General features: G+C 51.6%; 4 protein-coding genes and 1 long non-coding RNA gene across 6 annotated transcripts in view; 2 read left to right on the top strand and 3 right to left on the bottom strand.

Annotated features, from left to right (window-relative positions):
- Nucleotides 1-8,664, bottom strand: part of TOP2A (DNA topoisomerase II alpha) — a 25,338-nt gene extending 16,674 nt beyond the window's left edge. Inside the window, exons 1-15 of the mRNA XM_081108866.1 lie at nt 8,556-8,664; nt 8,291-8,388; nt 7,971-8,183; nt 7,651-7,824; nt 7,367-7,468; nt 7,122-7,259; nt 5,275-5,413; nt 3,563-3,720; nt 2,816-2,941; nt 2,143-2,253; nt 1,893-1,998; nt 1,695-1,804; nt 1,377-1,469; nt 681-795; nt 456-577 (exon numbers count right to left, since the gene is read on the bottom strand). Coding sequence (XP_080964992.1) covers nt 456-577; nt 681-795; nt 1,377-1,469; nt 1,695-1,804; nt 1,893-1,998; nt 2,143-2,253; nt 2,816-2,941; nt 3,563-3,720; nt 5,275-5,413; nt 7,122-7,259; nt 7,367-7,468; nt 7,651-7,824; nt 7,971-8,183; nt 8,291-8,388; nt 8,556-8,631 — 1,881 coding nt within the window. The 5' untranslated portion in view covers nt 8,632-8,664. The remainder of the gene's footprint in view (nt 1-455; nt 578-680; nt 796-1,376; nt 1,470-1,694; nt 1,805-1,892; nt 1,999-2,142; nt 2,254-2,815; nt 2,942-3,562; nt 3,721-5,274; nt 5,414-7,121; nt 7,260-7,366; nt 7,469-7,650; nt 7,825-7,970; nt 8,184-8,290; nt 8,389-8,555) is intronic.
- Nucleotides 8,665-23,012: 14,348 nt separating this feature from the next.
- Nucleotides 23,013-34,330, top strand: IGFBP4 (insulin like growth factor binding protein 4). Its single transcript, XM_081110075.1, has 4 exons — nt 23,013-23,805; nt 29,877-30,034; nt 30,795-30,929; nt 33,127-34,330. Exons 1-4 carry the CDS (start codon nt 23,457-23,459, stop codon nt 33,259-33,261), a joined length of 777 nt encoding a protein of 258 aa, XP_080966201.1. The 5' UTR covers nt 23,013-23,456; the 3' UTR covers nt 33,262-34,330.
- A 2,433-nt stretch (nt 34,331-36,763) lies between these two features.
- Nucleotides 36,764-90,058, top strand: LOC308532528. Its single transcript, XR_013996987.1, has 5 exons — nt 36,764-36,806; nt 70,592-70,674; nt 77,394-77,469; nt 77,989-78,048; nt 89,309-90,058. It is a non-coding gene; the product is annotated as an uncharacterized lncRNA (long non-coding RNA).
- On the bottom strand, nt 47,467-65,857 carry TNS4 (tensin 4; the record flags this gene model as incomplete). The annotated part of the gene is made up of 12 exons (XM_081110054.1): nt 47,467-49,069; nt 49,581-49,607; nt 49,867-49,935; nt 50,445-50,613; nt 51,455-51,535; nt 52,825-52,902; nt 52,994-53,086; nt 54,264-54,389; nt 54,664-54,750; nt 57,592-58,016; nt 59,200-59,623; nt 65,425-65,857. 12 exons carry the CDS (start codon nt 65,855-65,857, stop codon nt 48,928-48,930), a joined length of 2,154 nt encoding a protein of 717 aa, XP_080966180.1. The 3' UTR covers nt 47,467-48,927.
- Nucleotides 90,059-112,356: 22,298 nt separating the features above from the next.
- Nucleotides 112,357-123,464, bottom strand: CCR7 (C-C motif chemokine receptor 7). Of its 2 annotated transcripts, none has more exons than XM_081109764.1 (3): nt 123,392-123,464; nt 117,045-117,094; nt 112,357-114,951 (listed from the first exon to the last, which is right to left on the bottom strand). In XM_081109764.1, the coding sequence occupies exon 3, from the start codon at nt 114,255-114,257 to the stop codon at nt 113,313-113,315; it is 945 nt and encodes a 314-aa protein (XP_080965890.1). In that variant the 5' UTR covers nt 114,258-114,951; nt 117,045-117,094; nt 123,392-123,464; the 3' UTR covers nt 112,357-113,312. The 2 variants fall into 2 exon arrangements, with proteins under 2 accessions (XP_080965890.1, XP_080965889.1); XM_081109763.1 differs by having other exon boundaries at nt 112,357-114,386; nt 123,392-123,458.
- Between the last annotated feature and the right edge of the window lie 16,907 nt (nt 123,465-140,371).

Below are 140,371 nucleotides of genomic sequence, written 5' to 3' on the forward strand. Positions count from 1 at the left end.
AATAAAAGTCAATAATTTGGAACATATTGTTCTTACGTTTTGCTTTAAGTATTGTTCTGCCTCTTTTTTCCCCAGCTGACAACAGGATACGGACATTCTTCAATGTTAGTATAGACAGGTTTACTTCAGTTATATCAATGATTCTATGCATAGATGTGTCACAATTTATAACAATTTCCCAGTCATTGGACACTTTTGATGTCTAAATTTAACATCAAAGTTATAATAAACATCTTTGAACACAGATCCTTGCAGATTTATGATATCCTTATAGGAATATTTTCAGAAATAGATTTGTTAGGCCAAAGTGTAAGCACATATCTAGTCTGGCAGATTTCACCAAATTGTTCTCTACTACAAATGTACCAGGCTTATATTTTCACTAAGTGTTCGGAGAATAATTTTGCAGGTATTTCCACTATAATGCTTTCCGGAAACATAGATCATGTGTTTACCTCACCATGATGATAAGAAGACATCTCAGCCACTGACCCAGCTAATTGAGCAACCTTCACCTCTCGCTTGTCATTCCGTTTGAAACACGTAAACAAAACCTTTCTCTGACCTGGTTTCAAACCTTCAAAATGAAAGAAGTGCAAATATTAGTATCCTCAATTTAACCATTTCTGGGCATTGATTTCTATGTTATGACAAAAACAGACTAAAAAATTGGAACTCACCATCCACCATAGATGGGATAGATCTCTCGTTATCAGAATTTGAGAATAGGATAAGTTCCTTGTTTATGAAGTCGTTGTACGTCAGATATGTGGTAGTTTGCCCATACAAGTAATCCTGAGGGACCAAAGAGAGTATTACATGATCTAGTTTAAAATAATAAAACAAAGAAACCTCTCAGTATTTTTAGAATAGTTATTAAGCCCCTTAAAAATTCAGAAGTATTTAAAAATATTTTTCAGAAGTATTTTGTTTTTTAAATAGATTTTTATTGATTTTTGGGAGAGAGGAAGAGGGAGAAACATTGATTGGTCGCCTCCCATACGCACCCTGACAGGAGAGTGAACCCACAACCTGAGTATGTGCCCTGACTGGGCATAGAAACGGCGACCTTTTGGCACACAGGATGACACTCAACCAACTGAGCCATACCAGGCAGGGCAGAAGTAATTTTGTTTTAAAGATAAAGCAAATTTAACTGCTGCACAATTAGAAAAAAAGTGCACTGTCTTTGTAATTTCTTTTATGCCCAATACATTTATGCAGCATTCTAAATAAGAATACTTATATAACTATCGATTACTACACTTGTTACTGAAATAGCTACTCAGTAACTTAAATTTGTTATATCAATCCTAAAAGTTCAGTAAATAGTACATTTTGTGTACTATTTATTTAAATATATTTAAAATTTTTACCTCAGGAAGGCCAAGTAACTTCCGTTGTCTTCTGTCCTCCATGAAATGAGTTAACCATTCCTTTCGATCATCTGTCTGTTTTTTGCTAAAGGCCTATAAATTAGGAGATGAAAAAGATGTCATTGGACTACTAGGTTCCAAAATATCTCTTGTATAAAAACGAAAACAACAAAAACTCAGTTTTTAAAAAATATCTGGTTCCTTTCTCTGGGATATGCTTTCTGAAAACATGCTATTATACAAAAATGTTTCAATTGACTAGCTAAAGCAGTGATTTATAAAACTAGAATGTATGTATGAAATACAATTCAAACTCACCAGGCTGATCGCAGCATCATCTTCAGGACCAGAATATTTGAATTGGATACGGTGTCTTTTCATATCTGCAAAGTATTCTTTAGCTTCTTTTGATGTGCTGGTGCCCAAACCTACATAACCAAGAATACCAAGTCACCCCCATAATCTTTTACAGAATGGTATATTACAAATGAGAGTTCTATGAGTTTCATTACAAACCTTTGTAATACTTGACTTTCCATTTTTTATGATTTGGTGTAGAATTCTTCCATTCTTCAAATTCAGGAAGACTATAGAAAGACATTTCTTGCTTGTTTTTAGACACCTGTGGGAAAGTACACATTGCTGTGGCTTTGCACAGTGCTGGTACTCCTACATACCACCACACTTCATTGGGGTTATGTGTGTATATAGGTTTCAGAAGTAGGGCCTTAAAATATCCTTTATGGTATTTTAGAAGTTAATATACCTTTACAATGGGAGTGATAAATTCCTCCAGAAAACGATGTCGCAGAAGAGAGGGCCAGTTGTGATGGATAAAATTAATCAGCAAACCTTTGATATGGGAACCATCTTGGTCCTAGAAATATTTGGAAGGCCAAACATAGAACTGTTTAGGAACTCAAAAAATTATGATTGACATATTGGGTAATTCCTCAAATTTTTTCTTCTATGGCAGCGGTTCTCAACCTGTGGGTCACGACCCCTTTGGGGGTCGAACGACCCTTTCACAGGGGTCGCCTAAGACCATTGGAAAACATATATAATTACATATTGTTTTTGTGATTAACCACTATGCTTTAATTATGTTCAGTCTGTAACAATGAAATTGGGAGTCACCACAACATGAGGAACTGTATTAAAGGGTTGCAGCATTAGGAAGGTTGAGAACCACTGTTCTATGTGGATTAATAAAAAAAGGCTATTAAAATATTCAAAGACTATTCAAATCCAGACTATTAACCTGTATATGTAGTGTACATATGATATAAACATAATACTATATCTGCTTAGATACTGATTAGAGATAATTACCAGAGCTCCAAGTTAAGTGATTTCCTTTCATTGCAGGAAAGCAATGCAACAATAAGGTATGTTTAATTTACTATAACAATCTAAAGTATCTGAAAAGCAAATCTGACCTGATCTGTCATAATCATTATCTTCCCATAACGAAGAGTCTTCAGTGAATCTTCATCTTCATAGTTTTTCTTGTACTGAAGACCCACAATCTTTATGATATTGTTAATTTCGGCATTTTCCATTATCTGAAATGGACATATATTGCTTATAAATGTGAAAAGAACAAAGAAATACAACAGTGTATGTTGCCTGGATTTTCTTGAGCTCTGGTATTTTAAGTTATTATTAGCCTATACTTTAGTAATCAGAAAGATCTGTTAAGACGTGATATAGCCCTAACCGGTTTGGCTCAGTGGATATAGCGTCGGCCTGCAGATTGAAAGGTCCCAGGTTCAATTCCGACCAAGGGCATGTACCTTGGTTGCGGGCACATCTCCAGTAGAGGGTGTGCAGGAGGCAGCTGATCAATGTTTCTCTCTCATCGATGTTTCCAACTCTCTATCCCTCTCCCTTCCTCTCTGTGAAAAATCAATAAAATATATTAAAAAAAAAAAAAAAAAAGACGTGATATAGCCCTGCCCAGGTGGCTCAGTTGGTTGGAGCATTGTCCACACACCAAAAGGTTATGGGTTCAATTCCCAGTCAGAGAACACACATAGGTTGTAGGTTCTATGTATCTGATTTCTTAAAATAACAAAAACTATCTAAAATACATTTTAAAATGCCCAATGAGGGAATGAAACACAAGCACCAAGTCCTGCATTATAAAACTAGACAGCGATTCTAAAGATAGTTTTATATCCTACCTGTTTATGAGAAGCTTCTCGAACATTGAGTATTTTTCCTCTAAGGGGGAAAACCCCGTACTTGTCTCTCCCAACCACACCTAGGCCTGAAACAGCCAAGGTTTTAGCTGAGTCTCCCTCAGTCAGAATAAGTGTGCAGTCAGTAGAATTTCGGCTCCCTAAAATAAAAATACACAAATTATTGGCACATTTAGTTCAACCTCAAATATTAATTCAGACATGCTATTAATAACTTTGTGATAAAACTCTAGTAATTTATAGTTTATAACAAGTGGCTTAGGAGTAAAATGGAGGTAATGATCTATAATAAGCCGAACTGGTTTGGCTCAGTGGATGGAGCATCGGCCTGTGGACTGAAGGGTCCCGGGTTCGATTCTGGTCGGGGGCATGTGCCTTGGTTGCGGGAATGTCCCCACTGGGGGGCGTGCAGGAGGCAGCTGATTGATCTCTCTCGTTGATGTTTCAAATTCTCTATCCCTCTCCCTTCTTCTCTGTAGAAAATCAATAAAGTGTATTAAAAAAAAATCTATAATAAAAGCATAATATGACAATTAGACCAGATGTCATTCCAGAGGAAGCCGGGGCTGCGAAGGGAAGGCCTACTCTTGTACAAATTTCGTGTATTGGGCCTCTAGTTAGATATATATTTTAGCTAAAGTTCATAGTAAATAAAAGTCTTAGTTTCTTAGGCTAATTTTTCATTTTATGCTACTGTTGAACATTCATTTGATCATATTATATGAAAAATATTTGTTAACTATGGTGTTTATTACATGCTACTCCAAAGTATGGTATCTTGGCATATATTTTAAGCTGAAGGAATTTTAGAAAATGGTAGAAGTAGGAAGATTTCTCTGACTTCATCCCTCTTGAAGCAGGTCATAAGACTCTCATTGTGAGAAGGGCCCTCCATATACCCAGAGGAAAGGCGCATTCTTTTTTTTTTTTTTTAATATATTTTATTGATTTTTTACAGAGAGGAAGGGAGAGAGATAGAGAGTCAGAAACATCGATGAGAGAGAAACATCAATCAGCTGCCTCCTGCACATCTCCCACTGGGGATATGCCCGCAACCCAGGTACATGCCCTTGACCGGAATCGAACCTGGGACCTCTCAGTCCGCAGGCCGACGCTCTATCCACTGAGCCAAACCGGTTTCCGCGAAAGGAGCATTCTTAACTTCAGGACTGAGGGACACTGGGAAGAATCTGAATAAACAGGCCTCATTGAGCTTCCCCAAGTTTACTGCACTCAGCTCATACTTTTTACTTATCATATCTTTCCATGACTTTCCACTCTTCATCAAACCTGGCATAAAAATACCTAGGTTTAATTATTTCGTTGGGGCTTCATTTCCTGCTGTGTCATGTAAAGTTTACATTAAATTAATCTGTATGCTTTCCTCCTGGTAATCTATCTTTGTTAGTTTAATTTTCAGACCAAGCCAGGGACTTAAGAGAGTCGAAGTAAACTTTTCCCTTTCCTATAGATCAATATGGAACTTTCTTGTTCTATATCCCAAAACAATCATCTCAACATTATTTTAATTGGAAATGACCTAAATGTTTAATAAAAGGGAATCCATTGATTTTTAAGAGTAAAAATATTCTCTTGATATTAACTGCCAAGGAAAAAATACTCATGGTATGCTGTTAATAAATAAAACAAATAACAACTATAAGATTTAAAATTTGGAAACATTAAATGTGTACCTGCATCATTGGCATCATCAAGTTTGGGAATTCCCTTGATTCTGTTATGTTTTACAGCTGAACACTTCTTGTTTAACTGGACTTGAGCCTTAAACTTCACCCAGTTTAGTATGCTTTCTACAATACCACAGCCAATTGCCTGAAAACAAGAAGATTCATGTTAAGGAAGAAGATTTCAGTCATAAATGTAGAATATAAATGAGCTCCCCCTAAAAATAATTTAAAGATTGAAAAGAGCCCTTGCTGGTTTTGCTCAGTGGATAGAGCGTCAGCCTGTGAACTGAAGGGTCCTGGGTTTGATTCCCATCAAGGGCACATGCCCCTGTTGTGGGCTTCATCCCCAGTAGGGGGCATGCAGGAGGCAGCCTATTGATGATTCTCTTTCATCAATGATGTTTCTATCTCTCTCGCTTCTTCTCTGAAATCAATAAAAACAGTATATTTAAAAATATATATATTGAAAAGAGATAGAAATACGATTTCTGGATAGAGGGTGGCAGGTCTTCCTGTCTCAGTTTATCACTACTGAAGAAGCTGGTTCCACTGGGTTCATTTATTCAATAAATACTTATTGACTACACACTTATATTGTGCCAGACACTGAGCTACATATTGAAAATCTAGCAGTTAAAAAAATTAGAACTGGTCCCTGTCTTCATGGAGTTTAATATACAACAAAGACAAGAGACAAATAAAATGAGAAATCACAAGTGTAATGAAAGTTATGGATAAATGAAAAAATGTGCTACATATAATAGTGTATGTCAGTGTTATACTGGACAAACTTAGTAGGGGAGAAGTGTAGGAAGTAAAGGCTTTCCTGAGGAAATGACATTGAAGACCTAAAGTAGTTAACTAGATTTAAAGCATTCCAAGGAGAGAGATAAGCATGTGAAAAGGTTATAAGGAGGAGAAGAGTATTATGTTTTTCAGTAATTTAAAGCCATAGGAAAAAGTGCCCTGAGATGAGGCTGGAGATGGCAGGGTCTTGTAGACCAAATTAAGCAATTTGGACTTTTTCTAAGAGTGAAAATCACTCAAAGACTTCCAAAAGAGAGTGAAGACAAAACGTGTGCTTTAACATAAAAAGACTACTCAAAAGCTTTACAAAGAAATGACTAAAATTGTATGAATGTTAAGAACCTACTAAGAAAAGAAATGATAATAGAAGGCTATTGAGATATCTAAGAAATGATCCTCACTTGAGGATATTTTTCCACTGTTTTTTCAGAGAGAGAAGGGAAGGGTGTGTGTGTGTGTGTGTGTGTGGGAGAGAGAGAGAGAGAGAGAGAGAGAGAGAGAGAGAAAGAAACATCGACTGGTTGCCCTGCACACAAGCCCCGACCGGGGATGGAGGAGTAAACCCGTGAGGTACGTGCCCTTGACTGGGAATCGAACCCACAATCCTTCACTGCACAGGCCAATGCTCCAACCACTGAACAACACTGGCCAGGGCCAAGAGATAATTCTTATGAATGAGAGAGGGGGGATAAAGAGAAGGCTCCCAGCTTTCTTGTTTATGCAACCTAGTGGTTGGTTGGGGCCTTTTTATTAAGATAGGAAATAGTTTTGGTTTTTTGGGGTGGGGGATTTCCTTATATGAGATAAACTGAATATGGTGAGAAGGAATTAAGCTTTGAATGTGTGATTGAGAGCAACTTTAGGCATTCAATGTTTGGAAAGCAGATGGGCTGAATTCAGGAGTGATCTAAACTGGATGGTGATATGAAATGCTATCTCTCTCTCTCTCTCTCTCTCGCTCTCTATCAATCATCTGCAGAGCTGAAAAGGGTAATGGAAAATAAAGCAAGGTATTTCTATTATTTTATTTCCCTCTATGTACTCACAGCTTTGATGAATTTTTCACTTAATTGGCATGTTGATCCAAAACTCTTGGCTTGTAAAGTCATGTTTTCTTTTGTCTGAGAGTCAAAGGTTGGGTTTTCAATTAAGGCATTCACAAAAATCCACATGTGATTTTTCACCTGCAGTAAAAGTTGACATTAAATCACTAAAAACATACTCATATTTAATTTATAGCCTGTCTTTTCTTCCTTGCATTTGGAAAAAGAAAACCACTAAAATACAATACCTGATGTGCTTTTACTGCAACACCGCCCTTGTTCTTCTTCTTCACAACATCAACAAGTTTAGTCACAATCTGATCAGTTACATAATCAACATGTCTGCCACCCTAATGAGGAAAAATTATAGACTGTAAAGCTCAGTATCCTCAAAATTATAATAAACATAAAAGTCTAATTTAGCTTACTTTATACCAAGGTAGCTAAATATCCAAGTTCATTTTATATATATTACAAATAAGAACATGTATGAAAATATAAATCATAATTAATAATTCAAGAATAAAATTACCTTGGAAGTAGCAATGCTGTTGACAAAGCTAATCTGTTGAAAGCCTTTTTCACTCATTGTTAAACATACTTCCCACCTGTGGTTTACTTGTTCATGGATAACTTTCAATGGATTACCAGTTTCATCTACCTTATCCTTCAAATACATATCCACATAGCTACGGAATCCTTTCACCTGTATAGTAATTAAAATGGTACCAAAAAAATTAGACTTAAAAATAGACTAAGATTTTTTCAAAACGAATGAAATGGTTATTGAATGAAAACCAATTTTGCCTTTGACAATGATCACACATTACCTCGTGACCAGAAAACACTTACTGGCAGCTTATTTCCATTGAGAAAGACTTTGACATCTTTAGTGGATCCAGCAATATCATATGCTCTTCTAACCATTAGTGCAACAATGTCTTTGTCTAGGCTTTGCATTTTAAATTTAGACAAATCGGGCTGGAAGGTAATACATGTATAATCTTCTCCATTAAAGGGCTTGAGTTCCATCTCACCGGCTCTCCCCATGTTATCCATCCATGTCTATAGAAGTAAAAAATAGAAAAGATGAAAAATTCGAGTCACCTTACAAATAAACTAGAACTAAATAACACAAATTGCTATAGTACAATATACAACTATTTACTTGCCTGTTTGAACATTTTCTTGTATTCTCTACTGGCTGTTTCCACAGTAAATTTGGTACTGAATATGTTACACAATTTGGCTCCATAGCCATTTCGACCACCTGGGCAAATAAATAAATACTATTTGTTATCTCATGAACAGCTTCATTTCTTAATCACTGGTAAAGTGATGCAATTATAAAGATTTTAAAACTTTATGCCACAGATAGTCATTTAAGATATTTTATTTTGTTTTGCTTTTTAGCAACAGTGTTTATTTTTTCCCTACCTGTTACTTTCTTTTCATCATCATCATAGTTACTAGAAGTTAAGAGCTGTCCAAAGATGAGAGCTGGGACATACATCTTCTCTACTTTGTGTTCAACAACAGGAATACCTTTTCCATTATTCCATATACTAATTAAATTGTTTTCCCTAAGAAAAGAAGATTGGAATTTGGTTGTTAAGCTAGTGCTTAAATATGTTTTATATTTAAATACCTTTATTTCTAAAATTCAGTCTTAATTTCTTTATGGCTCTTGTACATATATTTCTTCTGAAATGTAGCATGAACTCTCTTTCTCACTGTGCTTAATTCCTGATACTCCTGAAATAGGAGCCAAGAGGAAAATAAAAATTTAAACCTGTTCCAACACCTGGGCTGACACTGATAATGTTGAAAAAATATGAAATTTTAAAATGTTAGGATAGACAAAGGGAAATGACTTATGCTCAATGGAAAGATAAGAACAAAATTTGGAAACTATTACTATATTGCCTTTTTCTTTTTAAAAAAAATTAAATTTACTGGGTGACATTGATTAATATGATCATACAAGTTTCAGGTGTGGGTTTCTGTTACAAGATCTGTCTATTGCACTGTGTGCCCACCACCCAAAGTCAAATCTTTGTGTTTTTGTTTTGTTTTTTCATACTGCTTTTAAGAGGATCCTCTATACTATCCTAGCTCTCTTAGCTTTCCCACCCAACAAATCTCATTGTAAAACAAATATGAAAGGGAAAAACTTCAATTGTAAATTTCCCTGCTTGCCAATAAAATGCTAAGAATTTATTTGGACTTTGAATAGGCTAATAAAAAGGTGAAGCCCTGGCCAATGAGGCTCAATTGGTTGGAGCATTATCCCATACAGCAAAAGATCGAACGTTCGATTCCTGGTCAGGGCATATACCCAGGTTGCACTTCAATCCCGGGTGGAGGCAACCAATCGATTCACTCTAACATCCATGTTTCTCTCTCTCCCCCTGCCTTCCTCTCTCTCTAAAATCAATAAAAACGTGTCCTTGGGTGAGGATAAAAATAAATAAGTGAAACAAGCATTCTGACCACCCACAAACGGACACCCAACATTTAAATCAGAAATGTTAGATCTCTACCACCACCTGCTGGTTTATTATTCGAATAGCATTATGTGGAGGAAAAAATTCAAAAGCTCTAGACTCCAGAATACTTCAGGCAATTATTGGAGATGTTATGGAAGTATTTAGGGATGAAGCATCATAGTGTTTGTAATTGATATTTAAATTTGGAAAAAATATAGATGAAGCAAATATGGCACAGTGTTGATAACTGTTGGATCTAGATAGTAGGTATTAGAGGTTGTTCATTTTAGCATTCTGTCCTATTTTTTTTTTTATTTTCTTCAAACTTTTATTTTAAAAATTCAACTTTATGCCCCAACTGGGTGGCTCAGTTGGTTGGGTATCATCCTGTACATCAAAAAGGTTGCAGAACACAGGCTCCCAGCCTGCCGTGGCGGGACCTCCTGTTCAGGGCATATGCCCTGGTTGCAGGTTCGATCCCGGTCAGGGCATGTGCGGGAGGCAGTGGATCCATCCATCTCTCTCCCCCCTCCCTCTCTAAAATCAGTAAAAACATATTCTCAGGTGAGGATTAATAAATAATAAGTCAACTTTACTAAATTCCAAGAAAATCCAACTAACAGTAACAATGAACTGTAAGAAACAAAAGACTAATAACAAGAGACTTACGGGTCAATTGTGACTCTAATACAAGACATTTTTGGGTCCCTTTGTTTGTTGTCTGCAGCATTGACTAAAATAAAATAAAATACACACTTGTAAAAAATTAAAGTATTTTAAAAAATTCCTTAACTATAAGATATAGAAAGAGAAATCTCAAGCAAAGAGTAGCATCAACAAGGTGTTAATTCAGCAATTTTTACTCATAGTACTGTTTCTAGGAAAGAATTCAACATCACTGCATCACTTCTCCCAACAACTGAAATGACAGCTCTGGCTACAGAGGGTTTGCTAGGAATGAAACTTCTTATAAAGGATTTGATCAGCAGATCTTTACATACATGAATTTACTCACCTAGAATCTCATCAAAGATCTTGTACAAACCAGGAACAAAAGTGACTTCCCTATAGTTAATGCCAATATCTTCATCGTAAACCCACATTTGCTAGAAATAAGGCAAAGGGATATAGTTATTTTTACCCTATATTTATTCTGTCTCATCATCATGATTACTATAAGGTCTTCTGGATTAAAAAGTATATACACACATACACACATATATAATACTTTAGGTTGATTCCAGTGGACACTCAAAGCACACGAAAGTATAGAAAATTAACCAGGAAAAGCACACATTTTAACTACGTAGTCACTGCGTTTAAGGGGCTTGGCTGTACCTGGGTCACTAATTCCACGGAGCCAATGTAGGTGTCTGGACGGAGCAAAATATGTTCCAGTTGCGTTTTCTTTTGATAGATTCTTTCAATAGACAGTCTTTTTTTAGCATCCTCATTTTTCTTTTTGTTGATTTGCATATTCTCATTTACAGGCTAGCAATTTAAAAAAATGGTGAAGTTTAATTATAGGTTTATCAGAAACTATAAACAAAACACGTCTACCGTCATATGCCTAAGCACACTGTAACAAATCGCAATCTTCCGGTGGGCCTGGGTGGAGTTTACATCTCTTTGCACAGACATGGCGATTTAAGGTCACTGAGGCCGGGTTCCTAGGTGTCTGTCCGTTTTCACGGATGTATTACCTCATCCCTAGGTGTCCGTCCGTTTTCATGGATGGATTACCTCATCCCTCGGTGTCCGTCGGTTTTCATGGATGTATTACCTCATCGCTAGGTGTCCGTCCGTTTTCATGGATGTATTACCTCATCGCTAGGTGTCCGTCGGTTTTCATGGATGTATTACCTCATCGCTAGGTGTCCGTCGGTTTTCATGGATGTATTACCTCATCGCTAGGTGTCCGTCGGTTTTCATGGATGTATTACCTCATCCCTAGGTGTCCGTCGGTTTTCATGGATGTATTACCTCATCGCTAGGTGTCCGTCCGTTTTCATGGATGTATTACCTCATCGCTAGGTGTCCGTCGGTTTTCATGGATGTATTACCTCATCCCTAGGTGTCCGTCCGTTTTCACGGATGTATTACCTCATCGCTAGGTGTCTATCCGTTTTCACGGATGTATTACCTCATCCCTAGGTGTCCGTCCGTTTTCATGGATGTATTACCTCATCGCTAGGTGTCTATCCGTTTTCACGGATGTATTACCTCATCCCTAGGTGTCCGTCCGTTTTCATGGATGGATTACCTCACTATGTGTATCTGACACGGAACTATGTCCCATGTTTTAAATGTCATCAATGAAATACACCCACTTCTTGCATCGACTCCGCAAATAGTAACTGAGCGCCTACTAGGTCCCAGGCGCACAATCGATGCCGGCTCGGCAGCATCCGTGTGGGAGGCCATCGGCTGGCCGCGTTAACGTCGTGAGCACAGGAAGGGCACATTTTGAACAACCGGGGCCTGCCGGCTCCCCAGGGGGGCCACCGTGCCCTGCTCTGCACCTTTCAAGGTCAGGGCCATTCAATCCCATTTTCAACGGGAGGGTAGGAGAGAACACCACTAGTTCTGTGGAAAGTCGCAAGCGGGCCATTATAACACGGAGCGACTATGGGGCCCATTGCATCCTGTGCCTAGAAACCGTAACCACACAAAACACAACACCCTAGAAGCCAGTTCGGCCGGTAACACTTCAGTATCGGCACCACAAAGGGTCTCCCCCTTTCCACGATCACACGCAGCCACGAGACTGGGCTCCACACAGAATACAGGCTCCCAGCCCGTCGGGGCGGGAGGGACCCCAGCCCGAGAGCCTCACCCCTGACCGGCAGCCAGGGAGATAGCGGGCCGCGCTCAGACTCCACAACCCGTCTCCTCCGCGAGCTGTACCTGCAATGGTGACACCTCCATGGTGACGGTCGTGAAAGGGCTCGAGAACCCTGCAAGCGACTGAACCGGCGGGACCCACGAGACAACCGCGGAGCTAGCGGCTTCTCCACAGACGCTCGTCCGTTAGGAGAGCAGCGCCGCTTCGATTTGAACTCTCCTCTAGCCCGCCCAGACCAGATGAACCAATCCCGACTCGTTCTCACAGGTTTCGTCTGAGAAACCAATCGTAGCTGGTCTTTTTATATCTACCAATGAAAGGCGGCGTTGGTCGGGGGTCAGTTTGAATGCACCAATTAGGTAAGGGATCCGGGACTAGGGGATTGTCCAAAGGCGGCACTTGTTGAGGCGTAAAGGAGAGACAGACAGGGTATCTGGCCAATGAGGAGGGCTCATCTGTCCTCTCCGTGCGTATCCTCTGAGGAGTCGCGCGGTGGAAGCGTGAAGGGATTTTCTGAGGGGCTGACTGGGGTGGGAAGAGAGGAGTATATTCATCCCCTAGGAGCGGCTCATTTCTTTCAGGGCCCGAAAACCTAGAATCCGCCCTCTGTCCGAAGTTTTGTTTTTTTTTTAGCGAAAGGGGAGGTATCCGAGCTCCATTTTCCTGAGGAAACTTTCCTCATTTTCTTGAGGGGGACCGAATGCCGGCTTGGTGGACAGGCAGCCTGGCGATTTCATTAAGCAACGCAGGTTCTGGCGTCTGCCTCAGCGCTCCCTACAAGAATTTATTTTTAAAGAAACAAAAGTGCCTCAGTCGTGGTTCTTGGTTTTCATGTAATGAAAGGGTGTAGCGAGGCCACGCGAAAGAGAGAGCAGCATTGGGCTGCAACTGAGCAATTGAATAATTTATAGTTACCACCGCAGGAGCTGAGGATGGTTTAGGGGTCATTCTAGGGCTGATTTAAATATATATACTTTTATTGAATTCAGAGGAAGGGAGAGAAAAACATAAATAATGAGAGAGAATCACTGATTGACTGCCTCCTGCACGCCCCACACTGGGGTTCAAGCCAGCGACCCTCCTGGGAATCGAACCGTGACCTCCTGAGTCATAGGTCTACGCTCAACCACTGAGCCACGCGGACCTGCTGATTTTTTATTTATTTTAATTTTTTGCTCTGCCTGCCAGTAGGAGGCTCCCTTCTGTGTCAAGTTCCCTGGAGTGTGCAGTGGAAATGTCAAAGACCAGAGATTTTTATTACTCTGATATAAAAGTATTTGAGTGAATTTCTTTTTTCCTGTCAATCCACAATGTGAAAAGGATGAAAAACAAGTTGTCTGACTACTAATTCCACCTGAGCCACCACCTCCTTCCAATCAGCATTCCCTGAGTTTCAGTCTGAGCAGGGTAACGGGCCATGATGTGGTCTTGATGGAGGTGGCTTCATGATGCTTTTGTTTCCTCTGCAAAAAAGGGGGAATAAAATAATAGTATTTCCTCAAAGTTGTATGAGGATTACCTGAAGTAAATGTAAGGCATTTAGAATAGTAGGCTAACAGTATCAGTCAGGAAGCAGGCATTTTCCTCAGGCTGGCCTGACAATTGGGATTTAGTGCTTTTTTTTCTTCTTCTAAAAGAGATAGATTTTCAGTATATGGGGGGAGCCTGCAGTGCTTGAGTATAGATATAGAAGTTGCCTCAGGAGGAATCTGGGTTCTTAGTTTGAGACTCCCATTGCCACCTTTACCCCAGACCCCTGGCCCAGAGGACCCTCAGCCACCCTTCTACCCAAAGAATGCTGTCCTTTTTTTTTTTTTTTTTTTTTTAAATATATTTTATTGATTTTTCACAGAGAGGAAGGAAGAGAGATAGAAAGTTAGAAACATCGATGAGAGAGAAACATCGATCAGCCGCCTCCCGCACATCTCCCACTGGGGATGTGCCCGCAACCCAGGTACATGCCCCTGACCGGAATCGAACCCGGGACCCTTCAGTCCGCAGGCCGACGCTCTATCCACTGAGCCAAACCGGTTTCGGCAAAGAATGCTGTCCTTATGTCATCCACCCATCATTCACCTATTCATCCAGCCAACATTTAAATAGTTTTAAAAATATATTTTTATTGATTTCAGAGAGGAAGGGAGAGGGAGAGAGAAATATCAATGATGAGAGAGAATCATTGATCCATCCCTCCTGTACGCCCCCTATTGGGGATCGAGCCCACAACCCGGCATGTGCCTTTGACCAGAATCAAACCTAAGACCCTTCAGTCCGCAGGCCTTAGCTTTATCCACTGAGCCAAACCGGCTAGGGCCACCCAACATTTACTTACCATCAACCTCCCATCAACAACACGCTATCCACCCCTCACCTCTGGTCTGACTGCTCCTTCCAAAGGTGAGGCTGGTGGGCTGAGAGGCCAGGGATCCCTGGGGCTCCTGGGATTCCCCACAAGTCCCTTCTCTCCAGGAAAGCCAGGGGCTCAGTCCTGGGGTCCTCCCCTTCCCTGTTCTCCCTGTTGGAGCCGACAAAGTATGCGGTAGACATACAAACCAGGACGGAAGGGCTTTCTGTCTCACTCCAACTCTTCAGTCTTCCTTCTGTTCCCCACCCCACTTCCACTGCCACCCCAGAGGGTCCCAAAGTCCCTGAAATTTCTCACCCAGAATGGTACTTAGGTGACATTCAGGAGGCTCAGCAGGGCAGGCAGACCCAGAAGGTGGGTGAAGAGCAGGGTTGGATTGCCATGGAAGAGAGAGATTAGAACTAGTTCCAGAGAGAGAGGTGTAACTGCAGGTGACTGCAATGGGGTATCAAACGAGAGAGAGAGAAAAGCCAGCAATGTCCCCTAATGTGGTGTGAGGAATGGGGTTACCAGGACCTGTCACTTTCTCCCCAGCTCTCAAGGGGGAAGAAATCCCAGATAAGCTCCTTGGGCGTTGTGATGTTGGGATTTATAATAAGAAACATATTTGGTATTCTTCCACATTCCTGGCACAGGGGGCTCCTAAAACCCTTGGAATTTCCTAAGTGGTGAATGCAATGAAGGTTCTTTTGTTATGTTAATGGTGATTTTGGAAAGCCCTTCTTAGGTAATTAAGGATGGGGGCTGGTTGCCAAGGGAACCCATCAAGAGATTAGTCAGCTGGAATTTTGGCCTTACCCATCGATTTCCGATCTCCAGGAAGGGAGAGGGTCTGGAGATTGAGTTCGATCACCAATAGCTAATGATTTAATCAATCATGCCTCTATGTACTGAAGCCCCATAAAACTGCAAAAGGACAGGTTCGGAGAGTTGCTGGGTTGGAGGTGCAGGGAGAGTGGCTCACTGGGAGAGGGCAGGGAAGTTCTGTGCCCTTCCCCCACACCTTGTCCTATGGCGCTCTTCCACCTGGCTGTTCCTGAGTTATATCCTTTTATAATAAACCAATAATCTAGTAAATAAAATGTTTCTCTGAGCCACTGTAGCAAATTAATAGAACCCAAGGAAGGGGTCATTGGAACCTCCCAATGGTAGCAGGTCAGTCAGAAGCCCGGGTGACAACCTGGACTTTCCACTGGCATCTGAAGGGTGGGGGGCAGTCTTGTAGGACTAAACCTGGAGCCATAAACCTGTGGAATCTGATGGCAACTCCAGGGTGTTAGTGTCAGAACTGAGTTAAATTGTAGGACACCAGCTGGTGTTGGAGAAATACATGATAGTGTTGGGAAACCCACACATCAGAATTGGGGTCAGAATTGAAGGAAGCTTTAGGGTGGGCCCCAGAAAGAAAGGAATTGGCTGGAGTGGGATGCTGTGTGCCTACCTGCATCCGTGTCCCTGGTGATGTCATCTCTGGGCTCTAGCCCCTCCCCTTCCTCACTCTACGTTTGCTTGCTTTTATGCTGGTGGAGAGAACCTGAGTAGAGGCTCAGGTGTCTGTGTGATCTGCCAGAGCCTGGGGGAGAGCTCCCATTTCTTAATGATAGTCCTGGTGGGAGTAGGGGAGGGGACTGAGTTCCTGGTAGCTAGCTGCTTCCCCAGCTCTGACCTTGGCCTGTGAGCCCAGGGGTCTGATTGGGGAAGAGGATATCTGGAGCTGCAGAGACCCATCCTCCAGTCCATTGCCTTCAGAGGGCCTTGGATGCTGCTGGGAGCAGGCCTGGTGGGTAGATGCAGGCTCCGAGACCTGGTCCAGCGTGGCAGTTACTGCCTCATTTCTTCCTCTAAAGAATGAATACTGCCGAAACTGGTTTGGCTCAGTGGATAGAGCATCAGCCTGCGGACTGAAGGGTCCCGGGTTCGATTCCGGTCAGGGGCATGTACCTGGGTTGTGGGCACATCCCTAGTGGGAGATGTGCAGGAGGTGGCTGATTGATGTTTCTCTCTCATCGATGTTTCTGGCTCTCTATCTCTCTCCCTTCCTCTCTGTAAAAAATCAATAAAATATATTAAAAAAAAAAAAAAAAAGAATGAGTACTTAGGGGGAGACTGGATGGGAGCTTTGGTTTCATGTTCCATCTGTAAATCTCTCCTATCTTCCCAAGTTCTGTATTTCATATCTATCCATCTTCTCCTCCTTTCCATTTCTCTGCGTGTTCCATGTTTCGTCTCTTCCTCTCATGACCACTTTGCTAGTACCCTCCTCTTCTCTCTTTCCTTCCACCTCAAATTATTTGTAGAATTTTAGAGTCAAAAAAGGTTACAATTTGTAACCGGCTTTTTGGGATGTATGTTCTTTCACTTATATGGCTCATTTGATCCTCCTTAACAGGGTGAAGCAGATACTGGCTCCCCATTTTACAGATGAAGAAACTGAGGCCCATCATGGTGAATATACAAGCCCACAGTGCACGATTAATCAGGGCAGAGCTTGGATTTGAATCCTTGGCTCTGACTGTAAGAGCCCTCTGCCCCACAGCCTGTGTACCCCAACCTGAGGGCAAAGCTCTTCCCAACTGTGGCTGCAGGCTTGGGGCCAGCCTCTGCTGCTCTTTAGATTATCATGCCTGGGTCGGGGTGAGGAACAGACTGCACACAGATCTTGAGCATTACTGGCTCCAAGCATCCAGCCTCTGGAAACCAAAAGGGCTGAGGGGTTGAGGATGGGAAGAATCCAGGCTTCAGGAGAGAAGAGGATGGGGGCTATGTGGATTAGGGGCTCCCGGTATGGGCCTTGTTCCTGGGCCTACTCAGCCCTGTCTCTTTGCCCTCAAATTCGCCCAGCCCTCACCAGCTGTCTTTAGGACTGCCCCTACTCCTTTAGGACAGCAATACAAGAGGTCCCTGGCATGGAAAGCTGGGGGCACTGTGGCTTCTCTCTTTGACCTTCTCTTCCCACAACTAGAGCTGGGCAGGCAGGGAGGGTACAATAGCTTCTTGGTGCACAGAATCCTGACAAGGGCAGCCTGGCCGGAGGAAGAGGCACTGTCTGCGTTTGGGCAAACCTCCCAGGATGAGACACTTCTGGGTTCGTAGGTGTGCCAGTGGGGGCCCGGGCACAGGCTCTGTGTCTTCCCACAAATGGGTTTAAATCCCAGTTGCTTGTGACCTGAAGCCAGTCTTTTTACTACCTGGAGTCCCATCTAAAAGTGGATTTGTAGAGTTACCATGGTGATCAGTACTCATAATGACCAATGGGTATTGAGCCTTACTCTGTGCCAGGCACTGTGCTGAGTGCCTTACACACACTGTCTCTGTAGTTTCTCAAACAGCCCTATCAGACTGAGCTGGCATTATCCCTCTTTTATTATTTATATATTTTAAATCCTCACCAGAGGATATTTTTTTCCATTGATTTTTTTTTTCTCCTATTTTAGAGAGAGTGGAGAGGAGAGAGGGGGAGAGACACACATTTATGTGAGAGAGACACATCAATTAGTTGCCTCCTGCACATACCCCAACAGGGCCAGGGATCAAGCCTGCAACTGAGGTAGATGCCCTTGACTGGGAATTGAACCCAAGACCCTTGGGTCTGCGGGCCGACACTCTAACCACGGAGTAAACTGGCCAGGGCAGCATTATCCCTCTTTTACAACCGAGGGCATGTAAGGACAAGAGGGAGGATGTCACTTGGCTAAAGTCACAGAGCTAGTAAATGGCAAATCCAGAATTCAGTACAGGCGTTTTGACTCCAGGCTCTTAATCTCACTTTTCTGATTATGGCTAATAACTAACACTTATTGGGCACTTAATATGTAGTAAGGATCATCGTAAGCCTTTTATACAGATTCATTCATTTAATCATTACAGGCATCCTATATAATAGTCACTTAAATGAAAGATGAGGATACTCAGGCACAGGGAGTGTGCTAACCTGTCCTAAATCTACGGCCAGGAGTCTAGTCCAGGCAGGCTGACTTGAGAGCAAACATGAGAGCCAGCACTCGTTAAAAAAATAAACCAAAAAGTTTTTTCTTTAAAAAATTAAAGTATAACATATAGAAAAGTACAGAAATAAGTAATATTTCACTTAATGAATGTTCACTTATGTGAATATGCCATGTAACTAAATGTAAACATTACCTGTATCCCATAAGACCCCTTTCAGTAACGCCTCCCACCCTTTTCCTTAAGAGTAACCATTATACTGATTTCTAAAATCATAAATTAGTTTTGCCTGTTTTTAAACACACACACACACACACACACTTCTATTGGGTGTATACCTGGGGGTGGAATGGTTGGTTGTTTCCAAGTAGTTATACAAATTTGTTTTCTGTATGACAGCCTCCTTACTCCACATCTTGGTTTGGGGCCTAGGACCATGCAAAAGGACTCCAGAAGACCTAGATTCCTCAATTGCCCGAGCTGGAAGGATCTTCACAATTCAGTGAGTTCCCTTCCCCTAGTTTACAGATGGTAAGACGGAAGCTCAGGCAGGGGAAGTGGCCACAAAGCTGGCAAGGAGCAGAGCTGGCGGGACTGGAGATATGAAACTGGATCCTGGCCAACCCAACTGCAGATGGACTCTCCTCTCCCCACCCTTCCCCTGCCTGGGTGTCCACTTCTTGAGCTGAACGTCCTAAGGGAAGGACTCAGGCCCTGTCCTCTGAACCAGAATTCCTCTATGGGTCTCTGTGGAGATCCTCACTCTCCTGATATGGTCTCTCCAAGAGTGGGGCCCTGCTGACCAAGGAGGCAGCCGTACTAATATGTCACTGTCCAGCCCACACACCTGGGCTGACTGTGGAGGATGCCATACCTGGGGCCTACATATCAGCTGACATGGAGGGAAGCCGAGGTCCCTACTTCAGTGTGGGCACAGGCGGCAGTCGAGGGAAGCCAGGGAGGGGCTGGGAAGCCAAAGTTATGGGGAGGCCTGGGACCCAGTCCTTCACGCTAATGCTACCTCTGCTCTGACCCCCTACAGCCAGCTTGCTTCTGTACCATAGTCTTTCATCCTGGGCATTTGTTTGGAATGCTTATGACAGCTATTTTGGAAGGCAGTAAAACATAGAGGCTAATCATACAGACTCTGCCTGGGTTCCCATCCCTGCTCTTCCACTTACTTGCTGTGTGACCTTGAGTTAACTTACATACCTCTCTGTGTCTCCATTTCTCCATCTTAAAAAGCACTTACTCCACGAGGTTGTTGTGACGTGCATATGAGTGAAGCACTCAGAACCATGTCCAGCACATGCACCTTGAACCTAGGTCCTGTGACTCCAAATCCCATGGCCCTTGTATACAACATCTCCCAGACACCAGCAGGCCTGGGTGGGGGGAAGGCACGAAACCAGTCCTCCAGGAGCTTTCAGTCCAGTGGGGGAGACACAAGTCCTGCTACCAAGGGATCTCCAGCCATGTGGAGAAGTTAGAGTTTCCAGAAGAGAGGGGTAGGAGGGAACAAACGCTCAGTGCCTACTGTGTGCTGGGTAACTTGCCCAGGCCACTATTTCTCTCCCCTCTCCATCCTTCTTTCTCTCTTATTGCAAAGTCCCATCTTCCAGGTTAGGACTGTGATGCTCAGAGAGCATAAGTAACTTGTTTTAGGTTCCCCAGTGAGTCCAGTGGCAAAGCTGGGATTAGAATCCAGGTCACCTTATGCTAACATGGAAGACCATGTCACCTTGGCTCAAGTTCACCTCCTCCATGAAGTCTCTCCATGTCCTGGATGTGGAACTAACCTCTTGTGCCTCTGGGTCCCCATCGTGCCCCACAGAAATGCCCCCAGGGCACCTGCACACTTCTTAGACTTATTTATGTACCTGTCTCCCTTCACTAGGCACTGAGCTCCTTGAGAGCAAGGAGTGATCGCGACCATCTCTGAGTCCCCTGTACATCCTGAATAGAGCACAAAGTCCGTGCACAATGGCTGTTTCATAAATATGTGTTGCATGAATGATGGGAGGTGATCGGAAAGTCTCATGGCCATTTTCCTGCCTCCTTGGAATTATCCCAGTGATAGGGGGGCATCAGAGGATGGATTGAGGGATGGTGCTGGGCTAGAGGTGTGAACATCTGTCTCACCTGAAACCTTTCCAGTTCCCCACACTCATCTACACTCATGCTTCATCCCCAGGCATTTCTCTGGGCTCACTTCAGTCTCTCCTGCATGCCTTCCTCATGTTCGGCAGCGCCATCTTTCCCAGCACCTTTGCTGTCTAGAGGACAAGTCCGGCATTGCGATCAGAACCATCCCTTCTGGTCCCATTTTATTCTCATAAGAGCTTAAGAGGTAGAGTAAGTGGAAGTGGCCTGTCTTCATTTTACAGGACTTTCAAGCTCCAGGAGGCTGGTGTCCAAGTTCATACAATAAGTTGATGGCAGAACTGGGCCCAGTATGATGTAGGAGGGGAACAGGGCTGAGGGCAGTTTTCTGAATCAGGGACAGGCTGGGCTTCCCCCCAGGACTTGAGGGACCTGGCTCTGGGACACAAGAGACCCCAGCTGGTCTGTGAAATGGCATGGAGAGAATCTTAGAACCTTTTTGTAAAAAATAGATTTTTATTGATTTCAGAGAGGAAGGGAGAGGGAGGGAGAGATAGAAGCATCAATGATGGGAGAGAATCATTGATCGGCTGCCTCCTGCACACCCCAACCGGGGGTTCAGCCTGCAACCCAGGCATGTGCCCTTGGCCGGAATCAAACCTGGGACCCTTCAGTTCATAGACAACGCTCTACCCACTGAGCCAAACCAGCTAGGGCTTTTTTTTTTTTTAAATTTTTATTTTTCAATTACAATGGAGACTCCTAGACTCTTGCCCCTGGCCAGAACTCACCAGGCCTTCTGCAGTCTTGATGGTTGCCAGTAGGTGCCGACAGTTTGCAACTTTTGGTTCTGTCCTACAGTTCCAGCTTCCAGTCGCTCTCTCCCTCCTATCGCCTGGACAGTCTGCACTTGCACCAAGTAGGAGAGGGTGCAATCCCCGTGAGAAAGACCCCCGTTCTGGGAGAGGAAGCAGGAAGAGGGTCTCTGATTTGCATTTCAGCTTGGCTGCCCCTGCAGCTTTCTAGGCAAAAGAATAATACAGTGGGGCCTTGACTTATGAGTGTCCCGACTAACGAGTTTTTTGAGATACCAGCTGTCTTTACTACGATTTTTTGCATTGAGTTGATAGAGTAATTTGAGTTAACGAGCTCCTTAACGAGCTCGGTCTTGGAAGGAATTGAACTCGTAAGTCAAGGCCCCACTGTTATAATAATAATAATTAAAAGAAAATCCACAGTGGGTCACTGATTATGCCTGGGCAGGAGCCTTATCCTGAAGCCAGCTCCAGGAGAGCAGAATCGTTTGGGGGGCTGGGTGGGGGGAAGTACCAGGGGACCTGAGAGAGAACCTAGGAGATGGGTCCCTGCTCCAAATGTTACCCTGGTGGACCTCCCAATCAGGAGGATTGAGGCTAGGGTGAGGGACACAGGCACCAATAGGATCACACACAGGGCCTAGCCAACCCCAAATAGCAACACTGGATGAATGAGAAAAAGGCGCCCCTTCCTCAAAACCCTATACAAATCTACAAAGACTGCAAGAGAAATGGTGCCCTCTGGGGTTGTGCATTGCACAACTTGTATGCACACAGAGTGGCAATCTCCCAAGCCACTCCTCCCCGCCTCCCCCCCAGGAGTGGGTCTGGGCAGTAAAAGCAAATATCCGGGAGGGAGGAAGAGGCTGGCACCTCCCTCCCCAGTTCAGTGATTCCACTGGGGAAGGCAGAGGGGACCAGGACCCACCCACATGAACCTTGGGAGACTGGCAGAGGGAGGGGGTTGGAAGGGGCAAGTGTGAAGAGAGTCTGCTAACGTCTTAGGGCCACGAGGCCCTTCTAGGCCCCTCGTTGTGTGCCTGTACTCTCCCCCCACCTCACCCGACTGGTCGAGACTGGAAGCACTGGGGTAGGGTGGGAAGGACTGGCCAGGGAGACGGAATCCGCGGGGCCCACCCGGAGTCGGAGACCAAGGGTGTGCTCTCAGTGGGGGGCCTGGGGCCACCTCTGTGGGTCGGGATGAATCCTCCAAGGTTGGGGGAGGGGGCCTCTTCGCTTCTCCGTCTCCCTCCTCTCCCCTCCCGGGCTCTGGTTCGGCGGCGCTCTCGGCGGCGCCTATCAGGGCTTCCCAACTGCGCCGCTTCCTTCCTGGGCAGAAAAGGACTTCCAGCTGCAGCCGAGGCGGCGGCGGGGACTCAGGAGAGCGCCCCCTCCCCCTAACGGCCGCCTCTCCCGCTCCCCCTCGCCCTCCCTCCCTCGCCCGACCCCCCACCTCTGGGAAGGCGCTGGGGGTGTGGCCAGAGGCTGCTATAAAGTCCGGGGTAGCCGTCCCGGGCCGCCGCTCTGTCCCTTACCCCCCGCCTTCTGGACCCGGCCGAGGATGCGGCGCAGCGCCTCGGTGGCCAGGATCGCTCCTCTCCAGCCCGCTTGCTAACTTCCCCGGCTCCTTCTCTGTCCGCCCGCGGGGCCGCCCCGTCTCCCCACGCTCTCCCGGTCCGGCCCTTCAGGCGCTGCTTCCGTGTGCCCCCCGCTGCCCGCCCGCGCGCCCGCGCTCTCTGCTCGCACCTGGCGCCCGCGCCCCGTCCTCGCCCGATCATGCTGCCCCTTTGCCTCGTGGCCGCGCTGCTGCTGGCCGCCTGGCCCGGGCCGAGCCTGGGAGACGAAGCCATCCACTGCCCAACCTGCTCCGAGGAGAAGCTGGCTCGCTGCCGCCCCCCCGTGGGCTGCGAGGAGCTGGTGCGTGAGCCCGGCTGCGGCTGTTGTGCCACTTGCGCCCTGGGCAAGGGGATGCCCTGCGGGGTGTACACCCCCCGCTGCGGCTCGGGCCTGCGCTGCTACCCGCCCCGGGGCGTGGAGAAGCCCCTGCACACCCTGATGCACGGGCAAGGCGTGTGCATGGAACAGGCGGAGATCGAGGCCATCCAGGAAAGCCTGCAGCCCACTGGTAAGGTGCCTCGGCCCTTGCACGTCCTCCCCGGTGTGCGGCCCTCCCAGAAGCCCCTTTCCCAATAGGGCTGGCCCGGGAGGTCCTTGAAAATCCCCCGTGAGTTGAGGAGAAGGCAGGTACGTGGCAGGGCCCTCCTGGCATGGGACAGGCTCAGCCAAGCCAACTGCTATCCAGTCTCTAGCAGCCTGTTGCCACTGTCAAGGAGGACTCTGTCCCATCCCTCCATCTCAAACCTCCCAAGGATGCCTACTTGGGAAGAGTAGTCTTGGCTGCTGGTGCAAGAGTGGAAAATTAAGTGACCTGGGCCAGCCCACAGCCTGCAAGTGAGCCAGATAACTGGAGGATGGGGGTGGAGGTGGGTGGGGGGGCGGGGATGGGGGTGGGGGGGCGGGGAATTTCCTGCTGCTGATCCCCTCACCACAGGTGAAAACCCCAGGGGTCTGAAAAGCCAGAGCTTGGACTTTTGACATTGAGGTGGGAGGACTGGGACATGCATTCGAGAGGGACTTTGGTGGTGAGGGGCAGCGGAGTTGCCCTTCCCCAAAGCCCCGGGCCAGCTCACCTAGCCGTTTGGGGGAGACAGGGGTCTCTCTGCCGGGCCTCGGCACCTCCTCTTGCCCTGGTCCACAGGCATCCCTCTTTTTTCTCTTGGCAGGTGCCATCTGAGGTGGCAGAAAGAAGCAAGTCTGGGCTCCCAGCCCAGAGCTGCAGAAACCTAACGGGTGTGGGCTAGAGGGTAAAGAGAGAGAGGGAGACAGACTTAGAGGCCCTTTGCCTTAAACTTTTTCCTATCCTTTTTCTTTTCCATTTCTCAGTGAGCCTCTCGGTTGCTCCTTCTAATCTTTCTCAGTCTCTTTCCCTTCTTTCTCTTTGTTCTTTCCTGCTGTGTCTTTCAGCTCTAGTTTCACAGGCAACCTTCTGGAGTTCTCCTTCCCCCACTATCTTCTGCCCACCATCAGCTTCTTTCTCATTCTCTGTCTTCTTACCCTTTTCTGTTTCCGTTGCCCTGCTTCTCTCACTCTCATCTCAGCCTCTTTCTGTGTCCCTGTCTCTCTTTCTTTGTTCCCGTCTTTCTGTTACTTTTGGAATCTCTCTCTCGGCCTGCCTTTCCGTAGGTCTGCTTTTGTATCTTGTTCCCTCTCTGACTCTGTTTTGCTCTCCCTGTGCCGCTCTGTCCGTCTGTCTGTCTCTTTTCCTGGTGTTTGAAGCTCCCATTGTTGCAGTCCGGATGCTGGGACTCTGGCCCCAAACTTCCTGCCCTGGGTCCCAGGCCGCTCCACTTCCTCAATCCTCTGCAGCTTGTTAGCTGGAGGAGAGCAGGATGCAGGGAAAACAGGAAGGAGGTGGACCCCAGGGGTCTGGGCTTCAGGCCTCGCTGCCCTTCCTGCCCCTGGGCAACAAGAGATGGGTCAGCAGAAAACATTCTAGGAGAAATGCCAGCCTGGCACCCAGCACATCTGGGAAGGGGGGCAGTCCTTGGGGGAATATGTCGCTGATCATGGGGGCAGAGATGCCAGTGCCAGTGGGAGAGAAGGGGTGCTGGTACCAGACCAGAGTGGGAGTGAGGGCTGAGCCCTTGGGCTCCCTGAGTCTAACAGGACCACATTCTCTTTGTGTCTCCCTCCTCCACCAGCCAGCGGCTATCTGGCAACTGATGAGGATGGGTGGTAGCCTCCTCCTCTCTCACCAACTTGAACAGGGGGCAGAAGAACCCTCAGAGGGTCTTGGGCACCCATTTTCCTTGGCTGGGAAGGAACACCCCATCCTGTAGTGGAGAAAAACCCATGTCCCTGGGAGCTTTGGAGAGGCATGAGCAGTGTAATTGTCCTGTGGCTATTATGCAAACCCGCCTTCCAGGGATTTAGGTCCCTTTTGGATTACAGGGCCCGGGTCTCTAACACCCCCACCCCTCCTTCCTTGCCTGTCCTCCACCCGTGCAGTGCATGCACGATCCGGAGAGGGACAGGCTAAGTCTGGGGGACCCTGGGGAAACTAGGCACCTTCTTGGCAAGCTGTGTCCCTGCCCTCTTACCTCCCAGTCATCACAAAAGTACCCTCTGCCACAGCCTGGGCCGCACAGAACCACGGGAAAGGCGCCCCCTAGAGTTGTGCAGCAGCCCTGCAAGGTCTCTGGTGAGACAATGTGTTCAGGGCTTGGCCCCTGTCTCTACTATTCTCTTTAGCTTCCCACTGGCAATAGGCCACTGTCCCTCCTAGGTCCCAAGGCTTGGGGACCTAAGCCTCTTCTCTCTGCCTTTTCCTCTTGGGGCTGAGCTTCAGCAAGTGACTGAGGGAGGGCAGTCACTATGGCCCAGTTGCTTACTATTTGCCCCGGGGCAGGCCCCCCTCCACCTCCAGGCTCCCCCACCTTCCTGTCCTAGCTTTTTGAGCCAGAACAGGTTGTGGGTTAAATCCACTCAGGCTACCAGAAGTGCGGATGGGGTGGACAGGTGTGTCAGAAATCCACAATTCTGCATAAGTGCGCTGACCCTGGATTCATGGAATCGGGGGGAGTGGACAGTGGCATCGGCGTTTGGACTGGGGAGTTCCTCTGGGACAGGGTTAGGGAACATGCAGGCCAGGTTAATTTTTAGTCAACACAGCAAACACTGTCCCCCCTACTGCAGTACTGGGAATCCAGTGGTGTCATGGGAACAGGGCCTTCCCAGAAATTCTGTGCCTTTGTGGGAGGGAGGGAGGAGGAGCGTAGCTGCTAAATATGATTACTTTTTTTTAGTATTGGGAAAGCGAGAATTATTGGTGCCTTGGGTACCAGGAGTCTTTCTGTTTAAAGACATAGGAGCAGTAGAGATAAACCCCTCCTCCTTCCCTTCCACCCAGTCTACAATAGGACCTGCCTCACAGGGTGGGATGTCTGGCGTGGAGTAAGAGCTTAGTAAAGTGGAGCAGTGATGAAGATGGTGATCAAGAGGACGCTGAATGGATTTAACCTGAAGCTTAAATCTTCCTCTGATGTTGGGATTTTGAGGGACAGTAGGCAACGGAATAAAGCTGGGGGACATGCAGAGGAGTTGAGAGGTAGGGCAGATTTTGATGCCTTTTCCTGCTGTAAACACGGGAGGAACAGGCCAGCTGTCCTTGTCTCTGACTCTTGAGGCCAGCCGTGTGTCACAACAGTGAGGGAGACACCCCTTGAGCCAGAACTCAAAGAAAGGGTCTGGTACCCAACATGGCGGTCTTGACGTCTCCAGCCAGAGTCCAGGGGAAGAAGGAAAAGGCCTTCCAGGGCAGGTGGGGGACCTTCCAGGTCATGCCTGGAGCCCACCCACCTCACAGTCTCACTCTGGGTGTCTTGGTGGGGCAGGGGCTGGAGTTGAAGAGGAATCATGGGGATGAAATCAGGCAGCAAGAAAGAGGAAATCCTCTAGCTTTGACCATGAACTTTGCAGCCAGTAGTGCCAAAGCTGTGAAGCCTCTTCTTCAGAGGAAGGGTGCTTTCCCTTCCTCTGTTGCTGGAGCAAAAACCAAGGTTTCCCCTGTGGCTGCGTGTCATTGGCCTCGCTCCAACAGGAGCTGGAGGACATGACCTAGTCTACCTTGGAAACCCCATCTCCCAAGCAAGCCTTCAGGAATTCAGGAGGTCAGATCTTTCAGGGGGCTAGGTCTGACTCCAGCCCCTGCTCAGAGGGGAGCCCACCAGGACTGGGGTTTTCCAGATGGCACCACCTGGGTGAGCAGCACCAGGTGGCCAGTTTTGGAGGTTCGACGGTTCACGTTTTTTCAGAGACTCAACGCCATGACACTCACCCTCCCAAGCCAGGTGCCTTGGGGTGGGCCCTGGGGTGGGTACTTGGTGTGATGGGCAAGGAAAAGTTACAGATGAAATGAAAAGTCAACAAGCTAGGGTATAGCCAGTGTGCCCTGCCCTAGGCCTGTGTCTGTCCAGGCTGGGTCAGAGTGCCTGAGTGCATGTAGGTGCGCACGCTTGGACGAGTGTGTGTCTAGACACGTGATTGTTTGTATATGTTTGTAATTCTTGAGTTCCGGCCTCTCTGTGTCTGAGTGGGCAGATAGGGACATAGTCCAGGTACCTATGTCCCCATGAAGGACACTAAGGAGCTACTCTCCCCTGTCTTGGTGTGTTCTTCTCTAAGCTTACACACAAGCTAGGCACACGTGTGCTGGGTGGTGGGGAAACAAAAAATGGGGAGACCAGAAATGCTGCCAGCCCATCTTCCCCAGGTAACCTCTATGTGACATGGGGCCCTCCCAACACAAGAACATAAGCCATGCTTCTAGGCTCCACGCAGCCCCAGCTTTCAGTGAGTGGACCCAGTTGTCCTTAATGATACCGCTCAAGTAAAGGTATACACATTTCCAAATATCCACTAATAATCCTCAAGCATTGGTCATTGGTGGACTTCAACTCACAGAATTTCAGCATTGGAAAGGCTGGTTGCAGGTGAACTTCTACTCCAGATGTCTCTAGATTCTTGAGGCCTCAACCACTCGGACGCTCCACACCTTAGGGCCGTGGGGCTCTCTACCTCCTGAGACAGCCCCATTCGTAGAAAACTCTTCCTTGCCCCCTTGAACCTAAGAACATTCTGCCCATTTACCAAGCGGAATAAGTATCCCTGCAAAGACAATAAAACCCTTCCAGGTTGGAAGGGCACTCGATTTGGTGTTACAAACGAGTCCCCTCTGGACTGCCCTTCTTGGGATGTTAAGAATGCTGGAGGATGGGGTATATCTCTCTGCTCTATTTATTTCTTCCCTCCGATTCCTCTTTCTAAGCCAGCCCTCTACTCGTGACAGAGCCTTCTTTCCATCCTTGGTGACTCAATTTTATAAATAGCTGTTGGTGTGGGATCTTGACAAAGACTTTCTGAGGGTCTCGATTCTTCCTTGCTTGGTTTTCCTTTATCTGCATGTCTCTCCCCACACTCCCAGGACTAGGAGAATAAAAAGAGAGCTGGCCTTCCCCTTCTACCCCCGACTCACTCTGGCCAGGCAGAAAAATACCATTTGACCCAGAGGCAGCTCTGGGACCACTGCCATACTTGGAGGAACCTGCTAACTCCTCAGGAAAAAAAAAAAAGAAATCCTGACACAAACCAGATGTAACCGTCTGTCTGGTCACCAACATCTGGAATGCTGGCACGGGCTTTGCACTCAGGCCAGCCAAGAGTTGCCAAGCCGAGCATTTCGGAGGAGGCTCTGATCTGTAACCCCTTTCTCCAGCTCAGCCCTGTTGTCTGGATTTGGCTGCCTGGAGGGAGAAGCAGCAGTTGCAATTGGGTTTTTCTTGAATTCAGATAGAGTCTTCATGAGACCCCAGGGAGGGGTGCAGGCCCAGCTTTTCCACCCCCATCTCCAGATCCCCAGTGCCCTGACTGGGCAACAGACATGGCCTTTGGATGGGGTCTGAAGTCTAAGGGTAGGGGATTGAAGGGATGGGGAAGGTATTCTCTTGGTCCTAGGGCCACACAGAGCATTACACAAGTGTACACACACTTGCACACGCAGGCATACACACCCACTCTCACTTTTCTCCTGTCCAGCCAATGGGGAGAGCTTGTTGGGTTGGATTTCTCATCACTCATGGAAACTTTGATTCTGGCCATTTGGAAGAGGGTCAGCAGGGCTGACAGCCCTCGGGATCCTGTGGCTGGCTCAGCCAGACGCTGAAAAGAGCAGGAAAGGAGACAGGAAGAGAGAGCAGATGGAGAGGGGGGTGGTAGGAGGAGGAGCTGACTAGAAGGAGAAAAGATCTGGTGGGGGGGCCCCCCTGCCTGCCTCAGACCTCCCAGCAGAGCCCAGGGGATCCTCTTGTCTGGGCAGCTGCAGCTGGTGACTCATCGGAGCGCCGGACTGGGTGGGGTGAGGGGCAAGTCAAGGATTTCAAGAAGAATAGTGTCCTGAGGAGTTCCAGGGGAGTGGGGAGGAGAGGGGAGTGCTGTTTTGACTTTTTCCTGCTCCTAGACCCCCACGCTTCCCGTGTCAGGCTGGAGAACCCTCAAGAAGCAGAAAGGTGGGAGGCTGGGTTGGTGTGCTGCTCGGTCTTTTCCCAATGCTGACCTCTCCCCATCTTGGCCTGATTGCAGACAAGGATGAGGGTGACCACCCCAACAACAGCTTCAGCCCCTGCAGCGCGCATGACCGCAAGTGCCTGCAGAAGCACTTCGCCAAAATTCGAGACCGCAACACCAATGGGGGCAAGATGAAGGTCATCGGGGCTCCCCGGGAGGAAGCCCGGCCTATGGTGAGGACCTCTGACCTCAAATGCCCATGTTCACAGACACACATCACCACCACCACCACCACCACCACATCTTGGCCTATGTTTATCCAGTAAACATTCTTTGGATGCCTGCGGGGTAGAGTATACATTGTCAGGATCCAGAGGGTCCTCATTCCTTTCCTTAAAATTCCATTCCTGCTCGGTAGTTCTCTATATTGGTACAGCTGAAGTGGTTTTTAAATACTGAAATACTTCTGTCCTGGTTGGTAACTCATGGTTGCCCCAAGCTTCCTGATATTTCTTGGCCCTTCTCTGGGATTCCCCACCCGAGACCTTCTCAATCTCTAAAGGGTTAATGCTGGCCAGAGCAGGGGGCCTTGGGACCCTGTTCTGGAGTCTGGCAAATGTCCTGTCTGACGGATGGTTCTGATGGCTCCGTTCCTGGATCTTACAAGTTGTTGATTACATGATTTCATTCATCCCTCCTGCTTAGACATCACCCCCTTCCAGGCCTCCTCCATAGGTTTCTACAGCTCCTTCCCCGCGGGGTTCCTTCACTTCACACCTCTCCTTTGTAGAAGCTCTTTGGCCCAAGATTCTGTCTTCAATGTCCCTCTTCTCTTCCCACCAATGTCTCCAGAACCCAAGCCATGCCCTTCACCTCCCTGGCCCTGACCCTGACCTCCTTTCAAGGCCTTCAGTCCTGAGATGACCCCCATTCCTGGTTCTCCTGCCTCTCTTCTCTTCTGCTGAGCAGTTTCATCCTCTCTCTCTCCTCCAGCCCCAGGGCGCCTGCCAGAGTGAGCTGCACCGGGCCCTGGAGCGGCTGGCCGCCTCCCAGAGCCGCACCCACGAGGACCTCTACATCATCCCCATCCCCAACTGCGACCGCAACGGCAACTTCCACCCCAAGCAGGTGGGTCACCATCTCTCTCCTGCTGGGCCCTGGCCTCAGCTCCAGGGGCATTAGACAGGGTCATGCATGATAAATGTCTCAGGAAGGGGAGGGTCCCCAAACCCTAGGATCCTCCCCAAACCTTCCCCCCAGCTTTAGGACCTCAGCTCATTTGCCCACATCACTCATTTTGGGATGAGGAGGCTGAGGCCCAAAGTCACAGAACAAGTTAATGGCAGACTAACTATCCTGCTTCCCCATCCAGGACTATTTTCACCTCTTGATTCACAATCTGAGATGTTCACCTGGTGTTCCTGCCAACCTCTGCCTCCCATCACTTTCTCACTCGCCCTACTCCCTTCCTATGAGTAGTTCTCCTTCATCCTCGAATGTCTGTCTCCCCTGGAAATGGAGGGACTAAGTCATGAGGGGTTAGGAAAAGAGTAAACAGCCTGACCCTTACCCAAGTTGAGTAGCCAAACCATTTGGGGTACCGCCAGGATGGAGATGATGCCAGATCTGACAGCTGGAGTTAGGGGCTTCAGGTGGAAGCATAGGAAGGAGGTAGGCAGAAGAGAAGACATGAATGTAGAAACCTCTGTGCCACTCATACTCTTGGAACATGGGTTCCTCTGACAAGCCACCAGGAAGCTGGGATGTTCAAGAAGGCTGGCCTGCTCCAGCCCCATCTCTGGCCTGTCAGAGTTGGGCCCACATGGAAGGGTGGCATATCTTGGCAGAGCACTGGGGTGCCTCGTGTTGGGTGTTCCCTGGGGAGCCCTGGCCTGGATCTCCTTCTCCAGCCCCTTGTGGGCATAGACACACACATCCTCACACTTCACACTCTATGACAAATCCTCAAAGCTTGCTGCCATGCAGCCAGCAGAGGCCTCGCTAGGAGAAGAGAGGCTGCCCCTGAGTCTGCACATCCCAGGATGGCCTGAGGATGTTATGAGTGGTGTGCCGTGAGTTGGGAATCAATGAGGCCCCCCCTTAAACCAATGCCAAACCTATCTCCAATCTTTTTCCCCAACACCAATGTTTTTTGGTCCCAATTTTTAAGATCTTTTTTTCCCTAACTAAAAAAGCTGTCATAAACTCTGTTAGAGAAGTTTTAGGTTTACAGAAAATTGAGCAGGAAGTGCAGAGTTCTCATCTACTCCCCCACACCCAGCTTCCCCTATTACTCTCTTGCATGGTACATTTGTTATAATTGAGGAACTAATACTGATACATTATTAGTAACTAATCCATAGTTTACATTAGGTTTCATTCTTTGTGTCGACAGTTCTATGGGTTTTCTTCCCCTAATTATTTTTCCTACTGAAAGTTCTGACCCTTGACCCTTGATCCCCAGACTAAATCTGACCCTTGAGACGACCTTCACTTCAACTTTAATCCCAACTCTTAAATACACCTTTGCCCCCTGCCTTCCCTATCAAACCCCCCACCCCCGCTTCCTGTTCTAATCCTGACCCAAACTTGAGCCCAACTGCTTTAGTTGTTCTAACTTTGACCTCTCTCTTTATCCCAACTCTATTTCTGACCTGGGCTCTGAGACTCACCCAACTCAAGTTTTAGTTCTAATTCCCAATTCAACTGCAATTCATATCCTAATGCTACCTTAACTTCAACTTGGATCCCGCTATTACCCATAATCCTACTCTTTTTAAAAAATACATATTTTTATTGATTTCAGAAAGGAAGGAGAGGAGAGAGAGAAACATCAATGATGAGAGAGAATCATTGATTGGCTGCCTTCCGCACGCCCCCACCAGGGATGGTGCCCGCAACCTGGGCATGTGCCCTGACCAAGAATCGAACCCCATGAACTCCGGGTTCATAGGTTGATGCTCAACCACTGATCCACACCAGCCGGGCTTTAATCCCATTCTTAAAAGTCCCAACCTAATGGGAACACACTCAAAACATCTCCAACCTGTACCTTAGTCTTTCAAATCCAGCTTCACCTATAAATCCTATGGGTCAAGTCTCCCCGCTGGAAAGGCCATAGAACTTCCTCAGGGCCCTGCCTTTGAAAACTCTCTGGACCTTTCCTTCTTGGCCAAGTTATCTCTCTACTCCAGCGAGCTCAGAAGATTTGTGCTCATGAGAGAGTGTCTGGCCTCAGGGGTCATCTTGGAGCAATTATCTGATTTGGGGACCAGGCTGGGATTGGGGCCCAGCTGACTGACCTCTCATGCCCTTGTCTTGACAGTGCCACCCGGCCCTGGATGGGCAGCGTGGCAAGTGCTGGTGTGTGGACCGGAAGACAGGAGTGAAGCTTCCGGGGGGCCTGGAGCCGAAGGAGGAGCTGGACTGCCACCAGTTGGCTGACAGCTTCCACGAGTGAGCCCTACCAGCAGGCAGGGGGCTCCCTGCCCCCTGCTCCCCCTTCCCCTGGAGGCTGCAGAGCTGACCTGGAGCCTGGACCTGAGTCCTGGCTCTGTCTCTGGCCCAGAAGTTTTCCTCAGCATGTGTGTGGTGTGTGTGTGTTGATGAGCATGGATGTACCCGTGGGGTGAGCCGGAGCCTAGGGGTGTCCTCTTTGGGCTTAGATAGCCCAAGAGGTCAGAGTGGCAATGGGGAGCCCTGGTGTGTTTCCAAATTGACCCTGGATTCATTCATTCTTTTATTCATTCAGCCATCTAAACACATTTACTGGCTACATATTACATGCCAGCTCTAGTTCTCAGCCCGGGGTGGGGGCACCCTTATTCTGACTTCCTCTGATTTGGACATTGGGCCCACATCCTACAAGGTGAACACAAGTCTGTGGGAGAAGAGAAGTTCATGCTCATAATCTGAGGAGGAAAGTAGACATGTACCTTGACCATTGTCCCTCCCTCAATCTAGTGGTAGAGCAGAGGCCACAGGGAAGGTGTGGGGTAGCAGATGGCTCAATGGTCAGGAGACCAGACCCAAAGCTAAGGGCTGCCAGGCTCCTCTTCTCTTCGCCCCCAGGCCCTCCAAGACAAGCCTATTTTGGGTTTGGGGGTAATGCCATCTGCTTGATTGCCTGGCAGCGGATCCCTGCTGTGGAGTAGGTAAGAGGGTCCTAGGAAGGCCTGCAAGACAGAGGGGTGGGGTGGTGGGGCCCCTGTCTGCGCAGTCAGGGTGGGAGGAAAGAATGTGTAATTGGAATGTGTGTGCCTGATGGAGAAAAGGACCAGCATAATGGGATTGCGGGGAGTGAGGGACTTGCCTGGGGTCCTGTTTCCTTCCATTTGTCGTCGGAGCCGTGAAATCACCAGGATGACTCCATCTGGCTCACAGCTTGGCCTCTGCCTCCTGCTCCACACCTCCTTCCCGACAGCTCCCCCCATACCCTGCCCCCTGGGCATTTTCTGGCTTGCTGGATGGAAGGAGACTTGGGGACCTTCCAGTTGGCCGTGATGTCTTTCTTTTTTTTTTTTTTTTTTAACAAAACAAAACAAAAAACAATACAATTGTGTTTTGCTTATTTATTTAAATTAGAGACAGGGGTGTACCAGGGATGGGAGGACTATCCTACATGGTAGAAGGACTCTAAGACTCAGCCAATTCACCATCCTCTCCCTGCAGCCTCTTCCCGAGGGGCCTCCCTGCCCCTCAGGTCTGTGCTCTGTGCTCAGACTCCTGGTGGGGAAATACTGGCTTCCAAACAGAGGGAGGGAGCCGGACAGCCCTGCTGGGCCAGAACTATTCCTGGGATCAGCTGGTGTGTGAAACTGGGGCATTTCCTAGGGCATCAGGCCGGTTGGGTTTGCATCTGGATTTGATTTATTAATTTGGGGGCGGGGGAGGCGCTGACCTGAAGCTTGGGAAAGGGGTAAACTTTCCACCACATTCCACAGCTCTGCTTGCCTGGATTCCTGATTGGGGGCTGTGCTGAGATTTGATTCTGATGGGTCGAGGGGTCAAGAGTGGGGGCATCTTTGATCTTGCTGTCCTGGGCACACCAGGCTGTGGGCTTTTGGTGGCAGCCCCCAAATGTGTGCCCTCGTGGCACAATTGGATTCCTGGTCATTTCCTAATGTCCCTTCCCTCCCGGACCTCTGTGCCAGGCACTGATTTCTGTTTTTTTAAATATATTTTATTGACTCCAGAGAGGAAGGGAGAGGGAGAGAGAGATAGAAACATCAACGATGAGAGAATCATAGATCGGCTGCCTCCTGCACGCCCCCCACTGGGGATCGAGCCCGCAACCCAGGCATGTGCTGCTGGCCAGAATCTAAGCCGGGACCCTTCAGTCCGCAGGCCCACACTCTATCCACTGAGCCAAACCAGCCAGGGCCAGCCACTGATTTCTTGGGTGGAGGTCCCTTTCTGGGAGTTCACAGGCAGCCCGGGACCCTGTGCACCAAGCTGCTGCATTCTGGGGGAGCACCCTCCTGTCTGATCTGGCCTCTGGGGGCGCACCCTCCTGTCTGATCTGGCCTCTGGGGGAGCACCCTCCTGTCTGATCTGGCCTCTGGGGGCGCACCCTCCTGTCTGATCTGGCCTCTGGGGGCGCACCCTCCTGTCTGATCTGGCCTCTGGGGGAGCGCCCTCCTGTCTGATCCGGACTCTGGGGGCGCACCCTCCTGTCTGATCTGGCCTCTGGGGGCGCACCCTCCTGTCCGGCCAGCTCCTGGATTCCTAGGCCCTCCCCAGTTCCAGAGGTGCTGCCAGGCCTCTGATGTGCTGGCACCTGTGCTGTCTGCGTTTTGAGTCTGGGGTTGCAGTCCCCCCCCCCCCCCATCTCTCTAGCTCAGCCTTCTAGTCTCCCTGAGGCACCATGGGCCCCTGGCAGCAGGAGATAACAAAGTGACAGGCGCTGAGGGTTCCTCTCTCGGCCCCTGACCACTTTTCAGAGAGTCCTCTACTTGTGGGGCCATGGCCAAGGCATGTTGAGGTAGAAGGTGGGTGAAGGTGGGTCTAGGTCCCTAAACCAAACGCAGGAAAAGTTTCTCGTTCGATCCCTGAAGTATCTCTTTAAATGCTCCAGCCTCGCACCCTTGGCCATGGGTGGTAGGGGGTCCTTTTCCTTTCACGGGCCTCCGGAAAGAGCAGGGTCTGCTTGGGAAGTAGCTGCATACATGGCCTGGGGTGTGCCTCTGTGATACATGTATATTGATGGCGTGTGTGTGCGCGTGTGCGTGCGTGCACACGTGTGTGAATATAGCAAAGTGATAGCTGAAATGTGAGAGTGTGGGCTTTTACAGGGCACATATACCTGGTCTGGGTGTGTATGGATGAGTGCATTTGTGTGGTGTGTCCATATGTGGGCTGCTCTATGAATCTGAATGAATGTGTGTGAGGTGAGGAGCGAGGGAATAAGAAATTCAGGTATGTACTTCCCTCCTGGCTGTGAAGGAATGACCCTCGCTCATTAGGCGTCCCCTGCAGGGTTTGGGAGGAGCTGTCTAACATCAGAGACTAGAGGATGTGCACTTGGGTGGGGGCGTTCCACACCTCACAGAAACACCCCCACCCCAACCCCTGGCGCTCGCCCCATGATCCAAGAGCCAGGTCCTAGATGTCAAAAAAGGAGGAAATAAGGGCAGCTCAGTGTCCACGGGGACACTCCCCTGGGCAAAGTGAACGGTTTGGGCAGTGTCACCGTGGGAGAAGCGGGCTCCAGAGAGGACTTGCCGGCCTGGTTTGCACTAGGCCCTCCCACCCTAGAGTCCAGAAACCCTTGAAATGGTCACTGTAGGTGCCACAAGGGCATCAGCATCTCTGGCAGGGGTAGAAAGGAGGAGATGGCAAGGACCAAACTATTATGTCCTGGTGGGGCCACCATACCTGGATAACTTAAAACCACAGCCCTCACTGCTCTGTCCTGCTCCCCCTTCCCCCCCCAAAAATGTCCCCCCCCCCCCCCGTGGCTTGGAGCAGGAGGATGGGGGCCATCTTGCCAGGATTAGGCCATAGGTAGGTGCCGAGCCACATCAGGCATTTGCTTTCCATTTCCCAGCTCATTCGTGGCGATCCAGCCCTGATGTGGGCTGGAGGTGGGGGGCTGGGTTTTCCATTGGCAAGAAGGCTGGGTGGGAGCAGGAAGAAAAAAATGGAGCCTTGGACTGACTCTGGTATTGGATTCAGGTGGGGAAATCGCTGGAGAGCTGGCCAAGCCTCCCGGCCCCTCCTCCTATCAGGGCCCCAAGGTTCCAGCCACTGCCAAGGCTCCAGCTCCTTCCAGGAAAAGGCTGCTCCGACCAGCCTCTCCGCTCTCGGGGCCAGATTCCCCCAAGCTGCTCCAGGAATGTTCTGAAGCACGCAGGACTTGGGGCGCCTGCTTGCCCCCGCCCCGTCCTGAGGGAGTGGGGGAGACGGGGGTGGGAGAGGAGATATGGCTGTGTGGTAAATGACCCTGGAACATTCCCAGCCAGAGAAACGCCCCCTGCATTCTAGACCCCTATGTCAATGTCACCTCTGACCTAAAGAAAGTCAAGATGATGTGGTTGGATGGAGCTGGGAGGTAGGCTGGCGGCTGGAATGTTGGGTGGTCCCAGGGAAGAGGGGAGGCGAAGGGGCCCTGCTTGTGAGTCAGGGGAAAGGGTCAGGGGGGAGGAGGAGTTAATGGAAACAGTAAGTAGAGGAGAGACAATGGGGCACTTTTGGGCACACCCTCGGGGAGCAGACACCACTCCAGCCAGCCAAGGGTCTAATTAGATCTTCACTGTCAGAGTGACCTATCCCTTCTATGTCTGAGGCCCCAGGGGTTGGGGAGGGTTGGGGTCAGGGAGTAGGGGTGTGTGTGTGCTATAGATAATTAGAAACATGCTCTACTGAGCCAGCAGGCACCACTAGGACTGCCTCTGTCCTCACTGCCCCCCTGTCTTCCCCACATCTCTAATCCCCTTCCCCACAACCTAGACAATTCCAGCCAGGCCAGGGGAGGGGCTGGTGGGGCCTGGGAGTGAGTAGAAACCCGGTGGGGCTGGCTTCCCAGGCCCTTACACACACTCTCTGAAGTGCAAACAACATATTTTCGCCATGCAATGGTATTTAATTACACATAAAAACAGAGCCATTAAACTGAAATTAAACCCGTTTTGGAACCACTTAATTCAGGGCATGACAAATTGCTTTCAGCAGAGGCGGCAGTGAAGTCCCCTCAGGCAGAAACGGAGATCAGCTGCTTCCACGGCTGGTGGGGGGGAGTGAGGGGGTGGGGAGGGGGGGCTGTTCTCCTGGCCCCCTTGCCAGCTCTAAATTCTGAAATTGGGGTGAGAACGTTCTTTGTAAAGACCACCCAGGCCAAGGGGAAGTCTCGAGGTTTGTTTAGGATAAGAATGGGGGTTGGGTAATCTCAGATTCACTGAACAACCCACTTTTATTTTTTAAAAAATATTTTTATTGATTTCAGAGAGAAAGGGAGAGGGAGAGAGAGATAGAAACATCAATGATGAGAGAGAATCACTGATTGGCTGCCTCCTGCATGCCCCGCACGGGATTGAGCCCGAAACCCAGGGTACATTGACCTGGAATGGAATTGTGACCTCTTGGTTCATAGATTGCCGCCTAACCACCAAGCCACGCCCACACCAGCTGGGCTGTTCGACCCACTTTTAGACAACTCAGTCCATCTTATCGATGGGGAGGTTGAGGCCCAGAAGCCAAGCTCATTGAGAGCCAGGATTCGAACTCGGGCGCTAAGCCAGGACCAGGGAGGCTTTGATTTTCAGGTTTGTATTCTTTCCCCCGGGCCTGGAGGCAGAGGTTGGGTCTGGGAGGGTGAGGGTTGGGGAATCAGAGCAGGGCCTGGTCAAGGAGGGTAGATTTTTCCAGAACTGGGCTCCCACCTGGTCCAAGCCTGGAGACAGCAGAGAAGGCAAGATGGGGGCAGTGGGGCATGGGGCTGCCGAGGCAGCCCTGACTTCCCAGAGGGCAGCCTGGTGCTCAGACTCTGGAATCACGCCTGCTGGGTGTGAGTGCTTACCAGCTGGGTGAGGGTGGGCAGGTAAGACTTTCACTGCGGTCAGAGTCCCAGTTTTCCCACCTGGCAAGTGGGGATGGTAATTCCTATGTACGGAGTGAAGACCAGTGGGCAGAGCGTGTGAACAGGGCCTGGGCCGAGGTCAGGAAGTGGTGCTATTAGGACCCCACTCATAACAAGGGGCTGCTGGGATCTGGGGGTTTCCCGGACCTTCACTTGCCCTGCTTCCCTGTTTGCAGCCCTTCTTTTCCCTCCTGTTCCTTCAGCTTCCCTTTTCTCCTCCGCGGTCTGGACATCTAACTACCGACAGAGGTCTGGGGTCTGTGCTTAGACATATGGACAAAAAAGGGGCGACATACTAACCCCGACAAGCTCAGGGGAGCCCCGCATGGCCGCCTTACAAACTCAGAGACCGGAAGTCACCACAGAGGGTGGTCTGAGATGCAAACTCCTAACTAAAAGCCATTCATGGTGGGTAGTCATGTCCTAGGCCAGTATTTTTCCCTAAGGAAGATCAATCTTTACCTTAACTGAGCCTGTTGTCTTTTTGTGATCTACATATTTTGTATCTACATACTATAACACACCTGATAACACGCCTTTGGAATATCAAAGTAATTTTCTTTTCTCCAGACCCCTCAATGGGCAACCTCGGCACCTGAGCAGAGACCACAAGTCCCCTCATTGTTATTGTTATTGTAAGAAACGCCTCTGATTTATCGTCATAGAAAAGAAACAGCATGTGGCCAGGCCATTACTGAATTTCCCCAGAGCAAACAGGGTGTGGGGCAGGGAGGGTATGAGATGTACGCCCATATGGGCCCATGATCTGGGCTGATAGCACATGTCCTAGGAAGATTCCCCTAGAGCAGTGGTTCTCAACCTTCTGGCCCTTTAAATACAGTTCCTCCTGTTGTGACCCAACCATAAAATTATTTTCGTTGCTACTTCATAACTGTCATGTTGCTACTGTTATGAATCGTCATGTAAATATCTGATCTGCAGGATGGTCTTAGGCGACCCCTGTGAAAGGGTCGTTCGACCGCCAAAGGGGTCGCGACCCACAGGTTGAGAACCACTGCCCTAGAGACAAAGGGAGGTGGAGGCAACTAGAGAAGGCCCCAGCCCATTTTTTTTTTTTTTAAAGTAACCCAATGGGAGACAGGAAGACCAAGGCGACCTATTAGGAAATAGATGACCAAACAGTCCTCAGCCAATGAGGAACCGGAGGAGGGTCTACCCACATGTGTTCCTGTAAAATGGGCGCCCCTCATTTTCGCCATGTTTCCGTTTCCTAGTCCGTCATTTGAAAATTTGGACAGGTGAGCCATTTCTCACATTATCATGTTAATTGTCAGAGTTAACTCTCCTATACCCAGCTATGTAAAAGGAGTGTCTGTTTGCTTTATTTTTCATCCAATCCCAGAGATTCCACACCTTCTCCCCCTTGCTTTGCTTTTGCTTCTCGGCAATTGCCATCAGTTTGGCTCAAATTCACTAAAAAAACCCCCACAAACAAACAAACAAACAAACAAACACCTCTCAAAAATTCTTACAGCTTTGGACGTTTCTTATGTTGACAGACTACTGGGTAGGAATAGTCTGTCTCACCTAGCCCTCTGGTGGCTATGTATGAGGCCCAGGTGTGTGCGGCCCATCTGAGAGGTGAAAGGTGACCAAATGGGAGGGGGTTGCACTCAGGGGAGGGCTCTGGGGGTGCCCATGGGGCTGTGGGGCCTCCCTCCCCCATGCGCCCTCCATGATCTGGGAACCTGCTCTCCTGATTGGAACCAGACGGGCCCGATGGGGTCGGAGGTCTGTCTCTGCAGTCCCCTCCTTCAGAGTCCTTCGCCGGGAGGGTGGAGGGGTACAGACTAAGGGGAAGTGGAGGTGGTGAGGAGCTCTTGACCTTGGAGGGTGGCAGTGGTGTGGGGACCAGCTGAGGACAAGTCGTTCCCGGGGGCTTGGGTGGGCAGTCCTGGAGCCTAGGGCAATCTCCTCACCCCCACAACGAAGCTCAGAGGCAGGGTGCCAAGTAGGGGCTGACTGTGCCTGCCCCCCGGCTCCTGGAGTGGCCTCCAGGTCATTCTCCTCACCCCTGGCCTCCTTGGTCTTGGCAGACAGAGGTTCTTGTGCTGAGGGTTGGGGTGGAAGGGCTGGGGCCTGGCTGGAGCTGGGCTGAGGCCCAAGGTTCTCGTCATTTCAGGCCTGGCAGCTACCCCGCTGCAGATGGCTCCCCCGCCAGCCTGGCGGCCAGCACAAATGCTTTACAGCTGTACTTCTCTCTCTCGGCTTGCCCTGGAGCCCCAGAGGGTAGAGGCAGAGGGGGGAGCCCCGGGGACTCAGAGGGGCACACAGGGAAAGCTGGAGTGTGTGGGAGACAGGCCAAGACAGCTGGGTGCTGAGTGAGAAGGACGAGGAAACTTGAAGCTCCTGAGAAAGTTTCCCCCACATGCAGGAGTGGGGCGGGGGGGGGGGGGGGGCTTCCTGAGGGAGGATCGGATTGGGGGTGGGGTGCTGCCTGGCTGGGCCAGGGCTCAGGGTCCAATCTCTGAGTAGAGCCAGAAGCTTCTAGTTGGAGCAGCAGCGGGGGGAGCCCAACCTCACTCCCACCCAGGGGAAATTGGATCAGACTGCTCAGGAAATAAATTCAATTTTCCAGCATCGTGGAAGGTTAGTTGGACAATAGAGGCCCCCCTCCCCCGCCCCGCTCTCCCTCACTCCCCCACGAAAGAAGAAAAAAAAGCCCAATTGCTTTTGGCTGAGCTGTTTCCCAACTTCATTTCTCAGCCTCAGTTCAAGGCTTCTCATTCAAAGTGACATGTGACTGCTCGGTGACCCCTGGCCTGATCGCGGCCTGAAGGGTCAGGCCAGGCCAGCCCGAACTGTGCTCCCAGGACCTGTGACCACCCCCACTTCCAAAAGCCCTGGACGAGGGAGCGGCTGTGGTAAAAACAAAACCCTTCCCCAGAAGAGATTTCTTCGAATTTAGGGGTGGGTGAGTCCCAAGTCCCAGGCAACAGGCCCAGAAGGGTTTACATGTAAGTGGACCTTAAAAGCTTTTGAAACTTTTTCTTTTGGGTGTGGGGAGGTTGCCTTTAACACTCAAATGGCCTGTAAACCCCTGCAGCGGAGGTTCTTGGGGCTCTAATGAGGGGAGATAGCCCTGCAAACAGGGGGGCAGCTTCCAGTTGTGCTATTTGCAGATGGTGGCCTTGGGGCGGGGGGGGGGGGGACTCTGGTGGCCTGTGGGGGACTCGGGGCACTGGCAGAGGAAGAGAGAGTCAGCACAAGCCAAAGTAGAGGGAAGGTCCAGAGTGGGGGAAGAGCAGAGGCTGCCAGGAGGCAGGGCCTGAATTTCTGGGGTGGGAGGTGGGTGGGAGGAGAGACCACACAAGAAGCTTTGGGGAGAGCAGGGCAGTATTTTGGCTGGAGCGGGTGTGTATGTGGGGGGTGGGTGGGGGAAAGGAGGGTGGCGGGTGGGAGTGGGATGGAGAGAGAGAGGGAAATGGCTGTAGCCTAAAAGCCGGGAAAGGTCACTTCCGGGAAGACCAGGGTTCACCCATTACACAGATGGGGAACTGAGGCCTACATGAGTTTGTGACTTGCTTGCTTGAAGGCATAAACAAGCTGGTGGTAGAAGCAGATTCGAGCTCAGTGGGGCTCTTTTTGTACGATCTCCCAGTGGGGCAGCCAAGTGGAACAGGATTCTTTCGGCACCAGAAAGGGGAAACTAAGTAATAAGGGCTATCGTTTGGGAGGAAGGAAGGAGGTCCTGGTGGAAGATTCTAGGTGGAAGATGACCAAGGAAGATGTGCCACCTTCCAGGCAGAAGGGGTGTGTGTGCGGTGATTTTGTCAGCATCCTGAGCAGCCTGAGGTGGGCACCAGGGTGGGCCGGGGAACCTGATCCCTGAGGGGAGAAGAGGGGTTTGGCAGAAACACCAAAAGGGAGGGCAGGGGACCCTATCCTGGTGCATATGGCGGAGGCAGGGGACTAAACCCCTGGTTTCATAAGCTCCAAATGTCATCATTCTTATCATCCCCACCATGGGTCTGGGTCCAGATTGCTTGGTTTCAAATCTCACTTCACCACTTACTATGGTTGGAAACTGGGACATTGACTTAATTACCTAACCCACAGTCCCATGGCCATCAGATGAGGATAAATAATAGTACTTAGGTCGTGCTGTCAAGATTCAATGAGATAACATATGGCAAAGCTCCTCACAAACACTTGCTGTAGGAGGAGGCCTGATGTGTGCCAGGCACTGTTTCAGGGGAGTCAGCGGTGAACGAGGTGAGTCGCTTTTCTCCCAGAGCCCCCGTTCCAGGGGCATGGTACTTGGCATTGCCTTAGGTGCTTAGTGAAAGATAGCAGTGCTTTCTTTTCATAGCAAACATTTGTACTATGTAGGCCCCAAAGTGCATTCATGTCCAGTGTGTGTTTAGGCTTCCCATAACCTTAATTTATTTTATTTTTAATTTATTAATTTGAGAGACAGAGACAAAGAGACATTGAGTTGTTGTTCCAATTATTTATGCATCCATTGGTTGATTTTTGTATGTGCCGTGACTGGGCATCAAACCCACAACCTTGGAGTATTGGGACAATACTCTAACCAACTGAGCTACCTGGCCAGGGCCCATGACCATAATTTTATGGGGTGGGTATTGCAATTGGGGAAAATGGAGGCTCAATGTCCAGAGGAGTGACTTGCCCTTAAATCAGGCAGCTGGTCAATGGCACAGGTTCCTGCTTCCAGATCTGGCTGACTATAAAGGCTTCTCACTCTTGCTGCAGAAGATGGGAGGTGTGCATGTGCGTGCGTGGGTGCGTGTGTGCACAAGTACATGCACGAGTGGGAGTGAGCTGAACTAGGGATATGTCCCGCCTCATTGTTCACCCGGTGTCAAATCTGATGCTGTGGAGGACAGAGCATCTCTCCTGGGGCACATTCAGGCTCTCCTCCACCTCCTGGTCAACCCTGGGGTGCCTCATCCACTGTTCATCTGGGAGCTCAGCACATAGTTGGTGAATGAATGAATGAGCAAGTGAGTGACACTCTCCCTTCTCCTCCCCATCTGGTTCCCTCCTCCTGGCTTGTCTCCTTTTCCCAGAGGCCTGTTCCAAGCCAAGCTCCACTTGCCCTCCTTGGCAAGATCCGGCTGGAGAGGGGTAAAGGCTGAGCTGCCTTCCACAAAACAGAGTTATAGTACAATTCCTGGCTGGCTCCAAGGGCCCAGAGTCAGGAAGAAGGTCTGCTTTGCTGTGGGTTGAGGGCCAAGCCTGGTCTGCACTGGGACTGTCAGGGTGGGAACATGGCTGGGGAAGGAGTAGGGGTGCTATGGATTGAACTGTGTCCCCCAGATTCACATGTTGAAGCCCTAACCCACAGTGTGACTGTATTTGGAGATAGGACTTTAAGAGGTAATTAAGGGTAACCTAGGTCCTAATATGGGTTCCTAATCTGATAGGATTGGTGACTTTATAAGAAGAAGGGAGAGATCTCTCTCCAGGACACACACTGAGGAAATGCTGTGTGAACAGTGAGAAGGTGGCCTTCTATAAGCCAAGAAGAGAGCTCTCACCAGAACCCAGAAAACAAATATCTGTTGTTTAAGCCACCCAGTCAATGGCATTTTGTTATGATAGCCTGATTAGACTAATACCAGGGGAAATGGGTAGAGTAATCTTGGTTATTGGTCCTTGCTGTTCATCACTTTGAATATTTCTTGTCACTCCCTTCTGGCCTGCATAATTTCTGTTGAGAAATCAGCTGACAGTTGTATGGGCATTCCCTTGTAGGTAACTAACTGCATTTCTTTTGCTCCTTTTAAGATTCTCTTTTCGTCTTTAGCCCTTGGCATTTTAATTATGGTGGGTCTTGGTGTGGTCCTTTTTGGGTTTCTCTTGGTTGGGACTCTCTGTGCTTCTTGGACTTGTAAGTTTATTTCTTTCACCAGGTAGGGGAAGTTTTCTGTCATGATTTCTTCAAATAGGTTTTCAATATCTTGCTCTGTCTCTTCTTCTGACACCCCATAATGCAGATGTTGGTATGCTTGAAGTTGTCCCAGAGGTTCCTTCCACTATTCTTCATATTTTTGGATTATCTTTTCTTTTTGCTCTTCTGGTTGTGTGTTTTTTTGCTTTCTCATATTTCAAATCATTGATTTGATTCTCTACTGTTGAATTCCTGTATATTCTTTATTTTAGTCAGTGTATGCTTACTTTCTAACTGGTCCTTTTCCATTTTTTTGGAGGTTTCTAGAAGATTCTTGAGTAACCTTATAACTGTTGTTTTGAACTCTTTATCCAGTAGTTTGCTTTCTTCCATTTCTTTCATTTGTGACATGTTTCTTTGTCTCCGCATTTTGACTGCTTCCTTGTGTTTGTTTCTGTGTATTGGATAGAACTGCTATGTCTCCTTAAGTTGGTAGAGTGGCCTTGTGTAGTAGGTGTTCTATTGGGCCCAGTGGCTCAGCCTCCCTAGTCACCTTATCTGGGAGCTCTAGGTCCACCCCTTTGTGGGCTGTGAGCACAGTCTTGTTGTAGTTGAGACTTGATTGCTGTTGGTGTCACTGGGAGAAACTGACCCCCAGGCCAATTGGCTGTGAGGACCAGCTGTGGCTACAGTGGGAGAGCTGCTGCACAGGAGACACCCTGTTGGTGCTCACTGAGTCTGCCTCTTGAGTGTGCCGCTTATGGATGTGTAGAGCTGTAATCTGGTATGGTTTGATACTGACCACTGGGTACACTGGCTCTTGGGTCTCCAGGAAGGTGCAATGTCAGCCACTGCCTGGGGCTACCGAGTGGGAGCTACAGAGAGATCTGAAGATTCCTCCTTTTTGTATCGGGTTTGGAAGTGCCCAGATGAGGCCCAGCTATGAAGCAAGGCAGGCTGGTGCTGGTGCCAGGTCTTGGGTCTTTTATTGATAGGTTTGGGATTCCCTGATCCAGCTGCAGCTTGTCTGAGAGATTTTACCCTGAGCAAGAAAAGGCCATTCATATGCAAAAGCTGCTGCATGCAACTTTGGTGGGGGTTGTAAATTGGATGAGGTGAGGTCTTAGGGAATCACCAGGGTGGAGCAAACAGAAATGGCTGCCAGTCAGCCCTGCAGCCGGGGAGATCCCAGGATAGGAACAATGATCCCTGTGAGCACCTCTGTTTGGGAGAAAGCTATCCTGGAATTCCTGCCCTGATGCCAGACAATCCAGTTCCTCCTCATATGTGTCTGTGTTCCCTAGAGCCTCGCCCTGGTGCTGGAGCTCAGAGGAAGCATGACCTTGTAAATTCAGTTCATGGTGCCGGCCTTCTAAGAGAAATAGCTGGGTCTCCAGCAGCCTCTGTGTCACTGAGCCCCAATCTGCACTGGTTTTTACAGCTCATAGTTCTTACTGTCCATAGGGACTTCTTTTCCCAGCTCTGGGACCCTGGACTGGGAATCTGGTGTGGGGCTGGGACCCCTTGCTCCCCTGGGCGGCTTCCGCAGGGAGAGCCTGTTCAGTGCCTCTGAGTCTCCTACCAGCCTCAGTGTGCTTTCTTTACTTCTCTATTTGTAGGATTTCCATTCAGCCAGCTTTCCAGTGGTTCTAGATCAGTGGTTGGCAAACTGCGCTTGCGAGCCACATGTGGCTCTCTGGCCCCTTGAGTGTGTGGCTCTTCCACAAAATACCGACTTCTGTGCATGGGCCACGAAGTTTCGATCGCACTGTACATGCACGCCCGCATGTGGTATTTTGTGGAAGAGCCACACTCAAGGGGCCAAAGAGCCGCATGTGGCTCATGAGCCGCAGTTTGCCGACCGCTGTTCTAGATGATGGTTGTTCTGTATTTTAGTTGTAGTTTTGATGTGGTTGTGGGGGTGGCCAGTACAGGCATTTACCTATGCCGCCATCTTCCAATCAGGGGCTCTTGATGAGGCAGCTCCTGCCTCTTTCTTCTGATTCCTTTCACCCACTCCTTTGGGTACCATGTACTTTAGCTCCACTAAATGTGATACCCTTTCATACCCGTGTGCTTCACACACAAGTTCATCTACCTGCTTGTCAGAGAATGCTGAGACAGTAGAGTGGGCACAGCTCTGGGATCCTCTTTCTCTACCATTTCCTAGCTAGGTGAATGTGGGCAAGCTAACCCTAGGAATCTGTTTTCTAATCTGTAAAATGGAATTAAACATACATGATGTGTCTCACATAGTACTTAGTACACAGGACTCCCCCCCCCACCCCCCAACAGAAGTTGATTTCTCCCCTTCTTTGCATGCTAAACTCCTCTTCATCCTTAAAGACCCAACTGGAATGTTGTCTACTTGGTAACATTGCCCTCATTCTTTCCAAATGGGTAAAGTCTATCTTCCCTGTTTCTACCCTTCCTGCCCCGGGACACAGGGGAAATCCCAACTCTGTCTTCTTGGTGGAGTGACAGGAAGGGGTCATGAAGAACAGATGTGTTGGACATGATGAGTGATGGTTTATGAAGTGGATGCCAGTGGAGACTGTACCGCTGTGGTCAGGGGTGTGGGAGGGAGTGTGGCACAGGTGGTCTTCTCTAAAACACAGCTACCACCTGCCAACTCAGGCTCCCTTCTCTGTTCAGGTCTCCATCTCTGGGGGAACAGTCTGAATGCCTCAGAACCAACTGTTATGCAAAAACAGACACTTTATTTTTAGTGCTGGGAGCTACACAGGCACCCATGGGTATATGGAGGGCTCTCTTCCAGCCCCCAGGTTTTGACCTTGAGAACTTGAGCACTGTGACCTTGAGAACCTTGTCTCCTGCAGTCTCCAGGGGTGGGGCAGTGCCTGACCACAGGCTGGGTGGGCTGGTCTCAGCTGGTTCCGCCAGCCCAGGGCCGCTTCAGTCCAGTTTGGTTTCTTGGGTTGAAATCATAATCCCTCAGGCCCAACTTTGGCCAAAGATAATGATGCGCTGGCAAGGTCCACAGCTGGGAGGAGGCAGGTACTTGTTCCTCATGGAGCAAAAGCAGGCTTCTCCGAGCCTCCCTTTCCATCCTCATGGCGTGGTTTCCTTAGAACCCCAGGCCTGCTAGAAAAGCCATCCCAGCTTCTGGAGAATTTGGTGGGAGGGGGGTTGGGATTGGGGTGGGAAAGACTGCTCAGTTTCTCCAACGCTCTTGGAGTGGCTGCCTGTTTGCATTCCTGACGCTCTGCTGCCTCTTTGTGGCTGTAGGCCTAGTTGATGCTACACCACTATAGAGGGCGCCCGCGTGCGTGCGTGCGTGCGTGCATGTGTGTGTGTGTGGCAGGGGACTCGGAAAGAGGGGAGCTGAGGCAGAACTAGAGAGAGCTGACCCTTGTGTCTGCCCTGGAGAGCAGGGATCTCGCCGTGTCCACGACAGGTGTGGGTTACACAAGCAACACTAGGGCAGCTGTGACACCAGTGAGAGGACACTTGCTTACCAGAATGCAATAGAGGGGATTAGACATCAAGGATGCGAGGAGGGCTGTGTCAGCTCTGCCCACAGGGGCAAGTTCTTGCTAAGCTGCTCTAACAGCCATGGCTACTTGGCCTAGAGAATCCTGGGAACAGCTGCCCAACAAGCCTTTAGGGAAATGGGGAAAGGAACAGCTATGGAGGGAAAGAGAGTCAGTCCATCGCTCCTTTGGCCCGGAATCATTGCATCCATCTGTTCCCAGCCCAGCCCTGGCCAGGGCCCCTTGGTCCGACCCAGCACCTGCTGTTTGCCATGAAACAGGGGCCAGGTCTCTAACTCAGGCTGCTGTGTGGGTAGTGTCCAGGCTGTGATGGAGTCAGGTGTCCTCAGAGGTTGTTTTCCTGTGGGGGTCCTCAGGTGAGGGTGTGCTTCAGAATCACAGGGAGCTTGTTCGGATCCCCCCAGAGTCTGAGAAGAACAGCTGACCCTGTCTACTGGCCTCCTTTCATGGATGAGGAAACTGAGACGGGGGGGGTGGGGGGGGGCTGGATGAAGGTCACTGATGAAGGTCATACTGGGTTTCAATGTAGTATCATTCTCCTTCAGTTCAATGCATCGGTCTATCAGTGGGGCTACGGCCACTTGTTCAGGGGGTGAAGGGGATTTCCGAGCAATTCCCTTTGGATATCTGGGAGTACGTGCAGGGAGAGCCCCCCTACATCCTTTCTGTGTCCTGCAGCAGGGCACCCACCAGGCTGATGACCTGTGAGGCTGGCTGGACCGTGTCATACTCCGCGAAGAGGTGGCATACATTCTCCTGTGAGTTGGTCTGGCTCTTGGCCACAAACCCAAAGATCCTGATGGGAGAGGACAGCCTGAGTGAGGAGGGGGCCCCAGAGAGGCACCAGGTGGGGAGGGGGAAACTCAGCCCACAGTACTCCACCCTGTTCCTTCCCTAGCCAAGTGGCCCCGGCACCTCCTACAATGGGAGCTCTCTGGGAAGGGGTGTATGGGTCTCCCCGGCCAGACTGGGAGATCCCTGTGTTCAAGATCTGGGTTTTCATCATTTTGAAATTGGGCCCCCTGGGCACAGAGAGGACCTGTGTATTCCCCATTAGAGTGGGGAGAGCAAGGACATGTTTTGGCCACCAGACAGGAGCCTCCCTACAGATTAAGGGTCCCCTAAGTCAGAGCCGTGCCTCCCCCATCAGACTGGAGACTCCCTGAGGGCCAGGGCCTGTGCTGCCCTCATCAAAACCATGGGCTCTTAAGGGAAGGTGGGGCCTCCCTCCTTCTCTAATTCCCTCCCCATGTCGGGTTGGGGGCCCTGCCTCAGGGAGACTGACTGAGCAGACAGGAAGGCCTTACCAGGAGGGCTTGCAGTACTTCTGCCACCTGTAGGAGGGAATGCGGACAGTAGTGAGGAATGCGGATGGACTGAGGCTTTGCTCCATGCCATGGACTCCAGCTAGCAGGGGGAGGATGGCCAGCTGTGTCCCCACCCCCACCGTACCCCGCCTTCCCCTCCTCCTGTTGCTCCTGGCCCCTGAGGTTCACAGGCTCTGTCTGGGATCCCAATCTAGAGCCAGACAGAAGCTTCACCGTCACCTCGGCCCTGTACAGCCTTCTCCATTTGGTCCAACCTTGAACTTACTTGCGTTGCTCGGGGTCCATGCCACAGAAGCGGAGGGTGCTGAGGGGGTAATGGCGCCGGAAAAACACCCTGGGAGAAGGCAGGAGAGAAGGGGAACTGGTAAGAGCCCATCCCAGGGTGTTCTAGCCCTTTCTGCTCCCCACCCACTATGTCTGAGGATAGGAATTATGTCTTGGTCATCTTTGTTTCTCCAGCCCAGGACCAGGCTCCTGCTCTAGACTGTAAATCCCTGCGCCCAGGGAAGGCAGCACCGCATCCCACTGAGTCCCAGTGGTCAGCCAGAGCGGCTGGCGGATGTTCTATCCGTGGGGACAGACTTAGTCAATGACCCATGAATGCTGGTTGAGTCCATCTGCATCAGTCACAGTGAAAGGACACTTTGGTGGCAGGAGGTCATGGGAGGGAGGCTCAATGAAGGCAGAGGGCTTGCCTGGAGTCACTCAGCATGTCATGGACCCCGCCGCGTCCCGGACACTGAACTCTGCCTTCCTCACTGATCCATAACCACCTTGGCCACCCCCTCCAGCTCACCCTGCCCAGCCCCGCCCTGCCACCCCAGGGGAAGGGAAGTCCCTTACTTCCTCTGGACATCGGTCAGGGTGATGCCCTGCTCCGTGACTTTGAAGTGGACCACAGTGGGCGTGGGGAGGACGTCCCTCTCCAAGATGGTTGAGATGGCCTTCTGCACAGCCAGGGCTCCAGTCAGGGTCTCCACACTCACAGAGCTCAGGTACAGAACATGGCAGCCTGTGGGATGCAGATATTGCTCTGGGGGTCTGCCAGGATCCATGGGATGGGCGAGGTCACCCAGGCCCTGGTCCTTCCTCTGCCCAGAGCCAGGGGACAGGGTGGCCTTTCTTCTTCAGAAATCCAGGAGGTCTCCTCTTTGAGTCACCAGGCAGATGGACAGAGACTGTGTGGGTGATTGTGATTTGTGGCCAACCCCGGAGGACGCTGGGATCATTTGTTGCTTAGCATCGCCCTGGCCCCCGGCCTTCCAGGTTGGGGAGTGGGTAAGGGAGGGAATGTTGCCTGGGTGTAGGGATGTCCAGGCAAACCTTCCTTCTGTCCTGGCCTGTGGCTGGTGCTGCTTCCACCTCCACCCGCCCTTGGAGCCCTGGTTCATTGTTGAGAGAAGGCAAGAATGGGGAGGGGACCATTGTGCTCAGGGTCACAGAGTCGGAGCTGTCACTCAGACCAGTGCTGATCTGTGATTGGCCTCTGGATGTGAGGAGGGGGGACCTTCCCCTATGGAAACCCCAGGACCCCACAGAGGATGGCAGACACAGGACAGCCTCCAGAGCAGCACTGTAGAAACCCCAGAACGTCTGCATGTGCCAAGAGTGTGGAGGATGGGGTGTAAACCTCGCCAACCCCCTGCTCTCGGGCCCCTCTTCCCCTTGGCCCACTCCCTGCAGCCTCTGATCTCCTGGTTTACAGAGAGGGGAAGGAATGTGGCACCTTGTTAAAGATGAAGAAATACAGCTGTGATGGGAAACACGTGTGGACATGCGTGTGCGTGCGTGCAGGGCTGGGAGGCGCCCTCTGGGGGTACAGCCAAGCCTGGAGCCTCCCACACACCACTCACCCGCAGATCTCGCAGATCTCTTCAGGCCGGAGGCCCTGCTGTCTGTAGCGGGGTCTGAGGCTCCCTCTCCGCCTCCCAATTCTGAGCCAAAGTAAAGGAACAGGCCCCGAGGGGCCGGGGGTGGGGTGAATGGACCCCTCTCAGAAGAACAGGCCTCACAATCCCTTTGAACATCTCCACCCCCACCCACGCCTCCAGGAAGTGACTGGAGGAGAAACCAGGTGTGATTACCGTAATCAGGCAAGGGGGGGGGGCACTTTGGGCTCCCCAGCCAGCGCCCAGCTTGCAAGCCCTTTGATCCTGCTTCCCCTCCTCACTCCTCACTCCTCACTCCTCACTCCTCCCTCCTCCCTGGACAGCTGCAGTGACACCCCCCCCCCCCCCCCGCCCCCTCACTTCTTTCCGGTCCACACCAACCCCAGGCCTTTCTTTGCTGAAAGTAGGGAGAATGTCGCCCTCACTCCACCAGAGGCTCCCTCATTCTTTCTTCTTTTTTTTTTTAAAAATATACTTTATTGATTTTTTACAGAGAGGAAAGGAGAGGAACAGAGAGTTAGAAACATTAATGAGAGAGAAACATGGATCAACTGCCTCCTGCACACTCCCTACTGGGTATGTTCCCACAACCAAGGTACATGCCCTTGACCGGAATCGAACCCGGGACCCTTGAGTCCGCTCTGTCCACTGAGCCAAACCGGTTAGGGCAACTCCCCCATTCTTGCTTCCTCTCCCAGAAGCCCCCTTGCTGCTCCCCCTGCACACCCGAGAGGAGATGGCCTGCTCCATCGGGGGTGCAGCTGGGCTCTGAACTCTGGAGGAGGCTTCCTGATCTGGGCGTGAGGTCTGCCTCTGTGCCTTTGAGTGAGTTACTTAACTAACGCCCACCACCCGGCTTTTCTTATCTGCGAAAGGGGAGTAACAGCAGCATCTACCCACAGTGAGCTGTGGGTGAATGAGGGAGTGCTCAGTAAATGTTAGACCTGGAAGAAAAAACCCCAAACCTCCCCAAACCGGGGGATGAGTGCTCCTTTCATCCTCTCAACGAAAGCTGCTATCTCTCAAACATCCACTCGGTGCCAGGCATCGTGCTAAGAGCCTGCCCTGAATGCTCTCGTTTTATCCTCACACCAGTCCGATAGGTAGGTATGATGATGGCTGTCCCCATTTCACAGATGAGAAAACAGGCTCAGAGAGAGAAACATTCTCACAGCTAGGAAGCGGAGATGCTGACGGGCCGCGGAGCACGCGCCGCCGTTAACTGTGACACTAGCATCATCCACGTGTAAGGAGAGATGAGCTGCTAGGAGCCTTTCTAGTGAGAACCAGCAGCCCCGGTGCCCTGATGTCGCCTCCGTGGGGCCCAGACCCACCTTTTTGCGGGATGGTGAGTTTGCAGGGCAGGGCCAGGGGCATGATGGAGTGCTGGCACACAAAGGCAGAGAGGCTCCCTGCGAGGAAACAGGCGGCCCTGCGTGAGCCCTCTCCCACCCCCCTCCCAGCCCAGGACGGCCGGTCCCACCCAGGGGCCTGCGGGCTCACCAAAGTAGGGCTCCTCGTCTGCTCCTTTGAGATGCACCCCTTTGGCGGAAGACTCGATGAGGAAGTGGCGGATAAGGTCACTGCTGTCCTCTCCTGGACAAAGAGAGAAGAGAGCGTGCAGGTGGGTGAGAGACCCAGAGCCCAGTGGTAGCCCTCCTGACCCGCCTCCTCCGGGTCCATCCCAGGTTAACTGCCCGTCCTCCTGCCTCTGGGAAGCCCCTCTCTGAGGCCTCCCCTCCCGCAAAGGAGGTGCCAGCCCTTCTGCTCAGAGGCTCCCGCATCCAGTACTGGTCCCTTCAGCAGACCTTTCTCTAGGTCTGAAGAGCTCCCAGGGATGGTTTTCCATGACTGTTTAGGTCAAATCTCTTCAGCCTGGGTCCTCTCTCCCCATCCGCACTCCCTCCCAGGCCCCATTATTCTCCACCAGATGGTCCCTGCCCGAGCCCAGCCAGCCTGGGAGGCTGAGCAATGGCCCCTGCTGGGACTAGAACCCACCTCGCCTGCTGGCCACCTCTCTCTGGCTCCTGGGCAAGGCTTCCTTGATAACCAACACCACCCCGGGGGGCACACCCTTATGTAGTCGGAGAGACACCCTTATGTAAAGAAGTCCCGGTTGGGTTTTCATCCTTGGTTTTTCACTCTCTCACTTACTTGTTCTGGGGAGGGGGGGGGGTCACCCACTAACTCTTGGTGCCTCAGTTACCTCATCGGTTTGCTCCCCCATCAGACTGGAGACTCCCCGAGGGCCAGGGCTGCCATCCTGGGGTTTAGGGAGGGGCTGCCACCCAGGAACCTCACACTGTAATGACCTGTTTGTGATCTCCTTCCCCAGGGCGGTACCCTGGTGCCTTCCACGGTGCCTGGGGCGGGTGGATGCCCACTGATGTGTGCTGCGCGTGTGAGACCCCGGGAAAGTAGGCCATAAGCTGTCACACACGTTTTACATTAGTTCCCCTCGTGATAAATCCGGTCTGGGAGGAGGTGGGCTCCCAGAAGAGAGCAGCCGGGAGAGGGCCTGGGTCTTCCTCCTCCTCTTCCCACCATGAGATGATGGGGCGGCGGAGGCAGCTCAGGTTGCTGTGAAAGGAGCCGCTCCCAGAGCCTGGGGCGCTGGAGGACAGCTGGGAGGACCGAGGCGGACCCTCCCCCAGGAGTCACTGTAGGCCTGGCCCAAGGACACCCGGCAAGCTAGCAGCTGAGCTGGGACTAGAACCCACCACACCCCCTGGCCTCAGAGAGGCCTTGAGTGAAGACAGAGACTGGTGCCTACCTGATCGGTTCTGGGCAGGTGTGGGGGCCTCCTGCACCTTCAAGGCAAGGCCGAAGGAGCCTCGGAATGAAGAACTATCCCTCACAACGAAAGCCCCCGGCTCCTCCTTCCTCAGCAGCTCGATTGCTGGAACAATCCTTGGGTCAGAGACAGTTCCCGCCCCACGCTCACAGCCCCCGTCCCCTGGCCCAGAGGGTCATCAGACAGCAGATGTGACAGGATCACCTTTTGTTCCCAGGAAGTCCCTTCTATTGTCTAACTTCCGCCATTGCTGCTGCATGAGGTCTGCAGGACGTGGCCCTTCCCTGGACCTGCCACGGGCCATCCCCTCCTCTGCCCCAACCCAGGGCCCTGACCTGATTCCCGAGCCTCGTCCCCTGAAACACTGTTTTTCCTTTACCTTGCTCTCGGGTGATGCTTGGCTTAAACCAGTACTTAGAGGTGTCCATCACAAACTTCATGGTGGGCTGCATGTCCCTGGCGGGACCTGGAGACGAACAGAGAAGGGGAACCCTGTAGGCTGGACAGAGGGGAGCTGAGAGACCCTCCTCCATCCCCTGCCCATTGGCCCCATTCAACCCACCCTCTCCTACCCCAACCCCATTGTATCTCCAACTACCTAACGAGCCAAAATCCAACAGAAGAATTTCAGGGCTTGGCACATCTAGGATTTAGGAGTCTTCCCTTGTATCCTTGGTATCAAAGGCAAATAGATAAAAATCTCAATTTAATGAGCAATAGTTTCTCACATCTAGTGTTGCCTGCTGGGGACTGAAGTAAGGGATTAACAGGTGAATCTGAGATGCATCATTTGTTTGACTTCACACTGTCTTCTCCCTTCCTAGCCCTATAACTTGCTTAGGGGTAGATTCAGTTTGGGAAAGAAAATGAAAGAAAAGGTGAAGGAAAGGAAAACAGCAGATCTGGGCACGAGCGTGTGCTCAGAAGCCAGGAGATGGATTCCTGACTCTGATTTGGGACAAGGGTTTCGCTCCTAAAGCCCAGAGGGGACTGAGTGAACCACAAAACCTCTGAGGCCTGGCCGGCGTGGCTCAGTGGTTGAGCGGCGACCTATGAACTAGGAGGTTACGGTTCAATTCCTGGTCAGGGCACATGCCCAGGTTGCGGGGTCGATCCCCAGTGCGGGGCGTGCAAAAGACAACTGATCAATGATTCTCTCTCATCATTGATGTTTCTCTCTCCCTGTTCCTTCCTCTCTGAAATAAATATATTAAAAAAACACCCCAAAACAAACAAACAAAAAAAACCCTCGAGGTTCTTTTATGCTCCAGTAGCCTATGAAGTTACAATGGATTTTGTTGTGAGAATATATTGCAGAATCTGATAAGATCCCAGGGTTTAATTAGTGATATCCTGGGGCATCACCAAACCCGGATGGGACTCTCACCACACTGAGTACATGTGCTCTGTGAGATGCCAAAATGCCCATTTTCTGGGTCCCGAGGGCAGAGAGCCGTGGTTCTTAATTTCAACATCTTGAAAATGTGTGTTGTGGCCAGTTGAGCGTAACTCACAAAAACTGTACTAAAATCTGCAAATGATTTGTCTTAGGAAAATGGTCAGAGCAGATTCAAGGGCATATGTGTCGTGTAATTTGCTTGCATTGACATGGCTTCATGAGTGGGACTGAGCAGCCCACGAGTCAGCATTCCCCACCCCAGCCCCGGCCCCTCCTGCCAGGAGTCACCTTGACACCCATCCTGTGGCAGAGGGAGGGCTGAGAAGCAAGCCCTGGGAGGGTGATGGCTGAGCGAGGAGGGACAGTGTCCCTGGGGCTTGGCAGGGGGCTCTGTTCACGGGAGAGGAGCCCCCGGGGTGCTAAGGCTCAGCCTGTGTTTACTGCTTTGGGTTCTGGTTGGTTTTGCTCTCTTGGATGCCTGCAGTCACAGACTCCGGGAAGTAGGGTGTTTGCGGGTTTGTGGTTTTCGCTGTCTGAACAGAATGCATTGTCTCCGTTACCCTGTCCCCCCCGCGATCTGCTCTGCTCGTCACCCACCAACGTCAGCGTTACGACTGACTGACTCTCCCTCTCTCTCTCACGAGTTAGTCATGGAGCCTGCTGCTTCCCTATCCGGAGGGTCTCCTGGCTCTGTCCCCTCTCCTCCACCCCTGCCCCGCCCTGCTTCAGGCTCCGTTTCGACTTGTCTGGATCACATCATCATAAAAGTCCAAACAGAACCAAATAGAAACTGCTCTCCCTGCCCAGGCCAGGCCCATAATTCATCTGCCATGCAGCTGCCAACATGACCTTTTGACCCCATCAACTCTCCTGTTCGAGACCCTCCGATGGTCTCCCGTAGCCTACAGGGTAAAATCTACTCTTTAGGCCTGGCCAGCGTGGCTCAGTAGTTGAGCATTGACCTATGACCCAGGAGGTCATGGTTCAATTCCCAGTCAGGGCACATGCCCGGGTTTCAGGCTCAGTCCTCAATGTGGGGCGTGCAGGAGGCAGCTGATCAATGATTCTCTCTCATCATTGATGTTTCTATGTCTCTCTCCTTCTCCCTTCCACTCTGAAATCAGTAAAAATATATTTATTAAAAAAAAATCTGCTCTTAAGCTTGGTGTTCAAGGCCTGTTGCAATCTGGCCCCAAATTACTCTCAAGGGCCCCACCCTGCACCCCAAATCCCAGTCATTTCCTCAACGTGCCATGTGCTCCACACTTCCCGACTGCGAACTCTGTTCCCTCTGCAGGGGACCCCCTTCCTCTCCTGCTCTGGCCACGGGCTTGTGTTCTGCTTTCCAGATCCAGCGAAGATGTCACTTCCTCTGCGGAGCCTTCCCAGCTCCCCAGACGAAAGGGATCACTCCTCCCCTCTGTGGCCCCATAAGACTTAGAACATTTCTTTACCCCCGTGTTTATCCTACTCCAGTGATGGCGAACCTATGACATGCGAACTCATTTTTTTGGTTGATTTTTCTTTGTTAAATGGCATTTAAATATATAAAATAAATATCGAAAATATAAGTCTTTTTTTACTATGGTTGCAAATATCAAAAAATGTCTATCTGTGACACGGCACCAGAGTTAAGTTAGGGTTTTTCAAAATGCTGACACGCCGAGCTCAAACGGTTCGCCATCACTGTGACCTACTCTACAGTTATCCTTGATTTCGGCCTCTCTTTCTATCTAGACTGTTTTCATCCCTATGTCCCCACCACCTGGCACAGTGCTGGCACACAGTAGGTACTCAGTCAATGTGCTGACTGGCTAGTGCAGAGACCACGGGTGCTTGTCTGCCCCCCGCGCTCCCCGCCCCCCCCCCCAAACCTTACAGTGCTTGAGGGATTGGCTTACTACGTACCATGTGGGGATGTGGTGGGAGAGGCATCTGGCAGGGTCTGGCTGTGGCTCCTGGTGGCTGGACAAGGGTTGCTGGCAGGAGCAGCCCCAGGTCTCACAAAGTCCTGGGGTCCTGGGGTCCGCTGGGGTGGGGAAGACCCTGGTTCTGGGCAGCCGTTGATCAGCACGATGGGTATGTCCACCATGGAGTTGGCGATGGATGGGGGGCAGCTGCTGGCATGCTCCTTGTCCAGTGGCGGGGAACAGGCTGCTCTGGGCTGGCCCCTGCTTGGGGTGGTACTGTTGGGCACCTGGTTGTCACTGGCTCTCGTGCACAGGGACCCTGGGCCAAGGCTGTGGAGACTGGAGGAAGAGCTGGCTGGGCTTTCCAAGGACCTAGAAGATGACTGTGGGCTGGAGATGCTGGAGTGGAGGAGGGACTGGCTGCTGCAGGGGGAGAGAGCACCAGATGGGCAGCGTGTTAGGGTGGTGAGGTGGACACTCAGGGGCTGGAGCTGGGCCCTGTCATTTAGTGACCTGGGTGTCTATGGCTTTGGTCAAATAAAATATAGGGTGTCCCAAAATTCACGCAAGATTTGAATTTTGCGTGAGCATTAACAACAACAACAACAAAAAATAAAAGCCTAATTTTACTTGGTTTATTGAATCACATTCTAATATCTGTTGCCCTTTGATTTCAATCCCTTCAATTTGATAAGCATTACCAAGTACCAATTATGGCCCAGGAGCAGGGACAATGAAGACCAATGAAGACCACGGCTTTGCGTATGTGCCAGCAAAGCCATGGAGGCCGTTTACCTGATGTCCTATTCCATACATAATCCTATACTGTATACTTTATGAATCAACTAAAATTTATAATTTTTAATTATAAACCTGTGTTTTCTATCAAAATTACTTCTTGCGTGAATTTTGGGACACCCTATACTACAGACTCCACTCCCTATAGCCCAGAGCAAAAGGCATGCCTACCCGATCCCCAAGGGGTGCTGAAAGATACAGAAATGTCCCTGCACTGCGGTCTTCGGTCAATTAAAGCAGCCAAGTCAGCTGACCCTTCACAGGACATGTGGCCTGGATGGGTTCCCTCTGCTTTCCCAGCGAGGCAGGTCTGACTGAGCTGTCACACCAGCCTCTCCATCACCCCATCGTCCCCGAGATCCCTGCACACAGGCTGGCCCCGGATCGGACCACGTCCACGCTCATGCAGAGGGAATTCCTTAGCTGGAGAAGGGGAGGAGGCCAGCTCTGCCTCCAGCCAGACCTCTCCCTGCGCTCAGAGGCTGGTGCCAGTGGGCATGGCTGTGGGATTCCAGTCTCCTTGCCAGGGACTGCCTTGGCACAGTGGCTTTGGAATCGGTGTGGGGGGCAGAGGTCCTGGGCAGGATGGGTGTGTGTGCAGCTCTGCTGTGGGGCCTGCAGAGAACTGGGCGGTGATGGCACCAAAGAGAACAGCTACTTTTACTTTTGGTGCATGCCCAGATTTTTGCTGACAGAGCAGGCTATCTCTCTATGATGCGTGTGTGTGCGTGTGTGTGTGCGCGTGTGTGCGTGCGTGCGTGTGTGTGTTGTGGAGGCAACATCAGAAGTCATAGAGAGAGTGGCCTACCTTCCAAATACGTAGCTGACATCCGTCGCTGGGTGGGCTGACACCATAGAGACTCCGTTGCCTCCAAGTGTGGCTGGGCCTCCCAGGCCCTTCTCCAGGCCTGGAGAAGCCATCAGGGGGGAACCAAAGCCATGGGGGCCTGAGGCCTTGTTCCTCGTGCAAGGGATGGAGATGCTGGGAGAGGGTGGGGGATGAGAGGACAGAGCCCCAGGCGGGGGAGGAGGGCGCTGGTGCCCAATGCCTTGGTTCCCAGAGAAGATGAGGCTTTCACTGCTGCTTCGAGTCTCTCGGGGGATGTCTCTGGAAAGGAGGAGGCCACCATTGCGTGGGGAGCCGAAAGGCGGGGTGACAGATGGGCTGGAGCAGCGCTGGGGGCCATCGTGGCACCTTGATCTGGCGGAGGTCACCTCGATGTACTTTATATCTTTGGGGAGAGAAGCAGAGCGTTGGTGAAACCCGGGAGCTTGGACTCACAGGACGGGAATGCTGGGAGGGTCCTGAAGACCAATGGTCCCCCCTCTTTTATGTCGACGAGGAAACAGGGGCAGAGAGGAGGAGCTCATTGGACGCAGAATTAGCATCTGGCTCCACCTTCAGGGCCCAGTGCCAACGTCACCCTCTTTGTGACATCTTCCCCTGGGTGGGGAGATGCAGTCGAATAAGCAGGCCTCCGAGTCAGACAGACCTGGGTTTCAGATGTGGCTCTGCCGCTTACCCTCTGAGAGAGCGTGGCCAACGCCTTCGCCTAGAGAGGCTCAGTCTCCACATCTGGAAAATGGGGTGGCTATGCCAAGCCTCTTGGTGGTACAGGGAGGAGGAAAGGAGATGAACATAGGGGGCCCAGCACTGCGCCTGGCACATAGTAAGCCCTTTAAAACGGACACATAGGAAGCCCTTTGTGTATGCCCCACACTCTAGGCTGAAATGCCCGCTTACCAGAGTGTGCCAGTCACGTCGTCTGATGCCTCTCTTGCTCAGGGTGTGTAAAGCTGTTTCTATGTCTGTCCCTACAGCGAAGGCTCGGTTGCACCCTAGGGACACCCAGTGAGCATTTAAAGTCATAATGCCCAGGCTCCACCCTGAACCGATGGGACCAGCATCTTCCGGGTGGGCTCAGGCCTCAGGTTGTTTGTTTGGTTCCCCAGGTGATGCCAGCGTGCATGGAGCATCATCACTGTGTTCCTGGCCAGCAGCACCCCCCCATGCCCCCCCGCCCCCCTGCCCTCCTGCCAGGAGCAGGTCTGATGAACAGAACCTCAGGCTCCAGCCCAGGCCTACTGGACCTGGATCTGCAGTTTTAGCAAGAACCCCAGGGTCTGGGTCCACCTTAGAGTTTGGGGACTTTGCTTTGGAGCAGGAGCTCGCTGAGGGCAGGGCTTGCGGCATTGCTGAGCCGGGGAGCTCCACAGCCGGGCCACGCTGGGAGCTGGTGCACAGTGATTGGTGATCACACCGGGCCCAGGCTGCTGACTCACTGCAAAGCTCTCTCCATGCCCTAGTGGGGGCGCCCAGGACTCTTGTCCTCAGACCATGTTCCTCCCTGAAGTAGGGTGCCCTGTGGTTCTCCCCAAGGTGAGGATGGACACCCAGCAAGGGTGGTGGAAGGTGGGGGTTCCCCAGCCACTTGTTTCTGGAGGGCTGTCCTGCCCCTGCCTTCCCAGGTTGGAAACTGGGACAGAGTCAGCGGGAACTGCACCCTCAACGCCCGTTTTCCAGCCTCCCACCCACTTGGGTTCTGGCACACGCACCTCGCGCGCCTCGCGGGCTGTGACTGTGGAGTCCCGGCCTGCCCCAGCCCGCTCTGGGGCAGGGCTGCTGGCTCTGCTCACCGTTACTGCCTCTGTCTGAGCCTGCTTGGGACAGGGTTGGGGTGCAGGGTTGCATCAGATGAGGGGCTGGCAGGCTGACCTGGACTTGCTGTTCCAGGGGTGGAGGCACAGGCCTGGCTTTGTCATCAGGCAAACCTGGGTGTGAGTCCTGGCTTTGCCACGTTCCCGCCAAGAGGCATCGGGTAACTTTCCTAACCATGTGGAACCTCAGTTTCCTCATCTGCGAAGTGGGCATCTAAAACCAGCCTCCCCTGGTTGTGGTGAGGATAAAACACAGGGATGAATGGAGTCTGGAGTCTGGCCCAGGGTGGGCTCCTGGGAACAGCTTCTCCCGGCCTGCTTTTGGGGGCAGATGGCTCGTACTCTCTGGCTAAGGTGTGGGTCCCTCTGTGGAGGGCAATAGGAGACTTTCTGGCACAATGTACTGTGGGCTCTGAAAGAAATGAGGTCTTGGAATGGGGTGGATTCTTCTGGAAGGTTGGCAAGCGCAACTTGTATTTTTATAGGACTTCATAGTGTTTACACCCATAATCCTTTCAAGCTTCACTACAGCCGTTATGCCCAGTGTCAGAAGATGCTGCTTTTAAAGAGGAGGAAACGGAGGCTCAGAGAAAGGTGGGAGTGGAACTAACATTTATGGCACAATTTTTAGTAAAGTTGGGTATTTATTAAGTGCTTTGTGCCAGCACTGTTACCTGTATTAGTTTATTCAGCCCTCACGATAACTCTATTGCAGTGGGAAATATTATCAATTCGATATAACAGATGAGAAATCAAGGTTCAGAAAGGTTAAGTGAGTTATCCAATGCCACACAGCCAGGGAATAGAGGAACCCTCCCTCCTGCTCCTTTGCTCTGATTGGGGGCCTTTTCCGGGAGGAGGGGTTACTTGGGACCCTTTCCCAAGGCCTTGCCCTGTGAGAAGGTACTTGGCTGCTTTGGGGAGGGCCTGTTGGTCTGGGGAAGCTGTGGGCCCCTTCCTTACTGGGTCCCCCAAACACTTGGGAAAGGCCTTGCTGGCGAGAGGAGCAAGCAGCAGGGAGAGTGCAGGAGGAGTCCTGGAGCCTGAGTCACCTCCTGCTGCTGCCCCGAGGTGGATGTGGCTAGGGGAGGTGGCTGCCCCCACCCATCACCTGGTGCAGTCACTGTTTACAGCCCATGGGGCAAGTCTGAGCAGTGCTCAGTGGATCCAGGCACCAGCGCTGGCTGGGTGGGTGGGTGGGTGGGGTCACGTGGGTGGGGAGAGGAGAGACAATTATTAGACACTTTTCACTTGAGATTGGCAAACAGCCTTGTTTGGCAGAAATTGCTGGAAAATGAAATATGGGGGCCTGTTCCAAAGATGGGGAGGGGTGGCAGAGAGGATAAAGAAAGGAATATGGTGGCGGCTTCTAGGAGCCACATCCTCTCTCCCCGCAGGGTAAGCCTGAAGGAAGGTAAGCAGGAGGCTGGGGTAGGGGAGCTGGGGGAGGTTTGGGGCACTGGGGAGATGGGGCCTCAGAAGAGGGCCTGCAGTGCCTCCAAAGGGATTTATTCTATGCAGCCCTGGAGGGTAGGAAACTAGCTCCAAGGAAGAGAGAAAGGCAAGGACATGACCTTGAAGCCCAGAAGCCTGGGCTTTTAGGCCTGACCTATACCATCACTAGCAGTGTGACCGTGGGCCATTGCTTCCCCGTAGTGTTCTCAGCTGTAAAATGAGGCTATCACTCTTTCCTTTGCAGTGTAGATGCTGGGATCATGCTTTACCAACACCTTTCTGTATACACAGGGTGAACAAATGTAGGTTTATAGTTGTTCATATGCAAAACAATACAATAATTCTATATAATAAAGAGCTAACATGCTAATTAGACCAAACAGCAGAATGACTGTCCGGATGACCTTCCGGACGAAGCCAGGGCTGCGAGGGCTGAGCCCTTTGCATGAATTTCGTGCATCAGGCCTCTAGTTAATAAATAATAATATAAGAGTAAACTGTGTTTCACATACTCACAACTGTAACCCTACTTTTGCCCCAGCCTGTATTTAGAGGAGGGATCAACATAGGATCACCCATGTTTAATTTCAATTTTTTAAACATATTTTTATTTTTTCAGTGAGGAAGGGAGAGAGAGAGAGAGAGAAACATCAATGATGAGAGAGAATCATTGATTGGCTGCCTCCTGCACACCCCACCCTGGGGATCCAGCCCACAACCCGGGCATGTGCCCTCACTGTAAATTGAACCGTGACCTCCTGCTTCATAGGTTGATGCTCAACCAATGAGCCATGCCGGCCAGGCCCAATGTTTAATTTTCAATTTTGCCAAATTAGGAAAGAGGAACAGGGAACGTCTGCTGGCACCGCAATTTTAGAATGTCTTCCCTTCAATACCCCAAAAGCTGGAAGGATGTGTGCAGAGGAAAGGGAACCCTCTTCATGGCATCCAGGGGGCTGGATGAAACTCCCCCTGGTGCCCAGAATTAGTTACACTGCCCTGGGCCAGAGGTGGGGTGGGGTGGGGAGCTGGTTCTGTCCCCAGTAGTGGTGGTCTGAGTGGAAGGATTTGGGAGGTCAAGATGCAGGAGGAAGTGCAGCTCAGCAGTGATCGCACAGCGGAACCTTCTAACAGGGAGCTGAACAGGTTGGGCCGAATCAGGAGGTAGTGAGTTCCCAGACATTGCAGGTATCCAAGTGCAGGTTGGAGGAGAGGATTTAAAAAGAAAAATGCCATCAGAAGGGGCTGGGACAGAGCTAGGCAGCTCCTTTAGGATGCTGCACCACTGCTCAGAATGGCAGGTCGTGCCCAGGGCATCTGAGAATACAGACTACTCCCTGCCCATCACCCACGGAGGAAGAGCCTGGCTGTCAACACCCGCACCCACATGCATGTGGCTGCTCCCCAGAGACTTGTCTCACCCCCACTGGCCTTGTGTGTGTGGAACCCCTGCCCTGGGGCATGAACATGGAAGCCCAGGGCTTGCTCCTGCCAATCGTAATTGGGCCCAAACCACCTTCCCTGCAGGGGCATGCCCAGAACTGGCCTTTGGAAGCAGGTAGACTCCTGAGGGCTGGAGGCAGTGCTTTTAACAGGCCTGGCAGGCAATGCTCGGTGGGAGGAACAGAGGCAGGTCAGGATCCCGGGCGCCAGAGGACCTGGGTGCTGGGCTCACTTTCACCCCAGAGCCGGAACCTGTCCTGGGGCTGGTGCTAAACGCAACCCTGGTGTTTAATGAAGCAACCACCATTTATAATGACTCACAGTGTACCGGGATTTGCGATAAATACCCAACCAGTGTTATTTCTTTTAATCCCTGCAACACCCTTTGAGGTAAGAGCTCATTTATATTTTACAGATGAGGAATCTGAGACACGAAGAAGGGAAGTAAACAGCTTGTGTAAGGTTTGCCCAGCCCCAGTGACGAGGCTAGATTGGCTCCTTACTCAAGTCTATCAGCCTCGATTTTCTCATCTGTAAAATGGGGCTAAAACGGTCATCCCCCGGGGGTCAATTGGGAGCATTAAAGGTTCTACTATCAAATGCTCAGAACAGTGCCTGGATAGAGTAAGTACATAAAGTTACAATGAAATAACTTACATTAAAAACAGGAGTGATAAATACTCAAAATTCATCACATCCCAGTGATTTCACTCTTTTTTACTATTATCCATACCCTTGAGGTTATTCACATCTGTTGTGTTGGTCCGGTGTCAATAGTATACAGTGGTTTGCTACTGTGTATCTCTTTCTAATGCCACCGTCAGTGACAACACGTTGGCAGCCTGAAACTGGGAGTGGGAGAACTTACACCGTGGAAATTGGTACCTGCTTCATAGCAGGGCTCTCCCCCACCCCACCAGGAAGCCGGCTGTTAAACATTTACCAGCACCGTACTGCTTAAACACAACGGGGTTACCACCCTAACTAGGCTGAAATCGGTGTCTCTCCAACCCTACTCCTTCCAGCCTGGGCCTCCCCAGAGTAATGCTCCCCTGAACAGGGACAGGGGTTCACATAGAAATCCTACAAAACATGTAAGGGGCCCAGGTTAGGACCCAAGGAGAGACACCACGGAGTAGCAAGGTGCAGGGACCCCACATTCATCGCGCTCCTATCTATAATGCATGGAGTTGTAGAAAAAAATATTATTAGCTTATTTACATTCTCTGGAAATCCCACAAAACAGGTGTCCATCACTTTCCAAACTCAGGAGCCAAAAGGAGGTGGAGAGTGAGGGACACTTGTATTGTCCCCTTTTGTGTGGCAGAGAAAACAGAGAAGTTCAGTAGGTCGCTAAGGCTGCATGTCATCTCCCCCCAGGACATGGCCTCCTGCTCCTCTGAGTCTACAGAAAGTTCCTTCTTCACGAGGTCTGGTCCCCAAGTCCCCCTCCTGGCACCGGGCCCCTGGTCCTTACCCAAGGCTTCAGGCTCTTCTTTCTTTCTCTGCGAGGTAGTGCTCTGGGTGGGCTCTGCCCAGGGGCCACCGGACCCTGTGGGGAGCAGCTGGAAGGTGGGGTCCAGTTCCAGAATCATCTGGTTGAGGCTCTCCAGTGAGAAGCCAATGTAGGAGTCCTCCAGGGCCCCTGAGGGCTGCTCACCAGGGGACCGCAGGAGGCAGCTGGCTTTGGCTCCAGCCTGGGGGGCCTGCTGGAGCCTGTTGGGGGGCTCCTTGCAGGGCGTGGAGGCCATCAGGGCCTGGGCTCCCCAGCCTTCCGTGGTGTAGTAAGGATACTGGGGCGGCAGGTTGGGGCTGGGTGCTGGGTGCAGGACCCTCCTGGGTTCCTCACAGGGAGGCAAGAGGACAGCGTGGCCTCCGGCCAGCAGGGGACTGGGCATCACCTGCGACATGGCGGGGGCAGCGACCCGGCGGAGCAGCTCCGGCTTCTCACCAGCCTCACTTAGGTCCCAGAGGTGTCACTTGCCAACCAGGAGCGTGCAGGACCTGAAAGAGGCCAGGGTGGCAGCTGAGTGTCTTTTGTAGATGAAGCCCGTGCCTTCCCCCTCAAGAAGGAAGGCATATCCATTCATTCATTTCATGGATGCTGGAGCCACACTGCCTGGGTTTGCATCCTGGCTCCACCCCTTACTAGCTGTACACCACTGGGCAGGTTAATTCACTTCTCTGTGCCTCAGTTTCCTTCTCTGTAAAATGAGTTAATATTTGTAACATGCGGAGAATAGTGCCTGGCACATAGTAAGCATTAAGCAAGTTATTGTTAACTATAATAACGTCAGTAGCAGTTTATTAAATATTCTCTATGTCCCAGCCTTATTTGTTAAATAAATACTAGCTAATGTTTACTGAGCAATTTCTGTGTGCATAGGCACTGGTGTTTACACACAAAGTCTTTTAAAACCCTCATAACAACCCTCTGAGGTCACACTATAATTACACCATATTACAATGTGAGAGTGGAACACAGAGAGGGGAGGAACTTGCCCAGGGGTGCGTGGCCGACCAGTGTCAGAGCAGGGCCGGACCCCAGACTGCCTGATGTCTGAGCCCCTGCCTTTAGCTGCTACTTCCCAGGGGCCAGTGTGTGAACCCAAGTGAGCAAGCAGGTGAACAATCATAAGCAGTGTCACCAGGGAGGAGGGGAAGCAGAGGGGACTCGGTAGGCACTGGTGGGGAGGTCAGGGAGGACTTCCTGGAGGAAGAGACATGTAAAGGGAGGCAAGAAGAAAAAGCAGGAGCTAGCTGGCCAGGTAGGTGGGGATGAGGCAGGTGTTTTCAGAAGCCTGACAGTCAGGGGGGATCAGGAGGCATTATTGAGCGCCTGGGAAACAGGGAACTCCTAGGGTAGATGGAGGAAAAGATGGGGTGAGAGTGAGAGGGGGCAGACTGGCCAGACCCCGCAGAGCCTTACAGGCTGGGCTCAGTAGTGATGTCTCAACCCTGAGGGCAAGGGCGAGCTACAGAACCGTTTTGAGCTGGGGAGTGACATCATCAGATGATATTCACCCCCTGGGGGCCCATCCAGGAAAGAGATGTTTCAACTTCCTCAGTTCCCTTCCTGTGGAAAGTTCTCCCTGTTGTCTCACCTTAATACCACGTGTTAGTACTTCCCTGCAGGTGGGGCTGGGTAGGAGGCAAGAGGTTCTAGGACTGAGGCTGCCAAGAAAACTGTAAGCAGCGGGGACACGCTGGTCACACTACACTGCATGCCCTGAGCCTCACCACTTGCCCCCCAATACTCCTCAACTCTGCTCCTCCCTTTTTCCAAGACGCTGTCATCACATCCTGCGTTAGAGTCGGACCCCCAGTGCTGGAAAAGGTACGGAGACCAGCCTGGGCCAAATGAAATGAGAACCTGAAGATTCAGATTCGATTCCCAGCTCATACAGTTCCTTAAGGTGTAATCTGACCTTAGTTTCTTCATCTGTGAAATGGGCAGAAGAATTCCTGCCCTGCACCCACCCCTCGGCCCCCACCAGAGAGCCACACGGAATCAATGAGGTGCTGCTTGAAAAAGCAGTTGGATAACTCGAAATACTTCTTAGAAATAAGGGCTTGTCTAGAGTATAACAACTTCATAAGAAAAGATAATAACAGCTCCCATTTATCGAGCATTCACCACGTGCCAGGAGCTCATCTATGTGTGTTACATCTGCTCACTCGCATCTCACACTCCGAGGAAGTTCTGCACCCCTAGTACCAGCCCATTTTACAGATGAAGACACCGAGGCTCAGAGAGGTTAAGAAAAGTGATAGAGCTGGGATTCAAACCCAGGCTGCAGGACTTTGGACTCTTAACTCCTTGTACCACATTGAGTTCAAGTGCAGAGGGACCCCTGAGGTCCAGAGAGGGGATGTGATTTGCCCAAGTCACACAGTGAGTGAATGAGGAAAGCCAGGCCCCTGCCAGACCTCTCCTTGGCCGGGTCCTGGAGCGGGTGGCACGGCCCAGGCTCCTGCAGCGTGTCTATAAATGGCAGTGGACGGGAACCGGCCTCTGAGCTTCTTCCTGGGGGCAGCTGAGGACATGGAGCTGTGGCTTTTCCCTCACGTGCTCCCAGAGGCCTGGCTTTGCTGGGGCAGGATCTCAGCGTGCCCTGCGGGGTTTGGTCTGGGCCCCGCAGAGGAGGCTGGGGTGTTGACTTTATGGAGGACATCGGGGGCCTGGGTCTCCCCCCAGGAGGAGAACCCAGGATGCCTGCCTACTGATTTGGAAACTGCTCTTGTGCCGCCCTGGACTTCACTTGTCCCATCTATATAATGGGGACAATATAATGACAGATACGTACTTAACACCTACTCGTTTCATTTTCTCAATGGTCTGTGAGGCGGGTACTCTTCCTGTGGGGCTGGAGAGGCTCGGGGACTTGCCCGAGGTTACACAGCCCACAGGACCCGGTGGTGGGATTGGGACTGGAACCTGGGTGGTCGAGGGTCCCACGCCCGATGCCTGCGCTTCGTAGATTTAGGGCCCCTCTCACCTCTTTCCATCCTGGGATTCTGGAACCTGAGGGACAAGGCTGGGAGGCTCTTTTTCACGCTCTTCTCGCTTTGAACAGTCCCCGAATCACCCTGGACCTCCCCAGGCAGGGTCTGGGCTCAGTGTTTTATCCCTGGACATCCTGCCCACCACTAGCTTTCTTTCCTGCTCTGAGGGGCAGGGGAGGGTGCCTGGGGCTCAGGGCTGTGTGTGTGTGTGTGTGTGTGTGTGTGTGTGTGTGTGTGTAGGGGTGGGTGGGGGTATATGGTGGGCACGGAGGGCTCCAGCCAGCTCAGGCCTATTTATAGGTCCCTCCCACCCACTCCCCCTTCAGATTTTGACTCAGATCTTTCTTTGTTCCCAAGGGCTCGGAAGGCAGGAGATCCTGCTACCTTGGCACATCTCCTCTGCTTCATAGCCAACCTCCCGCAAGCCCAGGTCAGCGAAGGGAGCGGGTAGAAGAGAGGGACCCCCGAAGATCCCCAAAAGCCCCTTGCCTCAATAGTCCAATCCCTACTCAACCCCATCCTGGTAGAGTGGCTTCCGGTTGTCCCATCCCCTCCACCCAGACCCAGGGACCGCAGGACCAGCAAAGGCCATGGTCCCCCACCTCTGGGTGCCCAGCAGCCTGAGGGGCCCAGCACCGGGGCTCAGGACCAGGCTGGGAGGCAGGAGGCCTGGTTCTGTGCCCGTCCCTTCCCGAGTCTCCGTGACCTTGGGCAAACCTCTTCCCCTCCCTGCACTTTGGTGCTCTCATCTGCACTCAGAAGGGTACAGATCTGCTCCCTCAAAGCGTTAAACGCCGGGGTCTGCGGTCCTGAGACCATGTCTCTCAGCCACAGCCTCTTCCCCAGTTCTCCCCACCTGCGCTCTGAGCCCGGGCCCCAGAAGTGGAGAAGCAGAGGATACAGGGTTAAACGAGTCCGCTGGGGAGGTGCTTGCATAAAGCTCCTTGCAGAATAAAGGCACCTACCTGGGGTCCAGGGCAGGCAGTGGCTGAGTTCACTTCTGGCTCCTGGGATCAAGACAGCTCAGAGGCCAGGTGAGGAGTGAGGGAGGCGTAGTTCACTTCAGACTTAAGAGCACCCACTATCCTGCCCTCCCTCCTCCCCTCAGGGCCCTACTTGTGGCTGACAGCCGCCAGGCCCCACCCCTCCCTTGTCTGTGGGCTCAGGACTCAGGTAGGGTTGGCTCCAGCACAAGGAAGGGAGGCCTCGGGTGGGGGCCTGGCCTGGCCTGGCCTGGCCTGAGGGGGGCTGGGGCTGGGCTTGTGTGAAGGGCTCCCAAACTCCCTGCTTCCCCGGCCCTCGGCCCCGCCTTGGCCCCACAGGCATCACCTGATCAGGGGAGACCTGCTTGGCTGGGCAGGGACTTGTTAAGACCAAGGTGCGCTGGATCTGGGCATTCCTCTGACCATGTGCCAACCAGGGGCGGGGCCGTGAGTTGGCAGAGCTTGCAGGGAGTGAAGTTCTTGACCTTGGGAAGGCGATGGCCGTGGGCAGGCGACCCTTCCCACAGCCGCCTCCCGGGCCCGTCTGGCCGGGGCCATCCGGGGCAGCACAGGGGCTCCTGGGAATGGAGGCTGAGCACAGCTTTTGTCTTTCCTTCTTTTTCTTTTTAATCTGGGAACAGAGCTTTGAACTCAGGCTGGCGCTAGGCTGGAGGACCTTCTCCAGGGGACTCACTACCCAGTCACCGCTGCGTCTGTCAATCACAGAGCATATAGCCTTTGCTTTCACACCATTTCCTAATGTGCTTCCATCATGAACTCTGTAATTTTCACGTCAACGTATGGCCTTAAAAAATCTGTTGAAACGGTGCCATCCCATAGGGCCCATGCGGCTCTTCTGAAGTAAGATGCTGTTATAGGTGTAAGATGCACATCAGATTTCAAAAACCTAGTATGAAAAAAGAGAACGTAAGCAACCTCATTCATCATTTTTTATATTAATTACACGTTGAAATGATAATATTATGTTGATATTGGGTTCGATAAAAAATAACCAGGGTAGAATGTGGTCCTTGCCTCTCCCACCTCCTGAGGCTGCCCCAGAATCCCTGGGCTTGTGGCCCCATCGCTCTAGTCTCTGCCTCCTCTTTGCTTTGCCTTCTTCTCTCTTACCTCTTCTTGCTTCTCCCTTGTCAGGGCGCTTGTGATGGCATCCAGGACCCACCTGGGTAATCCAGGGTAATCTCATCTTGAAATCCTTAACTACAGCTGCAAATCAGGTAAGCGTGATAGGGGCTGGGATTTGATATTTTGGGGCGGCCATTATTCAACCTACCACATGTAGTTACTAGAAATGTAGAATTACGTAAGCGGTTGGCATTATGTTTCTTTGGACAACTTTGGGCTGCAGTAAACCCGGCCTGAGGGAGTCAGAGAAAGTATCTCAGGTTCTTGAAGGACATTCGAAGTGGAGGGGGCTGGTGACCAGCCTGGGGGAGATCAGAGAGGCGAGAAAGAGCCTGGGGTGTTCGGGGGACCCTGGGGGAGGTCTCTGTGGCTGGAATTCAGGGTGAGTGAGGGAAGACTGTTGGACGAAGAATTTGGAAAGGCAGTGTGTGTCTAGCTTCGCCTCTACCCTGTCTTCCCCTGCTGAGCCTTCCTGGCCCCTGCATTTCTCACCTCCCTTGCCGCTGGAATTCTGGCTGGGCAGCGTGGCCTGGGGAGGTGGCTTGTTGCTGCCGCCGGTCTGCACGGTTATGGAGACACTGGGTTTTTGGGGCAGCTGCCTTCCAGCACCTAGCACACAGGTGTGGGTTGTCACTGAAATGACTTCCTGACCCTTCTATTAGTTAAGTGATGGTTCTTGAAGGCAACAGAGTCTGGGTGGCTCCTGATTCCTTATCTTCTTGATGATGCCAGAGGGGGCAGTTCCAAGGTGGGTCCTGTTGTCCCATCCCCTCCACCCAGAGGGTGTCTCTGGGAGACATTCCTGCAGGTGCAGCCAGCTGGTCTAACCCTCCCAGTGATTTAGTAAGTACCGAATTACCTGCATGAAATTCCTTTCCGCTGAAATTAGCTCATGTGGTTTCTGCTTCCTGCCGGTGACTGATGCAGGTGGGCTGGGTGGGGGGAGAAGGACCTGTGGGTTGCCCTAGGCAACCTGGCTTTTCTGTTGTGAGCAATGGAGATACAGAGGAAGCTTAAGCATTTTTTAAAAAAATTATTTTCATTTATTTATTTAAAAATTGTTTTAAAACTTTCCATTACAGTTGACATGCAATAAATATTAGTTTCAGGTGTACAACATAGTGATTAGACATGCAAATAACTTAACGGAGTGACCACCCCGATAAGTCTAGCACCCATCTGACACCATCCATACACAGTTATTACACTATTATTTATTTTTTTAAAAAATATATTTTATTGATTTTTTTACAGAGAGGAAGGGAGAGGGATAGAGAGTTAGAAACATCGATGAAAGAGAAACATCTATCAGCTGCCTCCTACACACCTCCTACTGGGGATGCACACCTACTGGGGATGTGCCCGCAACCAAGGTATCAGAATCGAACCCGGGACCTTTCAGTCCGCAGGCTGACGCTCTATCCACTGAGCCAAACCAATTAGGGCTATTACACTATTATTGACTATATTCCCTATGCGGTACTTTACATCCCCATGACTATTTTATAACTGGCAATTTGCACATCTTCATCCTCCCCTCTTTTTCACCCATCCCCCCCCCAGCCCCTCCCATCTGGCAACCATCAGAATGTTCTCTGTATCTATGAGTTTGTTTCTGTTTCGTTTGTTTATTTTTTTTAGATTCTGCGTATAAGTGAAATCATATGTTATTTGCCTTTCTCTGTCTGGCTTATTTCACTTAGCATATACCCTCCAGAGGAAGTTATCAAGGAGAGCAGAGCAGAGAGGGAACGGCATGAACGTATTTGTGCCATAGAACAATTCCTTTGCTCCAGGCAGGTGATGAGCCCCCTATGAGGGTAGCAGCGGTGCAGGCCTGCTTTTTCCTGCGACTCTCTCTTCTTTGGGGTAGGGACAGATACAAAGATTGGGTAAGGGATGTTCTTTGCTACGATGGGGCAGAGAGCTGACATGGGTGGGTAGGCTCCTGAACATCCTTGGCTCTCTCTGTAGCACGTGAGGCAGCGATTCCCAGCAGAGAGGATAGTGAGAATGTTGGTGACCAAAAACCAGGCTCTGCATCCAGGTGCCGAGAGAGCAGAGCAGGTAAAAGGCCAGACTGCACGCTGGATGCCTGCATGTACACTTACTCTCCACGGCCGGTTTGCTGGGCCCACCAGGAAAGACCCTCTCAGGGCCACCGATTCCCTCTGAGCAGGAGGGAAGTCTCGTTTTCACTCTCCTGTGGCAGTGGGAGGGGTGTGGAGGAGAGTGAGGGGATTATCCGAGGGGAGGGGATTGTGGTCTTTCTGATGGGGATGCCGATGGGAGGTGGAATACGTCTCAGGTTTTACTCTTCTGCACCTCTGACGTCTTAGCTGTAAAATGTGCATGCCTGGCCCTGGCTGGTGGGTTGGGTGTAGTGGGCGTCCTGTGCACCAAAAGGTTGCTGGTCTGATTCATTCCCTGTCAGGGCACATGTCCAGGCTGCAGGTTCATTCCCTGCATGCAAGAGGCAGCCAGTTGTTTCTCACATGGACGTTTCTCTCTCTCTCCCTCTCCCTCTCTCTCTCTAAAAAATTGACTAAAAAAAACTTTAGAAAAGTGTGCATGCCTGAAACTCTACCTGTGTGATAGGTGAGGCCCAATCCGGGAATATCTTTCTTATGAATGCCCTACCTATATAGGGTGGGTCCCCTGCAGACTCTAATACCAGAGCTGGAGGGGCCCAGAGGTGCTCAGTCGTCCTTGAACTCAAACTTGATTGCTCATACATCGGTAAAAAATGTTAAGCAGGCACCCCTGGTATCTATGTATTTATAAATTACATACATAGAGCTTTATAAATTATGTACATGAACTAGATACATGAATATACATTAGTATGCACATTTAAAAATATTTGTATATGATCAGATACATTATGCTTATATAAATAAATTATATATGTATATTATATTATGTACATTATAACACGATATAAACAAAAGTGACAAATGTAATAAGTACAGTTTTAAAGTAATTTTTATGGCATTTCACTTAATAATGGCACAACATCCCTTTTTGTTCTGACAATGAGAGCCATGCCATTAAATGTGCTTCTTTATTTTTGAAAGTACTGGTTTAACACTTTGTGGAAGGGCGACATGAAGGCCTGGGACTGAATTTGGTTTATTGCAATATTCAGTGTGAAAGGCTGTCACAGCTGAAGAGGGGGCCTCATGAAGATACCTAGCCCCAGACGGATGCCACGCATTGTGGGCCTGGCTCATTAAATCATGACATTTAGTTTTCAATTTTCAATGCCATCTACCCATTATGCAAAAGTTTTGTTCAAAATTGACTTCCAAATTTCCATCTTCCCTCATGTCAATCAGTTGTCCTCACAACGAAATCGGAATATGTTGCATTTTAATGCTTTTTGCAAATGGGTTTAAAACCCACTCAAACACTTCATTTGGAAGAGTTTTATAAGCAAGTTAAAAAATTCCTTTTTGTTCTGTGTGTGTGTGTGTATGTGTGTGTGGGTGTGTGTGTTTAAGGGTAGCTATAAAAGATCTTGGGAACACACAAGGTTTTCAACAACAAAATCATATAACGATGAGAACATTTTGAAACGTTACTTCCAAATCATACTATGTTCCTTCCAAAAAAGGTCCTCCCCCAACAGCTGTTTAAACGTCACCTTGACCCTGATGAAAAGAGATGTCATTTCTGGAATGACATCTGCTGTAACTCTCCACAGACAACCCTGTCTCCCCTCCCTGGAGCATCAGGTGAAATCACATCCTAGGATTAAGGTGAAGTGCTGCTATTTTCTTGGTGTTTCTTTGCAGAGATCATTTTAGGCCACTTGTCTTGTTGAAAGGCGGATTAATGTAGTGCGAATCACACTACAATCTGCAAATTCCACTGAACTGGGCCTATGTAAATGGCAGTATGTCACCATGTGTTGAAAATTGAGCAAGAGAGTGAGGAGGCTGCCCCCAAGTTCTCTGCTCCTCCCCCTAGACGTTGACTAATGTGGGGGGACACAATTGGCCAAGAACACACCCAGCACCCAGGTCAGTCTGGATGTTAAATATCGGTAGAGCCGAACTTCCCTACTTTAGACAGAAATGCATGTAAATGTGTACATTGAACTTTAACATTTTCTTTCCACGTGCCAGCAGGTCCTTCTGTTGCCTGAGGGCATGTGCGCTTCACTCTGGAGGTCAGATCTCACTGGACCATGGGTCAGCTTGAGGCACAGAGAGGGAGGGGGCTTAGGGGCCATTGCAAGTGGTGACAGAGCCGGACTGAAACTCAGGTCCTTGCCTTCAGGGCCTCCCCTGACCCCCACAGAGGCGTGTGGAGGCAGTGCAGGCTGGTCAGTGCGGCCCCCAGAGGGACAGGTGTTCTGTGGTCCCAAGAACCAGTGCGCTCTGGGGAGGCAGGTCCATGCCTAGGACAGGTGTGAACATGCTTCTTTCTGTTAATTTTTGTTAATCCTCACCTGCATTGATTTTTAGAGAGAGAGTTAGGGAGGAGGAGAGACACAGAGAGAGGAACATCAATGTGAGAGAGACACAGAGATTGGTTGCCTCCCACCGGCACCCTGACCAGGACTGGGGATCGAGCCTACAATCGAGGTACATGCCCTTGACCAGAATCGAACCCACAACAACCCTTCAGTCCGAGGGCTGATGCTCCAACCACTGAACCAAACCGGCTAGGGCGAACATGTTTCTTAATAGTGTTCTGTTCCTTCCTGGCCCCTTTCTGCCTTATGACAGGCCGTCTGGATCACTCTGCTCAGGGGTATGTCGTGTGTCCTCTCTGGACAAATTTGTCTTTGGCTTGGGGCATAGTTCGCTGTTTCGTACACCTGAGAGTTAAATCTGAAAAGAAAACCAGCCGCCTGTGTCCCAAACCAGACAGGATGGGGCTCAGCACTGTCACCCTCAGATGGCCCTGCTTGGGCCCTCACTGTCCCCGAGAGAGGGAAGGTATAGGGACACACCTAGGGACATCAGCGCCTGTGTCCTACTCCTAACCAGGAGCAGCCGTAGCCCAAGCTGCTGGGCCATCTGCCCAGGGCCTGGCCTGGAGAAGGGGGTCCCTGGCCAGCTTGGGAGAAGGGGTGAGTACTGTGTGTGATCCCGAGTACCCCTAAGCTCGAGTTGAACTCATTGGATACCCAAGGCCTCCTGCTGAGCCTAGCAGGTGAGTAAGAGCACACTCACTGCTCTCATGCCTCTCTGGCCCCGCCTGCGTGCACACCCTTGTTTCATGTCTTGAGCTTAGCTCTGATGGCCTTGGCTGCACCTGCAGCTCTTCACACACAGCCGGCCTGGAGCCGTGTGGTCAAAGGGCGTGGCATCCATGGCCGTGCCTCTGCTGTCTTTCCCCCAGATTCAAATCTCCTTTCCTTCTGGGCACAGAGTGAGACTATATTTCCCAGCTTCCCCGGTAGTTAGATGGGGCCGCGGACTGAGTTCTGGACAGCGCAACGTGGCCAAAGAGATGTGAGCCATGCCATGTCCTAGTCTGACCCTTAAAACACCCCCTTTGGCTCACTCTCTTCTCTGTCCGATGGCCTGGTGTGAAGGGCTCAGGGGAGATGTCAGGGCCCTCTCTGCAGTCAGTGAGAGGGGCCTGGGCCTGGTCCACGGCCATTGCACCTGTGGAAGAAAGAAGTCTTTATATGCGAAGTCACCAAAATGTTGGAGAGGGCACAGCAGTGGCAGCCTGATTAACACAGTGTCTGACCCCAGATGGGGAGTCACGGGACTTGAATTCTTTAAGATTTTGTCAGGCAGCAGAGTGTAGGAGTTAAAAGTTTAGACTCTGGCCCTAACCGGTGTGGCTCGGTTGGTTGGAGCGTCGTCTCGTGCACCAAAGTGTCCTAGGTTCGATTCCCGGTCAGGGTACATACCCAGATTGTGGGGTTGATCCCCGGTTGGAGCATGTATGGGAGGCAATCAGTTGATGTTTCTCTCTCACATGGATGTTTCTCTCTGTCTTGCCCTCTACTTTCCTCTCTCTCTAGAATCAATGAAAAACATATCTTCGGGTGAGGATAAAAAAAAAAAAAGTCTAGACTCTGGAGTTGTACTCCCAGGAAATTGGCTAATGGATTTGCCTATTCTGGATATTTGATGCAAATAGAATCATACACTATGTGATTTTTTTGTGATTGGCTTCTTCCACTCAGCTTCGTGATTTCAAAGTTCACCTGTGTTTGGCATGTGTCAGTACTTCACGCTTTTTTGTGGCTGAATAATATTCCATCATGTGGAGACTACATGTGCAGGGCCCTTTCTTAACTGGCTCTACGATGGCGTTGGGCTGGGAACTGGGGAAGTCAGTGGGTGGCTTTCTCTGTGCCTCTTGGGGTCTGTCACTCTAGAATATGCTGCTGGGGTCTGGGGACCCAGGGAGACTGCCAGTCTCACCACATCCCCTAGTCTTTGCCACCTGATCTTGAAATCCTCCCCCGCCCCCAGTGGCGGTGGCAGCACCACCTACAGCTGGTGCGGACTGGTCCCAGGGGGACGCTCCTGTTTCGGGGCTCCCAGCTGTCTCTGGTCAGGGTCTGGAAAAACTTGGAGCCCTTCTCTGGTGACAGTTCTGAGGTGACACAGGGTGGGGAGGTGGGGGGAAGGGGTGCATGACCTCAGGACCTGGGATTGCTCAACCACAGAGCCTGGACGGCAGTGGGAGTCCAGCCTGGCACCAGTGATGTGGGCCCTACGCCCAGAGAGATGCTTAGGTCTTCACTTGTGGAGCCTTTTTTTCCAGAAAATTTAATTCCACATTGTTTTTCCAAAGAAATTTAATTCCACATTGTTTGTTCTCTGCCCCACAGACGCCTCAGCCAAGGAAACCACGGGAGTCTCATTTGAAGAAGAATCTGGCCCATGGAGCCCCCTCCCCATGAGCTGGTGAGAGGGTGCCCAGATTTCAGTCGCAGCCACCGCACCAGCAAACCCCAGACCACAGGAATGCGCAGGGTCACCTGGGGACAGAGGGAGGGTGGCTGGACAGTGAGTGAGCCCATGGGCCTGCACCACATGGGGGTCTGCTGTTTGGCCACACGAGCACTGGAGTCGGAGTCCCAGACCTCAGTGTGACTCTGGACTCCACGACTCTGGCCTGGGATCTTGGTGGTCACATGTGTGGCTAACCACGCTCACCTGGCCACTCCGGCCCTCAGCCAGACTCAGGCCGGGAGCTGAGCTTGGCAGTGAGGGAAGCCACATAGGGGGGTGGGGAGCCAGGAGGCCAGGTGAGTGAGGGTAGAATTTTCTAGTCTCCAGGCCCTGCAGGCTGAGCTGGAGAGGCACCCAGCACTCCCAGGTGCCTTCCAGCACCCAGGGGAGGGAACCACAGACTCAAGGCATCGGTTACGGTAAAACACTGTGCCAGGCATGTCACATAAGCCATCGCTTTTCTTCTTACAGCTGCTGTATGGTGTGGCTGCCATTCCGTATTCCCTTTTACAGATGAGGAAACCGAGGAAGGTAAAGGGACTCAGCTAGCGTAACAAGGTACCCAGGGTAGAGGCTGGGCAGAGGGCAGCCGTCCCCAAACACTGTGTTCTTTCCACATGGCATTCCTGGTCCCTGGCCCTCAGACTTGTTTCTTGGTGGGATCAACGTTGAAATCACACATTTAAGTGTTTTTTGAGCTGGAATGGACCTGGTGCAAGTTGCCATTTCACAGGTGGGGAAATTGAATCCCAGAGAAGGAAGGCGTTGTGTCCCGAGTCACCCAGGCCTGTCCCCTGATGCTCACTGGCCACTTGGTTCACGTGGGTAGAGCCAAGTGTCCCCGAAGCCAAGGCTGTCTGCAGTGGCCAGTGGGACAGAGACTCCCAGCTCTGCAGGTTCAAAGCCTGCCTGTGGATCTGATCCCACCTCTGGTCCTGAGAGTGTGGACGGCTCAGTGCACCTGTCCCCACGACCGTGACAACAACCCCAGGCCCTGTTGACAGGGTTCAGGAGCATTGGGCTGGTAGGCGAAGGGCTACCCCACGCTGTCTCTCATCTTAACAGGTGTGTCCCCTACATTGACACGAGGGTGGGAAAGGGTCCAGCTTCCCATCTCAGCTCAGCCACTGAGGTCCCCAGAGCCCAGTCACTTCGTTGGTTGGCATTACTTACTGAGGATTTTCTGGGAGCAGTCTGGCTGTCTGTGTGCTCGGTGCCGGGGAAACGAAGATGAAATCATGTCCCTGCCTTCAAGAAGTTGACGGGCTAGTTGGGGAGGCAGATCTTCAGTTAAACCATGACTAGTTCATGGAGTCTTTGCTCTAAAGGAGGATGTGTAAGGTATGGTGGACGTGTGGGGGAAATCAAGGTGGGCTTTCCAGAGGAGGCAGGGCTGAGCTGGGATTAGAAGGTTATAGGCCAGGTGAACAAAGCAGAGGTTATTGAGTTTCGAAAGTGGGTCCAGCAAGTACAAAGGAATAGATGTGTATAAGGGGATTGAGGACTAACTAGAATAGTTGGAGCGTAGGAGGTGGGGTGGAGGTAATGATGGCGTGGGGAAATTAAGTGGGCTAGGGGGTGACACCAGATGTGAAATCCTCATGTAGAGGTGTTTGGACTTCATCCTCAGGGAGGGAGGAGGCATGAAGGATCATGGGACTGACACAACCAGATCTGTGTTTCGGAACATTCTCTGGGCTGCATCAGAGATGGCTTGTTGGGGGTGGGGAGGGCAGCCAGGGAGCCAATGTAGTGACCTGGGTGCCAGGGGGTGAGGCACCCTCAGGCTGGGCAATGATGGAGAGGATGGAGGAGCGACAGGATGGGTGGACTGTGACTGATGGCTTGTGAGTGATGGGGAGAAGGGAGTTGGTTTCTGGCTTGAGTGACTGGGCAATGGTGGTGCCATTCATCCCAAGCGTAAACTGGATTTGTAGACTTGGTGGCGGGGTCAGGATTCATATGAATTAAGTTCAGGGCCTGATGATTTGAGGTGCTCATGGGACATCCAAAAGGAGACATCTGGGTGATGGTTGGTTTGATAGGATTTGGAGACCAGAAGAAAAGTTAGGACTGAAGTTAGAGATCTTGTTTTATCACTCTAAATCAAATGCAGATGAGTCAGGGGACTACGGAATGCTCTGGAAACGGTGTAGGATGGGTTTGGCAGAAAGGGTCAGTGCCCTGTCCATGTCCCCTTGGCCCTGCAACCCTGCAGCTCTGCCAGAGGACTTTCTCTGAAGCAGGAATGTGCCATAAAATGAATCCCACACATTTTTTGGTTCCCACTGCATATGAAATTTATGTCGACACGACACTGTAGTCTATCAAGTGTGCCACAGCATGATGTCTAAAAGATATGCATACCGTAACTGACAAATACTTCATTGCTAAACAATGCTAACCGTCCTCCAAACCTTCAGCAAGCCATAAGCGTGTTTTCCATGCCATTCCATTGCACTTCATCCCACCATGCATTGCATTTCTTAACATTCTGGCTGTGGTTCACCAAATGGGTTGAAGTTTGAACACTGGCCTGGACACTAAGCTGGATGCCTGTAACCTCCGGAGAGTTTTACTCCCGACTGAGTCCCCAGGCACAGCACAGTGCCTGCCGCACAGAAAGGTGCTCCCTCCATATTTGTTGATATTTGTTGCATGGCTGTGCAAATAAGTGAATGAATGGCCTACCCCACCCAGACAGGAAAGTGTGGCTTTGATCAGATTCTTCCGTTGCTGAAAAAAAAAAAAACAACAGCCCACTTCCTGTGGCTTTGATCTCCGCTTTCATTCTGAACTGCCCTGCCTCAGCCAACAGCTGCCCGGAACTCATTTCCTGCTCTTGCGCCACCTTATCTCTCTCTCCAAATACTCCTGAGCTTTCTCTTTCAGGGTGCGTAGGCGCACCCCCAGGTCCTCCTCTCCACACCTTTTGGCAACAGGGTGGGGCTGACCTCTTGACTGGGTTAAGTACTTCCCAAGTCTCAGCCCCCCTGGGGTGCAGGGCATTTCTGGGCCAGGTGTGTCCTTCTGCCAGATACAGGTCCACATCCTGCTGATGGTCTTTGGGGGCAGGAGAATGGGGATGGGGGATAGACATGGATGAAATAACCATGAGAAGTCTAATGATCAACTGTAAGAGATGTGACAGAGGAAAATTCGAGGCTACCTTGAGAATGTGTGCCCTTGGGGACCAGGGAGGGCTTCCCCAAGACCGAGACAACCTGAGACCCGAATATGATGGGAGTTAAAGAGGCAAAGGGGGTAAAAGAGAGAGAAAGAGCTGACAGGAGGTGAGAACTGCAATTGCAAAGGCCCTGAGGTAGAAACAATAGCATCCACTTGAACCAAAGAGAACTAAGTGAGCCTGGCTGCTGTGGCTCAGAGGCTGAGCATCACGGGTTCGATTGCTGGTCAGGGCACATGCCCGGATGTGGGCTCGATCCCCAGTGGGGGACGTGGAGGAGGCAGCCATTCACTGTTTCGCTCTCATCATTGATGTTTCTATCTCTCTCTCCCTCGCCTTCTCTGAAATCAATAAAAATATGTAAAAAAAGAAAAAGAAAACAGAAAACTAAGCGCTTCTGATGCTTACAACCACCGAGGCTGGAGATTTTGGATTTATCCCAAGAGCAGTGGAAAGCAACAGTGTTTGAAGAATGATGACGACACTCTTTAGAAAGCTCATTTGGCTGCAATATGGCTGAAGGATGGGGTGGTGGTCCAAGTGAGGAAGCTGGGAGACCAGTCGCGAGGCTGTGGTAGCTCCAAGGGGCAGCCCCATTTAGGGGGGTGGTGGTCAAGGTGCATCACACGACTGGCCTTAAGAAATACAGTATTTCCTCTGTCATTTGTTCCTTCAATGCTTTTAAACACCTACCGGGAGTCTGCTCTGCCTAAGTGCCCTGGGGAGCCAGAGTCAGGCTGGGCTCTGCCTTCAGGCAGCTGGCATCTCTCTGGGAGGACAAACTAGGGCCAGGGAGGCCAGAGTGTAAGTGCAAAGCGCTCTGGGAGGTTCAGATGGCACATGCCCCAAGGCACAGGCCCAGAGGGAGTGTGGGCACCTGGAGCGGGTACTCTCCTGCAAACGCTGTTGGTGAGAAGTCAGGAACCGTCATCTGTAGGATTCAGGTGGGGTGGGGGGCATGGGGGTGGGATACAGCGCTGTCTCCTCCACTTGGGCAGCGGGGCAGCTGCAGGCTGTGCTGGGGGTCAGGAGGTCCAGGTGGAAGCCTGGCTCTGGCTTCTCTAGGGCGGTAACATGTCTCTGGGCCCCGGGAATCTCCCCTGTGCCCCGAGGGCCTGTCTCCCTTTGCCGAGGCTCTTTTCCTGGGCGCAGTGGGGTGTGAGAGGGCACACAATCTTCCCAGTGCCGCTAGGCCAGGTGAGGACGTGTCCAGCCCCGGAGGTGTCCCTTTCCTCTTCCTGCCTGAGTCACCTTCCTTAGAAGCACAGTGACCCTGCTTACTCAGGGAGTCCACCCCCCCTCCCCAACGCGGCCCTGCCCTTCGCCGGGGGAGGGATCGTGGAGGAGCCCTGAGATGTGTCAGTGAGCAAGCACAGTCCCCCTCCCGCCCCCCAGGTAGGGCCTGGGTCTCCCCCTTGGGGTGGGGATGGGATGTTTCTTTTCCTTGAAAATGGGCTCCTGAACAGCTGTGAGGAGTGCTCCCTCCCAGAGGCCTTGTTGACAGTAACCTCGCTGCCCCCCAAGACCCTCAAAAGGCTCTGAGGGCCCCTCTGGATGTAGGGGATGGCGCATGGTGGGGCTGGTTTGTGGGGCTGCAGCTGCTGCCTCCCCATGTGTCTTCCTGGTGTCGGTGGTTCTAGCAGGGCCCCCGTCTGTGTTCTCAGACGTCAAGGTGCTTCCCCATAGGGCCCCTGGCCCAGGCCTTGCTGTGCCTGGGAGCGCGGGCAGGATGTGTGGGGCTCCTAGGGACTCATGGAGCGCAGGCCTCTGATGTCGGGGCTGGTTTTCCTGTCCGCCCGCCCGGGTGCTGACAGCAGGGCTCCCTCCCTGCCTCTTGCCAGGCCTCAGGGTCAGCTTCACAGACCAGGCGACTATGCTGTGCACAGGAGGAGGAGCTGCCACTGTGGGGGGTGGGGGGGGGGAAGGAGGTGGTGTGCAGGGGGAGAAGGGGCTCTGCTGGCCAGCACCAGGGGCTCTGGGCAGCCCCACCACTGGCCCCCACCTAGGGACCTCCTCCTAAATTCCAATTTAAACACGCACAATGGAAAAGGATTGCAAATAAACCCCGGACAAAGATAGTCCCAAGAAATTCCTAGGATGCCAGGCCCTTTGTGCACACAGACGTTTGCCAATCCGTGTAGATTAATAAAACAGATAAGTAGAAGCTAACCCAGTGGAAGGGGTTGGGCACTGAGGAAAGGGATAAGCACCCCAACGGTTCAGCCCCTCCATCCTCCTGCCCCTCACTCCCCCCCCAAAAGCTTCTATCCTGTGACCTAGATTCTCACCTCCTCCGGGGCATTGGGGAAGGCCGTCCTGGTGTTGGTGATGGGTTGCAGGGAAAAGTCCCTGAGGGACACCTGCCAGTCGGCTGTCATTGCCCGAATCCCTCCATTCACTGAGTTCCCTGTCCTACCAAACCCCGAGGAGGGAGCCAGCAGGACCGATTTCCCTGGGTCCGTCCGAAGGAGCCCATGTCCAGAGTCGCTAGGCAGCCCCAGAAAGAAAGGAGAGAAGTGTCAAGGGCGTGTCTGAGGTGTCGTTTTCGGGTGGGGTGGGTGGGTGGGGGGCATGGGGGTGGGATACAGCGCTGTCTCCTCCACTTGGGCAACGGGCCCGGCTGCAGGGGGTGCTGGGGGTCGGGAGGTCCGGGTGGAAGCCTGGCTCTGGCTTCTCTAGGGCGGTAACACTTCCCTGGGCCTCAGTCTTTTCACCTGTAATAGGGGGCCACACTTCCTGCAGCCTCGAAGACAGAACCTTCAGGTCTTGTGACAAGATGCCCCGAGTAAGGGATACTCTCAGCCCGGCCCCCAGGAGTCCCCTGGCCCAGGCTGACCCTCGGTGGGAGGCCCTGAGTGTCTTCCTCAGGGTTGGGGGCATCTTCACAGTCGTTCCTGAGCCTCTTCAGAAGGAGTGGCTCCTCGTGGAATGTCCCCCCGCACTGTGAGCTGTAGGCAGTGGACCAAGGCGGAGAGGAACTCCCTGTGGTCGCCTCACCTACCTCCCAGACACAAACACAAAAATGTCCCGAGGTGCCGAGGCACGCGCCACACCCTGGAAAATGTTTTCCGCAGAGCATTCCCTCAGCGTCCTGAGTCACCAGCCCCTTCTCTCCCGGCGCCCTGCGAACTGGTATTTGTCTTTTCCGTGGACATTCTCCCCAGGGACGGAAGTCAGAGTCATGGGTTCAAGTCCCTTTTCCATCACCAGTGGCATGCCCTGGGTCACGTGTGACTTGCTAAACTCTGTTTTGCTGTTGTTTATGGAATAAGGAAAATAGCATCAACCCTGTCAAGAGGCAGTGAGGCTTCAATGAGATAACACATGTGTGAAAGGATGGAAATTATCCGTGTGTGAATGTTCCTCTCCAGTTGCTCCCTGCTCCCTGCCTCTTGGAGCAAATTCGGGTTTGGCTTCCTTGGTGTCACTGCGCCCCTCAGCCTCTAAGGAGGGTGCTGATGGTCAGAATCATCCTTAGGCGAGTGGGATGCAGAATTAGGAGGAAAGAGAAGAAAAAGGATCAGGGGCGAGACTAAAAGGGGAGGGAGGTTTGAGAGCAGCAAGAATGTGTGAGCAAGGAGAGGGAGTGAAAGATTTAAGGAGCATCACTGTGATCTACAAATCCATTTGTTAGGGTTAAGGAACTCAAGTACACTGAGTTATTTTGAAATGACTATTTATTTTTTTATTATTTTTTATTTTTTTATTATTATTTTTTTAATATATTTTATTGATTTTTCACAGAGAGGGAGAGAGATAGAGAGCTAGAAACATCGATGAGAGAGAAACATCGATCAGCTGCCTCCCGCACATCCCCCACTGGGGATGTGCTCACAACCCAGGCACATGCCCCCGACTGGAATCAAACCCGGGACCTTTCAGTCCGCAGGCCGACGCTCTATCCACTGAGCCAAACTGGCTTCAGCTGAAATGACTATTTATTGGTTGCCATCTTGGATGATAGCTCTGGATCACTGGGTGATGACCTGGTAAGTGGCAGGTGCTTGGCACACAGTAGGCACCACGACTGGTGCTGTGTCTGCTCAATGATGGAGGGTGCTTGTGTGTTCGGCCTCCATATCAGACTGGGTGCGGGTGTGATCACATCGGCCTGGGAGCTACCAGAGGGCTGGGACTGTACTTTGCCTCCCCACCCCCACCCCCATTAGACTGGGGGCTCCTTGAGGACAGGCACTTTGCATTCTTCATTAGACCAGTGACTCCCCGTGTGGGCGGTGTGCTTCCACCCCTAGGCCCCAGGACAGGGTCCTGCTCACAGTGTGTGTCATCTCTCTAGTAGCCTGACTAATGGCCTGACCCTGTCTGGGTGGGAGGTGAAGGTGGAGGGAGGAAGCGGGGAGAGGTCAGGGCCCAAGCTGTTTTCTTCTGCCATGTGCTACCCAGGAAGCGAAAGGAAAGAGTAACAGAGAAAGCATCCTGCCCCAGCCCCAGAGCTAAACATTCATCCTTAAGAATGAAAAGCTCTTCTTCCCGCCCAGTGGGTTCCCATAAACCCAGGTGTGCTCTGTCTGGTCCTCCTCACTCTGTCTCATGGGGCGGGACCAAGGCTGAGCCAAGCCAAGGCCCTGTCTCGTGGAGCTGAACGTGTTTGCTCGCATTTGGCAAAGTGGCGGGGTTGGGGGCGGAGGTCATGATGACAACAGCTCAGAAACTCCTGCGAGAAAAGAACAAGGTGTTTACACCGCCGACAAGTTGGGATCTGTCTGTTTGGGTCACGGCTTGGTTTTTGTGTCTCAGCCTGAAAGTGGCTTCAGGCTTTCCACAATCTGGGTTGGTTTGCTGCAATTCGATTAGATGCCATCATTTCCTGCGTGCCTACTGTGTGCCAGCTACCGTGCTGGGTACCGGAGGGCCCCTGAGGAGCGAGATCAGGATGTTGCCTTTAAGGAATCCTTCTCGCCCAGAGGGACAGAGGTGTGCACAGCTCTCTCTGTTGCAGAGACTGGAGCTACCACAGATGTGTGAACAGGTGTCAGGGAGGCACAGAAGATAAGACAATGAATCTTCTGGAGGTTTGGAGAAGCCTTTTTTATAAAAATAATGTATTTTTATTGATTTCAGAGAGGAAGGTAGAGGGAGAGAGAGAGAAACATCAATGATGAGAATCATTGATCGCCGCCTCCTGCACGTCCCTACTGAGGATCGTCGAGCCTGCAACCTGCGTATGTGCCTGGACCAGGAATCGAACTGTGACCTCCTGGTTCATAGGTCAACGTTCAACCTCTGAGCCACACTGGCCAGGCTTAGAGAAACCTTTGTAAATGTGGGAATGTCTGATTTGAAACTTGAAGACCAAGCAGGCACTCAAGAAGTGGCTGAGTGCCCTAGCTGGTTTGGCTCAGTGGATAGAGCATCGGCCTGTGGACTGAAGGGTTCTGGGTTTGATTCTGGTCAAGGGCACATGCCTGGGTTGCAGGAGACAGCTGATCAATGATTCTCTCCCATCATTGATGTTTCTGAGTCTCTCTCCCTCTCCTTTCCTCTCTGAAATAAATAAAAAAATATTTTTAAAGAAAGAAAGAAAAGAAATGGCTGAGAGGTGAGGTGGAAATAGCATGAACAAAGTGGGGGCATGGTGAGTAGCTCAGTATGAAGTGGCGGGGGGCGGGGAAGAATAGTGATTAGCATTTATTGAGCACCTACTGATCACCTGGTTCTGTGCTAGGTGCTTTGCCCGCATAGTATCTCATTTAATCCCCTCAGTAATGTAAGGAGGTGGGTATTGGTGAAGAAACTAACATTTGGAGAGAACAGATGGCTCTGCACCAGCATCTGAACCAGGCTTGTCTGACTCCAAATTCCATGCTCTTTTTACTAGACCAGTGGTTTCCTGAATATATTCTATGAAACTTTTAGGACTCTGAGAAGGGGCTTTAGGGACACGTCTGATTTTAGCTTCGTATTTAAAATGTGTTTTAATCAACACACACGCTCAAACCTTGTTATGTAATAAAAAAAAGTTTTCCTTCCATCTCTGTGCATATTTCTGAATTTATTGTAAATGTGTCATTGATTAAAAAGACTGCACGGTCTGCTTGGGTTTAACCGTGGAAAATGGAGATAGAGCACACGCCCTTGCCTGCCGCCCTCCATCACAAGGCCAGTGGGACTTCTGTGCACCGTGGACGATTAAATGCACGGGGTTTTATCTCTTCTTTCTCTGGAAATGTCTTAGGAATAAATAATACACATATAAATCTTTGGGGGGAGGGGGTTGAGCCCTAGCCAGTTTTGCTAGAGCGTCAGCCAGTGGACTGAAAGGTCACGGGTTCGATTCTGGTCAAGGGCATGTTCCTCGGTTGCAGGTTTGATCTCCGGCCCTGGTCGGGGCTCATGTGGGAGGCAACCAATCAATGTCTCTCTCTCTCACATCGATGTTTCTCTCTCTCTCTGTCTCTTCCCCTCGCTTCCCCTCTCTCTAAGAATCAATGGAAAAAATATCCTTGGGTGAGGATTAACCAAAAAAAAGGGGGGCGGGGTTTGAGGGTAGGGCATCTGTGGACCAGAGGAATTTCAACAAGTTTTTGGAGGAGCTTGGGGTTTGAAGGAGGAGTGGTGACAGAGGAAGCAGGACAGAGGGAGTTGCAGTCTGTAATGCACAGGGCAGGGTCTGCAGCCAAGGCGGGCGCTGGTCTGCTCACAGCCGCTTGAGCCTTGGATATGCTGGGTGCAGTGGAGGGTGGGAAGGGAATATGGGGCTGGAAATGGGGGCTTAGTTGAAAGTCTACGAATGGAATCATAAACCTCCCTCACCCTTGTATACAGAGTGTTGAGATATGACCCTTTACCGCCCTTTCCCCCTAAAATGGAGGGTCTCTAAAGACATTAAACTGTCTAAACAAGAGTAGGGGCGCTGGGCTTTAAGGTGGCCTCCTAGACTATAAAACACGCTGCAGGCTGACATTTAGAAGTTCCAAAGCACAAAGATCAGCTCCGTCTGAAACAAAGCCTGCCATTCATCTCCTCTTATCTGTGTACACAAGGCCTCCAGAACACTTGTACTGCCTTATTCCGAAAGATGAATGGGCAACCATAAGCCAGAAGCTATTTGAGGAAACCTGAAATATGAGATAGAAAGACTGAGATAAACAAACGGAAAGTAAGACCCCTGAGGAAACAGGAACAGTTTATAGGTAAGAGAGAACTTCAAGGCACTGGATCTGTGAGACAAGGTTATGTAAAAGAAACAAGTAGAGAACAAAAAAGCCCCTGGCCATAAAAAATATAATGAAAACTCGGTGGACATGTTGGACGTTAAAGTAATCACCCAGAAAATAAAGCAAACTATGAAAGAAAGAAAATTTTATTAGAAAAAACATAAGAGATGACAGAAAATAAAACTACGATAGAGGTCCATTTTCAATTAATAAGTATTTTAGGAAAAAAGAGAGAAAGCAGGGGAGATAATTTTCAAATAAACAATTAAACAGAATTTCCCAGACCAAAAAGATTCGTCTTCAGACTAATAGAGCGCCTCAAGCCCCCAACATAAAGAAAACACAAAATATCCAGGGACATGAGAAGACATCTCCTAAAAGTTTCCAAAGAGAGAAAAAAAAAATCACCTATAAAATAATAAAAACCAGATTTCTTACCAGCAGTGCTGGATGCCAAAAGACAATGGAAAAATAGCTTCAAAATTCTGATGGAAAATGACTTTTAATTTAGAATTCAATACCCAGATGAACTGTTTGGTACTAGGCCAGATCAAAGACATTTGTAGATCCATAAGGACTCAGCAAGTTTACTTCTCACATATTCTTTTTTTGGGGAGTTATTTGAAGACGTGCTGCATAAAACAAGGAAGCAACCAAGACAGGGGAAAACATGGGATTTTTGTCAGCTTGTCCCTTAGCTTGGTGTGCAGTTTTACTAATGACTTTGTGTATTTCGGGTGTGTTTTTTCCTTTGTTAGGTTTAGGTACCAGGATTATGTTAGCTCTGTAAAATGAACAAAATGTTCTATGTTTTTATTATCTGAAAGTGTTTGCACAGGGAATAATCTCTTTCCTCAAGGTTCACCCAAAAGAATAAAACAAAACAAATCAACCCATTTAGATCTTTTTTTTTTTTTTTTTAAAAAGGCAAGCAATTCTTTGACAATATTTTCTGTGTTTTCTTTCATCATTGTTTTGTGACCTTGTGGCAGGTCATTCTGCTGCCCAACATTCATTCTTATTCTTCCTTTGTTTGAAATAATCCAATGTGCCAACTTAGAAATTACATTTCATAGGCTCTCTTGCAGCGGTGGAGGTGGGGGGCAAGTGTCACAGTTCTGGCCAACGAGGACACACACGTGTACTGAATGGAGTTTCCAGAAAAGGGACTTAGCTGTCCCTTTTCCCTTCCTCCTGCCCAGAATGTAACTAGGACGCCTAGAAGTGGAGGGGGGAAAAATCCTATGGGCATGAGGACAAAACCCACTTGCTAATGCTGGTGCAACAGAAAGCCAGAGGGAGCATTGGTCCTGGGTGGCATCAACCCAGCACTGCTTCCCTCTGCATTTCCTGTTGCGTAAGAAAAAATATGTCCCTTCTTAGTGTGATTACCAATTGTTTAATTTTCTGCCTTTCTTCCCCCCAGCAAATTCGCCTTCGATGACGCAACCTTTAACCTCAGAGCTGCTTGCTGGAGCAGAGGCTTTTCGATCCTGTGAGAAGGTGTTGAGCACATTGGAGGCCGTCATGAAGCTCTGAGTCCTCTCCCCCTCCTCCTATCATCAGCCCATGAAACAGGAACTTACACCCTCTTGGAAGCACTGGGGAGAAAGAAGTCCACTTTTTTTAAAAAAATATATTTTATTGATTTTTTACAGAGAGGAAGGGAGAGAGATAGAGAGTCAGAAACATCGATGAGAGAGAAACATCGATCAGCTGCCTCCTGCACATCTCCCACTGGGGATGTGCCCGCAACCCAGGTACATGCCCTTGACCGGAATCGAACCTGGGACCTTTCAGTCCGCAGGCCGATGCTCTATCCACTGAGCCAAAATTTGGCTCAGTCCACTTTTTGGCACCGCCTCCCTGGGTCCTCCCTGGGAGAGGAGGTACCGAGTGTGCACTGCCAAGCCCCCTCCTGGCTCTCTCTCTCTGGGACTGACCTGACCCATAGGCTCTCGCTGCTCCTGCCTCCTCTAGGCAGTGAACACAGGGCAGCCTTCAATCGTCCAGCTGCACTGCTGTGAGTGGGCGGGGGTGGGGGGTTGTGGAAGGGGTGGGGGATAGGGTGGGGGTCTAATCAAGGGAGAAGCAAAAGGAAGCCCGTTTGGGCCTTGGGTCTAGGCCACATCCTCCAATCCATCTGGACCAGCAATAAAGCTGACGTTTTAATCCCTCCTTGTCTCCGGTGACTATTTCTCAGTTGGATCAGAACTTGGAGAAGTGAGGGGTGTGATTAGCACCTGCAAACCCCAACATCTGCTGAATACGTAGCCCCCCATGGGAAAAGCCACTGTGAGAGAAAAACAGAGGTTTAAAGTTTGGGTGATTATTAGACAGTACTTCTCTGTACCTAACTGACTTTATGTCTTTTCATCTCACTATAAAATGCGGATCACGTTGTGTGTTTTTTTTCCTAGATAAGAGCCTGGATTGAGAGTGAGAAGGTTCTTCTAGGCTTCACTACCACTATTTCGCTCTGGGGCTTGAGTTTTCAGGACTTCAATCTTATCAGTTATAAAATGACTGGGTTAGACCATCTAGTCACTAGATGATGGAGAGAGGCCATCCCAAGCTTTGATAGTCTTTCAATCACTCCGCACGCTTGTACCACGTAGCTAGTACGTGTTGAGCCTGTGCCGGCGGCTGGTTATATAATATTGAACAAAACAAACATGACCTCACCAACCTGGAGTTCAGAGTCCAGTGGCCGAGAGGGACATCAGATAAACACATAAACAGATCTCTAATTACATTTCACTCTCTAGTTTAATAAAATGCTCATCGGTGAGCAGGAGGGTTGTGCGTAGCCTTCCTACTAGTCCTCGCTCACCCACACCGAGGGAAAGCCTCGCTGGTTGGTCCAACAGCCACACATGGTGGTGCCACTGAGTCAGAGCCACGTGCTCAGAGAGGCATAACAGGGAAGCTTTCAAAGGGCTGGCCTTTCGGATTGCAAACAGGTTAAACATAATAATAACACGCTTGCTATAAAGATTCGAGCACTGCAGAAAACAACACATTAAAAGGAAAATCTCTTTTCCTTTTCCCCTCCAAGCTCCCTTGGAAATAGAAACAATGGCTAGATGCCTGTCCTTTTAGCGGCCTGCATACTCAACTGTAGGTTCCAGGAGGGCGGGGATAGGACCTGCCCGGTTCATTGCAGTATCCCTCGTGGGAGCTCAGTAACCATTTGTGGACTGAATACATGAATAAGTAATAATCGCACATAAAGGCTCATAGGAAGTTTTTTTAAGATCAAAAAAGGAGATCATGTTTTTTTTTGTACCTTGCATATATATATATATATATATATATATATATATATATATATATTGATTTCAGGGAGGAAGGAAGAGGGAGAGAGAGATAAAAACATCAATGATGAGAGCAAATCATTGATCGGCTGCCTCCTGCATGCCCCCTATTGGGGATCAAGTCCATAACCCGGGCATGTGCCCTGACCTGGAATCGAACCCATGACCTCCTGGTTCATAGGTTGACACTCAACCACTGAGCCACACCAGCCAGGCTACGTTGCTTTTTTTTTTTTTTTTAACTTAAAAATCCAGCCCTAGCTAGATTGGCTCAGTAGATAGAGTGTCAGCCTGTGGACGGAAAGGTCCTAGGTTCAGTTCTGATCAAGGGCATGTACCTCGGTTGCAGGCTCCTCCCCAGCCTGGGCCCTGGTCAGGGCCCATGCAGGAGGCAACCAATCGATGTGTTTCTCTCACATCGATATTTTTCTCGGTCTTTCCCTCTCTTTTCCACTCTCTAAAAATCAATGGAAAAATATCCTCGAGTGAGGATTTAAAAAAAAAAATCCACAACAGACATCCTCCTATGTATCAATGTCTAATTTGTCCATTCTGCTTGTTTTAGGTTGGATTGTTCCCCCCACCCCCCCGCCCAAAAGATACGCTGCCGTCCTAACCCCTGGTCCCTGTGCCTGTGGCCTTATTTGGAGACAGGATCTTCGCAGATGCGATTGAGTTCGTGTCTGATTAGGGTGGGCCCTCATCCAACAGGACTGGTGTCTTTAAAAGAAGACAAGAGATGGCGACACAGGAGAATGCCACGTGAGGAGAGAGGCGGAGCCTGGCACCACGAGCCAAGGACCACCAAGGATTGGTGGGCAGCGCCGGAAGCTGGGAGAAGGCAAGGAAGGATTCTACCCAGAGTCTCAGAGGGAGCCTGGTCCCGGCTGACCTTCCAGCCTCCAGAATCGTGAGACAATGAATTTCTGTTGCTTTAGGCCCCCCAGTGTGTGGCATTCAGGACAGCCGCCCTAGGAAACAAATATATTCCCCTAAAAGGCTGTTCAGGTTGCTTCCAATGTCGAGCTGTTATAATAATGAAGTCTGAGCAGTGAGGCTGGGCCTGGCCGGTCCGGAAACCCCTGGGGACAATCATGGACCCAGCCGTGGTGCCTCAGCCTCCGCTCGTACCTTGGCAGGGCTGCCAGACAAAACACCAGACGCCCGTGTCATATTTGGGACATATCTAGTCTAAAAAAAAATCCTTTGTTGCTTAGTTGAAATTCAAATTTAACCAGGCCACCATGTTTTGATTTGCTAAATCTGGCAACCCTGACTCTCAGGTTTCCCAACTGTAATCCCAGACAGTGGGGTTGTGGGCCACCCGCCCTGTACCCGAAGGCGGGCAAACACCCTGGTTTCCTGCAGCAGCTCTGCGAGGTCTCTCCTCGTCCCGGGCCCCTGCCTCTCCCCTAGCACCTGACTGTTGTCAGTACCACCTAGATGCCCTGCAGTGCCCCTCCCCGGCCCCAGCCAAGCCAAACCTCTCCTGCCCACATCAGACGCGACGTGCTCATCCACTCCACCCCACTTTAAACTGGCCCTGCATGCCCATCTCCCTCCAGCCCGTCCTCCCCGTTAACCCGCCCTGGGCTTGGACAAGACAGATGTGGGCCCGGCCCTTTAGGGAACTAGCTAATCAGTTCCAGGTGTTCCGAGTGAGAAGGGAGAAGGAAGAGAGCTATGAGAGCCTGTGACAGCTGTGAGAAGGGTCTCCCAAACTTTGCTTAAAAAAATCGCCTGGGGGGAGGGGAGTTGGTGAAAATGTTATTTCTGGTCAGAATCAGAAATCTCCAGGGAGGGGACCTGACCTCGTCTGGAGGCGCAGGGAAGGCCTCTGCAGGGAGGTGATGTCCAAGCTGAGGCTGAAAGCTCAGGAGTTAGGGGAGGCTTTGGGAGGCTGGATACGGGCTTGAGATGACTACAGCCCCGGGCAATACCTTGATTTCAGCCTGAGAGACCCTGAAATACAGGAGCCAGGTCAGCTGCTGCAGCTGGATTCATGACCTGCAGGAACTGGGAGATAATAAACGTTGTTTTAAGGCACGTAAGTGTTAGGGTTGTCAGCAGCAATAGGGAACTAATACAAAATACAATTTGGAAAAGGCCAGGCATACTTGTCATTATCTAAATACACACTGACGGGCCAGATTATTGTGACCACCCCATCAGTACTTCGTTGGGTCACCTTTTGCCTTCACTACTGCGGCGATTCTTCTTGGCATTGACTCCACGCGATGTTGAAAGGTGATGCGAGGAATCTGACACCGTGCCTGATGAATAGCACTGTCCAGTTCTGTGAGATCTGATGGTTGTGGAACCAGCTGCCTGATGGCTCTTTTAACTTCGTCCCACAAATGCTCAATTGGATTGAGATCTGGTGATGGTGGGGGCCACCTAAGCAAGGTAAAGTCTCCCTCATGTTCTTGAAACCACTCCTGCACAATACGAGCACCGTGGCATGGCGCATTGTCTTGTTGGAAGAAGCCATCTCCATTGGGATACGCCATCAACATGATAGGATGAACTTGATCAGCAACGATACTTAGGTATGTTGTGCTATTCAGACGTTTATAATGATCTGGCCCTCTAGCAACTTCAGCGCGAAATTAGAGCTAATTTGCCTACAAACGTCAGGTGGTCATAATAATCTGGCCACTCGGTGTATATTCCTGTAAGTTGAAATCACGGCAGGCATACTAATTTTGAAGTCTTCTTTTGATCCCTTATCCATATGGGGAAGATATTGTACATCAGGGTCCATGCCTGTGTATGTGTCCGTCAGGGTCCATCAGAAAACGGAACCCACCCCAGCTGTCTTTACAGCATTTAATATGAAGAATTGTAGCACAGAGCAGGGTGAAAGGTGAAAACCACTGGTAGCCAATCGTCAAAATCCCTCTCAGAAAATCCTGTAGATCAGTAGGACCCGGAGCCTTGGAAACTCAAAAGCCATGAATTATTTCATTAGATATTGTTGTGATTGTTGCATTTAAGCTTTTCTCCCATTTCTTTGGGGGCAGTGGAGCTTCAGAGTCTATTTTGAACGTGAACAGAATCCCCCCCCAACTCTCTGATAAACACTCGTCGTTGAATTAGCTGGTTAGGTGGGAGTGCGATGGTGACACATCGTCTGAAAGCATTTCCCGGTTCCCATCAGGTCCTGCAGCTGTGGGTCGCCAGGCCTCTTGCCCATTGTGTTGATGTCTTCGTTTACTCGAGCACGTCCCTCGTCCCTCGTCTGGTTCCCAGTGCTTGACCTTTAAAGAAAGACTTCAGTGCATTCATCTGTGCAGATAACAGTTGGCTTCCGTTGGAATTATTTCCTTGGAATAAGTTCCCAGGAACGAAATGATTGGGTCAAAGGAAGAGGAGCAGCTTTATGGGTGTTGCTGGGAATGGCTTTATTGCTTCCAAAGGAGCAAAGCCAACTCAATAGCAACAATTTAGGGCACCTGAGGGGGCAGCTTCAGGGCAACCAGTTATTTACCCTTAGGAAATCAGCTTCGAGGCCCTTCCAAAACGTCCCAAAAGGGCTCGGAGATGAGGGGAGTGGGGTCCAGCCTGGAGTCTTGGGCTGAGAAGTGGGAGGTCTGAAGGTCTAATGCCAAGGTCACGGAGCGAGCAGCGAGCAGCGAGCAGCATCAACTATGGACCGCCGGTCCTGAGTTCCGATTCTGGCCTTGTTACTTAGTCCTTCTGAGGCATTTGTTCGGTCATCTAGAAAACAGGAACTATAGAAACATGGAACCTCGCAGAGGTGAGATGAAGATTAAATGAGTGATCACATGGTAAGTGATTCTATCGGCCCGTGGACAGCACTTGGTAAACCCTGAATAAGCATTAGAGCGAGTGTTCACGGCCATTCCCTCATTTAGCGCCTGAGTCTCGGTTTCCACCTCTCAGTCCTGTTTTGCCAGCGGCCGACCATCTCTTCCTCTGTGTCCCTGCACAGCCCTCCACCCAGGTGCCTCAGTTTCCCCTGTGGACCCTTTGTCTCTCTGACACCAAAGAGGTGGTAATCTCGGCTTTGAGACACCGAGTCAGATGGTCTGTGGATGCCCCCTTGTGGACAACCTGCCTTCTTTTGTTCTCCCCCAGCTACAGGGGAAAACCAGCTTTGCACTTGGGAGGGGCCAGGTGTGTGTGTGTGTGTGTGTGTTGGGGATGGGGGAGGCTTCTGTTTCTGCAGATTAAACAGGAAATAGCACGTTCTGGCATCCTCCTCACTCCCTGGTCTATGTGTCTCTAAACATTTGTACACGTACATGGTTGGGTGCTGATGTGCTGGTTTGCGGGTCTACATGTGTGCATACATGTGAGGCCACTTTTCTTGTCACAGGGGCGTCATGCGGCTCCGCTGAGACTCTATGTTTTGAGAAATGGAAGCAGCGTGTGCTGTGAGGCTCTTGTTATGTGTAGTAGCATGTATGATCATCATGCTGTACTCAGCTCCTCCAGTCACTCATTTGAATATTCAGTCCCACACATTTTAATTGAGTGCCTGCTCTGTGCTCTGTGTCCTGAGGTCTGGAGAGGCAAGAGTGAGAAAGACAGAGTCTGTTCCCTGCCCTCCCCCAGTCCAGTGGGCAAGAGAGACAAGCGAGGGAACCACCGCAGGACAGGGAGTGGTGAGGATGCCGAGGAAGGCTGCCTGGAGGAGGTGGCCCCGGAGCTGAGCCATGAACCGGTGGGTGCTCTGGCCGCTTCCGGCTTTGAGGCAGAGGGGTTGGGGCAAAGAGCCCTGGTGGGGTTTGGAACAATACTTTTAACCCCCAACTCCCTGAGCAGGTCCCTTTCTTTGGATCTGTTTCCTACCGGCTTAAACCAGAAGGGCTGGCCATGATGCTTAGGGTTTCTACGGACTTTGATGTTTTCTGATCTTTTCTTTCCTTGGCCCGAGGCATTCTCTTTCCTTCCACTCTTCGTCATACTCCACCCCCTTCCCTGAAGAAATGAAAACCAGACGGAGTGTTGGAAAGCATAACAACACTCATGTACTCATGTAGGATGTGAGCGTGCCTGTGGACACGCACACAGGCACGCACACACGCGGTCCTCCATCCCCACCCCTGTCCTGCTCGAAACCCCCAGCGGCCTCCCAGGTCGGAGGTGGCCTGACAAAGGAGGAGTGGGAGGAAGGGGACCTCTCAGCAGACCAAGATGCTTCCACGCTTGGCTGCTTGGGCAGGTTGCTTAGCTTCCCAGCTGGGTACCCACCTGGCGGGGCTTGTATGATGGTCAGAGGTGCTTATGCGAAGTGCTCCCCACTCTCTGTGGCACGTAGTGGGCTTTCAGAAAATGGGAGCTAAAAGCAATTGCATGAAAAAATGTCTGGTGTGAGTCGGACACTTGTCTCTGCAGGGGGGAAGGTGTTGACTGGAACTCAGACCTTCCTGGTGACAATAATCCAGGGGAGGATGTCAGACATGCACCCAACGCGCTCCAGCTGGCTGTGCACTCTGGTTTCAGTTAGAATGCAGCTTATGCCCGGCCACCGTGGCTCAGGGGTTGAGCATCAAGCTATGAACTAGGAGGTGACGGTTCAATTCCCGGCCAAGGCACATGTGAGGGTTGTGGCTCCATCCCCAGTATGGGGTGTGCAGGAGACAGCTTATCAATGATTCTCTCTCATCACTGACATTTCTATCTCTCTCTCCCTCTCCTTTCCTCTCGGAAACCGATAAAAACATATTTTAAAAAAGAATGCAGCTTATTAACTGGTTAACTTCGGCCAAGTCACTTAACCTTTCTAAGCCTCAGATTCTCATCTATGAAATGGGGACTTGACAGTGCTCCCATGTACCATTGCTGCGAGGATTCACTGCGATAACGAATGTAAAAGCATGTAGTGTAGTTCCTGGCATATAAGAAGTGCTCAGTAAATCGGCAGTTACTTGTATTGGTCAGCGTAGGCTAACGGGTGTAACAAATAGGCCCAAGAATGAGCAATGGCTTAGAGATGATAGAAGGTTGTTTCTTGTTCCTGTCATGGTCTCAGGAAATACCAGTGGGGCTCATTCAGAGACCAGGTTGCTGACAGCTGTGCCATCCTCAACATGTGGCTTCCAAGGCCATTTTGGAATGTCAAGATAAGGGGTGGGAATTTGGAGTCATGCGTGGCCTTTCTGCAATGGGGTCCAGGGGAATGTGTAGTCATGGAGATAAAGGAGTGAGAGACGGGGGAGGAGGAGGCTAGGAAAGAGAAAGAGAAGGGTGTGTGTGGGGCAAGTCTGGGGTTCGTGGAGGAGGGAATAAGAAACAGAAAGGGGGAAGGAAGGAGTCTTTGATGGACCCCTTCTCCATCCTTCTCCCAGGAGCCCTCAGCTCCCCCATTTGTCACCTGGAAGCCTGGTTTCCCAGAGGTCTGCCCACTCAGGGCCCCAGCCCTCCACACCCTTGTGCAGGGACAGGCTTAATCGCCTCTTTCTGCTTCGTTTTCCTTCCAGGAAGGAAGTGGCTCCAGATGCTGTGGGCGGGACATTCCTTGGCTGTGCTCACTGTTCCCAGATTTCTCATGATTCCGTGACAGAGCTGGCACCTCTAGCCAGCCTCAGAGAGGGGCAGAGCCTTGCTTAAGAACACCCCGCACCCCAGGAAACCTGACTCTCGTTTTTAAGCCACCACAGCCCTCTAGGTGTAAGCTCTGTCTCCAGAGAGATGCTGTGACAATTCAATTCTACCCACATTTGCTAGGCACCTGTCTGCACCCCGGGGCTGGGGCTGGGGCTGGGGCTGGACCAGGACTCTGCACCCAGGAGTTCACAGTGGCCTGGGGCGATGAGATAAGCTTCCCAGGACTATAAACTCCCCCCCCACCCCCCCCCCCCCGTGAAGGAGGAACTAAAGGAAGGAAAGTTCACCACTGCAATGTGGCTTGGGTGGCACCTGTAATGGTTCACGAGGGACACATGGAATCTGACAGGTGGTGACGGCTGGGACAGGACTGCAGGGGGGAACAAAGAGCATGTGCACAGGTGGCGAGAAAGGGAAGAGCAGGCTTCCCTGGGGGAACACAGACCAGTCCAGTTCGGCTGAAACAAAAGGAAGGATGGGAAGTCATGGGGCACTGAGGCCGGGTGAGGACTTGGGATTAGAGAGGGGGACGGCTTGCATGGGGAGTGAGCGTTTAGAGGGGCAGGCAATGCGGAGCCTGGTGAGGTTTCTGAGCAGAGGAGGGGTGAGAGGGTAACTGGTGGGCTGCTGTTTATGTGGGACACACTGCCCTTGCCCTGTAGTGAGATCCCCCAGCCCTCGGGAGTCAGGCCCGAGTGGCACTGACTACGTTCCAGGGGCCAGGAGATTTGGGAGCAGGAGACACAGCTTCTGGTCTCAAGAACCCAGGCAGGCTCACTCTTAGGGGGCTGTGGTCCTGGAGGAAGACCCAGGGAGGCCCGGGCTGGCTCTGTCCCCATAAGAGATGTCCAAACCTGTGCGAGTTTTGGTGAGTTTATTTGAGCCAGCCTGGTGACAACGGCCAGGAAGCAAGCTCTCCATGGGCCGAGAACATGCTTCAGAGAATGACAGTTTTGCACCTTATCTTATACATTCCGATGAGGCGGAAGGGGGTTACATGAAATGCACTGGTGCTGGAGTAGGGAGGCGGGAGAGAGCCAAGGGGGAAATCTCCGAGACTGGATGAAAAGTAAAACGCATAGACACGCACTTCTTTTACATCTGTGGGTACCGGATTGTTCACGGCTGACAGTTAACGTGGTAACAATAGCAATGAAGGGACTTGCAGTCTCTGCTCTGGTTTGGCGGTTGTGCTTTGAGGGGGTCTGGGAAAAAGGAGATGAACTTTGACATTCCAAAGGCATGTTGTTGTCGGTGTAAAAAGAGAACAGCAGACGGGCTCGGTTAAGGTAAAGGCTGACCTTTGTTAGAGAAAAATGCCAGCCTGCGTGAGGATTACCCGCCACGAATGGCTTTTAGTTACCAGTTTCAGTTTCAGACCATCCTGTGTGGTTACGTTCGGTCTCTGAGTTTGGGAGGCTGCCCTGTAGGGTGTGTGTGGCCCTATTTCATATCCCCCCCCCCCCCCCCCGCTGTGGGACTTGGGGTCACCTTGGTAAACTCCTCTGGGCCTCAGTCTCCTCAAAGTGACATGGGATCAGAGCACCGAGCGCTCATAGCAGAATGAGATAACCACCCTGGCTATCTTATCACTTTGTTCAATACGTATTCGTTTCCTAACTATTGGGGTCAGGCAGGGGTCAGGGGAGGGGCAGAGGATCAGATATTCGTTGCTGCTGACAGCTCAGCCTGAAGAGGCCACGCCTGTCCTTTTCAGTCAGGGGCACCGGTTAGGGGCTCCTTGACCTGCCTCCCTGCTTCTCTGGCAGGAGAGAGAGTGGGGAAGAGCCTTCAGGATGGAGGATCATTTTGTCAGTTTTTGTCCAAAGTCCATGATGAGCGGCGTGTTTGAGCCACCCACCTCCTTCCTCTGTCTCCGCTCTAGACCTGGCAGGGAGTGGGAGAAATGGACAGTTCGTGGTTGAAATCCTAGCTCCACTTCTTAGCAGCTAGTGACCTTGTGCATGTTAGTAACCTCTTCCGGCCTCAGGTTTCTTGACTGTAAAATGGGAATAATAATAGCACCAACTTAGAGAGTTGTGAGAACGGAATGAGCCACTGGTTACACAGATTGCACAGTCGCCCACGCATATTAGGTGCCTCTTAAATGTCAGTTTCCCTCCTCCCTCCCTCCCTCCCTTCCCTTCCTCCTTCCTTCTCTCTTACCTACCTACTTTCATGGAGAATATTATGACTGCCTTACCAGCAGAGCTCTGAGTGGGAGACCCATGGGTAGGTTGAGGCAGACCCCCTCTTCATGGAACCCCTCTGAAATCCCAGGTCAGGAGACGAGAAAACAGGAAACTGGTTATTTCACCCCCAGGCACAGGACTCTGGGATGCAGGCTGCTCCAGCATCCCTTACCCTGGTGAGGCTGGGGGAGGCTGGGGCAGCAGGAGTGGCTAGCCTCAGAGGGCAGGAGGGGAGGGGAACTAGCTGGATCTGAGCTTTCTCCTTCCTGAGACCAGCTTCTCCTGTCAAAATAGCTCCATCCAGATGTCCCATCCCTCTCTCTGCCAGCCACTGAGAAAGACCCACTAACTAATTCACACTAGGATGCTAATAGCAATGAATGAATCAACCATATTCACACCCTAGGGGTGTTGATAGCTTTGAATGGCTTTCCAGTTCAGCCAAGCTGCCTTCTTCACCAACACAGTTCCCCTCCCTGAAGCCAGCTGGGGCTCAGCTGCAGTGCTGGTTGCCCATGGGGAGTGAGGCCCAGGTGTTGGCTGTAGTGGGGGCTGGAGAGCCAACCAAGGGGCTCCGGATCAGGGCTAACGGGGGGGGGGGGGGGGGGGGGGGCGCGTTGTCACAAGCCTAGGCGCAGGGGCAGGCAGAACTGGAGCACTGGGTCACCTCTGACCGCCAGCTGTTAGAGAGTGGATGAGAGAGAGTAGGGCGGGCCTGAGACCTTGCGCCTGGCCCACTGCCCACCTCTGCCCCTTGCTTCAGGAAGGGCAAAGCCTGGAAGGTGGAGAGGAGTGGGGGAGAGGCAGGCTAGGGCAGGGAGCTTCTCCATGCCCAGGAGGGGGCTGTTGCCTCCTCCCATCTTTAACACAGGCAACCTAGGACGCTCCAAGGTAATGATCGCCAAATGCCAAACTCACCGGACCCTTTTGTCTGGGGGAGGAAGGCAGTGGTGACGAGGTGGCTGGCTGTACGCTCTCTTGGGCAGCGCTGTGGGCAGAACATATCTGCTAGGAGGCCTAGGCCTGGGCTGAGGAGTCAACTAGGGGTCTTGTCAAAATGCAGGTTCTGATCCCGCAGGTCTAGGCCCAAGCGTCTGCCATTCTTACAACTCCCGGTGCTGCTGGTGCCGTTGGTTGAGGACCCCGCTCGAGTGGCGAGGTGGTGAGTGGGAGTGCGGGCCAGGGACTCTCCAGGCCCCAGGCATGTCCCTAAGGAGCTGGCCTGGGACCTCTGCTGTCCCTTCTGGGGTGGCCCCAGTGCTGAGCTCATCCACTCAGCCACCCCTGTGGGTGCTGCCCCAGGTGGTCAGAGGAAGGCACGCCCTTGGACAGTGACGGAGAAGAAGAGCAGTTACCCCTCATGGAGAACTCGCCATGAGGCCTATACGCGGCAGAGTCAGGCTGCGAGGTATTTCTGAGGCCGGTGGGAACCTGGGTTTGGAGGAAGTGCAGGGATGGGAGACCTTCGTTTATCTGGCAAACATTTCCACCCAGGACTCTCAGGCGATTTGGGGAGTTGAGGCTCTCATTGATCCCATTGTGGGGGCTCAGCACAGCGCGAGAGCTGAGTGATCGTGGGGTACACGGTCCCACCCTGCCTGAGCTGACAGCCCAGGCGGGAAAGCAGACAGCTCAGAGACGCAGATCAGGGTAGAGGCGCTGTCCCCAGCAGGGGAGCCCTGCCCAGCCACAGGCAAACACTGAGCTTTGTACCCCAGGAAGCTCCTGGCACAGAAGCTTCAGCCTCCCCCGTTACCCCCCTCCCTCAGGGCTGGGTTCCTGTCAAGGAAACAGAGAAAGTTTCCACTGCACGGTTGCATGTGTGTGTGTGTATGTGTGTGTGTGTGTGCGCGTATATGCGCGCATTCAAGTAGACGTGCCCCATTATCTTTTCCTTTATGCAGAAAATCAGGTCAGTGGTTTGACTGTTGTTGCTAACCGCACAGTGCCATGGGGAGGTGGCCGAGCTGCCGTGGCCTCCAACTGCTCCCGGCCAAGGGCAGGGGGGTGAGGGCAGGGTCTGTGGCCACCAGGCCTCCACGGTTTGGCTCCCAGGCCTCTGGGTCCGCAGACAGCAGTGGCCATGGCTGCCCATCGGGGGAGAGCCACGCCCTGTTTCCCTCTTCAGCATTCCTCTCCCTTCCTTGGCCTGAAGCCTCCCGGGTGGATGCCGTTGAGTAATCGGGGAACTGGGTCCGAGGAAAGGCAGCTGCCCGCCTTGTGGCTGGGGCTCCGCGTGGAGAGCTCTGGGGTTAAACTCGGGGTGGAGTGAAACTCTCCGCACAGATAATAATAACAACAACAACAAGGGCTCCAGCTGCTGAGCACTTTCACACCAGTTTCCTCCCCTCGCCCACGGCCCCTTGGAAGAGCAGAGAGTGGGCGTTCGCGCTGCCGCCGCCGCCGGTGTTGAGGTGTTCGGAGAGAGAGTGAGGTCAGGAACCTAGTTCAAAGGCATCCAAACTCCAGCCCTAGCCTCATGCTCCCCCTCTGGGGCCCTGGGACCCCAGGGGCTGAAGAGGGAACTTTCCTTATGGCCTGGCAGGTGGCAAGAGGCCGAGGCTGCAGCCACAGGGGCCAGGAATCCAGCACCTTGGCTGGGTCCTTTGGCTCTGAGCCTCCTGCAGGCTGTATCACCTCTGGGATGGAGGTGATGGTGGGGGGGGGGGGAAGAGACCCTCCTCCCAGCCTCTAATGAATGGGATGGGGACAGAGAGCAGGGCATCTTCTAGGAAGGGCAGCCCCTCCACCCTCTTCTCATCCTGGCTTTTAAGTTCACCACTGCTTTTTCTTGTAGTTCCCACCCCCCCCCCACCCCCTCCTCCACGCCCCCCACCCCCAACACACACACATTCCCAAGCCCTTCTCCATCAGCTTTTGCTTCCCTGGCTCAGACAATAGAGGCTGATGTTCCAACTGCTGAGAGCACAGCCTCCCCTCCCCCTGCAGCCAGAAATCATCTGTTACGGATCGCTGGGGCCCAGGCTGCCAGACTCAGACCTTTCTTCTCCCTCCCACTTCTTACTGGAAATGAGCCCCTGTCAATCCCCCACTTCTTTCCCCGCCCGCCCCACACCTCCCTCCAGGACGGTCAGACTCTACTCCGGCTCCACCCCTCTGGTGGGCACCACTGTGCAGTGGGGCAGTGGGGGGTGGGGGGTTGGGGGGGGACTGGTGCCCACAGCCTCTGGAGGCCCTTTTGGGAGGGGAGCCTTGTTGTGGCCTCTCGGGGTCAGCTCAGCGAGCAGCCTGGGAGGAGCAGCTGGCCCGAAGGTTATGAGGCTGGATGCTGACATTGCACAGGCTGTGCTGGAAATTACAGAGCGCCTTGGAGGGAAAACAAACTGGGGTTTCATTTCCTATGGAAACAGCATATTTGCAGAGGAGTCCACGTCAGAGCTGGACCCTGCGCCTGGGGAGGGGGCAGACATCGGAGGACAAGGTCATCTGTTTACCGTCTGAGGCGCTTCCAGGACAGCACGCCTGTCTGAAAGGGCACCCTTACTTTTAGCCTTGACTCAGTTCTTCCCAGAGAGGGGCCCAGCCGCCTGGGCATGCCTGCCATGCAGGACTTTTTGGGTAGATTTTAAACTATGAGTCAAAGGTGTGGGAAGACCCCAGATTCGCCATTCAAGCCTTGCTTGCACAGATGTTTTTCTGACCTGCTCTGTGCCAGGCACTGGGCTAGGCCAGCCAATCAGGGGTTGGTCTGTACCTACTAAGCTTGGCGGCTAACGTTTCCTTTCCTGGAAGGAGTGTGCTCAGAAAGGGCGCAGTGAGGACCGTCTGGGGACCGCCTGGCACAGGTGCAGCAATGCCACTCCCTCGCTCTGCAACCACAGCCAGTGGCTTCTGTTCTCCCGTGTCAGGGAGCTCATTCTTACTCCTGGGGGAGAGTCAGCCCCGAAACGGTCAAGGCAGGTACCTATGGGAGCGGGGATGGCTCCAGTCATGGTCACGGGGAGGATGTCTCCCCGAAGACGTTGTCTATGCTGGAGGCCTTTTGGTCTGGTCACCACCAAGATGAGGCCCTTGCTCTATGCTAATTTCCCACTTGGGTATCATCGATCGAGCCAATAAAAATCGAGTTTTTCTTCTCACATCACTTTACTGTTACAAGGAGCTCCCGCATCCACCATTTTATTTAATGTCATTCCCCCAGCAGCTCTAAGAAAGCCCATCTTCAGATGGGGAAACTGAGGCCAGGGAAGGTAGGGCACCGGTCAAGGTCACACAGACGGGACATAAGTGACGTTGGTATGGGAATTGGGTGCCGGATTCCTTGCTTCACCCCCTCCTCCCAGTCAAGGGGCGCCTGGTGACCAGATCTCCCACCCTGGCTGGCCTCGAACCCGCCTGGGGAATGGGAACCAGCTGTGCCCCGGGGAGATGAGGCCGGTGGGGGAAGGAGGGCGCTACATCTGGCCTCATATCAGAAATAGGGGCTGCGTGTCAGAGATATCACAGCCCCAACTCTTGCCCAAGTCATTTTGCCCTTCAGTGCCTCACTTTCCATCTCAATAAATCCAGGAAGTGTCTGGACCCGAGCGATCGATGCCCGCGTAAGAATTCCAATAAAATCAAGGTTCTTATTGTTTTTAAAAATATTTTTTTATTGATTTTATAAAGGAAGGGAGAGGTAGAGAGAAAGATAGAAACATCAATGATGAGACCTGCCTCCTGCACGCCCCACACTGGGGATTCAGCCTGCAACCCAGGCATGTGCTCTGACCGGGAATCGAACTGTGATTTCCTGGTTCATAGGTTGACATTCGACCCCTGAGCCATGACAGCCGGGCGAAATCAAGGTTCTTGTTGGTCCCACTGAAGGTGGCTGTTCCTTCTCCATGTGGGCTGTCACGGGGACTGGGCACCCCTTAGAGCTGATTTGTTTCCTGATTAACTCTTTCGTAGCCCCTAACAGATTACTGGGCCCCCAGGGGAGGCGCAGAGTCTGGAACAGTTATAAACAGGGAAGATTAGGATGGGGGGAGGAAAGGTGAGGAGGAGGAAGAGTTTCCAGGCCTCGGGGCCCTGCTTGGCCTGAGGAGGGTGCGGTGGGAACACAGCGGGGGCTGATGGGGTGGTGGGCGAAAGGCTGTGTCCACTGTCATGAGCACATCTGGCTGGGAAGGGAGGGGAGCAGAAGAGAAATAAACACGTCTGAACATCTGCTGCTAATGAGGGGTCTGGAATTTCTGGACCAAGGATCAGATTGCAAGGCCTGACAAGGAGACAAGATGTTTAACAGAATCCAGGGGCTCAGCTGCAGCCTCCATGCACACCTCCCAGCCCTGCCCTGTGCACATGGCCTCCATGCACCCCTCCCAGCCCTGCCCTGTGCACATGGCATCCATGCACACCTCCCAGCCCTGCCCTGTGCACATGGCATCCATGCACACCTCCCAGCCCTGCCCTGTGCACATGGCATCCATGCACACCTCCCAGCCCTGCCCTGTGCACATGGCATCCATGCACACCTCCCAGCCCTGCCCTGTGCACATGGCATCCATGCACACCTCCCAGCCAGGGCCCCAGAGCTTTGTTCTGTAGCCCCCTGAAGTTAAGTCAATTGAACGGCGCCAATGGGCAGTGGGCGAGCTTCAGGTGTCGAAGTGTTACTGGTGGGTGTCCACAGCCCCCGGGTCATGTGTGCGTGCTACACTGGGAGTGCATGTGGGACGAGGGGAATATTGCCAGACGTAGGGAGGTATGTGCACGTATTTGTGCTTGTGTGTCTGTGTGCAGTGTATGCACTCCTGTTTATAAATGTGTGCTTCTTAAGCATGTTGTGAATGTATGTGCTTGTGAATGTACAGCAGCAGGACTGGCTGCAGGACTTGCATGGCCCAGTGCAAAATGTAAATGCGGGGCCTCTTGCTCAAACATTAAGAGTTTTGAGGCAGAGACAGCCAAGCATTAAATCCAGGGAGGGCCCTTCCGAGTGCAGGAGCCCGTGTGACCGTGTGACCGTGCAGGTCTCAGGCCCGTGAAGCCAGTCGTATATGTGAGTGTGTTCTGAACCCTTTCTCACGGCCCCCAGGCCAGGCCCTCAGCAGCTGCAGGTGCCTGTCAAAGGAAAGGTGTGCCCTGTGCTTTATTTTTGGCGCCTCTGCTGCCTGCTCCCAGAGTGCCCTGGGTTTCTTTTGTTTTACTGCCTTTGTTGGAAAGGGTGACAAACACTTCCCTCCCCCTGCTGCCATCGTGGCCCCACCAGAAACCACAGCAGGGGGTGGGGCAGCTTCCTCAGCCCCTCACCCACTCACTCATCCTGCACCTCTTCCAGGCATCAACGCGGAGCCCTGCCCGCTGACCCCACCCAGGCAAGGTACCTGCAGCACATCAAAGCTGGAAGGGATGAACCCATTGGGTCCAGCTTCCTCATTTCACAGCTATGCAGATGGAGGCCCAGAGAGAGAACGTGACCCGCCCGTGATGCCCAGGGAGTCTAGGGCAGAGCCAGGGCCCCTGCCTCCCAGAGTGTGCAGCCCTGCAGGCGGCCTGTGGAGGGGCCTGGGTGAGGGGCAGGGCCTGGAGGGGAGAAGGGGAGACTAAGCTCTCAGAAAAGTCTTGGTTGCTGCCCGGCCGTGGGGTCCCATCCCTCTGGCAGGTCAGACTCTATCTTTGTTATTTGAATCTCCCCCCTCCCAGGTCAGAGCTCTCCATCCAGTAGATTTTGAAAAGCGTTGGCTGGCACATCTTGAGAAAATTGGCATAGTGCCCGTCACAAAGTAAGGGCTCCATATCCACGTTTGGTAGTGAATAAACAACTCTTTAGCTGGCCCGTGGAGTGGAGTGGAGTGGAGTGGAGTAGAGTGGTAAGAGTGTGAGCTTTAGAGGCCAGCTAGAACTAGTCAGAATCACGTGGTACTTTACCATGTAATAGCTGTGTGATTTTGGCAAAGTTGCTTAACCTCTCTGAGCCTCAACTTCCTTATTGGTAAAATGGAACTCTGGGTGAGGGTGGGGGTTGTTGTGAGGATTCAATAAGATATGATACTTACTAGAGTGTGAAGTGCATGATAACGTCCGAATAAACTTGTAGTTATTCTTGCGGGCTGTGTTAGCTCAGGTAAGTCTCATACACCTCCGCTTCTGCACCTGTTGGCCCTGGCACATTACAGGCACTCATGTGAGCCCAGCCCCCTCCTAAGCTAGGCCCCCTCCCCTTCCTCAAGGCCTCTTCCACCCCAGGCCTCTTCCACCCCAGGCTCTGGGATTTCTGCAGTCCCTTCTGTGACACCCCCAGCCCCGCTGTCACCTACGCTCTGTCCGACTCGCCCAGCATGAGCACTCACAGGCTCTTGTCAGTCCATGCTCTCCTCATGTTTGGCGGTTCGGGAGCCTAGACAAGGGTAGGGTTACTGAAAGGAGGCTGGGGGCAGAGCAGGTTAGTTCTTGGACAAAAATCCAAGTTCTGCCTTTGACCAAGGATTGAAGAATCCAGGTGCGTCTAGGCCCTACTCTTGTTCTGAAGATAAAGATGAAGGTGGAGGGTGTCTCCGCGAACCACCCAGGTTCAGAGCGTCCCCTCGTCCTCCTTGCTCTTCTTTCCCTGGACCCCCTAGTCCAGAGGTTGCCCTCAGCATCCCTCGGGCAGCTGGACGTCCCTGAGATGGCGGTGGGAGGAGAAGGTAGGTGGTGGAAAGAGATGTTAGTGCAGGCAAGAGGGCAGTGAGGGAGGAAGCCCAGGTGACTGACTCCTGGCTCCTGGCTTGACCACAGGCCTCCAGCCACTCCATGGAAACAACCCCCTCCGCCCCGGGCCTGGGAAGAACGCACCCCTGGGCCTTTGCACGTGATCACGTGCCTGCTCCAGTCACTGGAGTGCAGTTTGCATAAACAAGATGCATGTGCCTGCATTTCCAGGCCTCTTTTTAAACATTGGAAAAAGGTTTGGGGGGGCATTTCATCGGCAGCATCTGCCGAACTGCACGTCAGCTATTTACTTAGAACAAATATAAACTGTTCCGGCCGAAGCAAGCTCTGACACAGGCACGAGAAGACGCAAGTCCTGTTTCCTCACCGGCCTCCTTGCCAGGACCCAGGGCGCAGAGGTCTGACCTCGGGACCTATTGCGCCATCAGGGAGCGGAGCTGGTCAGAGCCGGGCAAAGCCTGACCCCCGCCCTGAGCCACGCTCCTGCGTGTGGGAGATGTTTATTTACAGAGGGATGGGAACGCGGAGGCCAGACTTTGTAGCGGTCACTGTGACACATGGAACAGCCCAGCAAGTGAATTCCTTGGGGTTAATGAACAATAGATAAAAATAAGGTTATGGTTGTTCTCAAAATAAACGTGGGAGGGACTGACAGCAGCAGAGCAGTCTGAATCGGGCTGCGTGCTCACACGCAGAGGAGCTGTGGGAACATTCACGTCCCCTCATTTCTTCTTCTTTTTTTAAAAATATACTTTATTGATTTTTTACAGAGAGGAAGGGAGGGGGATAGAGAGTTAGAAACATCGATGAGAGAGAAACATCGATCAGCTGCCTCCTGCACACTCCCTACTGGGGATGTGCCTGCAACCAAGGTACATGCCCTTGACCGGAATCGAACCGGGGACCCTTCAGTCCGCAGGCCGACGCTCTATCCACTGAGCCAAACCGGTCAGGGCCATTTCTGATTTCCGACGGGATCGGTTGCCTTGCGTTAGTCTAGGGCTGCCCTGGCTGGCGAGCTGGGGGCTGCGGATCCCAGGTCTGGGTCTCTTTCTGGGCCCAAGACAGACAGTGCAGGGGTAGCGGTGGGGTTATGGGTAATGAGGCTGCGCCTGCCTGCTGCACCTCTGGGACATCTGTTCCCAGAGGTGAGGACTGGGCGGGCTGACAGGGTCGACCTTTTGAGTTGGAGGAGAGGCCTCACCCCCTTTCCCTCCCCTCCTGGGGTTTTTCTAGGAGCTCAGATGAGGGAAACCGAGCCCCTTCTCCGCAAAGAAGGCCCCGGGCCCACCTGTCTCTGAGACTAATACAGCCCCTCTCTCCGCCCGGGACTGGGGGCCCTGGAAGCTGTGTGTGTGCTTGTAGGTGAGGGCATCTTTCCTAGAATACTCTCTACGTCCAGCCCCACCTTGTAGTCCCTAGAAACCAGCCCTGCCTCACTTTCCCCTGCCTTCTGCTCCCCACTCATATTTGCTCCCTCCTCCCCATCTCTTCTGCCTTCACCCCTGTCACCCCTGCGGGTCTGTTTATCCTGCCTCCAACTCTTCACCCTCAACACAGAAATGCAACCGAGAACCCAAGTCCCAGGGAGGATCCTTCCTTTTTTACAGCGGTTCTCAACCTTCCTGATGCCGCGACCCTTTAATACAGTTCCTCATGTTGTGGTGACCCCCAATTTCATGGTTACAAAGTGAACATAATTAAAGCATCGTGATGAATCACGAAACGATATGTAATTATATATGTGTTTTCCGATGGTCTTAGGCGACCCCTGTGAAGGGGTCGCGACCCACAGGTTGAGAACCGCTGCTTTAAAATATCAGCTGCCTGATCTCCGTATTTCCATTGCACTTCGCTCTCCCACACCCAATGGCAAGGATGGGGACTGGGTAAGAGGGAGAGGGCCCTGGCCACAGGACGAGGGGGACAGTGCCTGCCAGAGAAGAGCTGGGAGGTCTGGATGAGGGTGGGTGCCAGGGTGGGTGTGCAGGGGGAGCAAAGGAATGAGGAGGTCTGGGGGGAGAGCGCTGGATGGGAGCTCGGAGCCCGGGTCCGAGTTCTAGCATTGCCACGAGCTCCTGAGAGACCTCAGGTGAGCAAGTCCCCGCTCTGGGCCTCATTGACTCAGCTGCAGGGTTGGTGGGAAGGACAGACTAATCTCAAAGTTACCCTCCAGCCAGACTTACAAAGTGTGTGGGGGTGTGGGGGTGTGGAGATGGGGCGAAGGAATTGATTTTGGTTTCCTTGCGGTTAGCACAGTGGTTCTCAACCTTCCTCATGCTGCGACCCTTTAATACAGTTCCTCATGTTGTGACCCAACCATAAACTTATTTTCGTTGCTACTTCATAACTGTAATGTTGCTACTGTTATGAATTGTAATGTAAATATCTGATATGCAGGATGTAGTTAGGCGACCCCTGTGAAAGGGTCGTTCGACCCTTGGGGGTCGCCACCCACAGGTTGAGAACCGCTGGGTTAGCATCTGTTTTTTTTCCTGTTTTTGGTGGGTGTTTTTTTTTAGCTACCATTTATTAAACATCTCAGTGATGATCAGCAACACTTTTATAAGCATTCCTAGGCATTTTACACATATAGATGCTTTTCCCCTCACCACAACCCCAGGACGTAGGTACTGTGGTTATCCCCATTACACAGACAAGGAAACCGAGGCACAGAGAGGCTAAGGAAGCAGCCCAAGTCGTGCCGCTGTGATTCAAACCAGGCAGTCTGGCTGCAGCGCGCCTGCTCCTCACCACCACACTCCGCATTCCAGGGCCCCTGCTAAACGTTTGCCAAATCCTCTCCATTTCGCGGTTGAGAAATCTGAGCCTCGGAGCAGGGGAGCCACAGCGGAAAGCCAGGCTCGGGAGCCCTGTTCTCCCCCACCCACCTCCCGAGTCCTGCCAGAGCGCCAGGGCCCCAAAGCAAGTTTATCCAACATCCCTGCACTGCAGTGTCTCTTTCAGCAAGTCAGTTCCTCCCTCTGGGCCTCAATGTCCCGATCTAGAGGAGGACTGGGTGCTGGACCAGTAGGTGTTTGAGTCCCTCGCAGCTCCGGGAGTCCATGCTTTGTGAAGTGCGGTGCTTCTGGCTGAAATGACAGATTTGGGGCCTGGGGTTGTAGCCAGGGAGGATGAGGGGACCAGGGGCTGGCGATGGAGAGAAGGGGACAGCTGCAGGAGACAGGAAGGGGCTGTGTGGGCCATGAGCCTGGGGAGATGGGGCAGTACATGAAGCAAGCAGAGAGAGAAAGAGACAGAGAGAGGGGGGAGGAGAGGCCCTGGGGGTGTGTGTGTTCCACAGTGAATCTGGTTCTTCTTCCCAGGGGTCCCCCAAAGCTCAGGGTAGGTATAGGAGAGTGTCGGGCCAGGGAGCAGGGCTAGGCCAGCAGCTAGCCAGGGTGAGGACGCCAGCAGTTGGGGCATTCACGCTGGTGGGGGTTTTGTTGTCTTTGTAAATACTTGGAGATGTCCAGTTATTTTAGAAAAAAGTATTTGGAGCCGAGGTGGCATGTGTGTGCGGCTGGCCTGGCTTCCTGTTCCTGACCGCGCTGTTACCCTCCTCCCTTCAGGAACGGAGGGCCTTTTCCCCACCGTAGCCTCGCCAGGGTGTGCGCACCCGCGGGCACCAGGCGCGCCCCCCTCGGGGCCCCACCGGCACGCTGGGATCACCCCTCGCCCACACTCGCTTGCACGCACACAGTTGCATCTTTAATGTTCAGTGCCGCTGCGGGGCTGGGTCACTGTGTCCATGCCAGGCTCATTCTCCCAGGGCACCGGGTCCTGGCTTGCAGCCCGTTGGACAAACCGTGGCCAGTGCATCCCTCGGAGGAGGGTCATGCAATGTGCTTACGAGATTAGAGCACGGGCTTCGTGACCTGGCAGCTTCACTTCACCCTGGAAAACCGACCGAGTCACCTTTAGCATGAGTGTCCAGGCCCCACTCCCTCCCAGGCCTCCCTCCCCGTCCCCCGAGCTGTTACAGTGCTGGCTCCTTCTGATACCTCCTCATACACCACAGGTTGGACTGACCTCTCTGGCTTGAAGAAATCAGAGCGTGGGGCAGACAGCAGGGCACCCAGGCACATGGGTCCCGGGCCTGTGTGGGCCGTGGCTGCTCCTGCCCCCTGCCCCTCCATGATGGGCATCCCTACCCTGGAAGGCCATGGCTGCAGCGGCGGCCAGAGCGGAGGGTGATGGGCAGACCTGGCTCTCAAGCATCCAGCAAAGGGTGCAGCCTCTCCTATGGGCCCATCCCGAGCCCCCTTCATCCAGCGTGCTGTGCTCTCTGTGCCCAGGAGGAGGCCCTCCCTCTAAACACCAGTTCTGGAGCCTGAGGGACTGACCCAGGGTCAGGGCTGTAGCTCCAGGCTGATCTGGGACAGACCAGTTTCCATATCCATGTGCTGCTGAGGGGCAGCGAGAGTTCCCAGCCACCGAGGGGAGAGGGACAACTTGGTTCTCCCCAAAGCTCTGCTCAGACCCGTGTTTCCGGGTCACTGCTGACCACAGGAGACTTCATTCCTCTCCCATGAGCCCTGGAAGGCTGTCCGCAAGACGCTCCGGGGCCCCTGTCATTGGATGGCGCGGAGCCTATACAGCTCAGACCTCTGGCTCTGAGCAGCTCTGAGAAATGAAGACGGGGAGGGGAAGAGGGAAGTGGGGGTAGGGCGAGGTCAGGTGGGGCGTGGGGGTTTGCAAAACAACACACTCATTTGCCATTTACCAAAAAAGAAAAATTTCCCCCCTTTCTTTTAAAGCTGTTGTTTCCTCAAGGGAAAACGTTTATTTGAGTAAGATGTGCTCTCTTCGTGAATTGAAAGCAGAACAGGGTGACAGTACTTTGTCCCGGTGACAAAGAACAAAGCAGCAGCACGTTGGCCTTCTGGCAGCCAGCACTGTCCCCCCACCCCGGCCCCTCGCCTTGCTCTTGGCCCTCTCCTCCATCCTAGCAGAGCTGAGACACCCGAGAAGGTCTGGCCACGCGTCACTCCCGCCCCAGAGCCGGGGCTGGGCACATGGCTTTGGCCGGCCCGGAGGCAGCTGGCTTGGCCTGCAGGAACCGCGGAGGGCCTGGGAGGGCGGCCGCCCCAGGAGAGGCAGCAGGCGAGAGGCAAGTGTGCTTTTAGGGAGGCTTGGAAGCTGCCATTTCTCGCTGGCTCGGAGGACAGTGGAAAAAGAGAGGCGGAGGGAGGGATGCAGAGCGTTCGCTGGCGTCTCCCTTTCCTTGCCCAGCCAAGAAGTTTCCCCATCGCCTCCGGTCTTGGAGACACCGTCTTGTTTTCTGGAAGACCTCGCCTGAGCCCGTGAGGGTTCATGCGGAGGGCTCCCCGGGCCCTCGTACCGCCCAAACCCTCACCAGCGCCCATCCCTTGGCTCCAGGAGGTGTGAACTTTCTCCGCTTTCACTTTTGGTTTTTTGGTTTTTTGGTGCTGGAGTGTGGCCGGGTCTGGTAGCTCACCAGCCACGTCCCTGCCAACTTGGTTGAGGTAGCTGGGGTTGGGCATCTGTCTTCTGATGATGGTCTGTCTTGGGTGGCATGCGTTTTCGCCATGAGATGAACTTGAAGAGCCAGAACTTCCTTTCCCCTCAGCAGCTTTTGGGTCCTGAGTCATGTCATCTGCTCCCCGTCCCCGACCCGGGGGGGTCCCGGGAGAGGTTCCCTCAAGTCCAGGCAGAGAAGCCTCTACGGGGAGAAGGTGGTGGTGGTCTCGGCCTCCACACTCATGGAGGAGCGCCGGGTGTGCCGGCAGGAAGACCACTGCCGCAGCCGCTCCTGGCTGAGGCAGCCCAAGTCCTTGAAGAGCTTGAAGAGGTCGTTGCGGAACTTGACGCCGATGAAGGCGTACAGGAAAGGGTTGACGCAGCAGCGCACGCTGGCCAGGCTGTAGGTGATATCGTAGGCAATGTTGAGCTGCTTGCTGAGCTCACAGGTGGTGGTGCTGTTGGCGTTGGCCACCGTCTTGGCCAGGACCACCCCGTTGTAGGGCAGCTGGAAAGCGACGAAGACCACCACCACGGCGATGATCACCTTGATGGCCTTGTTGCGCTCGAAGTTGCGGGCCTGGAGCAGGGTGCGGATGATGACCAGGTAGCAGAAGCTCATGGCCACCAGGGGGATCAGAAAGCCCACCACCATCTGGGCCACCTGGATGGCGATCAGGGCCTCCACCTGGTCGGTGACGAGAGAGCACCGAAAGGCTTGCTCGCTGTTGCTCCTCAGGATGTTGCTGAACAGCATCTCTGGGATGGACAGCACCGTGGCCAGCACCCAGATGCCCACACAGGAGAGCTTGCTGATGAGAAGGACGCGGGCCCGGTGCCGGTGGGCCGAGACGGCCTGCACGATGGCCACGTAGCGGTCGATGCTGATGCAGAGGAGCAGGAGCATGCCGGTGAAGAAGCTTATCTTGTAGACGGCAAAGATGAGCTTGCAAATGTGGACACCGAAGACCCAGGACTTGGCTGCGCTGTACGCCCAGAAGGGAAGGGTCAGGAGGAAGAGCATATCCGCCACGGCCAGGTTGAGCAGGTAGGTATCGGTCATGGTCTTGAGCCTCTTGAAGTAGATGTAGGTCAGCACGACCAGCGCGTTGCCCAGCAGACCCACGAAGCAGATGACGGAGTACATGGCTGGCAGGAACCAGGCCTTAAAGTCCCGCACTTCCTTCTTGTCGCACACGGCCTCGAACAGGGTGTAGTCCACCGTCGTGTTCTCTCCGATGTAATCGTCCGTGACCTCATCTTGGCACAGGCACACCTGTGGGGGAGGGAAACAGGGAAACACCGTCCAGCTTAGCTGAGTGGGTCACAGTCTCGCTGCCCTGGGATTGCCCAGAGCCGGGCCTTCAAAGTGTGGTCCCTACCGTCAGCATCATCCCCATCCCGTCACCTGCACGCTCTTGGACCCCACCTGACACCTCCTGCACCAGAATCTCAGGGCGCGGGGCCCAGGACTCTGTTTTCCTGAACTTTCCAGGTGGTTCTTTGTTTGAAACCAACAAGGTGCTGACAGTGGACTGGAAATAGTCTGGCTTCGAGGTCAGCCGAGCCGTGAGATCGTTAAACACACTGCATCTCTCTGAGCCTGAGTTCCCTCCTCTGTGAAATGGAGACGGACACCATCCCCTTCCTGTGGTTGTTGTGCGGTACCTCTCCCAGGTTAGGCACCCACTGGTCTCCGCAGAGGTGTTATTTTGTGGGAGCCTGGTCTTTCCTCTTGCGCCTCCTTCAGAACCTGGCGGAAAGAGCTTTCCAGAAGGGGGCCTACACAACACCTCAGCTTTGGAGGGAAAATCCACCTGGACGTTAAGGATGAGCAGAGGCTGGAGTGAGGAGAGAGGAAGGCAAAGGCTCGCTCTGGTGTGGGACAGGCTGCCGTGACCATGGATGGCGAGCGACTTGAAGACTTTTATGGACCCCTGGGGCCGGGGACACAGTGCAGGGGACACAGCAGGGCTCAGGCAACGCGTGCCCAGCGCACTGAACTTGGCCTCCTCAGCTGTGATCGGTCCCCTTGGAGCCTCGGAAGGAAGCACAGCTCTGTCTCCCACCGTCTCCTCCCACCTCTCCGCCTCTCTTCCTCGCAGTCTCCAGGCAGATCCCGACCAGCAGGGCTCTGCTCGGGGCTTCTGAAAGCCTGTCTGCAGGGCCGGGAGAAGGTTTGGGCGGCCTGCTGTGAGTTTAGCCATGAAGGCGGGCTCGGCGGCTGCTCAGGCCTCCCTGCTCAGCGACACAGTGACGGCTGAGCCCGGACTGTGGGGGAGCTGGGCTGGAAGCTGGTGGTCCCTCCTCCGGGACAGGGCTCTGGGCAGCTCACCACGATGGGTTTTCATACAGCTGGGGAGCTGGAGGGACTTTAAAGATGAGGACAGGGAGGCAGGCTCTGGGAGAAGCCATGTGGCTCGCTCAGGGCTTCCAGGCCAGAGGTGGAGGCCAGTCTCCCCGCTTCCCTGTGCCCTGTCTGTCTTTCTCACTTCCAATCTGGAGTCATCACTGTCCTGCTCCAGGGACGGGATGCGCGGACAATAATGCCCAGGGGCCTCTTCTCTGGGTTTTGTTATCACAAAAAGAAAAGTCAGTAGCAGCTTCTTTTCCCTCCTCGGGCACGATTGCTGCCTGGACGTCTTAGAGGACTATCCACAGTAAGGCCCGAGGCCTTAGGTCTGGGGCCCCTGGACATGGGGGTTCTGGATCTTCCTGGAGGGCCGTCCACGCAGTCTCTATGAAGTGTGCTCCCCACAACCCCTGCCTTCGCTTCCCCCCTTTCCTACCCACCTCCCCCATGAGCCACCAAGCTTGAGGCCTCTGCAGCCCACAGCCCCACCACTTCCTGCCCCATCTGAGCCACCTCCATCCACCCCGGTAAAGAGAAGAAGGAGTCCCAGCTGTCCCTCCCCCTCCCCCGCCTTCCAGCCTCCAGGGTAGTAATACAGCCCCTCGGAGTCCTGGAAACAGGGGAGCGGGAGGCAGGGAGTGGGGCTGGGGAAGGGGGCCAGGCTGTGGGCTGCAGCCCAAGCTCCGGGGGCCTCTGGGTTGGGGTTTTGGGAACAGGGCCCAGCGTGGGGCCTGCCTCTGGCCAGAGCGCCTGGAAAGCCGCCCCTCCGGCCTCCAGACCTGGGGAAGAGCCAATTCTGAAGCAGTGCCTCCCCCGCTCTGGTCTCAGCTGCCCCCCTCCCCCTCCAAGGCAGCCCTCACCCCAACAAAGCGGGGAGAGTGGACTCCATGAGTTACAGTCTCTTCTACGTCTGGACGGATGGATGGGGGCCGGTTTTCTGTCTCCACTTCTGGGATTGAGAAGCAAAGCCTTGGAAACCGGAGGCCCTTCCTCCTGCGGCGTTCACTCCTCCACCCACTCCCGCTCCCAGGATCCTGGGCCCCTTGCATGCCCCCCTCCGGTGGAGTGCAGATGCGTCTCTATTTCACGAAAGGGAACTGGGCTTCTAGGGGAGCCTTGGATGGAGGTTGGGGAGGGAGGCAGCTTGGGGTGAGAGGATAGTAACCAGGCCACCACACTAAAGGCTCTTTTCTCAGCTCACGGAAACATACGAAGCTGCACATGCACAGGGTGTGCGCACATACGTGCAAAGCTCATGAACCTGGCACAAAGCTCCCCTCTCTCTGAGAGCTCAGCCGGAGCGGGGTGTGCTCCGCATGTTTGTCTGTGGGGTGGGGACAGAGGAAGTGGGTGGGGAAGGTGGTGGTCACTTCTTTCCCTCAGGTTTTCATTTAAATGGAGTAAAGACTCGCTAGGGTCGACCAGCAGATGGAGAGGGGCGGCCGTCAGCCTAATGAGTGGCGAGTGGGTTCGTGTCTGGGTCTGTTTCCTTCCAGCAAATGCCCAGCTGCTCCACCAGAACCCTGGACGTGGGAGGGGTGAGCTGGGGGACAGGGGTGTGGAGCGGGGAAGAGACCTCACCTGGAAAATGACAAGGAGAGCCACGGCCAGCACGCTCTTCATGGGCTTCCCTGCAGGAGGCAAGGCGAGAGCGTTAGTGCTGGGCAGGGTCAGCTCTTTGTTATTGAAGGAAACCGCGAGATAGAGATGCTGATGGCGCTTTCGTCACCTGCTCCGGGCGCTGCCTTTGCCGAAAGAGAACATCAGAACCAGACTGTGCCTCGGAGCACCCTGGCTGGCTGCCCGGACGCGCTGCCCTCACCTCCTCTCCCTCCTCTGCGGCGAGGTCCCCGAAAGGAGCAGAGGAGGACGCAGAGCAGTCTCCCCTTTCTTGGCTCTTCAGGGCCTCGTTTGGGGTCAGAGAGTCCACCCTGGCCCAGACCTACCCTCAAGGTTGAGTGTCAACTGATCTTGACTCTTGGGTCTGAATGGTCTCCTCCTTCCTGCTCCCAGGAGGCAAGGAAGGCCCTGAGGTGTGGTGGTAGCGGGATGTGTGTGTGTGTGTGTGTGTGTGTGTGTGTGTGTCCCCCCTACACTTACTGGCCTCTCAGGAATGGATGAAAGAGTATTTCATGGGGCTCCCCACACCCCTTCATTCGGTTGACATCCATCCAGTCACCTGGCCCACCCCTCAGCCTGTCTTTGGGGCAGGGACCGATTCCCTTTTCCCCGGCGCAGGCCCAGGACCTGGGAGCTGGTGCCCAGGCGTTGGGAGCGGACGAGTAAGTAGAAGAACGAATGCCGGGCGTGCCCGCCCAGGGAGGAGGTTCCAGCTGGCCGAGGGGACGCTGTCCGGGGGGACCGTGGCAGGACGGGGACCAGTCCCTGAGGGAGCTGCGAGTTTTTTGCTTGACTGAGGTGTGTACACGCCTCCTCTTCCTTAAGTTGTTTCTGATTCAGAGCCGGGGCTCTGGGTAGAAGGGGACCAGGAGGCCGGCTGTGGGAGAGACCTGGCCCAGAGCAGGGGTCGGAGCCTGGGGTCGCCCCGGAACCCAGGAGGCTCTCCTTGGGCCTGAGCAGCCTTGAGAGCCCAGGTGAGCAGAGGCCTGATGTGTGGCGGACGGAGGACAGGCACTTGGCTGCTCACTTCTGCTCTGTGGCTGAGCTGGGTCCCGGGCCTGGAGCTCATTTCCTCCGAGGGCCGAGCAGGACAGGCCGCAGGGTGGTTTGTACAGAAGTCTTGTCTCACCCCGCAGCCTGGGAGCACCCCGAGAAAGGAACTGTGCCTGCTTCAGCTCTGGGCCCCCTCCCCAGGACGTGCCCCTCAGGCCTGGCCCGCAGGGAACATCCATGGGTGCCAAGCCAGGGCTTACAGGCCCGGCGCCCCTCTCCTCTCGGCTGGGACCTGGAAGAGGTGGGGGCCCCGCTTTAAACACCTTCGGGGAGACTGCCTTGCGTTCTCATCGGCTCCGGCTTCCCAAGAGGCGGGAGCCCATTCCCAGCGAATCTGAGTCCTTGGCCACAGCACCACCTGCTGGAAATCCCGCAGCACGACACCCGAGTCGCAGGGAATGTTTTCCAGAGGGACTGCCCGAGGGGGGGGGGGGTTTGGAATTGGAGAGTCCGCCTTGGGCTTGGGGGTCCCTGGGGGAAGGACTGGCATCGAGCCACGTGAATAGACTAGCTGTTTCTCTCACCGCAAGCAAGGCGTACTGCACGTTACTGCTAGACATGTTCCTAAATCATTCCTTGGCTGTAACACCCCCCCCCCCAAACCCCCCGACTACCACCCTCCTTCTAAATCCTTAGGACTTCGCCACCCACCCCCAGGGAGGAAGTCCCTGCTGGTCAGCATGGCAGTCAGGCCCTCAGCTGTCTACCTGGACCTGCCCTCCTTGCTGTGTCTTCCATTTCTTGGGACAGGCACCCACCGCCCCACTGTCCCCAGCTTGCGTGTGAGTGTCTGCGGCCCCGGGGAGAACGTGGGTCCTTGTACAACACCGTAGTTCCTCTCTCTCATTCCCCTTTCTGGCTGAACCGCCCCGGGAGCCCCTGAGCCGCTGTCCGTGTTCTGCCCTAACCACTCTCTCTTCAGGGGCCAACGACGCACCGCCCATCCTCCACTGACTCATCTCGATGTGAAGCGCTCGAGGTTTCTTTAAACCCGCGTCTTCTGGTTACTCTAGAGAAAGCCCGCTCTGACTGTCAGTGAGAACCGAGAAACCTCAAAGTTTTGATAAGTCACAACGAATGAAATATGAGGAGGAAGGCCTACGTTTCTATTTTACTCGTACGCCCCTTCTCCTGGGCCCCGTCCCATTCCTTTTTCCACTGTCTAGGGTAGGGGTGTGTGTGTGTGTGTGTGTGTGTGTGTGTGTGTGTAGGTGACTTCTCGTTCCAGGTGTGTTGGAGACGACCAATGAGCAGGGATCTTGTAGGATCAGAACAGGGCATTTTCGAGTCAGGTAGCCGAATGGGAAGTTAGGGGAACTCTGGTGTGTGGCAGAGGGGGCCTGGTTGGCGCCATGAGTCAGATCACTTCTGTCTGTTACAAAGTCATAAAGCAACTGGCATTGGGCAGCAGCTCGGGTGAGGCCAGTAACGCTGGAAATCTTAGGGGTTGGGGAATGGTTTCCTTATGTGTTGGGTATTTTCTGGGTTCTGAAGTTTCTAGTAATGATCATGATGAAAAGAAAATTCCCTAGCACTCCACCCTGCAAGAGAAACTCCCTTCTTATGTGGGAGGAGGGGATTGCTGGCTGGACGCTCCCCCAAGCCCTCAGCGTCCATCCCCACATTTTCCAGGACCTTCAGGCCACCCAGGCAATCATGGCTGCCCATCCGCTGGTTCCAAAAGCCACCCCAAACTTTTTCTTCTTTGTAATTCCTCACCTGCCAACACAAGGTTTCTCTTTCGTGGGCAAGAGACGGGGAGGGAAGAGGCAGGGAAGGGGGGGGGGAGGCTGGGGACTCTCTTTCAGAGGGCTCTAGGCAGGGATGGCTGGCAGCTGGCTGAATCTACAGTCACTATGTTATCAACTGCTTTATCCAGTGATGGAATTCATGCTTCTTGAGCTCTCAGTATACACCAACCTGCTTCCATGGATGAGCATGTCATCCTCACAAAAGCCCTGTGAGGTAGGCCCTGGGAAACCGAGGCAGCGCGAGAGGAGAAACTTCCCCAGAGTCATAACCGGCAAGCCGTCGAAATGGGTTTAAACCGTCTGACCCCAGAAACGGCACTCCCAACCGCTCTTCTGTGCCTCTCCTTTGTCGTTATGTATCTCTCTCATAACACCCTGTGGGTTATCCCTTGTTATTCTCACTCTATATTTCAGAAAATAGAGGTCCAGAGAGGTTAAGCCACTTGCCTAGGGCCACACAGCTGCTCAGAGATGGATATGAGATTTGAATGGAACTCTTCCTACTGCGTAGCCCTGCATTTCTGATGAAAAGTTTGGGGTGGCTTTTGGGGCCATGCTGTGTACAGGGACCTCCATGGAGCATGAAGGGAATCCTTACTCCCCCACATCCCACTGGTCACCCAGTGCTGTTGCTTTCCCCCCAGCTCCCCATCATCTCAGAGCTAGCCCCCACCTCTGCCCTGACCGAAGGCTCTGCTGCCCCCTGGCTGTCACAGAACTTCTGAAACACAAATCTTACCCTGTAGCTCAACTAATTGAAAAAGAAAAATCTTCACTGGCTCCCCATCAATTTCAGGATAAAGCCCAAACTTCTTGGGAATGCCATACAAAATCTTAACGATCCGCCCTGCCCATCCCTCCTGCTTCCCTTCCTCCCTTCCTCCTTGGCACGACCAGAGCTGACCATCTAGGAGCCTGCAGGCTGAGCCCCCAGGCTACTTGGCTTGGCTGCATGGAGTTTACAAAAAATTCGGTTTGTCTGCCTTTAAGTGGGGCTTGCACCCTCTGGTTCACTCTGCTCCCCTTCCCTTATTTCATCTTATGGCCAGTCCCACATTTATCTTGTTGGTTTCTATTGGCAACTGAGTCTACTATCCCTGTCCCATCCTGGGCCTCTTGCTCTTTCACTGGTTTACTAACTCCTACATACCCTTCAAAACCCAACTTAAATGCCCCCCTGACTCATGTTCGCTATTTCTTTCTTTGAGCTTTGTAAGCACCTTACCCATCACCCCATCCGTGCCGTATCTCATTCTATTGCATTGGCATAGTGACATATGTGACTTTCTCCCCAGCAGGCTGGTCATGCCTGAATTCCTCAATCGCTAGTTGACTGAAAGGAACCGAGACATCTCAAACAAAGAGGAGAGATTTTCCAATAGCTCCTCTAGGCTGCAGTATCCTCCTCCTCCCCAGCCAAGCTCCCAGAATGCCAGGGGGGATGGGCCCTGAATTCCTTCAGCATTCCTCTCTGCTGCCATCTCGGACCGTCATCTGTGAGAGAGAAGTCTCTGGCAGGTTTATTTTTTTCTTTGTTTTGGAGAATTCTGAGATCTTAGGCCACATTTCTTGGGGAGGGCACCTCTGGGCTGTTCATTCAAATTGTGAAAAAGACCGGCTCAGCCCGGATTTGGCATTTTCACTTTGTGTAACAGAAACTCAACTCCCTCACCCACCCCTTGCTCCCTGCTGCCCCACCAACCGTCCAAAGGCTGTTCTGAACCAGAGCTGCTCAGTGGCTTTCCCCGTCAGTATTTCGGGCTTGGCCGTTGGGCTCTCTCAACTTGAGCAAAGCAACAACCCTTCCCACATCTAGCCTGTGAGTCTAGCACCCCCAAACCTCGGCCTGGAGGAGGACCCTCTGTGGTGCGCGGGAACTGACTTTCATGGGCTCCCCAGCCAGTGCTGTCATCTCTCTCCGATTCTGGGTTCAGTCATTTCATGGTTTCATATTGGCTGGAAGCCTGAAACCAGTGATGGTGGGAGAATTTACACTACAGCCATTGGCAAGCACTGCAAATCAGGGCCGTCATCCACCCTGGGGAGCCGGTTGCCCAGCATTTCCCAGCCCACCACTGGGACACTGCTTGGTCCCCTTCACAGAGGTCAAGCAGAGAGTTGGGGACAGGGTCTACGGTGGACGAAGGGGCATCCTGTGCCTGTGGTCAGTGGGGAGGGGGTGTCAGTGGCCTGGGGGTGGGATTAGAGGGTAGGCTACTGGGAGGAGAGGAAGGTGGAAGAGATTTTGAAAACACTAAAATAGCTCAGAATTCTTGACACCATTCATTCATTCCAGAAACATTTTCTGCTCCCTCTCCCCGCCGCGACCCCCCCCCCCCGCCCCCCGCCCCCACCCCGCCCCTGCTCCGTCCCAAGTACCTGGGATTCAGAGATGCAAGAATCAGACCCTGCCTTCCAGGAATCTAGTCTGTGTGCAGGGTGGCCACTCTAACCCTGTCATAGTGCTTTGCTGGGTCCACCCAGGTTTCTGGACGGGTAGGCGGGTGGGAAAGGCAGAGACGAAGACAAAAGGCTGAGGTATGGCAGGGAGGGTTGTGAGGACACCAGGAAACCTTCACTTTTCAAAGCCAACCCCTTGTGGCTTTGAGGCCACCGTGGCGCTTGCTTGCTGGTGAGAACGAGCCATCCAGGAACCTGGCCTTCGTAACCTCCGCAGGGTCTGACTCCACAGCTGAGATTTATGAACGGGGTACCCGAAGCTGGACGGACCCCTCCGAACCCCTCCCAACCACTCAGGGCTTCCTTTGCACTCTCTCCAGCGAAGAGCAAGGTTAGATGGGAGGATGGGCTCTTTAAAGGGAAGAGTCATTTGTAGAAACAGGGACTGACTCAGTGAGGCAGGGGACTGCTGGAGGCCCCGCCTGTGACTTCTCCAGGCTGGATGCCCCGCGCCGGTCCATTTTCTGTTGCCCACCCAGCCTTTAACACGCGGGAGGAGCAAGGCTGGTGGGATGCGCAGCAGAGAGAAACAACCAGCTTGCATTTGCATGCATAGTACCATTTGCACAATGCAGTCCCCTTGCATTTGCACCTCCTCTAACCTCAAGAGAAGGGAGAGCCTCCTTCCTATTCAGCAGGGGAGTAAGGTGGGAGTCAGAGGAGTGAAGGGTCAGAGGATCTCTCCCTGGTGAAACAGGTCTGAAGAGCCTCACGCATCACCCCACCCTGAAGCGAGAACAGGTGCTGTCCAGATCAGCGCCAACCCCAGCCCCGCCACCGTCTTCGGTCCCACTGTCCTGGAAAGACATGACCTCCACCCTTTTGTCTGTCCTGGTACTAATGGTTACCCCCTCCCCTAGGCCTGAAAGGTGCACCCTGGCATTCTGACTTCCACCAAAGCAGACCAGGACGTCTAAGTCTTCGGTAGGGTTTTCCACCTTCCACCCCCATCCTCCACCTCCACCCTCCACCCCCACCCTCCACCCCCATTCCACAGAGTCAGTCTGGGGACTGTTCTCTCCCACACGGAGGCCCCCCACTCACCCAAGTCCATGACACTCTCAGGGCAGCTGAAACCACACAGGAAGGCTGGGCCCGGGCTTGTGCTCCCCTGTCTGGGGAGGAAGTGGTATGAGCCCCTTTTAAGTTGTGAGAAGAGCCACCCTCTTCCCTGCCCCTCCCACACCTGCTCCTCCCACTAGGGCAGCCTCACAGGCACTTTCAGGGACACAGGGGGGTGAGATGTGACCGAGTGCCAGCCCACATGCTGGTCATAGGATCGTGAATCATGAGTCATTTACATTCAAAAAGCCCCCTCTGCAGTCCTTCAGATCAAAAAAAGGCCCAGCCCAGGGCAGGGGAATAGGGGCCATTTATTGATTCAACAAATATTTATAGACCGAATACCATGTGCAGGGGAATCAGAACCCAGTGAAAGTGTGAGGGCCGTGTCTCCAGCCTTTCCTTGCCCTGCTCCGTGTCACAGGGAACTACATTTCCCAAACCGCTGTGCCCTCTGGCTTCTGGGTGGGTTTGACCAAAGAGGCTCTGACAGATGATGGACAGGAGAAGAGAAGGGATAGGCCCAAACGTAGTTTTATTTTCTTGTGATATGTTTGTGTGATTTTGGTATCAGGGTAAGCCTACTTGAAGGTTTGTCAATTTTGCTGATCCTTTCCCTTACCAGCTTTGGGTTTTATTGATTTTCTCCTTCTTTCCAAAATTCTCTACTTTATCTATTTCCGTTCTAGTCTTTGTTATTTCCTCCCTTACGCCTGATTTAGGTTTAGTTTGCTTTTTCTGATTTCTTAAGTTGAAAGATTGGGTTCTTTATTGAGACCTTTCTTTTTTTTTCATGAATATAGGCATTTATAGCTATACATTTCTCTCTAAGCCAGTGGTTCTCAACCTTCTGGCCCTTTAAATACAGTTCCTCATGTTGTGACCCAACCATAAAATTATTTTCGTTGCTACTTCATAACTGTCATGTTGCTACTGTTATGAATCGTCATGTAAATATCTGATATGCAGGATGGTCTTAGGCGACCCCTGTGAAAGGGTCGTTCGACCGCCAAAGGGGTTGCGACCCACAGGTTGAGAACTGCTGCTCTAAGCACTGCTTAGCTACATCTCATAGGCTTTGATATGTTGTGTTTTCATCTTCATTCATCTCAGAAAGTATTTTCTAATTTCCTTTGTGAGTCTTCTTTGACCCACTGATTATTTAGGAGTGAGTGTGTTGTGAATTCTTCAAATTTCCTCCTGTTATTGATTGTGGTCAAAGAATGTACTTTGTGTGATCCCAATTTGTAAAAATGTATTGAGATTTGTTTTATGTCCTAACATATGGTCTATCCTGTAGAATGTTCTATGTGCACCTGAGAAGAATGTGTATTCTGCTAATGTTGGGTGAAGTATTCTATAAATGTATATCTGTTAGGTCCAGTTTCTTCACGGTGTTATTCAAGTCTTCTATTTCCTCGTTGATCTATTACCTAGTCGCATCCGTTATTTAAAGGGTATTGGAGTCTTTCACTATGATTGTTAAATTGTGTGTATTTCTTATTTCTTTCTTCAATTCTGTCAATGTTTGCCTTGGATATTTTCTTGGGCTCTGTTGTATAGGTGCCTATATGCTTACTTAGTATGTCTTCTTGATGTACTGACCCTTTTATCATTATAAAATGTCCTCCTTTATCTCTCTAAGTAATTTTTATCTTAAAATCTATCTTTGTTTGATATTAGCATAGGCTTTCCTTTTTGGGTACTGTTTGCATGATACGTATTTTCCCATCATCGGATGTTTCTTTCCTCTCTGCTTCCAGTGGTATTCCCAGCCAGTACCTGATGGGTAACTCACGCCTCGGCTCCAGATCCTGCCCTGGTTTCTGGTAAAACTACCTTCTCCCTGTGTCCCTCTGGCTCTAGGGATGATGACAACTTCCTGCTGGTACTAATCTCTGGGTGACCCTACCACCGCTTGTTTGACTACTTAGCTCTTCCATCACCTGTATGACTGGCTCCCTTGTCAAACTCCTTTTGTTTAAAATACCTAGAGGGGTCTTGCTTGCTTCAACCATGACTAATCAAGGTGATTCCTGTCCCCAGGGAGTTTAAGGTATGGAAAAAGTTAAGGTTAAATTACACCCCTGTTGTCTACCGTTACAACAAAGACCAAGTACGGCACGAGGCTATGCCTAAAAGAAGGGAAGAAAATCCCAGTTTGCATAGGGCTGGAAGAGAGATGGACAAGTATGTAGCTTTTCCTATCCTCAGAGTTATGACAAACATTCAGTTGGGATGTAGTGCAGTGAGCTTAGCTCTTTACCAGCTCCCTATATGACCTTGGATAAATTGCCTCTCTTCTCTGGGCCTCAGTTTCAAGTGTAAAGTGAAGAGATTGGATCACCTAGGAGACACCTAAACTTTGGCATCTGAGACTCTGAAGTGTAGGACTTTCTCATGGCATCCTGACCACTGCTTAACCACTCTCTGTTATTCCAACTTCCCTGATAGGGACGCGAGAGGCCCTTCCTGAACTTCCCCTCTAGCCCAAAGGTTTTGGCTGCTCTTCTCATTGGCATGTGAAGCCCACTGGCTTTTAGGAATATCAGCAATCTCTTGCCCTAGGTGGGAAGGACTTTCATGGGTTCTATCTGGGCAGGGTGTTGGTCAGGAAGGGCAGAGCAACTTCAGTTTGGAACTATCCCAGAAGCTTCCTCCTGGTGCCCGTTTTCATGTGCCAGGTGCTTCTAAGAAAAAATGGTCGTAGAGGCAGAAGACCCGTGTTTCAGCCTTGCCTCTGCTATAGCTGACTATGTGACCCTGGGCAAGTCACTTCCTCTCCCTGGTTCTTGGATGCCCAACTAAAAAGTAGTGGAAGTGGACCATGTAAGCTCCAGGCTTTCTTCCCCGGATATTCCTCATCATCCTCAAGGATTTTCTTGCTTCTCCAGCTGGCATAGGCCCTTACAGAAGGTTCCAAATATGAGTGTCCACAGTATCCAGGGCAAGACCTGACAACTTGTGGTAGATGCACCATGTCGTCAGGGCGATAAAGGGCTGCTCCCGATTCTAATCTCTGCAGTCTCAGCTGGATGCCAAGTGGTGGTGCCCAACCCATTCCCTTTTCCTCTTCTGTCTTCCCAGCCCCTCCAGCTCTGGTTGCGTGGACATGGTGCACTTTGGCCTGGGAGTGTTCAGTTTCGTTTCTTAGCTGGTCTCTGAGGTAGACAATGGGGATTCCCTAGTCCTTCTCAACTCTGATCGCGAGCTCCCCCTCTGTCTGTTAGCATGCAATCAGTGGCTGTGAATCCACTCTCTGTGAGAGGGCCAGTGTGAGAGGACCCAGTAAGACTTGTCAAATCCCATCCCATCTTTTAGGCCCAGGCAGGCCTACCTTCCCTGTGCTCCCTCCTCTGAATTTCCCCGACGCCCAAATTGGCATGTACAGGAATGGCATGTGAACTTCTTTCTATTCTAGAACAGGCTTTGTGCTTCTTTAAAACAAGATTGTGCGGTGTACCTTTATGGTAGTCTGTCTTTTCAGTGCCCCACATAGTGCTGTGATTTTAAAAACAGATTTTAAAAAATGTAGTTTGGCGTAGTTCACTAATGGGTGATGTCCTCTATCACAGAAGGTCCTGTCTCACCCATCCTGTGGAGAGCATGTGTTGCATGCCTAGCAAGGGACTAGAAGCCAGCTCCTTGAGGCTGCTGCCTCCGTACCTTGGAGAACCTTAAAAGTCAGAGCAGGGACTTGAGAAGTGAAATCCCTTATCATTGCTCAAGGGTTTACGAGAGCGGGCGCCATCACGTCCAGGCCGCGCTGAGGATGTGCTTTGTTTTATAAGTAAAGGTGAGCTCTCCGGTCTCATATTCTCCACTTGAAGTGCCATGGATTCTCCCACGTGTCGGAACCGAGGACACGCCCCTAAAAGAGGCAAATGCATTGTGCTTGCTCATTCCTGGAGCATCTTTGGACCCCCTGGCTTTTGTTCTGTTTTGATTGCCTTATGGAAATGGAGGCTGTTCAACACCGAATGCCTACTAAGCAGGTTCTTAGTAAACATTTGATTGATTGACGAAGTGGCTTCAACTTTTTCCTAACATGCCACCACTCCCCCCACCTCTTTCTTGGGAACGCCTTTCTCTTCCTTCTCAGTTTCCTTGGTTGGGAGCTGACTCAGATCCTGGTCTCAGCAGCAGCTTGAATAGGACCTGCATCATGGCACAGCAGAGAACACCCTGCTCTCAGGGAATGGGCCCTAGGACACCTGCTTTGCTTCTGCATTGACTTCATTCAACAAGTCTTCGATGAGCTCTCATGTGGCAGGCACAGTGCGGGGCTCTACAGATACGGAGATGAACACCCATGCTCCCTGGCCTCACCAAGTTCACATCGAGCATGGTGGGTGTATTAGCCAGTTCGGGCTGCCGTAACAAAACACCACAGGCAGAGTGGCTTAAACAACAACAATTTATTTTCTCACAGTTCTGAAGCTTGGAAATCCTAGATTAAGATCCAGCTGGGTCAGCCTTTTTTCCTGGCTTGTAAATGGCTGCCTTCTCACCTGTCCTTACATGGCCTTTTTGCACGCGTGCAAGGGTTGAGACAGAGAGAAAAAGTGAGCTCTCTGGTGTCTCTTCTTCTAAGAACATTCATTCTGTTGAATCAGGGCCCCACTCTTACAACCTTACTTAGCGTTCTTAGGGGCCCCATCTCGAAGCGCAACCACCCTGGGTATTAGGGCTTCACATGTGAACTTGAGGGACACAAACATTCATTCCATAACAGTGGGGGAGATGGAAAAATAAAGAGGCAATTACTCATAAGCACTAAGAGTGTAAAAACATGCATGGGAAGGTGTGCATTACATTCAGGATGGGGAAAGAGGAGGATGCAAATGGAAAAGAAAATCCAGGACCGTCAACTGTGCTGATGAAGCTTTGTCTGTGGTGGACAAAGGTTTCCCTGTGTTATTCTTTGAACCTTTAGGTATTAACTAATTCATAATATTTAAAAATAGTGGGAGACAAAATTATGGAACAATGTAGTAAGAGCTAATGTTGGGGGACTGGCAAAGCCCAACTTACCACAGGAGCACATAGGAGGGGAATCGGGAAGACCATGGGAAAAGTGGATTTATGGGACGCAGGCGTGACCCAGGCAAAGAGAGGGTATTGGTGAGTGATCAGTAGCAAGCGCCAAGGCAGACATTGAACAGTGTGCCTACTCTCTCAGAATCACTCGATTTGGGAGTTCAGGAGTCAGGGAGAGCCACCCTGTTAAACTTGGCCTCCTTTCAACCAGCCCTGGTCAACTACTGAGCGGAGAGCATGTCAGCTCATAGAAAACAACGTCTCCACATTTGTACGGGGCTGCCACATTTCTAAGTACGTCCTTGTATCTTATCTCTTTAACCCACAGAGTTGCTGCTTGGTAGGTTTCAATTTTCTGATTAAGGAAACAGACTTCGAAGAGAAGAAGTGGGTTGACCTTTGACTTCAAGCTAAGGGACTTTTCCCACCCTGCCAGGCTGACGCGAGGCACGACCCGAAGGGCTCAGGCCATGGCTGTTCTGTCCCCGCCTGGAAAAGATGCCCTCAGACCAGGCTCCGTGTTCTCTGAGAATGTGCGCACTGTCTTTGGGGAAGTCCTGCTCATGAGCAAAGGTTTCTAAGAAGGAGCAGGGAGCAGAACCCGAAAGAATCTTCACAGTCATTCAGTCCAACTGTGACCACTTGGTCACTTACGAGGAAAACAAGCACGTGATTTAGCCTACCATAAACTCAGCCTCCTGTTACCCTAGGACAAAACAGGGCAAGTCTTGAACAGGGCTGGAAAGAAAAAAGACCTTCTAGAGAAGGTCTCTGATCTGGAGAGACCCAAAGAAGGAAGCAGACCCAGAAACCCAGTCCTGCCTTTCCGGCACATGGAGCTCTGGTCAGAGTGCCAATTTCTGGGCTCTACCCAGAGTATCCTATGGCTTCCAGTCTCTCTGGGCTTGTCATTCAATGGGCAAAGCCTAAGGTCACACCTCTTAAACCCTCCCTCTACCTCAAACTCCTGTTTTATTTCACTTGGGTCCAATCTATTCCCATGTGATGCCCAGGAGAGTGGCTGGGCCACCCAACGGGCAGATTTGGCCTAGATTTAGGGCCCCAGCCAGCCAGGGATGCTCCAAATTTGAGGAAGGTTCTGCTTGGAACTTACCTAGAATGTTTGTCATCAGAAAAATCTAAAAAAAGAAGCTCTTTGAAGTTCAGCATATGTGTACATTTTCTGCTGGCTGGTGAGTATTAGGAGTTATATCTAGAGAGAGACTATAATCTCTTTAGAGTTTACAATCTTTTAAAGTCTTGATAAGATCTCGGGCCACCAAGAGGGAAAGGACCAACAGGTGAGAGGCGAGGGGCTTGTCAGGCTGCAGGGGTAAAGGGGGCAGCTCTCCAGGGTGAAGAAAAGGGAAGGATGCCTGGGCACAGGGCTAGTGGGAAGCCTCAGGTCACCCTCACACCTGTTGCCACGGCCGGGTGGCGGTTTCCTGCCACTTGTCAGGACGCGCGTGCACAGAGAACACAATGAGTTTGCCTTGACAAGAAGATGCTTCCTGTTTTGCTGCGTGGGTTCATTTTTGGGCATCGAGAGGAAGGGTTTATAGGTCTGTGTTTTTCGTGTCGCCAGGCTCCCTGAGGGAAGGGGTGGGGGCAGGTGAGGATGGGGGTCTGCAGGCAGGTGAAAGGGAAGGTAAGGGAGTAAGTTATTCTTCCAGAATTGCTCAGCAAAACCTCATGCCATTCTAGTTTCTGCCAACTCGGGGGGAGGGGGTTGACCACAATGTCCTACTGTCCCCAATAGCCCCAAGTCAGAGACTTTTTATGTGGCCGAGGGTTGCACAGAGTCCCCATGGTTCTCTTTGTTCCCCAGCGAAACTGGTGTTGACTTCTGAAGCAAGGTGGCAAGGGCTATGGAAAACTTGGACTGAAATAGCCTATGTGGTGAAAGCAGGGGCAAGAAGTGATGATGTTGGTCTCGTGGCAAGTGATGAATGAGAAGTGAGAAATCGAATGCCCACTCCTGCCCCCACCCCCAGACTGAGCCCATCACCGGGCCAATCCCGCATATTTCACTATGGAGTTTGTGCACTTTAGTTATTAGAAAGCCCAGGTGTCTTGATGCTTGCTTCGCTTGACACCGTTGGTTTTGGTGGAAAAGAGTGTGGGGTTCCAGTCTCAGCTCAGCCAGCCAGGTGTCCAGAAGCCCCTCCTCTCTTGTTTCCTTCTCTGGGGATTGAGCCAGATGATGGTGGATGTCCTCTCTGGCCACACATTTGGGGATTCCATTGATCATCTCCCGGAGGGGTTGTAGGGAAGTATAGGTTGTGCACATTTAGGAAATCCTAGTAGAGCTCTGGTCAGAAAGAACAGCTCGGGGGAGTCCTGAAACCACCCTGCTCCTTTTCACAGTGGTTGGAGGAACCCATGCTGCTCTCACTCCTCTGGGCCCTCTTTGCGGCAATCAAAGCCCTTCTCGATACAGCCCATTCACTAGCTCTGGCCTCATACTCTGACTTCCCACATGTATTCACTTTGTATTTCAACCATTCTGGGCCAGCTGTGGGTTCCCCCAAAAGCACTGAGTGCTTTAATTCACCTGAGTTTTTCCACATGCTCTTCTCTCAGGCTAAGATGTCTCTGGCTCCCGGATCTCCCCCTGTTAGATTCTAACGCATCATTTAAGACCTAGCTCAAAGCGCCCCCACCTCCGGAAGAATTCCTGACACCGCATGCCCACAGCACGCTAGTCACAATGCCATGATAGCATCTCTCAGTCTAATACGTATCAGAGACATGTATCCATCTTTCTCCCTCCATCAGGTTACAATTAAATGGCACCTTGTTTATTTCTTAGATGTTTAACATAGCACCTGGCATGTTCTTGGTGCTCAACCAGTGGGCATTAAATTAAACTGAAGCATTTTTCTATTGGTTTGACCACAGACAGGCTGCACTTAGAGCTCATGAAATAGTGGTCACTCCTTGGTGCAGCTAGGGAGGCGCTGGGAAGAAGAGGGACGCTGACCGGGCATATCTCTCGCTATCTGCATGGCCATCTGCCATGCTCTCTAAAGGTTAGTGTCAACTTTGGCTTCTGAGTAAAGCTCATGAGTTCTGGGGAAGTGCCCAGGCTGATAAGGCAGATCACCAATTTCCAGGATCACTTATTGTTTGAGGAAGGACAGGAGCTAATACTTACTTAGCACCTGCTGTAGGCTAGACCTTGGATCGAATCACGGAATCCCACAACCTTTCTGTGAGGTAAGCACTCTGATGCCCATTCTACAGATGAGGAAATAGAGACTCAGAGAAGTTCGGAACTTCCCCAAAGGAGGCTCAGTCAGGCGCAGAGAGCTAGGAATGGAACTCCCCTGTCTCTCCTCTTTCCCTTCCACAACACTAGTTGGTGGCCAGGAACTTAACTTCACGACCAGTGTAAGCTCCAAAGTAAAAAGCCTCTGTTACCACCACATCAGCAAAAATGGAAGCCCCAATGGGGTCCATATACTACTCACTTCTGAATCAAAGTCTTCATGAGTGTTTCTGATCGGTGGGGAGTATGTCACCTGTTCATATCCTAGCTGCAAGGGAGGCTGGGAGTTTGAGTTCTTGATTTCTATTTGGGAAGGCAGAACCATAACGAGGGAGTTTCCTATGGAAATAAAGGCTATCCATAGACAATGGAAAGCTACGAATGTGACGGACGTCCACTTCACTTACCCTAGATGCCTGAACACATTCCTCTTTCAAATCCTGTCCTTTCTTAAAATGTAGTTTGAAGAAAGAATTTTTATTACATAATTTTTGAGATGTAATTTACATAATTTACACCTATTCTAGTGTAAATTTCTAGGGGTTTTTACAAATGCACACAGTTGTGCAACCACTACCACAAGCATGATACAGTATGTACCAGTTTTATTCCCTACCCCAAATTCCTTCATTCTCATCTGTAGGCGACCCCTTCCTCCACCCCCAGCCTCTGGAAACTACAGACCTGGTTTCCGTCTATAGTTTCTGGAGCAGATTTTTAAAGCAAAGAACAAAAATGGAACTGACGAGATTCTACCTGTAAATACCAGTGCATGTAACTCAGAGGCTCCTTCTCCTGGGCTTCCGTCCCAGAGGTGGAGAAAGACATGGATTATTGCAAATCGAGTCAAATGGTCAAAAGTATAATTTCCTTTCAAATGTCAGGGTTGAAACTTTAAGCAGGAAGAAGGATGAGGTAACTGTTGTGGCTCCAGCTCACTGTGTAGGAATTGCCACTCAGAGTGACAAGCAAGTAGCACCTCCCACAAAGGCAGTGCTGCCCACAGATCCACGTGGAGGGAGGCCCGTCTCTAGTGTTCTACCCGAATTCCTGTCATGTGAAGAACTGGCCCAAGTGGGTCTGTGTCTCCACTTCTGTGTCCTGTTCCAGGTTCCCGGATCCAGAAACCCCTAGGCTCAGGAAGTGGCCCAAAGTGGCTTTTTATGAGGGTGAGAATGTAGACAGAGCTAAGCTGGCAGCCCGGGGGGCTAGGAAGAGAAGGGAAATGAGCTACAAGCCCAGGCTGGGGCCCAGGAGTCTGAGAATTCTAAATTTGAACGTGGCCTTCTAGCTCACTATGAAATATATTTTTCATTATGGAAATATATATTTTCAATATGGGATAGAACCCATTTTATTGAACAGTTTATTAGCTTGGTTGGAATGTAAGTATCTGGGCCTATGGTATGTAGGTCTCTGTGGGTACTCTTGCCTGGGCCCTGCAGGCCTACATGAATCTAATGAGCTTTCTCAGAGGTAGGCACCAGAGTTCCCTGCAGGCCTGGCTCCCTGGTGGCAGCCCTGTACCCCTCTCTTGAGGAGGTGAGAGAGGAAGAGAAGGAAACATTTACTGATGATGCCTACGTGCCCGAATCTGACCTGAGCCCTTTCTCTCATATAGTCTCATTCATGTCTCTCAACTACCCTGACACGTGGGCGTATCATTGCTCCAAACCCAGCAGTCTCCCATGTTGCTGTCAGCGAGTTCCAACTCGCTTCTGCTCTGCCCCCACCAGGATCCCCAGGGAGCAAGGAGCCTGTCCCAAGTGGGTCAGAATGAGGCCTCTGCCACTGCTTTGGAGTGTGTGGACCCTTATGTTTCCAGAACCTTCTCTCTGGCTGAGCCTATCTTTGTTCCAAAGGAGAAAAGGGCAAGGTGCGGGTACCTAAGGCAGGAAGAGTGTGAACACTCAGGTAAAGAAGGTATCTCTGCTCTGGAACAGGAGGAAGGTGGAGAGGGGGAGGGTTTGGTACAAAGAACTTTGGCTTTTGAGTAAGTTCTGGTTTCAAATCCAGGTCCCACCACTGACTGTCTAATTTTGTCCGAGTTGCTTAACTCCCCAGACCTCAGTTTCACTATCTGAGAATGTGTGATCGATCACAGGGTTTTTTGTATGAGTCCCTGTGAGGATGAAATGAAATGGAATCAGTGGGGTGCCTGCCCCCCAGCAGGTTTTCAACTGCGCTCACGTCTCCCCTTCTTCCTCTTGTTGACTGAATCGCCGGAGCCCATTTTGAGCATTTTGTAGGTTTCTACAGCTGAGAAATCTAAAAATAAACTTGAATTATGGTGGGTTGAGCGTAGAGGTCCCTGGTAGGTACTTATGTGTAAATAGCAGAAGTGAAAAATAAAAAAAGGGCCATTTCATTTCTAAGCATTTGAAACTCGAGTTGAAGAACCCCCATCATGTGGGCGTCCCCCAGCGGAGTGGCGGGGGTGGGAAGGGGGAGGTTTGATATTTTTTCTTTGTTGTTTTTGTTTTTGTTCTGTGATGATGTGGGGACTCTCCAGGGACATGTGTCACAGAGCTGGGAGGAGAAGAGGGAGGCGAAGGCATGGCCGGTGGGAAATTTGATTCTGTCCCTGACGTAATAGGGCAGAATCAGGGAAAGGGGGGACTGTCGGTCAACAGGTAGAAAACAAGACCCAAGACTCAAAGGTTCCAGGATTGTCATACCCTTCTTACCTCCCTGCTCCGAGTCACGGCTGGGCAAGTTCCTTAATTCATTTTCACTGAACTTCTGAAGAAAGGTCACCTTGCCTTATTCCTGAAACGCTAGTACGTCAGAGACTTGGTTTAAAGGGTGTGTGTGTGTGTGTGTGGTGGGTTATAGACACTCATGAAAATAGAAGGCAAGAGGCTGGCTAACTTGAGTCACAGGGTTTTCTTATTATTGTTATCTTTAATGCGTTCCTATCCCTCAAGTCTAATTTTTCACTATTCCTACAACCCATGTTTTATAGGCTCAATGAGATGTCCTTGGTGGGATGTCATGCTCCTTGGTGGGAGATCCAGGACTCAAACTGGCTGTCTCCTTCTTTACATAAGGCTCCCATTAGCCATCCTAAGAATGGCGTGTAAGTTGAGTTCGGGACCTCAGGCCTGGGGAATCCAGGTTATCCCAGCGTTGGCCCTGTGAGCTGGACTTCTGCAACTCTGTTTTTCAAATGAACATAATGACATGATATGTCATGGTTGTTATTTTTATTGATTTCAGAGAGGAAGGGAGAGGGAGAGAGAGTTAAAAACATCAATGATGAGAGAGAATCATTGATTGGCTGCCTCCTGCACGCCTCCCACTGTGGATCGAGGCCACAACCCACAACCCGGACATTTGCCCCAACTGGGAATTGAACCCGTGACCTCCTGGCTCATAGGTTGATGCTCAACCACAGAGCCACACTGGCCAGGCATGGTTGTTATTATTATTATTTAAAAGAGTGAATACTCCAAACAGAAACATAGTAATTCCTTCTTGGTATTTGTATTGATCTAGAAGTCTCTGGAGGTGACTTTATGGGGAATGAAACCAAGATGTTTACTGCTCCCCCTGCAAACAGCCAGAGGGAAGGGTTTTAAGCTGCCCTGTGGGGCTATGGGATAATCTAAGGACAAGCTTCCTGACTGTAGGGGGCTAATAAATGTAGGAGTTGTAACACCTTTGCAGTCCCCTGAGAATATCTCAGTCTTAGTTCACCAGAGCCTGTATTCATCCTGCTGGAGCCAGTTCAAATGCCTCCCCTCAGACTTGCCAGCATTGCCACGAGGAATCCTGGACTTTTCCTCTCTGCTCCACAGTGTGACTCTGGCACCTCCAGTGAGCACCCATGTTGTTCTTCCTGACTTAAAGCCAAGCCCTTGAACTCCTCGTTTCCCTGAGACCTCAGAGGGCTGCGGTGTCGTCCCATCTCTTTCACCAATACCTCAGGCAGCACCTGGTTCATGGTGCTCACCAAGGATGTGCTGAACTTCAGGACAAGGAGTCCTTGGGGTTTTAAAAAACGTGTTAAATTCGAAAATCTCAGTCTCCACTGTCAGCATGCATAAAAGCAGGTATTCTCACTTTCTGTTGGCAGGAATGTAACCAGGTTCAACTTTCCTGGAGAGTAATTTGGATTACTTAGAATTTTGATTGCCTTTGAGCGTATTGTTTTCTTTTATTTTTCTTCCCCTCCTTACCCCCTCTCCTTTCTTTTCTTCCTAAGGGGTTAGTGAATGGCCTTGCATAAAGATATTGCTATTATTATATTCATAGCAATGTTTTGTGTGTGTGTTTTTTTTAAAAAAAAAAAACAATAGCAAAATTGGGACCAATATTAATATGGATTTGTTTAAATTTGATATATGTGATAGAATATCATGTAGCCATTCCAATGGATGACATATGAATACTTGTTAACCAAAAAAGCAAAATGACAAAAGCCAATTATAAAATACAAAGTGTGATTCCAACTTTGAAGAAACCATACGGATATATCCACGGGGAAACACCTGGAAGCATTTACGCCTAAATGTTTAACCTTTCATTTGGGGGGTGGGATTTTAACTTTCCTTTTTTTCTTCTTCTCTGAATGTTCTGCAATGAACATATATTCTGCTTAGAACATGGACTCCTTGGTCCTCAAATTTTGAAAATTGTAGAAACCCAATCAAAATACAGGAAGCCAGAGTCGGAAGAGCTGTTGGAAGTCCCGCGGGCCAGAGGTTCTCAAACTTGGCTGCGCATTAGAGTCACCTGGGGCGCCTTCAAAACTCACACCAGCGATGGTCAGCTCAGTCTGCACCTGATGCCAATAAACAGCCATATCCAGGATGGATCGGGGCATCGCAGGGCCGCCCATCTCCCCAGGTGATTCTACTTTGAGAACCGCTGCTGTCCACACGTAGCTATTTAAGTTTAATTCACATTCAAGAGAAGAAAAGGAGATGACAAATTCAGTTGCCACATTTTCGGTGCTCCATAGCCCTGTGTGCTTAGGGGCTGCCATACTAGACAGTGTAGCTTAGATCTACCCTCAATTTTCAGCAGAGGAGACCTGGCTGGTGTGCGCCCTCCTTATAGCAGGCCTGATGCTCATGGAAGGAGAGGGTTCCTGCGCTTACCTGCTCCGGGCCTGCAGTCACTGTGTGCTTAGAACAGACCTGCCCGGCCACCGGTGACTGTGTGCCTAGAACAGACCTGCCCGGCCATCGGTGACTGTGCCTAGAACAGACCTGCCCGGCCATCGGTGACTGTGCCTGGAACAGACCTGCCCGGCCATCGGTGACTGTGCCTAGAACAGACCTGCCCGGCCATCGGTGACTGTGCCTAGAACAGACCTGCCCGGCCATCGGTGACTGTGCCTGGAACAGACCTGCCCGGCCATCGGTGACTGTGCCTGGAACAGACCTGCCCGGCCATCGGTGACTGTGCCTGGAACAGACCTGCCCGGCCATCGGTGACTGTGCCTGGAACAGACCTGCCCGGCCATCGGTGACTGTGCCTAGAACAGACCTGCTCAGCCATCGGTGTCTGTGCCTGGAACAGACCTGCCCGGCCACCGGTATCTATGTGCCTAGAAAGCTCCTCTGCTTCCTTGGCCTACCCTGTCCTCCTCCTTGAACTTGGGCAGGTTTTGTGCCACAGAATTCTTTCCACGGGCTGGAAGCCGGGTCAGGCCCCCGGGCGAGCTGTTGACATGGAATCCATGGCGCGGCGGCCGGCAGAGCAGGGCTGTGTTTTCCACGGCTGAGAAAGGTGAGTGAGCCGAGGCAGAATAACAAAAAGCCACTTCAAAACACACCAGAAAAAGTCAGAAACCAGAGACCATCCGAGGTCTGACAAGAGAGCAAAAACAAGTCGCGGGGGAGCCTGTAGCCCTGAAGGTTTCGAGACTGTCTGTCGTGGTTGCTGACTTGAGAACGGGCCTGTCCCAGTTCTGAGAGGAGGTGGGAGCTGAGGCTGTGGGGGCTCAGAAACCTCACCTGAGTTCTGAGAACGGTGCCACCTGGGTGGCGGGACAGTCCCTGGGTGGCTGTGTCTCTGGGAAGACAGGGAGGGGGGTGTGGGAATGGCAGGGCCAGGCTGGCTGGAGGAGAGTGTGGGGAAGTGGCATCCTCCCTGGCCCCGGGCTCCTGGGCCTGCTGCCTCAGAGCCTGAGGCCCCCATGACCATAGCGCACTGGGGAATCCAAAAGCCTACGGCCACGCCTTCCAGGAGGTTCCTCCTCAGGACCGGATCATGAAGACGCCAAGCCAGAAAGGGAAGCCCAGGGCTCCCTCACCTCACCCCATTTCCCAGGCTCTGCCCCGGGGGGAGCGAGCCGGGGGTTGGAGGGCTGGAGCTCCAGTCCCCAGCTCTGTCCCCTTTCTTGCTGTGTGACTCTGGGCAGGTCCGTTGATCCCTGTGGACCTTCCTTTCCTGACCTGTAAATTGTGGGGGTTGGTCCAGACCAGCCATTTTCAGCCGGTGGGCTGCAAGAATTTTTACAACGTGCAATACCTGGCTATTTAGCCAGGGGCACTGAGCTCTTTTCTCTCACACTCAAAAAGAAAGATATTGACAACAGCCAACACAATAGCCATCGAGTGTGAATGACTCAACATTATACCGATTTGATGGTCAGATCGGCAAAATACATATTTTGGTGTGCCAGAGAATTTTAGTCATGAATTTATGTGCCATGAGATGAAAAGAGTTGAAACTCGCTGGTATAGTGGACTCTAGCCCAATGGTTCTCACCTGGGCCGTGTATTGGAATAACCGCGTGAGCTGCAAAAGCAGACAGAACTCTTAATTGTTCTGGGATACAGCCTGGGCATCAGGATTTTTCAAAGCTCCTTAGCTCAGTGCTCGGCAAACTGCGGCTCGCGAGCCACATGCGGCTCTTTGGCCCCTTGAGTGTGGCTCTTCCTAAGCCTTAGGAGTGCCCTAATTAAGTTGAGAACAAGGTACCTACCTATATAGTTTAAGTTTAAAAAATTTGGCTCTCAAAAGAAATTTCAATCGTTGTACTGTTGATATTTGGCCCTGTTGACTAATGAGTTTGCTGACCACTGCCTTAGATGATTCTAGTGTGTGGCCAAGATTGAGAAGCGCTGGTCTACCCAGCTGCTTCTCAGGTGTAGGGTGCGTAGGAATGAATCCCCATGTTAAACCTCAGATTCTAATTCCTTAGGTCTCGGTGATGCCCAGGGACCACACTAGGTTAAGTTTGTCTTTAAGGTTCATATCACTCTAACCAGCAAGCTCAGCTGCAAGCTCCAGCAACTCAGTGTGTTTTGGTAGCTGGTGGTAGTTGTGTATTTTGCCAATAGACACCCTGCTAAGTTCTTTCTGTTTCTCCCCTCTCTCATTTGCATTCTCACTCATCGCTTGAATTCTTACTGGAGGCTGTGGGTGTGAATGAAACAGGAATCTTTCCTTCAAGGGCAGAAATGGAAAGCTAAAGCCAGACTGTGGCTCAAGCTCAAGGTGAAGCAGAGGCCGCTTTTATTGGGATGGTTGGGAGAGACTCCATGTAGCTCAGTGGTTCTCAACCTTCTGGCCCTTTAAATACAGTTCCTCATGTTGTGACCCAACCATAAAATTATTTCCGTTGCTACTTCCTAACTGTAATGTTGCTATTGTTATGAATCGTCATGTAAATATCTGATATGCAGGATGGTCTTAGGCGACCCCTGTGAAAGGGTCGTTCCACCGCCAAAGGCGTCGCAACCCACAGGTTGAGAACCACGGATGTAGCTGATAATGATAGTTAACAAATATTGAGCCTCCACTTCTGCTGGGCCCTATTTAAGTGCTTTACGCAAGTAATTTAGCCCTCACAACACCCCACAGTAAGTACTGATAATGTTCCCCAGTTTACACATGAGGAAGCTGAAGCTTAAAGAGAGTCAGAGGTTTTTGAAGCAAGGCGCAGTGCTGGGACTTGAACTCAGGTCTCTGTGTCGACTACTAGTTCACATAAGGGCTTAGGCAGTCTTTGAATTCCAGGCCTGACCAGACCTGACCAGACCCAGCCAGATGCAACCAGGCCCAGCCTCTTGGCACTAAGCTGTTGTTGGCAGGCAAAGGGGTGGGATGGGATTTGGGTGGGTTTGGTCTACTTACGTACCTCTCTGCTTGCCTTCTATATTTCTCCAACCAGCAAAAGGCAGGTGGTAACAGTTTTCCCCCAGCCCCTGGGCCCAGGTCTCAGGGCCCTTGCACGAAGACCTGGGTTCATACTTTCTCCATTCGGCTGCCTGTCCCAGCCTAAATCTCTGCTGCCTGCATCTTTTTCTACTTGCACCTTTCCTTTTCTCCAGGGGAGCAGGCAGTATGTCCAGCTTTATGGCTGTTTTAACTTCTTTTTAAGAGCTTGTCCTTTACTAAGAGCTGTCCTAGACTATTCGCCCCTCCAAACAGTGCTACATAGAAGGTCGTCTGAGATGGTCACGATTGCTGCACATTCTAAACTTCTCAGATTCTACTGGGTTCTTAGTCAACGGCCCAACCCAACCGTTTTTCCAACTTGACTCAACCCATCTTGTCTCACCTCCCGATATCGGGGCTACAGGGCTGGGGTGGGGGTGGCGGATGAGGAAGAAGGCATGGAGACTTCTTTGTTGCCCCACTAGGTCTTGAGTTCCTGGAGACAGAAACCTTGTCTTTTCATTGTTGTATCC

The sequence above is a fragment of the Myotis nattereri genome (genome assembly GCF_964212035.1).
Source record: "Myotis nattereri genome assembly, chromosome: 16".
In the NCBI taxonomy this organism is placed as follows: domain Eukaryota; kingdom Metazoa; phylum Chordata; class Mammalia; order Chiroptera; family Vespertilionidae; genus Myotis; species Myotis nattereri.

Excerpts from the sequence above, each read along its gene's own strand:
- CCR7 (XM_081109763.1), bottom strand. Across the intron at positions 114,387-117,044 it reads CTCTCCTTGTCATTTTCCAG|GTGTGCCTGTGCCAAGATGA; the intron begins GTGAGGTCTCTT and ends CCTCCCCCACAG.
- IGFBP4 (XM_081110075.1), top strand. The coding sequence starts at position 23,457 with ATGCTGCCCCTTTGCCTCGTGGCCGCGCTGCTGCTGGCCGCCTGGCCC. Across the intron at positions 23,806-29,876 it reads GGAAAGCCTGCAGCCCACTG|ACAAGGATGAGGGTGACCAC; the intron begins GTAAGGTGCCTC and ends GCCTGATTGCAG. Across the intron at positions 30,930-33,126 it reads GCAACTTCCACCCCAAGCAG|TGCCACCCGGCCCTGGATGG; the intron begins GTGGGTCACCAT and ends TTGTCTTGACAG.